Source organism: Melopsittacus undulatus, chromosome 4 (genome assembly GCF_012275295.1).
Source record: "Melopsittacus undulatus isolate bMelUnd1 chromosome 4, bMelUnd1.mat.Z, whole genome shotgun sequence".
Taxonomy (NCBI): Eukaryota; Metazoa; Chordata; class Aves; order Psittaciformes; family Psittaculidae; genus Melopsittacus; species Melopsittacus undulatus.
In genome coordinates this window covers 79,339,155-79,441,136 of record NC_047530.1, presented here as the reverse complement: position 1 = coordinate 79,441,136, position 101,982 = coordinate 79,339,155, and the positions used below count along the sequence as shown (strand labels likewise).

General features: G+C 38.3%; 1 protein-coding gene across 1 annotated transcript; it reads right to left on the bottom strand.

Moving 5' to 3' along the window:
- Positions 1 to 4,900: 4,900 nt before the first annotated feature.
- TMEM163 (transmembrane protein 163) lies at positions 4,901 to 99,967 on the bottom strand. The gene is made up of 7 exons (XM_031053384.2): positions 99,952 to 99,967; positions 46,034 to 46,077; positions 44,770 to 44,861; positions 25,746 to 25,842; positions 11,672 to 11,783; positions 7,459 to 7,600; positions 4,901 to 6,058 (listed from the first exon to the last, which is right to left on the bottom strand). The coding sequence occupies exons 1-7, from the start codon at positions 99,965 to 99,967 to the stop codon at positions 5,998 to 6,000; spliced, it is 564 nt and encodes a 187-aa protein (XP_030909244.1). The 3' UTR covers positions 4,901 to 5,997.
- Between the last annotated feature and the right edge of the window lie 2,015 nt (positions 99,968 to 101,982).

Genomic DNA, 101,982 nt, shown 5'->3' with positions numbered 1-101,982 from the left:
TCAGATTGAAAGGGGTGAAAGTTTTGTTGTCCTGTGTTGCTCACCCCAATTCCCAAATGTTTCCTACAGGACACGGCTCAGTCAGCCCCCTGTTCTGGTTATTTTTGGAAATGTTTTCCTTCCTGTTTCAGTCCCTAATTGTTGTTCATTGCTGACATTATAAGGAGACATCTGTAAAATGGTGAGTAGCTAGAGTCAGATGTGGGCTGTGCTGCAGTCACATAATGGAAAAAGAATGTATAAAAATTGGAACTTGGAATAAAAAGCCACACACACCATGCAGCTGTATTGGAAAGATCATTGGGGGAGCTTCAAAACTAAATACTTCAACTCTCACACACTTCAGACTGGGTTTAGTCAAACAACATCTGGGAGAGAGCCCACAGATGGAAACATTTTGCTGGGACTTTTCTTCTATGGCTCTAAGAAGCCTCTCCTCGCACTGTTTCCTTGTCAGTGTGCGAGGGATGGCACAGCCCCATTTACCACCCTGCAGTGCCCCATATTGATGTTTATGCTTGTCAGGACTTGCACACTTTGTTATTCTACTGGTTATGGAGATTCTGATTAACTAAAGTCCTGGTGGTAAATCGTTGCCAAAGAAATGGCATGTTGTTTGCATCCAACAGACTCCGACTGTGAAATTTCAGTGTATGTCCTACTTTGTCATGCGGACCCTTGGCTTGGTGGCCTTTCCTCCCAGGAGACTTGCTGCAGCCCTCAGAGGAGCCCTGGCCTCGTGAGTGTCTGTGAGAAGGGAAACTTCAAAGCAAAAAAAGCACTGGAGAAACTCTCTGAAACAGTAATGCTACCTCAGAAGCATGTGTATCAAGGCTTGAGCCTCCAGTGTTTCAGCAACTGTGTAAGTAACAGCACAGTAGATCTTTGACGTGAAAGCTGCCAACTCCCCAGGGACCCCCCCCCTTGGCTTTCCTTTCCTCCCCACCTCCACAGGAGAGAGGAATCAGTGCAATTTGCCCAAGGCTGCACTGCAGGGTTGGATGATGATTGATGGGTCTGCCCCAGTAAAAGGAAATTGGCATCCCTTGTCACTCACTCAGACAGTTTAGGTGTTGCCTTCACTCATTGCTGTGCGGGGAGGTGACAGGTAACAATCCAGTAAGACCTTTGTCATTAAGGGGCATGTTCAGGACACTGGGGTTGGTGGCAGTGGTGCTGGGTGACAAAATGGAATGTTTCCTACTTACTTGCTACAGTAACTTGGAAGAGCATCCCTTCTTTAGAGGCTTTGGACAGACCGTGCTGTCAGCCTCCCTGCACCCGAATGGTTGGTTGTGTTGGTGCCGGTGTCAGCCCACGTGGACCCACACATGGGGGTTCTCCTGAGCTGCTCTAGGTGAGCTCACAGCGGTCGGTAACTGCACACTAAATGGGTGACATTCAGGAACTGTTCAGGGCTGCTTCTAATACTGGTCTTGTGGCTGAAAGGAAAACATCAGCTCCCAAACGTGGGAGGAACAGGAGAGGGAAATATCCCTGGGTTGTCTGCTATTTGATTTAATTACGCTCTCCAATTGCGTAACCTGGACCCCGACGCCAGGCCACAGGAATGTGTTTTTGTGGGCTACTCCTGCCTAGTTACTGTAAACAGCCCAGGCTCAGCAATGGGCTTTGTTGCAGCACCACTTGGTGGCAAGGCACCTAGTACAGGCTACAGCTGGCTCCTGGGAGCAGTGGTGAGAAATGATGGGTGCTGCGAACACAGCAGAACACTTTCCTATGTACAGACTGAAGCATCAACACAAGTCCCTGCACCCCAGGGATAATCTCTGGTCAAGCAGCTTCAGTGTTCCTTATCTCTGGTGCTGCACAGGCAGCTTGCTGCTATCATGGCCTTCTGTGTAATACGCTACACTCAGAGACTTCAAAAGAAAATTGGTAGAAAAGACATTTATTTCTTGAGGATAAATCTGACTGAGAAAAATGCCTTGTTAGGAACAAACATTCTTGCTTTGTTTATTAAGGCTTAATAGACGGACTACATGACTTTTAAAGGTCCCTTCCAACCCAAACTATTCTATTAATAGAATAATCTAGTGACTGCATCTCCATGAGCTGGCCAACAAAGAAGAGTACCAGAAATGTTGACACTTTATTGCTGGGCAGCTGGGCTTGCAGAAATGCAGATGGCATTACTAGTGATGAGCTCCCTAGGGCAGACTCCCTGATGCAGGTATACCTAGAGCTGAATCTGCCGACACGTGAGGAGCTTCTGACTGGGGTCTTTGCTTCACATCAATTTATGGACTATTTTCTGCAAGGAGCTATTTTGGAGGCTCCGTTTTTCCAGGATGGTTGAATAATGCTTATTTAATAGTTTGCCTACTACTGCTACAGGTAAAATGGGACTAAATCTGCAAGGGATGTTAAATCTGGTAATTTCTGGATGACAATCTGGATTCAAAAGTATCTGTCTTTTAGCTGTAAGTGGAATATTATAATTTGCCATTACTAAAATAAACCTGCATGTGGGGCAGGGCTTGGGATTCAAGACTGCAGCTGGTGTAATCCTTACTGTGAGAGGTTTTGATAGCTTCCTCTGCTGAACAATATGGCCAAATTTAAAACATCTGCTCAGATTTATAGTCACTTTCAGGGATTAATTTGCAATTCTGAGTTTGGCCAGACTTTAATACAGTGTCAGTTTGCAGGCTCTATACTGGCCAGAGCTGGTCCTTGTAGGAACACTGGGGCTCCTTCCATGTATCCTGTGCAGAACAAAGAGGGCCTGGCAGTGCTGACAAGCTCAGGTGGCCTGTGATCACCAAACAAAGTATTATGGTGGCCAGTGCCAAGTTTCAGGTGATTAGTCAGACTGCTTTGAGTTAGTCCAGCTTTTGAAAAGTCCACCCTTGCTTAGCTTAGCTGGAAGCACACTTGTTATAGCACCATTAGAAAAATTGACTGGCTCAGACATATAATAAAGGAAACTAATATAGAAACTAAGGGTGGTTGGCTAGAGCAGAGCCTCTCAGTAAATTGGGTGAGCAGTTATTTTCTCTTCTATTGTCATGTCCCATACAAAGCTCCTTGGTGCCAGCTGGCTTTATCAGCATGTATTTGTTTCATTTCTGAGTACCATTATTTCCTGGGTCTTTTTTCTTGTAAGTATCACATGTATTTTGGTTATTTTCTTGTATTTACCTGCTAATATCAGAAATGCTTTGAGGCACCTGTGGTAGCTGAAAAGCTTCTGCAATTGATTTAAATTTATCTGACAAGAAAAAGTATGATTAACTTGTTTAACTACATCTCCTTTTCAAAGGCTACACAGCTGGTGTTTGTACTCACAGCCTCGAAGAGCATTCCAGAGTTCCAGGAAAAGTGTAATTTACTCAGTGCTTAGCTTTGTTTCATGCATGAACACATCTGCAAAGTCCTGTGCTTCTATTTACACTTGGCATTTTAACAGAATTATTTAATGCTAGAGCTGTGTGTTGGTTTGAATGTCATACATACTTCCAATGGCCTAGAACTTCTGTGCAGCAAGGGCTGTATCAAGAGTTAAGGATCCTGCCACATCCAAGTGCACCTCCTCACTTTCCTTCACAAGTCTCAGCCACAGACAGGTTGCTGGTGTGCATGGCTCTGCAAAGCAGCACTTTTAGTAAATCCCAAGTGTCATTCTCACAAACTAGCAAAGGGACCGGGGAAGTAGTAAAAGCCCCTGGAGCAGTGGAAGACAGTAAATGGTACTAACAAAACCATAACATGTCTAATACAGCTACATTCAGGCTCTGATTCTATGATTCTGTGGCTGAAGGTCATAGAATCATAGAATAGTTTGGGTTGGAAGGGACATTCAACGTCATCCAGTTCTAACCACCCTGCCATGGGCAGGGACACCTTCTACCAGACCAGGTTGCTCCAAGCCCCATCAAACCTGACCTTGAACACCTCCAGGGATGGGGCAGCCACAAATTCTCTGGACAACCTGTGCCAGTTTACCTCACAGTAAATAGTTTCCTCCTAATACCTAATCTAAATCTACCCTCTCAGTTTGAAGCTGTTCTTTCCCCTTTGTGCTATCCCTACACGATGCTTGACAAAAGCTAGATAATCAGTGTGGAAATACATGCTCCACAGTTCGCTTCATGGAACTATGAGTTAGAGAGGAAGTGTAATGGGAAAATATCAGGACTAAGCAAAAGTATAACAAACTAAGAACATGTGTAGGAAGAAAGGGTCTTGGGGGGGTATTTTACTTTTAAAAATCCACCTGTGATGTGTACAGCGATGACTCCTACACTTTACAGTTCTCCCGAAGTCAGGCGTTGTGCTTATGTTCATCTTACTGTTGTGTGACCTGATGATCTCTAACATCATCCTGCGACAGCAGCATCAGTACTGATCGTGGTAACATTATAAAGTTTGCATACAAATAGTTATACAAACTTAAGTGATCTAAAATATGTGTAAACAAACTAGCAGCAGAAAAAAAAATCCCTTTTGTTGGGAAGTTTCTGTTTCAAGTGAAACTGAGCATTGTCTTTCAATATTGTGCACCTCGCAGAGGTGTTGTCAGGTCAGGGAAACCTTTGGGTGGTCCCTTCCTACACACATCATTTGGAGTTGTCTGTTACTAGAGATCCTTAAGGATCCGGCTGAGAACTTATTAAGTGACATATGACGGAAATACCATATCAAGCAGCACAGGGCACCAGTGAAAACAGCATTGTAATGAGTGTCCCCACTGTACTTCAAACACTGAACCTTCTAATTGTACCTTTACTCTAGTTTGTGTAGTCCCTTGTTGTGTTGGCTACTTACCATGGTCCTTTTCAAACTACTTTCTATCCACCTGTGCTAAACAGAAGCAACAATACTGGTTCTGTGTTGTGAAAACCAACCTGGAATACACAAATGAAGCAAAAAGGGATATAGCCAGAGAATCCACTTTAATAGGCTGCTGTGCAGGAAGACTTTGTTCCATGATACATTCTGGAAATAGTTTTCAAATGTTAGTTGCAGATACTGTATAAAATAGATACCAGTATTATTGATTATACATCAAGATTCTTTAATAATTTAACCTGCTATTAAGGAATATATAAGATGTGTGATGGAAGGTGAGCAACACTTTACAGGACAATCTAAATCTAATAAGTAGATCTGTATCTCACCACAAGATCGAGCCACTGCTGTGCCATCGTCAGACTACAGAGCAACCACAAAGTCACACACGCTGGTACATCTGCGTATAGTGTAATAGACGGTGAAAATCCCATTTCTCAAGCAGTTCCTCTTCTTTGCATGACTTTTTGGCTTTGGTCTGTACAGTAATACTGTGTGTGCTTGTTTGGTCCATGCAAAGCTATGAACAGTGTCTTGTTAAGAAAAAAACAGAATTTAAATTGTAGAGGTATAGTTTCGCTTAATTTAGGATTAAAATGCAGTAGTATCTCTGGTCACAGAAAGGGGGTTGTACCTGCTCTTTCTGTGCATCTGTTGGAAAGGGAGGGAGGAAGTAGCTACTTAAGTGTTTAAAGCAACACAGCTCTCGATGTCCAGACTGTATGTAGGATACTCTGTTAGCTGAAGAGGTTAGCAAGGATTGTACTTCTGTTACAGCATGTGTTTGGGAAAATACAGGCCAGAGGGAGGTGGGGAACAACCCAAAAAACCAAGATCTGAAACTGGCACTTCTCCACCCACAGGCTTATCACACCATTAAGAACACTTTCACTCCAGAATATACAACATGGCAGCTGGGTTAAAACTGCAAACTGAATGTTTTCTATTGTCACAGGAATCAAGAGCATACTTGAAAAAAAAATAATGCTGCTGCTGTTTCGCTGAATTGCAAGCAGTGTGCACATACGCCAGTTTTACAGAGAGAGTTCCCATTAAAACAAACTCCAACAAAACCAGACCACGGGAAACAAACTGCATATTTAGTAAAATACTATTGGCACCACTTGCCAAAATATATGATGCTGTAGTTCTACAGTCCTTCCAGAGGAGAGGGTGTCATCTTCACTCAAACATTTCATAATGGCGTGTTTGCCTTACACGGGGTACCATATCAATAAGCAGCCTGCAGAGGAAAGCACAAGAGTGTTGATGCAGAGACATAGGAAAGCCCTGGAACAGGAGTGTTCTCTTTACTTACAAATACTAATTTATGTTATGAGTTAAAAGATGTTCTAACAGCCTTCTCTTGCTTTCTCCTGATCAGAATTAATCCCACCCTCCAATTAATTCTGCACAGGAGGGTGTGTAAAACAAACTGTGTGGAGCAGGACTCTCCTTCAGGAAGCTTGGCTGCAGAGCTGCACAGAAAAATGAGATGCACTGTTGCAGTCACTTAGGGCTGGAGAAGCCATGGCAGGATTAGTGGGCCAGGGACTGTTACAGTAACCTGTACCACACTAGGCTGCGGGAGAAAGATATCTAACAGAAGACGAGAATTGCAGTATTTTCACAAACAGAATTCAGTTTAGTCCTTCATCAGCATTCATTGTGTCTTGGTGACACACTGGCTGAGTATGCTGTCATGCAGACTCATGGCATGTGTGTAGCATGACTTTCAATGTTACTGAGGCTGTTTGGTATGTTTAAATATATAGTTTTGTATAGATTTGCCTCTACATTTTTCCAATACAGTTAATTTTATAATGGAAATAGTAATTATGGGGATTTTTCCAAGAATAGTATTCCCCATTAAATGTTAATTTAATTTTCCAAGTTTAAAAAAAAGCCCCCACAGCTTCCAGGTGACAGCTTCCTGCAGCCTGGCCAAGGTCTGCTTCTCAACAGGCACAATTCCAATTAACTAAGATGCTACATCTCCCTCTTCTTCTTATGGCAAAAAGGGGGATAAAATGCAAAAACCCTTTGTTAGATTCTACGCAGCCAAGGGAAATTATGGCAGCAATGAAGCACATAGCAGAGTTTAATTTGATTTTATTCTATTTCTGGTGTCATGAATCAGAAAAAGCACCTTAAAATTCAATGGAAACAACATTTGAAACATGGCTGGCTAGCATTCACTTCAGAAGTTACTATAGGGTAAGGCTAGGATGGAAACCACTAGCAACATCATTCTTTAAACTTGGGCACCTTCCTTCTAATCTAAACTGTATCTGGAAAACAACAGCACTTAGAAATGTTCCATAAAAGCAACAGGGATTGATTTAATCCAAGATTCATGGTTATTTTTCAAATATTTCAAGCCTCGTATTTCCAAATCCAGGTATACAAGTCTTCTAAAATTACTCAGATTCCTTTTTAAGCCCTGGCTTCTTTCCAACCCATGTGAGACATCTTTTATTCTTTTCCATACACTTGGCTTCAGCATTGGCCACAAGTCTAATAAATTCCAGCAACTGATTTTACTGGAGTTACATATGCCTTTAAGAGCTATGGCTTAATCACCCTAAAGAGACAGCCCATCTGCTGTACATATTGAAATACCTGCTATCAGGAGATACTCACTTGATTCCATAGGCAAATATTGTAAGTCCAATTAAAACTCCTATACTGCCATCCAGATACCAGACAGAAGAATTATGTTTAAAAACCTCTGCACTAAGAAGGATGGAAAATCCCATTATTCCACCTACAAGAGAGTTGAAACCTAGAAGGGGAAAAAACAAATAATTAAAGAAAGAACCAAATCTCAAGAAATTTGCTTTAACCATCTCACCTAAATGAACGTACTCTGTAGGGAGACAAGGCATTATTATACCCATGCCACCAGAGAAGGACACAGACTCCTGGGGGAGAGGTTACACAGTGGCACCTTTTGCACCCCATTAAGGAAGCAGCAGTGCAATTGGTTTACATGCAGTTACCCAAAGGTCTCTGCTGCCGCCTTCATTTCAACAAACCAAACACAGAACTGTCAGTGTCAGACCAGTGTTTAAGAACACTTATTCTGGTGGATATAAATAACCTTACATTAATTGGATGGGGCTTTGAGCAACTTGATCTAGTGAGAGCTGTCCCCGCCCACAGCTACATGTAATTGGCACTACAGCCTAGAGCGGCATACACTGCTCATTGCATTAGGGAAGACATACAGAATAATCCTACAAATATTTTCCATGTATGCCTTAGACACATCACAGGAGCTTCCTATCTATTATTCACATTTTTATGAACATACTTTTAGATTTCTCGTTCCTTTTCAAACCCTTTCTCTTTGTCTCCAAGATTGTCCCTTCAAAATCCTCCCAGAGGTTTTTAAATAGTTAATGCTCTTTTTCCTTTAATTCTTGTTTGTTTTGTTATTGGTTGGGGTTTTCTGAGTCAATCCTTGTGTTCATTTTTTCCCCCCAAATTCCCTTTTTCTCATTTTTAACCCTCAATAACTCAAAAGACATCACTGTTGTTCTACAAAAAAAGTCACTGATTGATAATGCATTCATTTGGTAGATAAATGAACTATTTAATCTAGTTAACAAGCAAAAAAGCAAACTTGAAATAACCTATATTGCTTGGTGAGTCAACTCCAGTCAGCAGCTGCTTATAGCACTGAGCCAGGGGCTTTTTTTCTCCAATCTCCATAACTGCCAGCAACCACATGGATGACACCTATTCCTGAATGCTTCCTTTGATCCAAACCTCTCACATCTATGCCTTAGCTAAATCATGTTAAGACCTGCTGAAAGATGTAGCTGAAAATTGACCTTTCCTAAGTATCCCTATAGCTGAAATGCTTGTATAAACCATCAGTAATTTTGCTTAAGATTCACCAGGTCCCTGTCAGTAGGTACTTAAAAGCAAAGGAAACCCTGGCACAGAAAAGCACGTGTTACCTACCAAGTCTGTGGCAGAACAGGGCATACAAAAGGTTTAAGGTTTCAAGCCATGCAAAGAGGAGGGGTGGGTTTTTTTTGAACTGTTGCAGTGCATTCTACAGGTGGTATCCCAGGTATTGCATGTAAATGCCTGATTGTTGGATTAATTATACCAGTAAACATAAACCAATACAGACATAATTATTCTGCCAACAGTTTAGTCTAGAAGTGCTCTGAGTTTTTTTATTCCTGGGAAATATAACTTACACGACTAATACATATCAATGAAATATACACTGAGTGTATATATATAAAGAATATTAAATATAAATTATTAAATATAAAATAACTATAAATTTAAATGAGATTTACTTCCCATGTTCCAGCTTAAGTCAGAATCCATCAGTATGATATACAAAAGGCAGGAATAATACATTTTTTTCCACCATTGGCTGATGGTTCCAAATGATTTAAAAGCTGCTTACAAAAGGAAACTGTTTTCTCTCCCTGACTTTGTCAGACACTCAAACCTTCCATTCCTGGTGGGACAGGAAATCATGTAACAGCTGCAGGTATTAGTTCAGAAACCATGTTCCGTGCATAGGGCTTGCACAGGAACAAGCAGGTGGCTAAATCTGGGAAGGAAACAGGTACCTAAAGCCTACAGGAAAGCTGGCTGACATCACCTGTCACATGCCTGCCTTTCACCTCCTAGATGTTACAAAATTCAAGACAGGAATTAGCTGGGTTTATTATCCAAAAGGCCATGAGCTTTTGCTATGAACAAATTGTACAAATAACATTTTGCCTCATTAGGATTCATACATTCGGGTTTTAAAGAGATATTGTTGTCAAAGTCTACTCTAAAAAAGAATTATTCATTTATAAAAGTGTTGACAGAGGTTGACCTGCATGAAAGAGAATTTGCTGGTTTGAAAATAAACCTATTTTTCAGGAAGAAAAATATATGCTCATGTTACACAAAACAATTTGTTGGTCTACAGCCAGTGATCGGAGGAGGTAAATTAGCAGGAAACAGAAAACACTAAAAAAAGATATGGAAGGGAGTGCTAAATCTGTCTCTGCTGCTGAATCACACTGTCTCCTCCTGATTGTTAATAAATCAAGTATATATGTAAATATATCTTGTTGAAGAAGATATTTAACCACAAATGGTAAGATCAGCCCCCTGCATTTTCTAAAGTAACTCTGAAGGAGAAGAAAGGGAGATAGAAAACAGACCGAGGTAATTGTATACTTTATTCTCTCATTTTCTAATCAAAGAACAAGCAATCTCCAGCTCAGAAGCAATGTAATTAGCATGAGGATGTAATTATGGGGGAAGAGATTTCTGTGTCATACAGGGGACCCATTCAGAGCTATTCAGGAATTTTTCAGCTAATATTTTGTCTGAAAAAAACCCTGCTCTGTTTCAAAACCAAGCTGCTTCTTTTTTAAAGGGAGGGTTAATCATTTGCCTGCCTAGACACAGATCTGAAATGCTCAGCATGTCCCACTTACACTCACACAGCAAAGGAAGTCAGACTCAGTGGTCTGTAATTCCCAGGATCCTTTCCAGAATCCTTTTTGCAGGTTGGAGATCATTTTGTTTTAGAATGGCTAGGCTGGTAGAGTCCATAGTAAAGAATAAGATCACTGAACAGAGAATCACAAATGCAAGGAAGCAGTAGTGTAGCTGTAACCCCCGCACTGCTGCTTGATTCCTTTTTTTGCTCATTTTGCATTTAAAATATGAATACTCATGAAGCATTTATATAAGTGAGATAACATAAAATATAAATATTCATTGCATGTGTTACGACACATCACCAAAAACACGTTGAGTATGTTTAAGTTACTTAAAATAAAGCAATTGTACGTATCCTTAGAGTAAGCTGAAACTTCTATTTCCTTACAGTGAAATCTTTAGCAGAGTAAAATAATTTAGGTACCACAATCCATGAATTGTTTACACCCTACTGTGTAGGTTTACAGAGTATTTCAAACTATCCTCTGCTTGCAGGTAAAAACTGGCAGGGGTTTGTAGGGCACTGAGAAATCTGTAACACCACTGTGTATGTAGATGCCTATAGATAGGCCTCACTTGTGTATATAGATGGTAACAGAATAGAGCCCCATAGGTTTCTGAAGATTCACAACCTTAAGCCTTATCAGTAAGAAGTGTATCAGGACCTACGTTTAAAACATGCCTTTAAACATACTTTTAAAGCCAGTAACAGTCAGGTGTTATGCACCTCATTCAACAGAATAGTGGCAGTGAGGTCTTCTAAAGATGGAGGGGACAAGATTCCCCTTGTGCCAAACTCCCACCAGGCCAGAGGAGTGTAGGGCAGTAGGCTTTGTTTTACACAGGCTTCACCAGCTCTACTGAGTGGAAAGAAAAGCACTACAGTGGCAAATTATGTTTGCAGGGGGTATGTATGAATGATGTTTGTGATTCCTGCTCAAGGCAGGATGGGCACTCTCTGCAACAGACTTTCTTCATTTTAACTCTAGGGATGAAACTGTTTACTAGGCATAGGCAGGAGGAAAGATGTGACTTAACCAAAGCTATATAATCTTTTGTCATATCCCCCCTCTGTATTCTAACCTCTAATACACGCCTTTTTGTTATATGCTCTACTTATAACTCACTATTATTGTTAACTATCCACACAGTAACTGTTTGACTTCCACTAGATGTACCCATTTCAGCTGAAGTATGCATGCAAGAGGCTAGTGGTACCACATGCTTATCTAGGGTTTTGCAGGGAATTTTCAATTTCCCAGTGGAAATTATTTCAATACTGTTTCACAGCTGTCATCATGCAGGGGTCACTCAGATCCTCTGCATCTACATTACCTGGAAGAGTCTATAAATGCAGCAGCATCAACTTCACACTCACCATCGGTTATCAGTGCTCTGCTTGTAAGGACCTTTCCCAGCATAAATTTGATTACTGCCAAGACAGTGCAAAGGATTCCACTTAAAACAGAGACACTATACAGAAAATCATCCTGAAAGAAAAGATATCAGATATTAGTATGTCTTCATGCCCCATATAGCAAATGACAAATAGCACTAGCTACTGTGCAATTATTATTGCCACTGAAGTATACAACCTGAGAAAAAGATTTCCTGAGTTATGACTTCCATGACAGCTGGTGTTTATTTTGCTTATATCGCCATCTGTAGTTGCTTTTGCTAACAGAATTATTGACAGTTCCAAACAAATTTTTAATTGACCCAAACTCCTCAGAATCAGGAGGAGCAGGCCTAATTCAAGTAATCGAATCCCCAATCCAATCAGTAATGAAGTCCCCACATGAAGGATAAACACTTGAGAGTATAATCCTACTTACCAGGCCTTTGATTTTTGGTGTGAGAAATAACCGTTTAATGTTGTTTCTGATTCTGTGCTTGCTTTGGTTTTGTCTAGTTTCCTTCTTCTAAGGTAAAGTCTGGTCCAAGCTACACCCACAAGACTTTTGATACTGACATGCAAAGTAATGTTTAGCACTAGAAAACAAATTTTTCATGGACTATCATTTCACAGCTACAGAAATACCCACATTGCTTAATTTGAACATATCACATCAGCTCTCTCTAGCTCCCTCTGCAGAAAGCTGCATGTTTGTGCAGGGCAACTAAGAGTAACTAAAGATCCTTTAAAGTGCATTCTCTAAAACTCATCTGGAGCCACCTACCTCTTTCTGTTGACTATTTTCAGTTTGGTTGGGAAGCACTCCTGGGCACTGGCATTGCAATAAGGTGCCTAAATGAAGTGAGTCCCTGTGCCTTCTCCCCCTGGGGTACATCAGCCCATGAGCTACATGGAAAAACCCAAGCGAGCTCTTAGCATCCTTGCCTGCCATCTAAACACAGAGCTTTGAAAGAGATTAATTATCGTTCTTACAAGAAGCTTTAATTCAAGATGTTGCAACACCAGTACAAATAAAAGAAATGGCAAGAATATTATTTTTATTTGCAGGCTTATGTGGGCCAGTGCCACTGGGACCTTGTTACTGATTAAAACACTCTGACGAAAATCCCTGGTGATAGTAAACATTGTCAGGGTGATTCATCATCAGCTCCATCCATTTTTATTATATTAACAGCAATTCAAAACCCAAAGAAATAAAAAAAATGTTTTGAAAGCTGCTTAGGAAGATACTGGGCATTAGGTTACCGGTATAATATACTCACATCCCTAAATAAATCATTCAACATGTTCTTACACAATTTTTTATGTCACACAATTTTTGAGGTCTACTTCATTCACTCTCAGTCAAGAGCTCACTCTCTCGAGTCCTGGTATGATACTGAATATTAAGACAAAATACACTGAGGGGAAAGAGAATAAAATAGAAGCAATGAGAACACAAAACTCGAGCAGGGTAAAGGTAGGATAAAAAAAATTGTAAAATTGTTATTAGAAAATGACTGGAAAATACAGTCTGGCAATTTTGGAGTGCTAGGGAAAGATTAAAGAACTGCTAATATTTGGTTGCTGTTCACCTAGCAAGGGAAGTTGGGAGCTTTCAGAAGACCTGAAATGACAACAAAGCTCCAAAAGTCTGGATAATCTCCACAAAAAAAACACTTGAAATTTGAAATCCTCGTCAAATTCATGCCTCTAAATTTCATGCATCTTTTAAAAAAACATATATTTACCAGGCCCAAAGACTTAATATTGACAGCCTCAAAATCTCTGAGTGGTCTTCAGATTTTAATCTAATCTCATCAAATATTTTATTAGATGTTTTATATAATATTTAACATACAGCATATGTGTAAGACTTACAAGAACAATCTGAAGCAGAATTATATGCTCCATCAACCTAGCCATCTCTATCCCAACCTGCCACATTAGCAGTCAGAGTGCCTTTCCCATATTACCATACAGAATGTGAGCTTCCCTCAGTTGCACATGTTTGTTTTTTCCTTTAATCACTTGTAATAGTAAGCATGGCAAGCAAGCCTGTTTGTGTTGCTCTCAAGAGCATGAAGGCCCCTAACTCACTAAAGGGTGAGCGAGAAGCAGAGGAAAAGAGCAATACAAAGGGGTGTGCAAATGTGATGTGCTCTCAGCCAGCTTCTCATAGATGACATGCTGGGCAAGTACTCAAGGAGTAATCAATAGTTCAACAGTGTATTTCACTGGCATCTCACTTGCCAATGGTCAATGCCTACATGAGATCTCTTACATCATCATCACACCACAGACTCCCCAGATACTTACTGATGGCTCCCAGGCACCTCTGCCTCTTGTCTTCATCATCGTCCTCAGCAAAGCACAAGTTTTGTCATTAGTACAGAACTCAATGTTGTAGACCAGTGGAGGTGACAGCATGAATTACTTTGCTATCAAAAGTTGTTACTGTCAGCCTTGGACTGACAAAATGCAGTTTTCCTACACCTATGAAATTCTTGGGGATTGACTTGCAAACAATTACCAATACACATAGTTTGGAAAAAAACTGACAATTCCAATATGAGAGTTTCAAAAATATTGGAACAGAAATTCAAAAGTGCAATTATGAAGTCAAAATCTTGAAAATGTTATACCTTATTCCATGTGTTGTAGTGCAAGGCTTCATCATTATTTTCGGCTGATCTGGCTTTTTCTTTTCATGGTATGTACCCTAGATTTTTGAGGCTAAACTCATGGTACATAGAAATGCATCTTGTCATTCGTTCTGGTGATACAGCTGGGATCAAAATGAGCCTAGCCGCTTTACTGGAATCCAAGGATGACTGAAGTTTGATACAGATTTCTGAATCAACCCAAAATGAATTAAGAAAATCTTAATGCAAACACCTGGGTGGTTTCTTGCTTTACACTGTGCCAAACAGATTCTTAGAAGACTATATTCTTTTTTTAATCTCTGAACCTAAATCACAATTAAAACCCCCAGCTCCAGTGGTGTGTAACTTCTATCAAAAGCCACCGGGAGGCAGCAGATACCGCAGTAACTGAGCACCAGATGCAAGAAGACAAAACCAGACTTCCCAGTACTTTGCTATGTTTTCTGTGTGTCCAGGCACCCAAGGGCTGAAAGAAGAGTGAAGAAGGCTTTGTAGATGTAAGAGATTGGCCAAAACCACGTGGCGAAGCCAGCAGCAAGGGCAGCCCCTGCAGCGGGCTGCCTGAGCCCCTGAGATGGCAAAGGGGAGAAGCAGCTGGAAAGGCTGCCTTGGTGTTACTTCGTTGCAATGATAAAAGCTGGAGCTGGCTCAGAACAGCAGGACTCAACAAATTACCTAAGGGAGGGCTGCTGAGGGCCAAGCACCTGAGCTGGAGCTGGGGCCTTGGAGGTGGCCAGATGTCAGGACCCACAACTGACAGAGGCTCTTCACTAGGGTGCTATGGGCACTGAAGAGTTAAACATGTCATACTGTGGCTGTGAAATGATTCCCATTACACTAACTCATCCTTTGGTGAAGAAAAAAGAAGCCATAACGGAGATCCAAATTAATAAAATAAGCCTGGCCATCTGGCACCATCTCCCTCCGGATCTTCCCGCAGTCCTGCCCTCTCCGTACCCCTTGCCTTCCCATCTGACAGTCATTAAGAGCACGAAGCACATCCAGTTAGACTCACTGTATGCATCCTTGCTGTTATTTTAATTAAAGCAGCAGCAAATTGTGACAGATGATAAAAATTTAAATTCTGATCATTTCCATACGATAAAGGCTTCTCAGTGTGGTAAATAAAGCTCTTTCCTTTTCCATTCCTTTTCATCATATTCCCTCATTGCTACTACACTGTACATTAGACCTTAATTAAAGAACACACATATATCTTATTAGATGACTTCATGGATAAAATAGTACTGTACATAAAGTGAGATGCCCATCCTGGACTGCCATGTCATTCATTACATAGCACTTTAATAGCTACAATATCCCTATATAAGATTTTATGCTGTGACAGGTTCCCAAAAGAAAGCTTTCCTAGGATGTTTTTTCAGTCCTAGAAAAGTAGTAAAAAGGAATAATAGAAATCAGCAGGCAGCTTCCCTCTGCTTTACCCCACCAGTGCAGCTAAGAGGGATCTGCAAAAACATAGTAACAGTTCTGTCCCTGCTTTCAAGGATTTCACCAAAAGCAGCAGTAATCTTATGGCTTAAGGAAAATTTGTTGATGATGATGTGACTTTGATCTCACTTTGAATCTACTGTAGAAACTAAAAAAAAAAAAAAAGAAAAAAAATAACAAAAACCACAGGGAATGCTTCAGTGCTTGGCTTATTAGGGGAGATATTTTAACCCAATTCCCAGCCAAGTAACTACATTTCAGCTGATTTGCACTCCTAATCTTTTCCTAGAATGCATCTCGCTAATTCTGCCAACTCCTCTTCAACCTTTAATTACAGTCACTTCCTTTAAATTCCACTTGTAGGATGTAAAAAGTGTTCTTGGTTCATGTGAAGTGTACAGTATTGAATAAAAATATATTCACTGTGCAGGAGGAAGAAGGCATCTTTAGCATTCCTCCACAGCAGTCAGAACACACACACCCTATTATGATTAAAATCTACGTGTGATCTTCCCCTCTGGCCCTCCTTGGTAGCTCATTCTAGTGCAACCCCAAAACAAGCTGCTTCTCCCATCCCCAACTGCAGGTTTCTTTCCACTCTTCTGCCCTCTCCTTCTTCCCCTGTGAACCAGCCAAGGGCCTGGTTCCTTCCACTCCCACATGAGCTGGGAATTACTGGTACTGTCTTTTTCATGCCATTTATGCCTTCCCAGGGAAGCTCATGGTGTTGTACCTCTGCTGAGCCTTGCTCATTTTGGCTGAGGAGGTAGGGACACGTTTCTGGAATGCTACAGATGCTGTTGGCAGGAGCAGTATCATAGCTAGCCCAGACTGAGCTGAGTTTGTGTTGTTAAATATTCATTCGCCCATCTCAGCAACTCACCATCTGTCTCACACAATGTCTCTCAATGACCTTTCCTCAGTCCAGATGACTGGTCACTCACCATCCTCCCCAGTGCCATCACAGCCCCTTACCACCCTGCTACCCATCCCTACCTTCACATGCTTTCCACAGCCTCCCACTCCTCCAGGTCCTCCAACAGCTCTTACATCATCTGCACACACACCAGCTGTGGCATCCCTAAAAGCATGTTACTTAACCAAAAAGGACTGGCTTCCCTCCTCTTTCCGTGAAGGATTCCGCTTATATAGATGGTAACAGAGATTACAGAGATGTTGCTAATACAAACGCTTGTTAAAAAAAAAAGGGGAAAAAAGAAAGGTCCAAATTTTCCCACTTTCTCCCATGTAATCAATAGTTTATGTAATCAGTCCAGAGGGAGCTTCTGGGAAGCCGCAGGGTCTCTCTCACCAGTGAACTTCAAAAAGGATAAGAATTTTAATTGCAATTCTGAAAACAGCCCAACAGCCCAGTGTCTGACTCAAGCAGGAGACAGTCTCTTCACATGGAGATATAAAGAGCTATTATTAGTACCAAAAAAAACATAATAAATCCCCGAACTTATGAATGTTTAAACTTGTATCTTTGATGCTGAAGTGCTGTGACAAAGCAATTCCACAGCACAGAACACTTCCTCAAGAAACAGGTAACAAGCAGTGCATTGAATGCTGCAGCAGAGGAACCGGGGCTGGGAACCAAGGTGCTATGGACCCCATAGAACTACCTTAGGTGACATTAGGACTCCTGCAAAGTGTGTGTTTGAAACTCTAAGATCACAACTCTAAGATCAGCAGTACACTTCACATAACCTAACAAGAGGCTAGTAGTTGCCAATTTTTATTTACCACCCTGTGGTACAGTCTGAAAACAAGACTTTCCACCAGTCACTTCAACAAAGAGTGAAGTTTAGTTGATAAATTTTTCCTAGTCCTGGCTTACTAGCTAGCCCACGAATACACAACATTCTCACCAACCTGTAAGAAGCACATGTATCTGAGGGTTAAATTAATTATTTAAGGCCAAACACCAAACCACCATACCATACATAATAGTTAACAATCATAAAACAGGATTCTAATGTATAATTAATGTATCTGGCACTTTGATTTGAAATTGTGAGCAATAAATTACATATACATATATATATATAAGATATTAGCCATGTATTACATGTACATAATCGCTAGTATTATTTGCTATATTGCTATTGAACTATAATTCAACTGCTGACATTGTTAAATGTATTTAGGATCTATTATACATTATTAAATTAGTAAATAAATTAGAAATCATAAAGCTACACTGTGCCACCCCTAGCTTCCAATTTCAACTGCAATCACTAATATATGATAGAATTACATGTGGCCTAATCTTTCAAGTGATTTAATTTCTAGGAGCATTGGAGGCGCCACATCAGATGTCCTGCATATCTTCTGTACATGAACTGATTACCTTTTTTCTCCTTTGTTCTCCAGGAAATGTCAGAAATATGGCATGATGCTTGCTTACTCTTGCAAAAATGTGTCCTTTGCCATACTAATGAGGACAAATGCCAAACTGCATTGATATTACATGTGTTATACTATTACCCAGGGAAATGCAAGCAGTAACTGAATAGTAAATGGATATTGATTTACAACCCCAGGTGAAATTAAAACAGTCATTCTCAGTGTGGCTGGGTCGGGCTCTTTTAAGCCTTCTTCAGTAAACAATAAAAGGTTTGCAAAACGCTTTGTGGCAACAGTCAAAATAAAACACACCATTTACACTTCAATTTTATTTATACTATCCAAGAATATATGGTAATTGACATGAAGGAGGTAAAAGGGTAAAAGAAAAATTATTTTTACCACGAACATGGCAAATATTAACACTAGGAAATGCAAACACAAAACAATGCTTGAAACCTGTGCTTGAGTTTTAAACTTCTTTCTCCATGTATTAACAGAACATTAGAAAAAAAAACACCAAAAAACAAAACCAGTAAAATTTACACAGAAATACAAGCACGATGTCATTAACAATGTGCGATATCACTATTCCTCCTTATTTGTAAGGAAATGCATGCATACCAAATCCTCAGGGTCAGTACTGGCTGTGGATATAGCTCTCTGAAACATCAATAAAGGAATGCTAATTCCTTTTCCTGGTGGGAATTATGTTATTACAGCTAACATAGGTTGGAGAACAAATGCTGCAAGTAACAATAGAGAAATATCCTGAATCTGACAGCTAGGTGTGAAAAAATCAGTAAATCATTTTTGAGCCAACAAGAAGTGATTCTATTTTAGGTTCAACACTCAACACTGTAGGGAGAAAAACCAAAACAACCTTAAATTACATGATCAGAGAAATACTCATTTAATATTCAGTGGAAGGGTAAACAGAATGAAGGTTTTATATTCCAAATGTCAAATACTGTTTAGTTTTGTAAGTCAGGTGTATTGAACAACAGCTAAAATTATTAGAAACCTTAACTCCAAACACACCAGCTGGCCTACTTCTAACACCTCCAGTCAGTGCATAACGAACAAAGAAAAATAAAAGGGGGGAGGGAAGAGAACGATCTGATCAGTGAAAATTATTTCTTTAGGGGTCAATGACACGAAACTGAAATAACTGCAACATGTCATGCTAAAGCAGACCCTCAAAGAATAAAGATTCACAGCTATATAAGAAATTCACAGCTATATAGCTATATAAATAGGAGAAGAGCACAGAAAAATGTGGAATTTGTAGATGTAAGGTTCCCACACATTAATGCCACATCTCTCTTTCCTGTTAAAAAAAAAAAAAAAAAAAACAAAAAAAAAAAATATTATTTGGATTTTGTGTTCTTTCCATATTTTTTTCCAAGATTTCCAGGTGTACAACACCATGTTCACAGCTACTCCTCACTACAAACACATGCATATTGTTTGGGCAGATCCACTGTACAGCATATGCATAGAAAGTGTAAGCCAGTGTCACTTAAAAATTCTGGAAGGGCTCAGGCACTGTATGGGCTCTCTACAGTACAAGTACACCTACATTTTACAGGTCATCTTCCCCAAATATCTAAGCATCCTAGCTATATGATAAGAATAGTAGAGAAACGGTAGGATTTCCTTCAAAACCAACATGCTCCGAGGCAAGTGGAAAATATTATCACATCTCTAAATCCATAAAACAAGAAAGTTTAAATTAAAACTATTTTCAGACAAATGAGAATGGAGGTCACAACTTGATAAAAGCAGTGATTTGTGCAAATGTGTTGCTGCATGCAGAAACTGTCTACACACACATCCCCACACAAAACTGCCTCCAAAGGAAAATGAAGCATCCCTGCAAATTCAAGGAAAGGTCACAACAGACAGGTCCCCTCTGGAAGGGACATGAAAGCTGTATTCTCACCCCTCTGCCCAAAAATCAGAGACCCATAACACATTTTCCGATGCTCATTAAAACTAATTTCCAAAGCTTCAAAAATGTGGGAGAAATAAAATCCATTACACTTCACACTGCATATATTCAGTATAGGCAGTTTCCAGACTTTGGGGACAAACAGACCCCTTCAGTTGCAATATTTCTCCTGTATCTACCTCATCATCATCCCTATAATTCACAACTTAGTTCATTTTAAAAAACAATAACCAATGCAATTCTATGGATCAGTTGGTGGAAAACACTGGTCTACATGGCAAACACTGAAAACAGTAACACAAGGGATTGTATTTTGTACACTGAGGATTAATACATATATCAATTACTTGAAAAGAAGCTTTTCCCCATGTTAGTAAGAAGTGTATAATTAATACGAACGCAGAATTAGATAGTAACTGTATAATTAACTCACTGGCCAACTCTCCTAACAACAAACGTCATTTTTTCAGGGCAGGCTTCTTGTTAATTATAATATAAAGTACTGTGCACCGGGAAAACCCTAAGTTTACCAAGTACTGACAATTCCTGAGCTTGCCGTTAGCTGCAGGAGATGGAGTCCACAGTGAACCTTCTGTAAAAGTATCAGTTCAGTGCTCAACAGTAATTTGTGGAAATTAGTATATTGTATAAATCCCTGGTGAGTGCTATACCTTGAATTCTGTGGGCTCTTCAGACTTCCTCGTCTAAAAATGGAGGAAAAACTAAATAGAAAGGTACGAATAAAGTCTGTTATGATCAAAGATGGGCCTCTAACCTGACCCAGTACGGCCACAGTTGCTGTTGCATATACAAAACATACATTACCAGGATACAGAATTCCAAACACTTATTAACCTTATCTGCATTTTAAACTAGTTGATCTACCTAGTCATTCATATCCTGCCTTATAGGCTATTTTAAAGTTAACTACAGTCCTTGGCATATCAAGCACGGGAACCAAAAGAGGAAATACACCATTGCTGTGTTTCCCAAGGTTCTGAAGCATTCAAAAGAATTACAAAAAAAAAACACTGCCTGTGCTGAAAGCATGTGTAGCGACATACACTACTTCATACACTTCACACAAAGAAAACAAACAAAAAGCAGAAAGAAAGGCAGAGGCAGTATCAAGAAATGCAAAAGTCAGGAGCTCTGATTGTCCTCTCTTCTATGCCAGTGCAGATCAGGAGTGCTGTCATTCAGTGTTTCAACAAAATTACATTCAGCATGGAGTAAAAGAGAATTCAAATAGATGACTGAAAAATTCCTGACTGAGCTAAACCTGAGCTCCTGTCCTGTAAATTAAGTAGCTGCTCTCTGCAGTCTGACAAGAAACTATGGACATTTAAGTCCCTTACAGGATGGGGTAGTCAAGCTGGAAATGCCAGCATGACAGGTTTAATGTGTAAACCTGTCACCCTCCTTTTGGTCCTCCAAAACCTGGTGAGGATTGTCAGACCTGTGGCTGAAATCATCACATGATGACAAGTCTGAAGACTCCTGTTCATAGAAGTCCACATAAGTAAAAGATAATCTGTGTTCAAAACATTTGATAAAGCTTTTCAAATTATTTCTTATGTGAATTATATATCCTTTCTTATTGGTAGTGTTTTCATGCAAGCAACTCTTCTGAGATCCTCTTTAAGGACAACAGAATCTCTATGTTAAAGTTCTCACATTCTTTCCAAGGAAGTATCTTTATTGCTATATTCATAGTGAGAACTGACACATATGTAACCAATGTAACTTGTATAAATGATCCAGAATTATTCAGAAGTGATTATGGTTTTAATCACAGCACCTTTCAGTTAGCAAGTAGATACTTAACTGCTTTATCTGCTTAATTTCTCAAACTTGTCCATATCATACTATTTTCTTCAAAATTTACTCAAATTAAACTCAGAAAACTTCTCCAGCCTGCCAAAGTCCCTCTAGATGACATCCCTTTCCTCCAGCATGTCAACCACACCACACAGCTTGGTGCTGTTGGCAAGCTTGCTGAGAGTGCACTCAATCCCACTGTTCCCGTTGCTGACAAAGGTGTTGAACAGTGCTGGTCCAAATACCAACTCTTAAGGAACATCACTCATCACTGATCTCCATTTGGACATTCAAGCCATTGAGTGCAACCACACAGCCAATAAAATCGCCATAAAAACATACTTCAAGTCACTGTTTTGATGCAGAACTGGCTACTACACATTTACAGAAAACACTGTTCTAACTACTTTTCCATATACATCATAGACTCATAGAAAGTTAGGGTTGGAAAGGACCTTAAGATGATCTAGTTCCAACCCCCTTGTCATGGGCAGGGACATCTCACACTAAACCATGTCATCCAAGGCTCTGTCCAACCTGGCCTTGAACACTTCAGGGATGTAGCATTCACTACTTCTTTGGGCAACACATTCCAGCGGCTCACCATCCTTACAGTAAAGAACTTCTTCCTCTTACCTAACCTGAACTTCCCCTGTTTAAGTTTAAATCCATTACCCCTCATTCTATCGCTACAGTTTCTGACGAAGAGTCCTTTTCTGGCATCCTTGTAGGCCCCCTTCAGATACTGGAAGGCTGCTATGAGGTCTCCATGCAGCCTTCTCTTCTCCAGGCTGAACAGCTTCAATTTTCTCAGCCTGTGTGTATGGAGGTGCTCCAGCCCCCTTATCATCCTCGTGGCCCTCCTCTGGACTTGCTCTAACAGCTCCATGTACTTACACCCATACATTACAGCTAAATTACATCATAAGGTAATACAGAAATTAGTACCATTAGCGATTGGTTCAGTTGTGGTCCAAAGTAGAAGACAGCACCCTATATAAAAGAGTAGAGCAGAAACTTCTTCCCCTTACTTATGGATTTAATTTGAGCAGATTTCAGCTCTGCTAAGTTGCTAATATCACCTGGGCAGCTGCAGATCAGCTGAGAACATAATCATCAAAGACCCAAGCAACTGAGAAGAATGACTATTTCTGCTGCAACACAGAGCAGCTAAAGCAAACAGAAAATCAGCACCAGACCCAGGCATGGCTAGAGCAACTGAAAAGGTTTCTATTAAAAAACAACCTTTCCCCCCATCTATTTTTAATGTAGCAACTGTCAGGCATAATACCTCACTGGCCATGACTTGCAGCAGTAATGCTGTTCTCTCAGTCTCCCCATTTTTCAGTGCTATTCTTAGTTTACCCACAGATATTTCACCTGTCATGCAACCCTTACTGAGTCAGTTTCCCACAGTGAGATGTACTGAAAGGCTTTGAAATGAGAATCATTGTCATGTCATTTAAGAGACAATGAACAGTACCATATTTTTTCATCCCTTGTTCTAACCTATTTCCCAGGCAGAACTGCAAGGTATGAAAATTCTTATGTGTATGCAATAAGGCCTTTACCCTGTTACTACTCAGCTATAGTCCATACCCTGCCAGATACATCTTTCAAAGTGCTGGGAGTACTTGAGTGCCTAAATGAGTGAGAACAGTGGACTTCATGTCAGAAACAAAATTATCTATTTATCCTGATACTGTGTCCAGCATAAGCACTATCCACCCTAGCTTCCACCTACTTGACACAGTTTCAGTGCAAGAAAGTCTGAATGTGAAGCAGTCTGTGACAAAAAAGATCTGTACAAATTATTTATACAGAGCACTTGAAATGTAACGAGACTTCCCATCTGGGATACTTTCCTGTAGGTCTGATTTCACTTTTTCTTTACCTTCTCTAAATATATTTCAAAAATTAGAAGTTAAGAAGTACAACATGTTTGAAGTCATATATAACTGATGCTGCAAACAGGAGACATTTCTCCCCGTGTAAGAAACAGAGCCCTCAATTGCAGACAGTACCTGCAAAGATGGAAGAATAAAATATAGATGACACACCTTTTAAATTTTTGCTCTTACTACTGGAATTATCAGGGCATTTGCCCACAATGCATTAGTCTGAGACATCAAATGAATCTGATCTACACTGCCATAAATTCACCAAATGTGTTTTAGTTATCTCTGCAGCATCCCTTCTTTCTGCTTCACAGAGTCAAGACTATATAGTTATTTTCTCACTAAATAGAAGTCAAACTGTAGTCAGATGCACTGTTTGGGTGCAGCCAAGTTAGGAGGTTGTCTGTTAGCTGGCCATCACTGTAGGGTCTCCCCTTATCCTTTTCAGGATCTCCTTCAGCCTCATTGGTGCAATGGCATCCATTCTCATTCCCTAACCCAGTTCTGTCAAAATGTTTTGGTTGAGTTTAAGAACTGACTATTAAAAGTGTTTAAGCTAACCTAGATCATTTTGACAGAACCAGGCTGGTGAATAACTACTTGTGCTGTTATGCTGGCAAAGCTGAGGGGGCAGTAAAGTATGAAGACTGGAAAGAAAGGAAAAGTGCAAAGAGAACACAAATCAGCTGCACTTAAACAATGCACCTGGCTGCAATTCAGTAGTGCCTTAGTTCATGGGCTTTTGATATGCTATGCATTTTTGCCCAAATTTCCCTAAGCTACTGAAAATAAAGTTTCTTTAGTGACACAGCTTCTTGGAATTTTCCATGAGAGCACAGGACCCAGTGGGTCATCTGCACTGCTAACAGTGGGTAACAAGTTGAAATTCCAAATTAGCTTTTTTTTTTCCAGCTCTGCCTCCATCTCACGCTTGAAAGTGAGGAATTTATGTTTCCCTCTAGTGATGTGTTGAGAGTGGTACTTGGCAGGGTGAAGCCCAGATGCAAAAGCCTGCACACAGTTACAAATAAACTCAACTTCATGAAGGCTGAATTCAAAAGGTACAGCTCAGGTTGCATATGAACTAAAGCCTCATTTTCTTTGAGCACATTCAGAAGAATCTTCTGGGAGTAGAACCACTGCCAAATGGCTCTCCCAGTGAGTAGCCATTCTGGATGAGTAGAGGTTAGGGAGCTTAGGGAAGTTAATACCCAGCACTGAAAGGAAGCAAGCAGGACAGGACAGAGCAGAGCTGAGAGAAAGGCTGCTAGGGAGAGCTGCTCTATAGGCCAGGTAGGGGCTGGCTTTCATAACCAAGAGAAAGCAGAGAGCAGGAGAAAAGCCCTTTGTGATGCTCCATGGTGAGCCAGTCAAAAAGCCAGCTCTTTCACCCAGCATGCTCCCCTCACCTGTTTCATTCCTGCTACTCGTACATGGCTCTGGAATTGGAGGCAAGAGCTGGAAAACAAAAAAATACAACCCAAAAATACTTTTTTTTTCTACATTAAAAATAAAATACTGAAGCCAATGGAGCAGTGAACTGCGAAAAGATTCTCCTCATAAAATTCTACTACTTTTATTAAGCCCAGAGTGACCTCCTCTCTGTAACTTAACTCCTACAGTTCCATATGAAAGCTTTAAGTCATTATGTTGAGAAAGATTTGGCCCATAAAGATAACCATGGAGAAGAAGAGATGGGATCAAGCCTGTAAAAACCCATTAACAACTATACTCCAACACATAGGGACAAAATACTGTTTGAAGACAAGGACCAGAGTGTGCAGCCAGGCAAGAAATGCACCTGCTACAGCTTTGCCAAGTTCAGTGGGGCTTGTTGAAAGGAGACGCTGGCCTTTCTCAGTGCCACTGAGTGTAGGGAATAAAGAGAACATTTTAAAGAACATGAATCACCTTACCACTTCTGGAAGCACTTTCTTCGCAAGATCGTGGATGGCTTTGATCACAATACATATAGATGACAGGAGGAATATAACACCCAAGATAACACAAGCTCTGGGAAAAAAAATAGAGAAGAATAAAAAGAAATGTTAAGAACATATTTGGAGTTGTCAACTCTCCCACTGCTAAAGGGTAACACACAACAGAATACTGATAATAAAAAGAATAAATTTAGAAGCTAAAGACAGAGACTTGAATCAAAGAGAATGAACAGTCCAGTTCATCTCCAGTTCTTAAACCCCAGATTTTATGTGAGAAGACAGGGCAGACCAGATGATAATGACATGCCTCTTCAGCTCCTGATGATTTATCATAGAGTCCTCTAGAGGTCTGTTTCTCTTTGTTGGTTTGGCTAGGATCTTGCATTTGAAATTATCAAGGGAACTTAGCTCTCTTTACCAAAGCAGGACAGATGCTTGGTAAATCTGGTCAGTAGCATAACAGGACCCAAAACATGTTTCTGCCCCAAACCTCCAAGAAAAAAAGATTTTAACTGCAGACACTAAAAAAATCAGCTCATGAGGTGCATCACATCGCAGGCTGTTCAAAAGGGTCTCAATACCTACATAAAGATCAGTCTCATCAGATCAGGTGCTGTGCAGAATTAGACTCTATTACTGCTCTGCACAGTTTACAACCCAGCCTTGTAAAAAGAAAAGAAATGGCTTAATGAACAGAAGATAAAGTAACACAGAATAACTAACAGAAAATAATTAAGTCTTGCATAGGACACAGGCACAATAAGGCTTAAAAAGCACATAATGCATACACAAACTACACAGTAAAAAAGAAAACTCTTGCTTTTGTTCAAACACACAGACTGATCCTACTCCGAGATGGAGTTCCTCTTGCCATGAAATACTACAGGATATAAATCCTGTATAAGTCCATCTGTTACAGTAATGCTATATCCATTCTTTAGTCATATTTCACTAATATGCCTTCATATATAATACTACTACTCTAGACAGATGTACAGTAAGAATCATTTTGTTTAAAGCGTGAAATAGTTAAGAAGTTATATCTCTATGTACAACTTTCTTTCTTCAAAAGTTGTATTCCCATTGTTTGCTATTCATCATTTGGTACCGATTTGTTAGCTCAATTTATGGATGCTATAATTATTCCAGTGGCATGCTGCTATTTTCTACAACTCAGACATCAGGCCATCTGGTGGTTGGCAGCACATGTAATGTTCACATCAAGCTCTATCTAGAGACTGAGGTTGAACTGGCACTGCTCTTTCTAGGTCTGAAGATGTAGCTGCAGCAGTAACACAGGTGAGTAGCTGGTCATTTTATTCCCAACACAAGCGACACTAAACCATGCTGTGGACAATCCTTATAATCTTACAAACAAGTTCTCAGTAAAGGGGCTGCTGTTTTACAGAGGAGAACAGACAATGTAGAGGCTAGCATCCTTCCTAGCAACAGAGTGGCATTGTAGATGAGGTACTTGCCTCAGGTAGGCAAAATTCTGCTACACCTCTTTTAAGACAGATGTTTAACGCCTTTGTAGTAAATTGCAATACAGGCCTCATCTTGTTAAAAATAACCCATCTTAAAAGATAGGCTGAAAAGGCTTGAGATAGTCTGATTGCCCTAGAGTCCTTCCCCTAGACTCAAACACAAGAACAAAAATCTGACCCATGATCTGTGATAGAGGAAGAAGCTTAGAGGATTCTATACAATCCTGCAGCAAGAGGCGATCATTAAATAGTAATATGGATGGCAGACAAGTTCATCTTCCAACAGAAATGAGTAAAATTGAAAAATTAAGAGGGGTTTCTGTTTTTCATTGTGTATTTGCAAGCAACATCCTGTTCTGCAACAGATTCTTTTTAGAGATTTGCAGTTTCACTCTATCTGAATGGATCGCTGCTCAGAGATCTGTCCAGAGCTCCTTGACCTTCTTTTGTCAAACTCAAAATTTTTCAGTACCACCTTTATGTATTACTTCTGTAATATTTAGTGCTGCCATAATCTAGGAAGCTTATACTGCACAATCCTTCATAACATATTCTGCTGCGATGATTATTTTCTTTTTTTTTATGTACAAAAACATATACCAAATGTTCTTCTCATTTACTTAAGATACATGCAGGCATTAGGTAACTTGAACACAGAACTAGCCCACAAAAGTTAGCTGACTTGCCTAATACCATTTGCTGACCCAGTGACAGGTTTACATAAGTACATACATGGCATGCAACAACATGATGACATTTCACCTGAAAGCAACACTGAAAGAGAAGCTTTTCTATGATTCCCAGCAAGCTCAAATTAACATAGCCACAAATCTCTGAGTTGGAGACAGATTAAACTTCTTTGTAACAATATACATTTTTGAATGCCAAGGATATGGGAAAGAGAAGACAACGCAGCATCACTTCCTCTTCGCATACCTTCTATTCCCTGCACGTATCTCCTGAGGAATAAAAAGAATCGTTCCCTAAGGGCTTGACAGGAGCCTTGCTGGCACAAGTCTAATTTGTCCAGGGGAGCCAGTGCTTGCCCTGACTGCTGACTGAATTCAGTCCCCATGTATGTTGAGGAGTTTGGGGTTCTCTCTGTGAATTTCCCAATCACCCAAGCTTAAAAGCAAACATTTTGCATCTTTGCCTAAGCCAGCATGTAAGTAATGACTTCAGCAATATTAAGTTGCTTCTTTTATGGCCCAGATTAGCTTTAAAAAAAAAAAAATCTCTTTACAGAAAAATTGCTGTACATCTACTTAACCAGAAATAGTTAAAAGTACAAAGAAAAAAGGAAGACGTCAGTGACAAGGGTATTAACAGCAGACAGAAATGTAGTCTGAGGCTTTATCAGTATTCAGTGATCATATTTAGCAAGCCTAGTTTCTCCTTTATATGCTGGCTTTGGAATCCATAGCCATGCAAAATTCATGAGTAATGGCGCAGCACTTTAAGTGCAAAAATACAGGTTTCTTGTCTTTCTTGTCTTGTGTACCAATTTATCTGCAAAACCACTAGAACAAAATACTGCATAGTGACTTTTTTCAATCTTATTTGTCAGAAAAGTTATTTCTATCTAGAAAGGAAATCATGCAAACTTCAACTAGAAATGAAATTCAACTACAAAACAAAACTACAAAAAAATTATCTGAAATTTTAACTGCAGTACATAATAAAGAAAATGTAATTGGCTATTGTAAGCTTGCTTTAGTTTCAAGCCAGTAGACAACAAAAATTTTCATATAAGCCTGCTAACTTCCATCTGCTAACAGTTACTGCCTTGCAACTAAACAGTATTTCCAGCTTCCCATGAAGGATGTTAGCGCCAAGGTTGTTGCCAAATGCAATTTCATTAATAACGTTCAATTAAATTAGACTGCCGTTTCTAAAGAAGTTCAAGTCAACTCAGAAATGCCCATAAAATTGAATGTAAGAGGAGTTAATACAAAAGTGAGGTTTGACAGACAACCTAGTGTAGATTTCACAGATACCTCTGACTTGGAATCATGACAGTGTTATAAATGGTCCTCAACCTCCAGGTCCCCCATGATCAATGATTCAGACACTCTGGAGTAACTAGTGGTCCACCTCCGCCCTCAAATTCTGGAATATTTGTATCTTCCTGCTAAGACATGAGGATACTCTGTCCAGTGACATCCAGGATGAACAGATTTCCACGTATCTTATGCCACAAGTACCACTTACTTATGCTTCCAGCACCTACTGAAGATCAGGTACTTATTTTACAGCCATTTCTACACAAGTTAGTATAAGAGCTTCCCACTACGTAACTACTACATCATTGGAAATGTAATTGATCTATAATGCAAAATCATTGGTCAAACCTCCCTCAGTTCCATGCAATATGTTGCTTCTAAAAAGAATGTGGAACAGAAACAATTTAGTCAAACATTTTAAAAAGTAATGGAAAACCATTATTTGAGTTTCAGAAACAATACACTTTCTGGAATCTCTCAGAATGCAGTACATTTTAAAGAATAATAGACAAATTCAGAAAGGACAAGGTAAGGACATCTCTCTGATATTCAGGCAATAATCAACTTTTAGGCAAACTAAACCTCAAACTTTGAAAGCTGGTTGGTTTTTTGGTGGCTTTTTTTTTTCCTTAGAGCAATGGCACTTGGAATGCAAAAGTAATTAAAACTATATCACTAAATTGACAGTAAAGAGATTTTAGTATTATAACAGTAAAACCACCAAGTCTTCTTTTTTGTTTGCTGTAGGCCTTGATAGCTGACCATGATCTGCCAGAGATATTTTTAATCTATTTTTGATGCAGTATTTCTGAGAATCCAGAAGCTAATCTAAAGAATAATTCATTGTCTTAAAAAACGAACTCATCAATTTTGTCAACTTTTTAAAATAACTGTCACAGATGAAACACACTTCAAATCAGTTGTACCAGAGCCTCAAGCACTGAGGATGAAATCATTTGGAGTTTCAAAACTGCCAAAGACTGAAGCTTTTGAGCTTCAGTTACTCCTAGTTCACTTCTAGTGGAATCGATAAACATGATTATGTTTAAATCCTAAGAACTAAGCCATGTCACCAGCCTAAAAGTTGGTTCTGGATGTGCTACAACCTGACAATCTCCAAAAGACAATCTTCTAAAAGCAATACTACAATCTTTATACAACCTATTTAGACAACCCTATAAATATCCATTTTGTATTACACCAGTCCTGGCTATTTGTACTCACACTCATCAAAATAAAACAAGTGTAACTGTATTACATGACATACAGCTGCCACCTCATCTTTTCTGTAACACATCCCCTGTATGGAGCTCTAATAGACACAATTCTTCACGTAGATGACAAATTCTCACAACTCGTAAGTAAACCAGAAAATGAAATCTATCACTGTAAGCAGATTATAGTCTTTCCCTTAATAAAAAAAATGTTACTTTGCATAAGTTAATAGTTTTTAATCAAGTAGCTATGAAAAGTACTGAGATTCAGAAGGTTCCATCTCCACAAACTGCCAATTTTCAAGATGTTATTAGTGAGTTACCATTTTTTTCCACTTTTTATCACAGCATTTCCTAAGGAGAAAACATCCAAGTATTAAATTCATTTGCTTCTAAGAGACACAGCAAAACAGCCTTCTAATTTGTGGATTTATCTGTAATTCTGTATTATAATTGTAATTATTTGTTACAATTCCCTATAGATAGTGATAAGTTTTACATTCTGTCATAGTTCTACTACAGAACAACTAACCTCACTCAGATCTCTATGGTGATTAATCTTCAATGTAATAAAGCAATTTCAGCTTTAGCACACTTCTTGCCACACTGAATACTCTTTACATGAGTCAACCCATTCCAGTCAAAGGGACTGCTCTTCATGTAAGCAGCAGTCAGCCTCAACTGAAACTGCAGATTTAGACTCTTGGTTACTTCTTTAGTAACATTTGTAAAAAATAAATAGATAATTGATATAAAGTTACAAATATACCCCCAGTGACAAGCTCTGCTATATTCTACCTCAAAAGAGAGCTGGGAGAAACTACACAAGGGTGAGTGATATCTACTATTCCTATCTATTCCTCATATCTACTGACTGCTATAAAACAGCCACTGCAAGAGGCTTCCCTTTGTAATTATCATCCTGCTATCTTTCTGGCAAATGGAAGTCAGTAACATACTACCAATGAGGGTTTGTAATGAAGCTCTTGGCAATTACTCCTCTCAAGTCAATCTGCTCTCATGTGCAGCAAAGGTGGTGAAACAGAATTAGGGATTCAGAAAAAATTAGTCATGCATATGAATACAGTCTGCAAAAATGTGTTAACTTTCTCTTAGCAGCTCACAAAGACAGTTGTTTTGGGGCACTGGAGAGAGAGAGAAAAGTCTCATGTACTTGGTAGTACGTCTGTTACATCCTGGAACTTATTTTACCACCACACCAAGTTCATTAAAATAGTCCCTGAAATGTGATGACACCATGTGGAATAAAACAAGATTGTCAGAAGCAGTCTAATTACTTCCCAGTTCTGTTAACATATGATACATCTAAAAGGCAATATTAAAAAACCTTCTTATCAAATACTGCACTAGTTTCCCACCTTATTTATTCATTTCTGTATCTCAGATTACTTGATCTTTTTTTATTACATGGGTTATTTGTGGTTTCTCACTACTTTTACCAGTGTGAAGAACCTCGCAGAACCATAGAACAGCCCAGGTTGGAAAGTACCTCAAAAAAATCAACTAGCCCAGCCTTTCATGGGAAAGGGAGGCTTGATGAGATGATCTTGTACCCTATCCATCCACTTTTTTGAAAACCTCCCATGATGAGGACTCTATCATGTCCCTGGGGAAGCCATTCCAGTGGTTGCTTGTTCTCATTGTAAGAAATTTCTTGTATGAAGATCACTTATCTTATTCATTGAAAACATCATTTATCTTAATGGAAAACATTTTAATAATTTCATCAGTTACAGATATAAGTGTGATGAAGAGATCTGTGAGAAAAGTCATTATAAACCATTACAGTTTATATTAACATTCTTGAGGCACAAACTAGAGTCTTACATTCTCTCATATTTGCAAAGCTGCCATCAAAACAAACTTCAGTTCCTCATCTTGGAACTAGATGATCTTGAGGTCCTTTCTAATCCTAACTATTCTATGATTCTATGATTCTATGATCTTTGTCTCAATTCTCTGGCAGCTATGATACTATAAATAAAACATAATACTCCATGTAATTCTGTTAACTTACAAGAGCCTGTTTACTCTTATTTCATTTTAATTCTGTATTTTCTTGATTGTTAAGAATCTTATCATGATATATTTTTCTAAGACAAACAGGTTTTCGATAATGAGAAAAATGAAACACTTGCCCAGAGAGGTTTCAGAGTCTCCATCCCTGGAAGTTTTCAACACCTGACTGGATAAATTTCTTAGCAACCTATTCTTATCCTACAGCTGACTCTGCTTTGAGCAAGAGCCTGGACAAGTGATCTCCTGAGGCCCCTTCCATTCCTGAATTATCCTATGATCCTATGAATTTTTATTCACAAAATCTTTATCTCTGCAGACTCTGTCAAGATCTTTCAGAACTAATAGCTCCTAATAGCCCACAGAAAAAGAGATGGTGAAAACTCTCCAGGCTGTTTTCACCACTGCAGTAAAAAGATATTGTTAAAACTATTACTTTGCAAGGAATTGAAGCTTAGCATTAAAATGAGTTGCAGGCCAGTAAGAGTAATATGAGCTGTAAGCCCACAAGTAATGTGAGGTTTTTCAGCAAAGCTGAGCAAATTGGGTTTATGACGGATACAGGATTTAATCTCTGAATAAATCCACTAATGAAACCTCTGGAGCTTAAGTAAGAAAAAAATTAATTATAATATTAATTAATTTAATAATAACTATAAATGTGCTAATTCCTGTTTCAATATGATCTGAAAGGATTTTAGTGGTATTAGTGGATGACAAAGTGAGTATCATGTATGGAATCATTCAGGGGAAGTCACACGGAATGCAAGGCAAAGACCCAAGAAGTTTCTGCTGTGTCAGGAGTTAGGAAAATATTTTTGAGCACACAGTAGTCATCCACTTTCTAATTCTATTTCTCTCTATACATTTCTCTCAATTGTCTTCTGTGTCTAGCCCCCTGACAGGAATACTTTTATATCTCTTCACTTTGCTGGTACTCTGTTTTCATTCTTTCTTCCCATAACCAAATACAAACTACGTTCCGTGAATGTTCCTTCATTAGTAACATGGAGCTTGCAATAATCTGCACCACATTCCTTCTGGATAAGAGGCAGTCAGCCTGTTTAAACAAAGCTAGGCCTACTGTTACTTAATATTTGCATTATGGCAGCTCTGCTAGTCTGATTACAGTAGCCAAATTCAGAGATAACCAAAGATTTCTCAACTGTAAAATGCTGATACTCAAAGATTGAGAACTCAGGATGAAAACGCTCAGGTTTTGGTCACCAACAAATAATTTTCTGGTGGCAAACCAGTGGGTTCTGGCCTATGGGGATGAAGTGGAATACAGAAGAGAAAATGTAAGAGGACTTAGAATTAAGTCAATGGTCAAATAATATGGAAAAGGAAAAACTCGGAGGATGTTTTGGAGAGGTGTGGCTGAAAGTGTTAGTTCTGGTTTGCAGTCACCAGTTTGCAGTTTGGGTTCTGGTTTGCAGTTTGGGGCACCAATGGACAGCTAGGGATGCTGCAGATATGGGCCTCTCCTTGCTTTCTCTTCCTTTTACCTCAGGCCAATCCATGCCCTTCCAAGACACACAGCTTTTCCTATAAACTCTAAAACATTGAAGACTCTAAAAATAAAGAATCTGAAAATAAAGACTCTAGAAACAAAGACTCTTAGAAATAAAGACTCTAAAATTTGCCACTTAAACCCATTAAAGGGTCTACTCTAAAAAGAATAATTACTAGCCACTATGGCATTTTACTGTCATACACAGGAAAAATACACAACATCAGCCTTAGTTTTTAGATTCCTGCTCCTTTGTCATGCTCTACTGCTAATCTTAAACTTCTTTGTGCCCAATTATACAGTTAAATCGCTTGTTTATGTTTGTAGTATAGCTTATGTGTTGTGAAGTTAGGTACTAAAGAGGTATTGGAAAACAAACTGTACAGAGTCACAGTTGTTCAGAGTATTTGCACCAGCTTGCTGTTGGGTGAAGAGGCAACAGAGTCACTTTAAGATGCTATTTCAAAGGCAGGAAGTGGGCTCACTGTTTATTGCACATGTTCCATAATCCTCCTCCAACTGCCAGAATCTAGATCAGCATTGTTACAACTACTCCTATTTATCACCATAAAAAAAAAAAGAAAAGAAAAAAACAGCCAGATTATGCAATAAAGTAACAGGCCTAATTAAATATTCTGTTACCACATAGTCTAACTTCTTCCTAAATGACAAGGAGGGGAAATGCCATTTATATATAAGACTCAGACTAGCAATGCTAGGGATCCTCTCTGTGTTGAAAGCATTACAGGACTTCTAAAATGTTTATTATCCTCAGGAGTTCAACTAGTCAGTGCAGAACAGTGTATTTACATCCTTTAAAATCATGCAGCTGGACTGGGGCAATAATTCCATAAATTGATTCTCCAGGTATTAAGTACCTGCCAATAAAAGCTAATAGACATTTCTACAACTTGGAGATTTTGAAAACTCTTACATCCTGTTTTCTAGTTTCAGGTCTGCAGAGACTGTACAGTTTCACTTATGGTACACCTGACTTCTAAGTACCCTCCTGGCTTGCGAAGGTAATTAGAAATTCTATCACCCCCCTGAAGCTCAAAATCAAAGGCTTTTGAGAGTTTCTGTAACATCAATTTTTATGGTGATTAGAAAATTCCAGTACAGAACACCATATCCCTGATTTTTTATAGATATGTTGTGTAAATACTATGCAATATACACAAATACTGCCTAATCAATTACCAGTGAAGGAAAAGGATTTCATAAATTAAATAAATTTTGGATCTAGCTTCAATAAAATCATTGCCAAGTCTACAGATGCCACACATTTAGAAACAGATTTTAGAATGTATAAATACATACATTTACTATTTAATATTTAATATAAATTCTATGTGTGAGGATATTATGTGTGTGCATGCATAAATATATGCACACATGCATGTCTGCCTGAATAAGAGCAAAGTTTATGACTGCTTTACTTTTGCCTGAATATGGGATACTGGATTTATGGAGAAACAATGCAGTTTTAGTAAGCCAGCCTAACAAAGCACCACTAAAATTTCTGTCCAGCTCTGTACTTGGATGTAGTATTTCAGCTAAATACTTCAGAAGAAATAATGACTGAAATGTTTGGTGTGGTTAAAAATAAACGATATTTCTTCTTCTATAAAGCAGCTATCCAAGCATAGATGAACACTTACTTTGCAGACTCTGCACTGTGCTCCACTGGGTAGGAGAGACATGCATATGCCATGTGAAGACCAACTCCAGGTAGCTGAGAACTAAACAAGACCTGCATAGGTAGTTTCTCAGCTATTTGCAGTTTGTAGGCTATCTCCATGCATTTGACATTTTTTCCAGATCACTTAGCTATTCCATTCACTCATCACAAGAGTTTTTCCTCCAGCCACAGAGGTCTGCCCTGAACTGTGCGTACACATGGATTTTGCCATCTGTGCTTCAAGTGTCTTTCCTACGTATGGCATAGATAAAATTATTCACATTTTTTTCAATGTGACTGGTATGTTGGGTCTGAATTGAGAGGATTATTTTCATTCAACCCTACCTAAATAGACAATGCTCATTTAGTTGGGCTAATCAGTACAGCAGAGCCAATCTGCAGATGAAAATTTAAATACAGTACTAACTGAAAATCTGAGGAGAGGGGTTAACTCTGCGAACCAAGAGAGAATATACTCTGCATAATCAGTACACTCTCTTATTTGAATCAGAGGAAAAGAAAGAACAGACAGACCTAATCTGGCAGTTTGACAGCCATTCCCTCCTATAAATGGTGGTTTCTAATTCTTTTAATCTTTGGGTGCAAGAGTAGGATATGTCACAATCCCCATATTGCATGCCTAAATGTAATACACATATATTCAATATAACTTCCATGACGCTGCCTGTGACTAAACCCTGGTATAAATACTCTCAAGTGGTGTCCCCTGAACATAAGCAAGACAGAAAAAAGGGTTACTATTACTTTGAAAGGAGGGGCTCACTCTGTCTAGGGTCTCACCTGTCATCACATTTTCTCAATAAGAAGAAAGCACTTACACAAACTCAGCAGCCACTAACTCACCACATTTGCCCAGTAGACACACTGACATGGCTCTTCAGGAGGTGGCAATGGTGATGGCTCCTTACAGAATCCATACAGAGCAGTAATAAATGGCAGTTCAAATGGTTAGCTTCTGTCCTGCATTCAGCATAGCAGTAATTTTTTCGCCTTAGCAGCTGGTGCAGTGCTGTGCTTTTGACCTTCACCCTGGAACAACGCTGATAACACACCAATGTTTCCAGTTCTTGCTAAGTAATGGTTACTCTGATCAAGGACTTTCCAGTTTCATGCTCTGCCAGTGAGGAGGGGCACAGGAAGCCGGGAGGAAGCAGAGACAGATCACCTCATCCAAACTAGCCAAAGAGGTATTCCATTCCATACCACAGCACGTCATGCCCACTACATAAACTGAAGGCAGTTACCCAGAAGGATCACTGCTCGGGTCGGGCTGGGTATTGGTCAGAGGGTGGTGAGCAGTTGTGTTCTCTTCCCTTGTTATTTCCCTTATCATTATTAATATTGGTGGTAGTATTGGTGGTTTGTGTTATACCTTAGTTACTGGACTGTTATTACCTCAGCCTGTGGGAGTTAGATCCTTCTGATTCTCCTTCCCATCCCTGCGGGACTAAGGGGAGAAAGAAGGAGGGGAGTGAGTGAGTGGCTGCATGGTTCTGAGTTACTGGCTGGGCTTAAACCACAACACAATAAAAAAAAAATCACTGGCAAGATGAAAGCCCCTGGAGTGCACTGTATTAGACCATAAGCAACTGGACAAGAGACTATAGAGCAAAAGTAGATTTGCAGGTTGAAGAGAATGTAGTGCAAACCAGTAAGGTATCATTCATGAAGCAGTGCGGCACTTTTCCCTAGCAACTGAAGAAGGATACCATGTACATAACGATTTCCCCTGTCTTCTAAAAATGAATCATGCCAGTAAATAGAGAACAAGGCATCAAAGGAATATTTATCCACAAGACAACAGGAATACCACAGCAAAGGGCAGTTCCTTCAGGTATACTCAATTCAGAATTGTGTGTACTTTCCATATGCAGGGTTGTATAGATGATTTTATTATTGCTGTTTACTTCAGTTTAACTTCCAGAAAGAAGGTAACTAAGCAACTGGTAAGGGTTTCTAATCATTTGTCTAGGTTTCTTCAAAGGTCACATGCCTAAGATGTAAGGTTATAAAAGAAAAACTGTTCAAAGCTGTACCCTTCTGCTTGATAAATGTCCATGCGGCAGCACTTGAAACAGTAATATGACTGCTTACTGCACTGCCCATTTACCTGAAGAGGCTACTTACAATCAAAAACTCAAAGCAGGGCATAGTCTGTGAAAAGACAACTGAGAGATGTAGCCAGGAGGCTATCAAGCAATCAAGGAAAGGTATTGGTACACTGGTAATGTTGTAGTCGTTGGGTATTATAAAGTTATAATATATATACAATTGTATAATGATATCATTAATATGCTTTATAATGTTTTTAAATATCCTAATTCCCATGTCATACTGTTAAACAGCTGAAAGCTTCACTGGTGCATGAAGTCCTATGAAAGGGTCAGAATATACTTGTTTCCTCCTTTCATTCCTTTTTTCATTACATATCCTTATGTAATGGGCAATCCTTATATAGAGATATCCACACAGTATATTCCTAGTTGTTCAACAGCTGAGACCCCCAGTGAACCACAGCCTGGTTCTTTCAACAGACAGAAAAAGGCACAATAATGCTGAGTGCTTATATACTGAAGATATATACACACATATATATATATATATATACACACACACACACATAGATTAGAAATAAGATGTACATCTTTATCATTGAGCTTAATTAAACATCAGGGTAGGGTAGTAAAGGATGCAAGAGATTTTCTAATTGTTGCATCCAACATGCTAATTATAAGACAGGTTTCTGATTTACTCCATCCCTCAAGAGTAAATATCTTCTTTAGAGATTGCTTTCAGCTCAAACTAAGTTAGAAATTCTTGGATTAAGCTCTCAGAGTTGCGCTCCTTTGGATGTCAAAGCCGATGAGAATATCAGTTCATTCTCCCCATAATTTAAGAATTTCTCAAGAATTAAAACTTCAGGGAAGGCATTTTTCATTTGGCCAATGGGTTCATCATTTTGACCACCAAATCCAGCTGCCACAGCAGAGGTATAATGCATAGAGATGAAAGTAAGTTACAGACACATAAAAAGTTTTTAGATAATGGCTAATTACAAAGCTGCAAAGACTGCAAGACATTCCCAGTTCTTAACCTGCTGGTTTTAAACCTAGCATAAGATAAGATATGCAAAACAAATAGATGAGCAGAAATAACTGAAGCCACCTACTATTCCAGGTAAAGTGTCACCTTACCTACAAAGAAACAGCACACCAGATTCAGATGCTGCCCCACCAAGGATCACAGAATTATAGAATGGTTTGGGTTAGAAGTGACCTTAAAGACCATCTAGTTCCAAACCCACTACCATGGGCAGGGACACCTTCTACTAGAACAGGTTGCTCAAAGCCCTGTTCAACCTGGCCTTGAGCACTTCAGGGATGGGGCAGCCACAGCTTCTGAGGGCAACCTTTTCCAGTGTCTCACCACCCTTACAGTAAAGAACTTCCTCCTTTTATCTAATCTAAATCTACCCTCTTTCAGTTTAAAGGCATTTCCACTTGTCCTACCACCACCTGCTTTTAGAAAAAGCCCCTCTCCAGTGTTCTTGTAGGCCCCCTTTAGGATTTGGAATGGCTATTTTCTCCTGTTTTAGGATAGGAATGACTATTTTTTCCTGGCAAAAAGCTTTCTCAGCAGCAGGTGGAGGTATGACAGATACATGCACCTTTGTCTGCCACACAGAAGACTCTATCTAGTTCTTCTTATTTTAATATTACTGCCAATGTTTTGGATGGCAGCTTCACCAATATAGGGAAAAAATACATCTGCATTCATGATGTATTAAGTCATGGAAACATAGAGCACCATGAGTTCATTAGAAATTATTTGCCCCTGATACAATTTAATTTTATTAGTACAGTAATAAAAGAAAGACTATCTGGAGTTTGACACAGACAATAAAAACAACAACAACCAACAAACAAACCAAACAACAACAAAACCACCAAAACCAACAAAGAGTGAAAGAAATGTGAGCTTTCTGGTCTTGGCTTAAGGATGTGAACAAGGTTTCCCATTTACTCTGGCACTGGAAAGAAAAATGTTTACTGGAAAGAAATATGTTGACAGACTGGTTCTTAGGAACCACAGAGTTTAACTGGGTACCATCAACAAAATAATACCAAGTACAGTTGCCAAGAATCACTATGTTAAATATGACGTACAAAGTTACGTTTTTGCAATACTGAACATACAAGCTCAGACCAATCCCAGTCGCCAAAAAAACCCTAGGTGCAAGGGATCCTATTGGCAAAAGTAGGCAACTCAGTCCTGCACTAGTCCTGTGCTACATGGTACAGAAATACAAGACTAGCTCTGTAATGTAGCAATAGGGATATTGCTTTATAGCCTGAGAAGTAGCAGCAGTCCACTTACTCCATCTATCTGAGAAGGCTGCCAACTAATTCTATTAACCTGAGCAAAATCCTGCTTTCCTGAGCAGAAGGAATCAAAATTCACAGCTTTGAGATCCTTCCAACTATCTATAAAAAGCTCCATCTTTTCCAGATTTTTCACAAGGATGTGTGTCTGAAGCTTGTATTCTGTTTTCTCAATCTTTCCTTTTTTAGTGGTATTTCTCACTTTGTCCTCACACACAGTTCCAGAACTCCAATCTAATTCCTTCACTCCTCAATTTCTCAGATCAAAGAGCTGCCCTTTGTACAGCTAGTTACTAGTTCAACTTCTCGTGAAATTTTTTTTCCAGGTCCCTGTTGCTTCAGTCTTCTACTAAAAAATTACTTCTACTGCTGTTTACTGGGTTTATTTATACACACGACAGTTACTGCATCAGTTTTAATGAATTTCTTTCTACAACAAAATTTAGGTTTGCTTCAGCAGTCCAATAAACGATTACGTTGCTAAAGATTTACTAAAGGGCAGAATATTCAAGAGTATTTGTACTCTGATTATGGAGAGCATTCAGATTTCTCTGCACATCTTGAATTGTTCAGTGTTTGTTCAATGTTCAAATCATTGTTCAATGAACAAATCAATGTTCAGAACAAAATAGAATACTGGATTCACACTTTTAACCTGATAACCTGCTCTAATTGATCTTGCTTTGAGCATGGATTGGACTGGTGACCTCCAGAGGTGCCTGCTAAGCCCAGCCATTCTATGGCACAGCACTGCACAAAACTCTTACAGTGAACTAATAGACTGTACCTGGCACATGTAGTATGTCTACTGCATTTTTACAGTCTCTAGTTTATCAGTTACATCATCAGAGTATGTTCCTTCCTCCTAGTTTCCACTTGTAGGAGAAAAATAGGGAATTGCAAAAAAAAACTATTTCTGTTGTAAGTTTTCATCTTTTGTGGAGATTCAAAATTATTTTTCAAGTTATTTCAGCACTCATTTCTTGGATTTCTTGATCATTGCTTTATTGAGGATTAATTCAACACCTCAAAGCTTCCTGCATGCTAACTTGCAACGCAGCAGATCACACCAAGCAAATCAAGCGCTCGTGAACTATGTACTCTGATTCTCTTCCTAGATACTAGGTAGTCCTAGATAGTCCTTCCCAATTCTTGCCTTGCCTCAAGGCCTACAATTCTTTTAACAGCTCTACTAAAAATACATGAAAGTGTATATATTAAACTGGTTTTACCCTCTTTATTTGACAGCCAAAATAAAAAGATGGTGAAGTACTTAACTATCCGGAAAGTACCAAAATGAATCAAATATTCATCCTACTCCTACATACCCTTTCATTAATGAGCCAGCTAGGCACAATAAAGCAAAGACTCATATGGCATACAACCTTACAGTGGTTTATACCTGATCCTGCTGAAAATCATTGTATTTTCAAAGCCACTTGGTATATATAAAAAAAAAACACAAAAAAGTCATCATTTTATCATAATTTAAGACATACCTTTAACATAACCAGATATATCTTTCCACGATGACTTAAAAGAAATTCTCATCAATAAAAGACTTGAAAAGTCTGCTAGCTGTAGCTTCTCATGCCATCAGTAGCAAAGAATTTTCAAGAAGAGCAAATTGCAGAAGCAATTTAAAATATATTTCCCACTTACTACATATGAACCATTTGAGAATCAACAGACATACACTGTGCAACTCTGGTCATATTTACACTAAAGGAGTACCTTCTCATCTTGTCCCAGAAAAAGAGAGAAATCAAATGATATAGTAAAAATGAAACCCATTCAACTCAGTCAAATTCAGCAGGACAAATTTTCATTATCATTTCAGCATTACAATTCTCCTGAAGTCAAATGGAAATGTATTGGTTCAGCTTAGCAGAACTTGGCACAGCAAACAGTTTTGCACTGTTCATTCTGAGTACCAGCCCATGAAACACTGCATCTCTAGCTTCCATATGGCTACATCTTAAGTAAGATTACACAGTTCTTTTGCATCTTAGCATTTTATTGTAAGTATTTAATTCATGGCACAATCTGAGTCAGACTGTACTATCTGTGTCTTTTTCTGGCATTTTGTTTTTCATTTTATATTTACACTGTCTCTCAACGATGTCCAAACAGTTAGGATTTGATCTAATGATGCCCCTCCGTGACAGGCTTTCCACCAATTTCAACAGATTTTGGCTCAATCTCTTGTTGTCAAGTTTATGAAACAGCAAGTTTTATAAATATGCGACACATAACTGGCAATTCCACTTGGCCTTTGTAAGAAGCTCACATTATTTTCAAACATGTTAGGATACACAAACAAATGTAATATTTAAACCAATAAAAGACAGCCCTATAAGTAAACAACAGAAGTCACTCTGGCACACCTTATTCTGGTAAACAGTAGTAATGCTTTTGCAGAAACCTAAAGTTATGCACTAAGGCTCCGGCGCTAAAGCAAAGTATGGCTATGCACACAGAAATGGGAATAACGCACAGCATGACCTAAACACGTACACAAATTTCACTAAACTGTCCAGGAGTCTGAGAGTAGAGTTCCCCACTGAAGTACTGGCACAAAACAAGGAATGTGAAAGATGAGGTGTGGCTATAGGCACAAAGATTTCAAGGTAAGCAAGCAGTCAAGAAGAGTCATGCAACATTTTCCCAGCATAGAGGAAAAATAATTACATTCAATCCTTCAAGCAAGACATTGATTAAACACAACAGGAAATTAGAAGTGTGCCTCCCTCAAAAATCTGACACAGTAAGAACTGCCTTAAGAGACACAACCATCTCTTTACTTCTCCGTACTATGATGATTTTCCTGTTGATTCTAGAAACGGAGGGATAACCAAACTGCTTATCCAGTGATTCATATTCCTAGCATATGGTAACACTCTTTCACGCAGTACTGATCTCATCAAGCAACCTTAGCTGTCTTCAATTAGACGGCATGGCAAGTACTTCATTGACTTAATTTAGCCTTATGTAAAGCAGAGGGATTATATGAAAGCAAATTAAAAATGAGCATAAAAAGCAGAAAAATATGTCTGCTGCTTTGCTTGTTCACTTTACTGGCTTAGCCATAGGGATATTGTGCTGCTTCTTTTGTATTGGGATTTATTTTCTCTATAAAGTACTTTACAAGGTTCACTTGAAAAAGCTTAACAGAAGGAGATTTCAAAAATATGTTAATTGAATGTTGACAGGAATCTCTGTGGACGCCCACAAAAGAAAAATACTCAGGAAATATCTGTTAAAAGCTCCAAAATTGTGCAGGAAGACTAATTTTAATCACACATTTCTGGATCTATTTTTATGAATCAATGTCACATCAATCTTCTTTGTCCTTTTATTCCAAACTGTTATCTGGCAGGAGCCCTGCCAGAAAGGAACACACAGCACTGACAAGCTGTTGCATGAGCCTGAGTTAATGTATGATGCGTGTAAAAATACTGCTTACTCTTTTCTTGGTTTTTAGGGAAGGATTATGAAGACATAATCTCACATACTCTGTGTGGCTTTTTTTCCTTTGTTTTTTTTGTTGGGTTTTTGTTTGTTTTTTTGTTTTGGTTTGGTTTTTTTCTGGGGTTTTTTTTTGTTGTTTTTTTTTAACTTGATCATACCAGTTATGTAGCTCAGTTTCATCAGGCTTCCTTTCCTGTAGAAGGGACTTCTTTACTGCGAAACAGTAGTCCATTCCAGGAGATAGATGAACTATCTTTAAACAAGCCAGATGGGATACTGGTGCTATTGCAGCAGAGAACAAAAGCAAAGCAGATAAATGTACTGCAATTCTCCAACTAGATGTGCCCAAAATTTGAGTAGGAGATTAAAATCTTCTCTATGCACTAGCATGAATAATTCTTGAGTCAATCTCCACCTGATATTCTCAGTTACCACATGCATTGCCTGTAGAAATGCTGCACAATGAACACTGAAGCAGAATACAATTTCCAATGTGATCAATACTGTACTGCAAATTAAAGACTTTTTTCCATAGGAGCTCCATAGCAAGCGTTAAAAATGCTTATTTTGCAAGCATACACTTTGTTCCATATACAAGATAAGTATTGATACAGTCTTACTTACCAAACAGTGATAGTTCTGTAATGAAAAGGGTGTGTCTCACAGTTATAATAAACTGCATCACCCTACTATCTTATCACTAATACAGGCTCAATCTTCACAAGTGTTCTGTAATCTCAACTTGTGATAATATCACTAGCAATTGAAGCAATTTACATTCAGAAAAGAAGGGGTTCATATTCCAATCTTCTTAAGGAAAGCACAAATATACAAGTATAAATTTGAAAAACATAACCTAGTAAGAATAAGGGAGTAAGATGCAAAAAAAAAATCCATTACAGATTGTAAATACATTTCATTTGATATAGATGCTGCAAGGGAAAAAAAATTGTGAATCCCTAGCAATTACTATTTTGGCTGACAAAAAACCCTGAAAATCACAGTCACAGGGAGGTTTGCCTAAGGAAAGCCTGCATGCTTGGGAACAAACAGTAAGTTGGCAGAAGGAAAGAATACTTGCTGACATGACAAAATGTTTTTTGTCAAAGCTCTGGAATATGTAGCATCACAGCTTGACAGCAAAAGCTCTGCAGGCCTCTACCAAAGCCAAACGTAATTAAGTGTACTTACATGTACTCTCTGTGCGCAGAATGCACAGCAGCTGCGTTGCTGTAACGCCACAAAACTATCGCTGAAGACAACACATCCAGTGTGGCATCAAACTGAAAGAGATACAGAGTCAATTGTTTTGTGGACCATTAAATGTGCCCTGTACTAGTAGTAATACATTTACTATCCTGCTGCCCAGGCAGAAAGCAGCTTCAAATAAACAATTCTAATGAAAGCAGAATTTACATTTATTAAATTAATCTTCACGGCTTCGCCATGTTTTATTGCCCAGTTATACACCTCAGAGCTCAGGAAGTCAAACAAGGGTTAAAAAAATTTTATTTGTAATCCATCACCTCCAGAGAAAATAAGAAAAAACAAAAGAAAACCCCACCAGTCTGGCATTGTGACACCATGACAGTTATAATACTAGTATGATGCTTATGCAACGACTCTTCAAAAAAAAAAAGAACAAGAGCTTGAAAATGCCTGGCAAGCATTTCTTTTTCTGGCAAAGTCATTAATTTTCTGCAGTAGAAGGTTTTGTTTCAAATCAAGCAAATAGTAACTTTTGTTCAAAATCTCCCTGTATCCAGATTTCGTATTATTCTGGGTCATCAGCAAAATTGCCATGTTTGTATTAATGAACCCATGATGGCAGGTAACACCAAAAAGCAGGCTTGTCCATTGTAAGAATTTTCATTCTTAAGTCAAACTTTTCTACAGAGTCAAAAGACTACAGAAAGCAAAAGACAAATTATTTTACATCAGTCATTTTACTTCACATTAGGAATTCTTTCCTCTATCACTGACCAAGAAAGTCACGGCAGCTACTGGAGATAAAAGCTGTCATCCCAAAGTCAACTAGAGTTTTACCATAGACTTCAATCGGAAAAGGGATACACAGCTCAGAAGGGAACTTTAGAATTGGGCTCAGCTTAAATAACAGAACTGAATAAGCTGATTTTGTAGAACAAAAAAATAAAAAACATATCTGGTGAATAACACCTATCAATGACAAGATGTAAGCATTGGTATTAACTTCAACATAAGACTTAGCAGTCAGAAACTAAAAAAAATGTAACCAAAGTATCTTTACTATCATTTACCAGGTGTGAATTCAACAATATTTTATCTAATCCATCACTGACTTCACACACTTTGCCATGAACTTTTAACAAGAAAAATACAGTATTCTATGTTGGGGGGGATGAGTGGGGGAGGGGAGGATAAGGGGGGGAGGGAGAAGAAAAAAAGAGAGTATTTAAATTGTATCTGTACTTACAGCAAATCCAAATGATGATGCACTGTATCTCATTACGGAGACAGCTAAAGGAAAGGAAATATTATTTAGAAACACTTTAAATCTTTTTTGTATCCTTTCTTCTTCTTCTCTCATTCCGGTTACAAAACTATTTTCAACATATGGGCTTAGTGTCACCCAGTTCCCATCAGAATCACCTAACCATAACTTCAGACTCTCAGAAAACTTAATATTTATCAAAGTGCTCCCTGCTCCACCTAGGCACAAAAGTCCACCCGAGCTGGCTGACAGAAAACTATGAAGGTCTATCCAGACTTTTTGACTGCCACCTTTTTGACAAAAACCCCAAGGGCAATTCACATAGCCCCAATAATTGCTTCAAAATCCATCAGTCTAACATCACTTTTACTCCCATGCAACCTAATTCTACTATCTCACAGTTCCAAATTCTAGGAGGTATTGTGGCAGGTACCTTTCAGTAGCCCAGAGGAATACCAGGTGAGAAGCAGGCAGTAACAGAACAGACCACTTGCTGGACTTCATCAAACAGGCTACAAGCAACGTAACGGCAGTGTCAAGCTCTCAAGCACTGAGCAGCTCCAGCCTTCTGTGTTTTGCAGACTGTCCAGTGAGAACAGGACCAACTGAACCTGTGCTCCCTGAATAAAACCCACAGCACTCCAGGTCCAGTATTAAGAGGGCTTGGGATAAACCTGAAAGGATTCATTTTACTACTCTTTTATGAACATACATTAACTAACTTACTAAGAAAAATACATTTTTGTAAATAAAAATACTTGAAATAAAAAAGGACCAGACTCATCAACAACTTTGTCAATCTCAGACTGACAAACACAATATCTAATTTTTAGTATTCCAGTATTCATTAGAACAGCTTGGCAGAATAGAGCTGCTATAGTTTGATTGTTCTTTTCAGTAACAGCAAGCTGCAGTTCTGTGGCACTTATCTGTATAAACAAAAACTAAAATCTTGGAAAAAATAACCCTTTTCTTACTGATCTAAGACCTAACTGTGGCCACAAGTATGCTGAACATCACAAATATTTGGACCTTATTAATACAGTTGGCCAAATCACATAGAAAAGTCAAGTTCATTTCTAGATTCCCATTGCTCAATGTTGAAGAGTACTGAAATAGTATGGATTTACATCTCCCTCTCATTGTTAAATCATGATTTCCCACACTTCATCTCCTAGGTGAAAAATGAAGTTATATTTCTTGGCCAGACTTGCCTGGCAAAAGCTACACTTGACAAGCTGATACTAGCTTCCAGTGATCCAGCTACAAATTTGAACACTTCACTGCATAATAATATATTACCTACCAAACTGCATGCCTCCTTAGAGGCATACAGTTTCAAGACCTACAGAAGCTGCATAAAAAAAAAAACAAAAGGTATGGGCATTCACAGATACACACATGCTTGCAATATTCCTGTCATTACTGCTTTCATATGTTGCAGTTCAAAGCCACATTTATACTCCTACTTCTAGCCTGCCTCTGTAGCAGAATTAGCTCCTCAGATTTTACTAACTTGCCAGCTTTTCTCCCCACTCTAATCCAAACTTAACTCTATGGTTCCCTTAAAAATTAATACATAATTTCTAAGGGTGATGAAGTACAGATAGCCACACCTTAAGAGTGCTCTAAGTGGCATACTTTATAGCATAAGGTTTTAACATGAGAGAACTGTCTTTATTCCAATGCACTCTGACACAGTGAATATCCATAGCATTAACACACAATCTGTTTCATCTTAGCTATCTAAAACAGGAATGAAGGATTAACTAACAGCGTTGAAAGTCTGCTTAAACATTTTTGCTAGCTAGTGAATACAACTGGAGGAAAGATTTTCCAAGGCCTGGTACGCTAAAATAATAACTTGTAGTGGTACAAGGCCATAATAAAAGTAGTAATGACCATTTTAGCATTGGAAAAATAGTATCTTTATATTATTTATTTATATACCCTGAGTAGACAGACTTGGGGGTGTTGGTTGATGAGAACATGACCGAGCAATGTGCATTTGCAGCCCAGAAACCAACCATATACTGGGCAGCATCAAGAGAAGCATGACCATCAGGTCAAGGGAGGTGATCCTGCCCCTCTACTCTGCTCTTGTGAGATCCCCCCTGAAGTTCTGTGAAAAGATGCAGAGCCCCCAACATAAGAAGCACATGGACCTGTTGGAGTGATCCCAGAGGAGACCATGAAGATGATCAGAGGGTTGGAGCACCTCTCGTATGAAGACAGGCTGAGAGAGATGGGGTTGTTCCTGAGAGCCTGGAGAAGGTTCCAGGGAGACCACAGAACAGCCTTCCAGTGGCCAAAAGGACTTAGAAGAAAGCTGGAGAGGGACTTTTTACAAGGGCAATTAGTTTTAGGGAAAGGAGAAAAGGCATGAAACTGAAAGAGGAGTGATTTAGACCAGGTATTGGGAATTCTTCACTGAGGGTAGTGAGCTTCTGGAACAAGTTGCCTGAGAAGCTGTGGCTGTCCTATCCCTGGCAGTAGTTAACGACAGGTTGGATGGGGCTCTAAGCAACCTGATTTAGTGAAGTGAAACTAGATGACCTTCAAGGCCTCTTCCAACCCAAACCATTACATGATTCTATTGGCTTACAGGGTGTATCACTCAATACAGGTTGACTCAGACTGACTGTATCCTCTAATGATGATGACTGCCTTCCATTCTAGTAACTGAAGCTGAAAGGACTTTTAGGGAAGTCCTTAGCATCCAAGCACTTGATATCGCTGGACAAAGGAATAGCCAGTGGTCCTTATGCCTCCAGAACCACTGCTGTGCTCCAGAATCAACGTATCGATGTACAGCACTGCAGGAAATGGATCACAGAGCTTTTGCTGAACCCTTACCGTCTTTATTCTCAGCACATATTTTCAGTTATTCCCATATGAACCCCTGATGTAAAATAAAAGAGCCCTTAGAACAAAAAAAAAAAAACAAAAAAGTCACAAAATAAAAAAAAAAACCCACAAATAAAAAATAATCTTCATTCATCTTCATACTGAATCAGTACAATAAGTACAATAGTGGGATAAAAGCAATGAGTAAAGAACAGAACAGACACCTTGAAAATCCTGTGGAGCCACTGTATACATTTAGCAGTTACACTGCCGTGACAGTGTGAGCCTGCTTTTAGCTATTTTATTGGCTAAATTGGACAGCATTTTATTACCTCTACAATGAAGCAGATAATCCTAATGCATTTTCCTGACATTTGTAAATGGAACTTGCAAGCAAATACTAAAAATAGAGCCAGCACAGTGAGCTGCAAATCTACCACTACTTCAACCTGCACAACAACATCAATCTGTGAAGTCTGCAAACCTATAGGTCAGATTTTCCTGTAATTCCTACACCCCTTCCAAACTGATTCCAAATGAAGAAAAATACCTAATTTTCCACACATTCTACCCTCAACAAACTTAGGGTTTTATTCATTTCCATGTGCCTCAGAAAAATCATTTAACTAGGGCCCTAACCCTAAAAAATCATTTCAGTTTTACTCTTCAGCCATCTAACCTCCCACCAGCTTTCAACAGCTTTGAGCCCTCTAAAATGTGTTCCTGGAAAGACAGACCCTTCAGTGACTGTAAGCCTCCCATCTCCTTCGCTGCATTCAGAGAGCACCCTGGTACCTTTCTGCACAAATGTAGCAGGCAAGAAACAGGACAGGAAATAAACTGCCTCCATGTCTCCCATTTGTTTGGGATAAGTGTGGCTATAAACAAGAGATGGTACATATCAACAGCTCCCCCACCTGTCATGAAAATTTTGTGCCTACTCAGAGAGGAGAGAACTATTTTTAGGCAGCTCCTCCTGATGGGACAATCACTCCATCATGTTTGCTTTGAAACTAGTCATTTTGAAAGACACATCTGGATATCAGCACATAAAAAGTCATACCCTCAAAGTACATGACCTGCACTTAGCAGAAATCAGGCAGGCAGTCTGATCACCAGTGAAAGTGTTGGGTTTATTTCTACATAAATTACCATGCGTATCTTGCAAGTTTTACAGAATGACAAGAAAGAGAAACTGGAAATTATGCTGAATCAGAAGGGAAACTGAAATACAGTCTGTTTTCATTGCCCAGTGTTGACAAAACATCAAAACTTAATGTTACAACAAATATTTCAAAATAAACCCATTCCAAGAAGAGAAAACCAAATGAGTAATACTTTCTAAAATTCCATCACAACAACTGAAGGCAAAGAACAGACATGACTCCAATACCATTTATACTTGTAAAAAAAGCTACTGACCAGGACCAAGAGGTACACGTGCATTTCCCCCAGGCACCTCCTCCCCACCCCAAAATTTGAGGAGAGCAAAATTCAAGGATTTTTATGCACGTTCAAGATTTCTGCATTCAGCACAGCAGCTACAAATGGTTGCTCAACATCCAGTGCCTCAGATACAAGTCTGCCAGGCATCTAATCTATGTGGGGAGACCCAGTGCTATCCATCAGTGCCTGATTTCCACACCCGTATTTCTATCCCAAAGTCACTGGCAAAATTGGACCAACCCTATCTATACAAATTCTTCAGCTCATTTCCCAGTTTATAATTGCATCAACATGTAAAGAACAGTTACTGTATTTTCCAGTCTGTCTCTAATACCCCCTGGACTACAGGCAGGGCTGAAACCTCTGATTTCTAAATGTAAATGATTTCTAAAAGCAACACAGCTAAGGAGCCTACGATTTACAACTCACTTTCTTCAAAAAGGAAGTGCAACCCCACCAAAACTATTAAACAGCTTTATCTTTTCCTTCACTTTTTTTTAAAGGACTGAGATCTTTGACATAAACAAGTGACTCTATTATTTAATAACAATGTACATATCATAGAATCATAGAATAGCTAGGGTTGGGAAGGACGTTAAGATGATCAACTTCCCCACCATGGGCAGGGACACCTCACACTAAACCATGTCCCCAAGAACATACTAGTAATATAAAATACCCCAAGCAAACACTAAATGATAGACACATACAGACAGAGCAGTGCACTGCAGTGCCAGTGCTGGGAGAAAGCAGGACCCCTCCTGTCTGGCATCCCACTGTTTTGCACACTCCCATGCTTCCTTTCTCAAGTGCCAACCTTCTGTTTTCAAACAAGATCATCTTAAAAAAAGAATGGAAATGAATCCAAATAAAGAAGAAGTGGTATTTTTGTTGAGTTTTGGCTTCCCAGGGGGCAGGAACTAAAAGAAGGCCCATATGTCATAGCTGCAGTTGAGCTTTATCAGGATACTAAATGCATACATTTGCATTTAAGAACAATAAAACTTAAAAGTCTATACAAAACATACTAGTTTTCCTTCTAGGTACACAATGCAAACTCTCTGTAACTGAACACAGTGCATAGCTTAATCTGTTATATTTCAAATGGGGTCACTTGAATCACCCAAATAACTCAGTGCAATGACATTAAAGGACATTGTCTTTTAATAAAACTATGTATTGTCAATGCCCCAACTCCAAATATAACAACTGAAAGGGTCCAGAATGTTGCAAATACCCGTAACTGCACACTTAACCAGGGAAGATTTTGCAGCTTATATATACCTACAGTCCACAGGCTTTGTAATTTTGAGCCTGAAATCAGTTTAAAAAAACCAAAGGAAGCCATTTGGCCCTGGACATGGACAAGGAATAAGTAGTACCTTGGCTAAAAAAGCCACCAATGACCAGTAATGTTGAGTGATATCAGACACACTTAACGGCTGTTTCTAAAGTCCAGTGGCAAAGATTTCTAACTCACTCTATCCAAATGAAGATTATCTGGATTTAATGACCCAGGAGACTCTGCAAAGGCAAAATTTCTCCCATCTTCTGTGTTTTACTGACTGGAGGCAAAGCTACCAGAGAAGTATTCAAGCTCTACACAGCATAAAGAATTTATTCTTGGGAGTTTGCCCAGTTGCTTTAAAGAAGGTTTTACTGAAGTTAACAGAAGAAGTCAGAAGACTGAGGTGAAGGTTTGTAAATACTTATCTGACTTAAAAGGATTCTTGGAGGCTTCTTATTTTATACATGTATCCCCAGTCATGTAACAGCTTGGACATAGACTAAGCATTTTTATCCGTCACTGAAGGTTTTGAATCGTTAATAAAACCATTAATAAAAGAGCTAAAATACTGCCATCACTTTAAGTTTTGGCAAATTCCTGTCCAGTAGCCATGTTAGAAAGATGGAGAGATCCTTTCAAAACCAGAAAGAATGATTTCATACACAAGCTACAGATGGCACAGATGACATAGAATTTACATGCAAGGATTCAGGCTAACTGAAGCACAACTGAAATTAAATACATGAATAGCATTGGTTGTGCTAGGTATTGATACCTATATGAAAAAAGTATTGTTAATAAGCTTTTATTTAGAACCTAAGCACATTTGAAAAAACATAACCAGTGAGATGTGCATCACCCCACCCAGCACAAGGCTGTCTCCGTTATTGTGGATACAAAGCCTATTGGTTTAATTTATAAAAGATGCTTAACTTGAAGTTTGCCAAACTCAGACTAAATGAGGCACATCAGAAAAGTCCAGAGGCCAAACCTCCAAATTCAGCATCATTTTTTAAGTTATTTTCCCCTAATTTTATGCTACTATTTCAAGCTGAACTTGATTGTGAATTGCGATTTCAACAGTTGAGGTGTATCTAGAGGGTTAAATCAAAACATCAATGCTGCTGTTAAAAAAAACCAGCAAGTCCACATTGAAAGTATTTCTAAGAAACAAATAATTGTCCAGCATCATAAAACCTATTTCTCAGCATGCTACAAAGATTCAAACCACAGGCCTTTATGGTGTATAAAACCACTATTTCATTGGTTGATATTTCAGGTTCAAGACAAATATAACACAGCTTTAAATACCTTGAATCATACCACAGTATAACCTCTGTTCCATATAAATTGGCTGATGGAACTACAACATGGATCAAGAGAGGATTTAGTTAGCTTTGCCACATATTGCATGATTTTCTAGAAGTATTTAATCTATCCAGTACCTTAAATATAGTTCTATAATAAGAAAAAAACATGTAATTAAGACTTATTCAAGTTGGATTCTTCATGGTGTTCTCTAAATTTCAAGAAAAGAAACACGTTTTAGCCATGGTAAGCATTTAAAACCACAAAATTCCACAAAAGCAGTGGATAAATTCTCATTTTTCCACATTACCTATAAGAACCCTTACTCAGCATCTGCTATCCACAATATAACACAGATGAATTTTCTAGTTATAAACAAATACAGATTTGCCACATAATATTTTCACTGAAGCGGAACTTCAATATACAGATTTTGACCCAAAGTATTTTTTCTCCCTAGAATTTCAGCAAAATTTTAAGCGGCTCAATGGATGTAGCAATGAATTGCAACATTTTGTATTTACCAAATTAAAAGTTTTTTCAAATAAATTAGAATGTATTTTATTGGATTTGATGGATTTTAACTCTTTTATCCAGTATGCCTGTGGAGAGAGTTGTATTTTTTGAGGGCATTATAGACATACAATTATATTTACAAGCATCTCAAAAAAGAAATCAAACTAAACAATTACAGTAGTCTCCCTGTTTAACAGGTAAGGAAACAGAACTCAATAAGGGATCTTATGAGATATCTGAAAATCAGGGATCCAGAATAAGTTTAATAGCCAGAACAACTAGACTTTGGAGAGAGAGTGTGTTTGAAATGGCACCTAGGTCTGAGTGACTTTCACAGTCTCACACAACATACTTTCTAAGTAACCTTCAATAGGACCCTTAAACCTTCCTTTTTCAGGATTTCTATCTACAGAATATGAGGTAAGTACTTCCACTCTTCAGGATGTTATTACACAGGGAAAACCATTATACCATATGGAAGCATCTTCACTGTAATTCTGTGAAGAGTGACAGCAGGCACCATGAAAATCTATTTGAATAAACTGTTTAGTACTATGATCTGCTTTCTATGATATTTCACTTTCTCAAAGCCCTGCCTTAACTTTTAGAAATGCAAACTTTACGGAAAATGGTAACCCGACTAGAAATTATCTGTGTGATATTTATGGCAATTCCACAGCTTAACAGTTGTAGGATACTCTATTTTTATACTAGAAGTATTTCAACAGACTTCTGAAAATCAAAGCAGATTCCCTTTCCTACAGAAATATAGCGATTCTTCAAAAGTGCATCAAGTGCTGAAAAAGAACCAACATTCATACTGAAAATACTTCTGTATTGCCCTTTAACTTGTATAATGTAATTATAATTATTGAAACTGATGTGACTAGTGCACCTCCATCAATGGGTGATGCACAATGCAGTGAGACCCATGAATGGAAAGGTGACTATTTTAAGCATCCTCTGTTTTAGATACCTTTGAAAGGCTCTGAATCTGGAAGCCCTCAAAATTGAGTCCACCAAAAACTGTCAGCTGGATGCCCAATAATGAAGACACCCAAAATAATTATGAGAAAGTTCTATTAAAAACTACAAAATCATGTAAAGGAAAACATACAGGCAGGCTGATATCTGCCTTAACAAAAAACAAACAAACAAAACTCTAGGGTAACAATTTATCTCCTTTTTTATTTTTTCCCTCCAAAAACCACACAAAAGCAACAGCAAATCTGTCACAAGGAATGAAAGTAAAATAAGATACTTGCTTTGCTCTTCCCTGGGTATTTTTGTCTGGTTCCTCCCCCAACTAACAGGTGGTTAAGTCCTGCAGTGCTGTTCTTGAGAAGGATACATGAAATTAGAATAAATTCTCTGCACATACGCATTAATGATTTAGAAATCTAAGACTTTTACCTTAGCTGGGGCCCATCCACACCTAAGCCTGGTTCAGTGATTCCTGGGACAAGGAATGACCACTCTAACCTTGAAGCCAGAGACCAAAATCTAATGAGGATCTGCCCCACACAGCAGAACTCAAGTTGCTTCTCTGGAACCCACTCTTCTGTGTACAAGGACCGATGCTTTCCCCAGAACTTTCTATAATAGCCAATGACTAATGGCACAACTGAGTCCCTCTATAATCAGTGGGAACAACACAAGAGAGGAGCATACTAGTTCAAGGATTTGACAGGCTTTCCTTATCATAATAATAAAATACTAAAAAGAAAACTAGAGAATTACATTAATTTCTCTATGCACAGCTCTCTTCAATATACAAAGAATGGAACATGGTACATAAAGACTAGACTAGAAGAAATTCACACTCATGACATTTAGCCTCATATTAAATGTGTGTTCTCTGACAATTTTAATGACTTCAGAAATATGAAAACCAAAGAAGATTTCAACTGACAAGCTTTGGTCGTTGAAAAATAATTAGTCATCTTCACAGCCTTTTTCATCATCCCTATCAGTTTCAGAGGCAAGACACATATCACAGTACCCCCCATTTTAATTAGACAGCTAGGGAGCTGCACCAGAACCAAAACAAACTGCCAAATACAGTTAAGCAGGCTGCCAGAATACAGCACAATATTACAGATACTTCTTTTTTACAAAGTGAGATTAATAATGCAAACCATAACAGATACCTCAGTGAATTTAGTGGAGAAACTTTAAAACATGGCTTTACATACACATTTTTAAAAAAAACAATAAATTCCAATTTCAAGATGCTTTTTGGTGTGAAAAATTTTAGCTATCCCGAATGACTGTGGAAGAGGACATGTCCAGCTGTATACATGCAGCCAGTTTTAGTATGTAGGAGCCTGAAGGTGAATGCAAAGGAGGCCAGAGGTAAATGGCCTCAGTAAATGACATCATGCTAAGGACACCTCTGTGCCCTACCAGAGACGTAATAAGCGATCCCATACTTCATTATATCCTCCCATTTAATCTTCAATTTTAACAAGTGAAGAGTTCAAAACCTGTCATTTAACATTTTAAACTTACAAAATTCTCACAGGAGCATTTCCACACTCTAAGAATCTGGAGTTTTAAAAATGCAAAATTACTTGAAGACCCATTACTGATCTGCATGTTCAAGAATTCCTGTATGTACTGTATCTGAAAAGCACTAAAATTCAAACATGGAAGAATTATACTGGAACTAAGGGTAAATTAGGAAAATTGTCATAATTTCACAGAACAAATTCTACTGGTCAATTTTGCTAATAAACCTAAAAGAAGCCCAAACTATGGTAGTTCTGAATCAGCGAGTACTTCATTTATTTCAGTACTATCAACAGTTATTTGCATTTATGTTATTGTCAGATAGTTTCTGGCAGTTTATCATCTAGATAATTAAACTATAAACTCTTTTCTATGGTCAGATAACTGGAAAGCAAGAGATGACTGAAAATGTTACCTTGCTTATTCAATTAGACCAACTGGCAGGTTTTATCACCCATTTCAGCGTGTTGCATCATAGAATAGTTTGGGTTGGAAGAGACCTTCAAGATTATCTAGTTCCAACCCCCCCTGCCACAGGCAGGGACACCTTCCACTAGACCCAGTTGCTCAAAGCCCTGCTCAACACTGCTAGGGATGGGGCAGCCACAGTTTCTCTGGGTAACCTGTTCCAGTGCCTCACCACCCTCACAGTAAAGAATTTCTTCCTAATATCTAATCTAAATCTTCCTTATTCCAGTTTCAAGCCACTACCCATAGTCCTGTCGCTACATGCGCTCTCCCTTTACAGCTTTCTTGTAGGCCCCTTTAGGCACTGGAAGGCTGTTCAGAGGTCCTCCCAGAGCCTTCTCTTCTCCAGGCTGAACAACTCCAGCTCTCTCAGCCTGTCTTCACAGGAAAGGTGCTTCAGCCTTCTGATCATCTTCATGGCCTCCTCTGGAATCACTCCAACAGATCCATGTTCTTATGTTGGGGATCCCACAGCTGAACCACTACTCCAAGCAGCATCTAATAATAGCAGAGTGGAAGGAGAGAATCACTTCCCTTGACCAGCTGGTCACAATTCTTTTGATGTCACCTAGCATATGGTTGTTTTCTGGGCTGCAAGCACATACTGCTGCGTCACATTGAGCTTCTCATCAACAAGCACCTCCAAGTAACCTCCCTAGGTCTGCTCTCCATCCAGTCTCCACTCAGCCTGTATTTGTGCTTGGGATTGCCCTGACCCATGTGCAGTACCTTATACTTGGCCTTGTTGAACTTGAGGATGTTCACACAGGCCCATCTCTTAAGCCTGTCAAGGTCAATTCCTTATGGCATCCCTTCCATCCAACATGTCGACCACACCACACAGCTTGTCATTAGCAAACTTGCTGAGGGTGCACTCAATCTCAATGCCCATGTCACCAATGAAGATGTTAAACACGTATGATAGGTTCCGATCAAAGCAACATTTAACTAATATTCCTATCTCTATTAGGGAAGATTACTTTATTTGCACAAAGTAGTCTAATAATCCAGGTAACTGCAAGTATTGATAAAGGAGGAAGGAAACTGCAAGCTCATATATTGCTATTCACTGTGGGTAAGCAAACTGATGAATATACTGACTTCCACCCCAGTCAGAGCTCTGAGGGACATAAGACATTTGCTCACAAAATAAATAATGAAATTATGATCTAATATGTATAACACCATTTATTTGAGTTCTCTAAGCACAGAGGAAATTACACTTGGTGACTGCTTCTAAATGAAGGCCATTTTGCAAGCCCAAAAGTGAAGACGGGAAGTATAATGTATAAAATTTTTAAATAGGCACCCACACAGCTCTTATTCTGCAAAAGCTATCCACTTAGTTTTATTTTAGCTTTGTCTTTAATGGAAGGCATGTTGGTTAATTCTTGTATAACAATTTCACTATTCTCTATTCTCAAATACACTTTAAGGTGTGCAAGTCCAGAAGATTCTTTCTTGCTGGCCATGCTTTATCCATGCTTTAACAAAAACATTTTGTATGTTTTGTTAGTAGGATTTCAGATCAAACCTAAAAGATAGCAGACTCTTACCTTATTTCTCACACAATTGCTGGAATTTAAAAAAACTTAAAAGTCTGAACTGGATTATTAATGCTCTTTTAATACCAAACAATGGAAATTCACCCTTACACAAATTTAACTAACCATTGAATTCTTAACATCAAAGCAGACAATTCTGCTATAAAAAAACAGAGAAAGAGAAGCAACTGCCTGAGAGCTCTCTGATAAGTTTAACTGTAGGAAGGAATTGCAAGCCCTTCAGACAAATCCCTTCCTCGGACAATGTGCTAATCTTAATCTATTGCTAAAGGCCGCAATGAAGAAGCCTGTCATCAGTCCTACTTCAGTGCTGTAATATGGAGATGCTCTTCTGGCAAGGATGACGCACACTGTATATACAAAACAGCACTGCTCTCAGGATTAGTAAACAATTTGAGAGCAAACCAAATATATTAAGATATCTGTGTGCTATCAAGTCATTAAGTCAAAATTACAATGAAATGTGAGTCTGAAATGCAAATTTCCTTTGCTCTGTTGGTTTTTTTTAATTAGCTTTATTAGTAGCTTTTTTAAGCAGTAATTCTAAATGCATTGCTCATTTTCTAAGAAAAACATTTTAAAACTGTTAAAAGTTTTCTTCCAGTTCCACAGTCTTGGCAACAGGTAGCAATAGGAAATCATATTTGGCAATTCACGAGACTATGAAGATTGTAACAGCTTTCCTGAAGGACACCGAGTTGTAAAACTGAAAGAAAAACAGTAAATGATTGACATACCACACCACTTTGCCTCTGTCCAATTTTAGAATAATTGGCTTAACAAATCTACTGCTAATTCTGATCAAAGCAACAGTAAAATTTGCAATCCTTTCTTTATAAGTTTTATTTATTTGGACAAAAAATAGTGTAGGTAGCATCACAAATAATATTACAATAAGACAAAAGGATATTACTAAGTTATGTATTGCTATTTACAACATGCAACTCTGTCAATAAAACTCAAACTAACATCAATTATGTTTGTGTTCCACGCACAACTACTCCAAGGAGTAAACTCTTGACAAGTGTTAGAAATGTGTCCCCAGGATAAAACCCTTTATGTCAAGCAACATACACCTGTTCTTCTAACATACAAAGGGCTTTTGCTTTTTTTGTTTTCTTCTGTTATAAGGACTTATTAGTAGTATGAAACAGCTTCAAAACTAAGAAAACTTCTACGTTACCATATACGGGGAATGTTTACAGCAGAGCTAACATGTACCTGACTTGCAAATCAAAATGACTTGTCAGTAGAAGACCCTAAACAGCAACAATCCTTAGAGCCATCTAAAATATCCTGACTTAATTTTTCTGAAATTATAAACATAAAAATACAGTTTCATTTTTTCTGCCAGGAGCACTTCTGAAAATGGAGCTAAAAGGGTTAACATGTCTTTTACAACCATGACACCAAGAGTTTTAAAGACTTTTGATGTCAACAGAATATTTTTAAAAATATTGTTTCAAATTATTGAAAATTAAAAAAAAAAAACAAATAAAAACAAACAGAAAAACCCCACACATTTTCATCATTTTTAGATCCTCATCTGTTCTGCTTTTAGAGATCAGCCAGTATCTAGTTATTCTCTGGCTCCATGCATAAAGAAAAGATGCATCTTTTCATTTGTAAATCCCGTTGAGAATACTTATTTATAAAAGCAGATACCTAGAATTCCTAACACCAGAATACTGGACTTGTATTTAAAAGAATCCAGTGGTCTGAATTTGCAGTCACCAATCCTGATCCTTGAATATGAGATTAACTTACCAGAACTGGTAGGTTTTGCAATGGTTGAGAATTTTAACACTACGGTAACATTTCACATTGGCCAAAGATGTCTTGCTCACTATTCCCACTATGACAGACTTACTGATTTCCTTCCTTAGCTTTGAACTTTCTCAGCCTGATGCACCTCAATGATACAACAACCCTGCCGTGAGTGATTTCAGTTGCCTGCTGCCTGTTGAAGATTTTCCTTTTGCAAAGCCTTCCAAGCCAAAATAGATATTTGTATTCAATTACAGCTCTAATTATGTTAACCTATTCACTGCTTTTGATGACCTCTCAGCCTCCTTCAGATGTAAGACACCCTTTTAAGTTTACAAGTTATTGTATTGTTTTCCCTGTATTGCTCTTACTCAACTTTTCATTCCAGCTACCTAGTGGTCGGAGTCATTTGCAATGTTAAGTATGCTTTGCAGCAAACAGAAAAGAAATTGCAGTAAGTTTACTCAGTCACTTTAAGAGAAAATTGAGATGCAAGTTGGCAGTGTAAAACTAATGTAAACTATCTGAAGTTAATATGTACAAGGATAGAATTTAGATATCTTTGTAGTGGAGTTATAGAAGAGTCTAACAAATATTTTTTTCCTCTACCCCCAAGAAGGTCAAGTGTCAAACCAGGAGATATTATTGCAACATTCAAACAAGTAGACTATACTACTACATAAATAATGTCATATGAGAAAAGTAGCTTAATTCTGGGAAGTAGAAAGAACAAGCTAATTTTTATTGACTATGCAAAGCAAATTACTGTGAGTTCTGGAATATTATAAATTCACCTGGCAGTACATTTCATAGTAATTTGATTGCATACATAGGAGATAAGAAAAAATTGTAAATTTATACAATCTGAAACTGGAGTGAACTGGACTCTTAAGATGTGCTTCTTTATTTATACCACTTGAAGACTTCATGTAATTGACTGTGTTTAAAAATTACCCATTTTGAACACAGTGTGATATAGAAGTCTAAAAATGTCCATGGCAAATACCAAGATAACAGGATCAATGATGTTTCTGGATAAAAGAATACTTACAATTGAAAACATTATTTGTAAATATATTATTTAAACACTGGAAAGACATTACCCTTCAAATAAGAATTTGTAAAAGCTTCTCAAGTATCTTAATAAAGTAACTCCCTTTTTGCATACTATTTTTTAAAAAACTAGCCTATCATACACTTCTGCATCCTACTAAACAATAAAGAAAAAAGTGATTGAAAGGGACAGTCAGGGAGAAAAGATTCATTCAGAACTAGAGCTGAGGCTCCTCTGGGGTAGGATGTAGGAATGACACTGCTGTTTCTGAGGGAGACCATGAGATTAGTCACTGCCACACAAAGTCTTAAAAGGACTTTAGCACAATTTTGAAATTCATTGTGCAGCAAGGAATAAATCTCTGTACACAAGAGGGGATCATTCTGTACATATAGACAGTCAGCCCTAATTATATTTGTAATATGAATTTGCAATAAGGCAAATAAAATCTCCTAATGCCAGAAAGCCCTTATGACACAGAAGCCAATTTTTATGATATACATATGTTTATAGGTATATAGTTTTGAAGAAAATAATTATTTATTTCTGGCCTCCTTATCATCTTTTATAACTATATGACAGAAAAAGAAGATTCATAGTTCAAAATCAATCACCAGGTAGACTATAAGCAGTCCACTTTCTTTGCTGTGGCACATAGTACTACACCATACATTGAGGTATTAACCACAAGAGTGTATGAAAGATCCAAGAGTGATCTTGGGCAATTTTCTACATAATAACTATGCACACCTACATAAGTGGATTTCTTAACCTTTTCTAAAAATGCACTAAAACCTACTAAAAGTGAATCAATGGCCTAATTCACTCTTGAAGGTAGCTCACTACAAAGCTCTAAAGATCTTCAAAGAAAATGTCTTATTTTTGAAGCTAATTTAATCTAACAAAATGAAAGCACTTAAACTCTTTCAATGTTGATTGAGCCCTGTGTCTGAATACCAATGTTCTGTCAGCTCTTCCACAACAACTTGAGAACTTGAGAACTTGAGAATATTTTCAATTTGTTATAAAATTAAATCCAGAAAAATTCTGATCCATAGGCAAAAAAAATTGTCAGACTAAAGCATATCAGTAAGGTACTGGTTCATCCTTAAACTTTGAAAGAAATACTTCAGAATCCACCTAAAAGTTTATGACATCAAGGATAATAAAAATGTCCTTTCCTTGTTACAGAAACACTAATGTACCTTGATTAAAGAACAATATGTAGCTATCTTTTATTTTACAACCAAACAGAAATGTTGGCTAAATAAAATACATAGAAACAGCATCAAATGAAAACCCAATATAGTGTTATTATGGATTTGTACAGATTATGAAAAACGGTATAAAGAGAAAGAAATATCTGCATAGCAAGTCCTGCAGAGAAGATGAGCTGATTTCCTAAAGAATTTGATCAATTAATTATATATTTTTGATGTTACCTTAAAGATGCAGATCCTGTCCTTATGATAGGTTTTATTGCAATGTGACACACATTTTTGTGACACACAACTATATTATTAAAATATGAAACTTCAAAAAAAATCGAAGCAAAAATAGGAATACATGCTTTTGTAACTCCTGCAGAATAAGCACCATCCCCAAAGTTGCTCAGGTAATGAAAATCAGCAAAAGCAACTGACCCAAACCAATCCCTCAGCCCCTACATGTTCCTGAATACTACATACTGCACTCAAGTACAAGCATAATTCATGTAAGATTAAAACAAATGCAATTAGTCATTTGCACACATCTTCCAACTAAAGAATTGGAGCAGTTTAGCAAAGTGAAATATGCTTCTATGTCTTTTCTATGTATATGTAGGCAAAAATACACCGGGAAAAGGGAAAGCAAACAAAACTGAGCTGACAGATGTGGCAATGTACTCTACTTGTAGAAACACAAAATGGTGCTAATACTGAGCTTGTCTGTAGGATAAGACAGAGGGAGTAGAGTTGGCCTAAACTGTCAAAGATCAAAAAAGAGTAGTCACACTTGTCAACATCCATCACCAGCAGATCCTTCCTCAGGTCCCACCCTTCTGTCATCAGCAGGAAACGCTTCAGATGGGGAAAAGTAAAGGGAATTGTATACAGACTTAAACAAAGTCTTCAAACTCAACTACCCAAAGCCAGCTAATCCTCTTCCTATCTAATCCACTACATGCTGCCAAAGCAAAAGAGAAGCAACATTCAGCTGGTTAGGTTACATCAAAACAATAGCCGAGGTGCTGGCCTCAGCTTGGGTAAGCCTAAGACTTCTGCTTCGTCCATTTATGACACATCTTCAGCTGTTACCATGACAACACTGATATCTCCCTATGCTGGGAAGTGCTCTTTGTTTAAATATTGTATAAATGAATGTAAATCTTTCATGCAGTTATTGTTTGTGGAATGGGCGCAGTATTCTCCTTCTCAGTTTTATTAGAGGCAGAAATATTATACAGATCAGTCATATTGGTATTCACTGAACACTGAAAAATTTCAACAGCCCAACCCAGCAAAATCCTAATATTTTTAATGAAAGGCAGTACAGTAAGGCTCTCAGCATCTCAGCACAGGAAAGAACAGTTTTTCAGGACAGAAAATTTGCTAAAATCCATGAGACTTCCACAAACTTATTGTTCATGAAGCTCAAGTAAAAGAATTTTTAATGCTTCAATATTTTAAGTGAACATTTTGTAGGGATTTTCAATTAATAGTTTTTGATACTTAAATTTTTGTACTTTTTTTCTATTATTCATAAACACTGAAAAATTTCTTAGGATAACAACATTCCTACCTGTCTCAAGCTGAGTTTCAAAGCACAAACAGGATGTCATGCTCTCAAGGCATTCTGCACTTGAGAATTAGTAAAGCCCCTTATGGAAAGGGTACAGTTCCTACTACCATGTACATGTAAACCTGTAATAGCATTCCATTATTTTCAATTCTACATTCATAGAAGTGTTTCAGGTAAACCTAGAAATAATAGTTTTCTTTTTGATTAAAGACATTTAAGAACGAATAAATGAGAACCAAAAAAAAAACAGTCAACTCTTAAAAAAAAAAAACACGGTACTTTTCCACTGCAAAGGCCTATAAAGACATTCACATAGGTGTTACAATGTAAATCTGGCACTCAATTCATATGCTGATATCACTTTACACCACTGATTTTCACACTGATTGGTTGCTTTAATAGGTTCATCTTCTATGGGGTGGACTTCTGTCTTTGCAGACAGAGCTCATAATTTCCATCCGCATTGGCACAAAACAAGGATGACTTTATTTAGGACTAAATGTAGCTCATGGGATTGGGAGTGCACATACTGCACCAGGCACTGATAACTGTTAACATCAGTTAACTGTTTTTTGACTTTTGACTGTGTTTTGACTACCTTAGTAAATTCACATCCTTCAGTTCCTTTACCCACAACAGAAATCAGCTTCTTATGTAAGCCCTTTATCCTGTATTCTTTCTTTCTATACAGAGAATATGGGGCTTCTACTAATACCCCATAACAGATGCAGATTTTCTATTACTCATATACAGATACTCCAGAATAAGATAACACTGGGGAGCAGAGTATTTTTATTTGCAAATACACAGCAATGCTGTAAAGACCTATAAGGAAATGCATTAAGTTTAGTCTCATCTTTAATCATTCTCTATAATTCTTTGTTTTTCTTAGGAGGCAGGCACAAAGATATTTCATCTTCTCATTTTCCTTTTAGACTCAGTTTTCATGGCTGCAGTAGCATTTAAATAGAGTTAATCAGTTCTCTCTAAAGAGAAAGCAAGTACTACACACAGAGCTGCACGGCTTAAGGGATATTCGGCAAACGTGTTCAATCAACACTTGCTCCTTCTGGAAGTAAAAGGATGTGCCTCTGCATCCAATTTATCCCTTGTCTACTGTTTGAATAGTGTGGCAGTCTCTATGCCATAATATGATTTGGATTGAGGGGAAAAGGTCATAGGGTTATTCTAAAACTGCATTGCAATGCCCAATTTTCATCTAATGAGGATTACCTAATTTACATCTGAAACCCTGTACCTACTACAAACATGCAAATTACAAAATATGGCATGTGCAGGGCTGGAGCAGCTAGTGGGAAGCAAATTAAAATTTACTCTGCTAGAACTCCTATTCTATATAAGCATGTTAATTATTATCAGTGGAATAATGATATTAAGAAATCAATAAAATCTTTATTAACAATATTAGTCTTTTTTGTGACTAATTATAATTGAAAGTAGCAAGCTCACTAGCACAGCATTTGCTGGCATGAGATGACATGTTGCTTTAAAAGGTAATAATGATAGGTAAGCCATTTAGGCATAACATGCATTAAAGAAAGGATCCTTATGAATGTCATCAACAAGTAAGTGTCAAATAGTAGTCCTGATTCTGTAAACCCCCACAGAAAAAGGCAATTTCAGCCATAATTAATATCTCATTTAAACTGGTAAGATTACCCAAATTCTCATAAGTAACTCTCTCTCTCAATATTTTAGTAGATTATAGGTTAATTATGAAATTATCTGGAGCCTTCCTGACCTATCACTTTACATTCCTGAAATCCATTAAGTAAAGATAACACAGGGCCATTGTTGCAGACAGACACATAGATTCCTTTCATCTTTAGAACCAAGTTGTATGACTCCAATTTCCCCTTAATTAGACAATCTTTCAGAGGATTATTTGCTAATTATCCTCATTAGGATTTCAGCATATGAAAAAATACAGCAGGGAGGGGACAACCCCAAAGAGAGACTTCTCTAAGAAATTCGGCATATTATATGGAGCACAGTATGGAAAAAAACCCACAGATGCTCAGGGTCCTTCAACCATAATATTGCAGGTATAACAACTTAGTTGTATTAACTGCTGCTGGGCAACAGAGCACTCAGGATCTATTACATTTCAGAATCATCCAACATGAGACAGGACTTCAAAATGAGATTATTTTACTAAAAAGCATGTCTAAGCAACTACCTGACAGATTTGGGAACAGATACAAAGGTAAGTGTGGTATCTAACAGCTATATTCTTTTATTAGCTATGGGAATTTCCTTTTTCATGCTGCTACCAGAGCTGAAGACTGACACAGGAGAGATTTTTGTACTAGTAGTGACCAAGGACCAAGTCTTACATGAAGCCAGTTTTCCAAGCAGTCTCTTCCCAAACTGAAATTCTTGCTTGGATAGGAATCTTTCCTTCCAAAACTCCCTAGCAAGAACTCTTTCATTTCTGTTTTTCCTGTAATGTTTAATTCTGACAGCAAATTCAATCAAGAAATATTTGCAAATTCCTTAATAATGAAATGCTATTTGTGGCAGTCTCACTTTAAGCTATACGATGGTGCTTTTGAAATATACAGCCCTTTCTGCCAGACCTAAAAAGTATTAACATGTGATTTATTAATAATATATTCATATGCTACAAACATGATTAATTCTGCCAGAACAGCTTAAGTTCTGGTGCATAATATTTATTTTGAGAATCACTACTTACACAACAGTAGCAGTGACACTAAGAAGTGTACCTTACTATTTGCTTATGATGAATCTGTGACAGATGAATTCAAATTTGAGGATTCTGATACCTTTGGGCAAGGTTACAGCTTTACACAATTTCCAGCATTTAGAGGGCATGATTTTCTATACACTTTTGCTGCCTACGTGCTTTTTGCATTACCATGTAAATAAGGGTATTAAGACAACTCAGTATACTGGTCAAATGGGCTAAACAAGAAATGTTGAACTGCTGCTTCCATTAGAGCTGAACTCATGCTACAAACAAGGACTATCAGATAGCATGTGCTTGAAGAAACCTTCTTTTCAGCTTTGCAATTATAACTATCCATACTTCACAGACTCTTTCACAGCCATTCACTTCTCTTCACAAAGTTAAACTATAGTTGCCTGATATCCATGCAAACTGCTGACACAAAAATTGTCTATTTCTGGGGTTTGATTTACTACATGGCCAACAAATGCTATAGAGATTACATCTATAACCAGTAAGTCTCTCCCAAACTGCAACTCAGTCGACAAATCAGACATCTGTAACCAGAATGGATGAAACAGGAAGAGAGAACTGTCAGACGCATCCTAGCAATAGCTGAGCTTTATTCCTTCACCTCCTTCCAGCTAACCAAAACATGGCACAGAGTTTTGGCTGCTGCTGTCCTCGACTGTTCTGACTCACTGCTGCCATATCCTTCTCCATAATTTCCAAGGCATAGCAATACCAGTTTTGTTCCAGGATCTCCCACATGGAAAATCTGAGCAGCAATGTGCAGTCACATGACTTAATGGAACTGAGATAAACAGAATGATACTTCAGCTAATTATCCACCAATCCAGAAAAATGATGGACCAATGCTGGCAGCTCTAGTTCACAGTCTTGTTTGCTGCTGAGTCAAGCATTTGCAGCATGTCTGACAGCAGCAGACACAGCCAAGTGTGTTTAAGTTACAACAGTTGGAAGCATCCTGTCAGCAACTCTATAGCTACAAAAATCCTAACAAAGACATCATCTAAGTTTATTAGCCTCCAAGTACTTAGAGGATGTGAAATTTGGTCACTGAAGTCAAGACAGCTATTCAGAGAAAGTCAAACATTACTTATGCAGTTGTAGAACTTGGGTGCCTTGGATATACATCAGAAATTAGAACAAAACAAAAATGTTGTGTACATGTGTCTACACTGGGAAAAAACATCTACCTCTTTTGATGATTTAAAAGAAAGATAAGAATCTTTACCTATAATAAATGTATAAATACTTCTTATGCTAAATTTCTGGTGTAATGTGCTGATGTCTTGAGTTAATGTAGATTGAGTATACTCAAGAAGATGTTACTGTCCTGTAAGATTTGTATATAGCATTCTCCTGCATTTTTTAGTTTGGCAGAAAGGAAAGAAAAAAATATATGACCTGCTCAACAAGAGCTGATGGTTTACCACTTTAGATGGCTTAGCACTTTAGAAACATCTGAATTAAATGTGCACCTAGTAGCACTGTCTATACTTCTCTGAGGGATTGCTTTTGTAAAGAAGGAAAGCACCTAAGTTCTAAAGTTAAAATAACTAAATTAAAGATACTTCAGTATTATGTTCTTTCAATTATGTGGCAAGTGTGTGTTATATGTCAAAACATGTTGTATTTCAAAGTCTTGTTTTTAAAATTACCTACTATTTTCAAACCCACCACTGAAGACTCATAAATGTTTTTCAGCACGTCAATCTTTGTGATAATGTTTAGAAATCTAAGGGATAGCTTGTTACTGTTACAATTTTGTGGCCAGAAAGATACTGTAAATCAATTATTCTCGGTATACTGCATTGAAGACTTCTGATCTCGGATACTCACATACACCAAATAGTAAGAAATCGAGTCTTTGAAAAAGGAAAAATAATCATCACCATATATATTTTATTATAATCAATATTACTTCAAAATTTGGCAACTGTTCCTTCTTTAGTATATGATTTTACACTTATCTAACCATGCTGTCATGCATATAATCTAAAAGCAGGGCACTAACACAAACTTATTTGTCCAACTCACCTAATGCCTCCAAAGGAAGACACATTTGTTCAGAAAATGAAAAGATAAAATATACTCCATAATATGAAATTGCTACAGTCTGTGACATATAAGTGCAAGGTCCATGAGTAAATATGGTGAGTATTCTACAGATGTTACAGATGTGGTCAGCAGACTGTCATATTCACAGAGTTCCCAGAACAAGCAAAGCGACCTGGGAAAGGGATATTCAAAACAAAGCCATCTGGACAGTATATTTAAGCAGAACAATGTTCCACATTAATGAATGTACAACTAAGGGTTCAGCTATTCTTGTCTTTTAGTACAGCTAAGGCTGGGGAGGAGAATACATTACTAATCTCTGCATTACCGTTATAAGAATCAGTTTTAATTATTAAATTCTCTGTTATATACATTTGCTGCTAAAATTGGCTCCCCTTATTCACTGAGAGTAACAATCTAGTGATGCTCCAGACTCACTTTGGGACAGTGTAAGGGACTGCACCTAGTGTGTAACTAAATATAATTATTGCCTTTCTACTGACATGAAACTGTAGCAAAATTTTGAGTTCCTTAGCTCTACCACATAAAGAGTGCATTAAAACTTAAAGAGCAGAAGCATTTGCATTTTTATTTTCTCTTTCCAGTTGTCTGCCTTGCAATCTCAAAGGCCTTGCATCAAACCAAATATGCATATTTATCCCCACAAACCATTTGATTTCTATTTTTAAAATAACTAGAACAAAACAACAGGTACAAATTTTCATGTGTATAATAAACAGCCCTATAACAGACTTCTTCATTTTCCCCAGCAAACTTCCTACTGCATATGCAGACCTTAAAACACAAGTATTAAAGTCAACAACAAAAATAATTTGTATTTATATCTATGTGTGGGCAAAAGAGGCAGTTAACGACAACAACCATGCCACTATAGTCTACTATAACATCTAATTTTCTAAAATATATATAATACCTTATAAGTAGGGTTTTTTTGGAAGATTCATTACAATCTCCCCAACAAATATTGGATACTCTATTGGTTTTAGAGCTACTGAATCATTCAGTTCTCCACTTCACAACCCCCCCCCCCAAAAAAAAAAAAAAGATAACTTCAAAATATGGGAAGAGGTTGCTCAAATTAGAGCTAAGTTATAGAGAGTTTTGAATTCTACACTCACATGATGCCAGCAAGCAGGAAAGCCTACCATGTATGTTCAGACACATCAGATTTTATATTAAAAAAAAAACCCTCACAGAAGACCAGAGTAAAATTTCCATATGAGAACAAAATCATACTGCTCTGGTATAGCGTAACATCACTCTTCCTGCTGAAAATGCTTCTGCATACATCAAGTTTCTAGAAAGTTACTCTTTCAACTTTTTTATTGAGTAGTCACATGCAAACCTTTATACAATTAACAGCTTGTAATCTAAAGTCATTCTGGAGATCACTAACACAATTTGGTTGAAAATAAGAATAGATTTCAATCATGCATCAACTTCAAGTCCCAGCACATGCAATGAGGCAGTCTCATTTATGTCAAATGGTTTCCAAGTTTAAACAAATTCAAATAAATAAATGTAAATAAATAATATAAATAAAATTTATGCTTATTCTGAAATTTCCATTTCTCCCAGTCCCTCCCCTTCCTCCCATCTTTCTGATATACTAAGAACCTACTCTAGTAAATTTTGGCTTTACCAGTGGAGTAGCCAAAAAACACCAAAAACAAACCACAAAAAAAACAAAAAAAAACAAAAAAAACCAAAACCAAACACAACCACCAAACCTGGCATGAATAAGGCTCCCTTTCTTCTCCCCACTATACCTAATTTTCAGGGTCACCACATAAATATGATGAACTGTATTCTTCTTTACTTGGTTTTTATATGCACTTCCTTTATGACATACAAGTCTAATGAATTACAAGACTGACAACTGTCATAATAAAGAACCATTCCTAAGATGAGAACTAAGTATTTTTGTACTCAGTTTCTCAATTTTACAGTAAACCAAAGTTGCCTGGAGTGCTTCAAAGTTCAGGATCTTCTATGTCTGATTTTCAGCTACCGAAATTCTGAACTGGACAAGCAGGTAGCTTTTGCATCTTATTCTCCAGAATGGGGTGTTATACAGTCATCAGCCTACAAAATTCCTGAACCCCAGAGTTAAACTGTCTCCTGGTGCTCACAGTAGTAACATTGAGTTTTTATCATTACTTGTGCAATTCACTAGTATTTCAATTCTTTATATAGCTATAGGCAGGTGTTGTGGTTTAAGCCCATCCAGTTACTCAGCACCACACAACAGTTTATTCACTCCTCTCCTTTCCACCCTCCTTCTGTGCAGGATGGGGAGGAGAATTGAAAGAATGTAAACTCCACAAGGTGAGATAAGAACAGTCTAATAACTACAGTATATGATAAAAATAATAATAATAATAAGGGAAATGGAGAGAATATAAAACTAAAAAGGGAAAGAAAAAAAAACAAACACAATTGATGCACAGTACAATTGCTCACCACCTGCCGACCAATACCCAGCCAGTTCAGAGCAGTGATCTGCTCTTCCAGGTAATTCCTCCCAGCTTATATACTGGGGGCATGATGTGGTATGGAATACCCCTTTGGCTAGGTTGGGTCAGGTGTCCTGTCTCTGCTTCCTCCCAACTTCCTTTGCCCCTCCTCACTGGCAGAGCATGAGAAACTGAAAGGTCCTTTATCAGAATAAGTGCTACTTAGCAACAACTTAAACATCAGTGTGTTATCAACATTGCTCTCAGACTGAAGTCAAAACACAGCACTTCACCAATTACTAGGAAGGAGAAAAAATAACTGTTGCAGATGAATCCAGGACACCATGGACAATACAGTTAAACACAATTCATTAAAATACGTAACAAGCATAGGAAGTTAAATTTAACACAACAGCAGTTTGCTACTCCTCTGCCAAAACAAAGCCTCAAAGGATTCCCAGTATCAAAAGTCTGAGTAAGAGGTGAAGGGGAAAAAAAAATCACTCAGAATCATTAATCTTCAGTGAAGATCCTTTACTGGTCAAGACTTATGGCAGCTGATGACAGCAGTAGGTACTATGCTACAAACTGAAGATGAAATCCTGGGTCCGAAGTCTATGCCAAATTCCAACAGTACTTTTGAGCAACTCCTAGCCCTTGTGACTCAGTTTTTGAACTGTCAGTTGAGTGGGAGGTGTGAATTGAGGAAATTTTTGCATGAATTTCCTCATTTAGCCATTTTTCCGTAACATACATTGGCAGAGCCCAGAGCTGAGAAAAAAGAAAAAAGAAAAAAAAAACAAACCAAAAAACAAACCAACAAACCACCACTCTGCAAATTGTTCACTGTTTTCTGAGTGAATTACTCAGCTTTTTAGTTAGGCCAATGCTTACACCTCCCAGAAATGCTGAAGGCTGCAATTCTTACTCTTCAACACAAAGAAAAAAAGCCCGAGAACAATTCTCTTTTTACTATCGCATTTTTGCAGGTTCATCATCCTATAGATATCCACATGAAATCTATTAAACATCATGCTATTACTGAAAGGAAAAAACTGCTTGGAAACTTTAATGCACAGAAGAAACATGTATGCATATGTAATATCAATTATGTTCAGAATGTCAAGACTTAGCATGGCTTGAACTTCATAAAAATTTGAGTAGAGTGAAGTAGGTAGGAAGCCCAAAGCAAGAAGGTGAAGGCGTCTCTGTTGCTTAGGCCAGAAGTTGGCAGTCTGATCTCTGGTGTCCCATTTACAGCTCTGCTATCGCCCAATTCTGTGAATTCAGAGTATGGTACAAAATGTAACAAACACTGTAGGGCCCAATCTGCTCAGTAAGTTTTGGCCTGCCTTTATGAATTCATAACAGAATAAGAAACATGCATCTGTCTTTGAAACATTTGCTTGAAAGGGGACAAACTTTCAGCACTCCTTGTCTGAAAGAACAAAATGTCAGGATTCAAGTCACTGCTACAGGCTCAGCTTGGTGAGGCCATAGATAGAAACAATGTGTCTGCCCAAATCTGACTGTGCCAAAGTAGATTACATAAGGGGAAGTATGAAGAAACTTTTGAAACAACAAAACATTGCTTACAATAGCAGGGAAGCAGTAATCAAAACCAGATCTGGCATTACCAGAAGTCACCCCATCAGCATCATTCCTCTGCCTAGGAGCTACAGAGCAGCCTCCCCATCAGATCGCACCAGAAGCCAGCACTCTAAGCTGTGGGGCAACAGTGTGGGGTACAACAGGTAGGCATCCTGCATGTGTATGACCTTGCAGGGTGCCCAAGGATGTGTGTTAGTGGATACGTAAACTAAGAACATTCACATCTCCCACTAGAATAGTGTGTGACAGATCCAGCACATGCCCTTTCTGTCAGTAATGAGGGAATGTATACCCTTGTGGGGACTAGGGCTAGTTATAAAAGAGCATTTAGAAATACGCTGTTGCATATCAATATTGTCTAGGTGTCTACGATCATGGTTTATCAACTGCAGTGCTGCTCCTGTTCCTTGATGCACGATTTATTGATTGCCAGTTAATTACGTCATTAATATACCAGTAAACCACTCTGATTCTTCTTTGATTTAATCTATGCTAACTGTGCAGTTTGTCCCTGTAATCAGAATTCAAGTGCCCTGCAGGAAGAAACCTAAAAGTCACTATTGCCTAGATAATTACCTGGATGACCCCAAATAAAAAATTCCTTGGTAGGCCACAACATGCATGGAGAGCTCTGCGGCAAACAGCATTTCCAGTCAGAATAGCAATGCTCTCCAGATACACTACACACATAGATCCAGGCTACCATTGTACTGCTTTATGTTATTATGCATGCAAACTATTTAAAGGCTTTTGTATTTCCATGCTCTATTCATAGAGTACTTTGCAATGGTTGGGAGAGTGCCCACACCCTAATAAATGAAAGCTAAACTCTGTTGCAGTCAACGTTGGAAAAAGTGCTTTTTAAGTAGAATGCATCACCAAGAATCTTTGGGATCTCTTCAGTTTGAGACAGCTTGCTTTGCACAGCAACAGCCATTATAAGCACAGTCTGCAGAAATGTATTCCAATAGATCCATAAGCCTATTACAACTGATTTTAAAGAATTAAATTAGCAGGGAGATTAAAAATGGAAAATAAACTCCAAATACACTTTAAGCATAATCCTTTCAAATGGGTGGAATTACTTCTCTTTTCCATGTCTACCGTTATGAGAGTAGTTTTCAGTTAATCTGGCTTGCTAATTGGCAATCTCTCCACAAAATGTGGACAAAGCAAACCAAAAATAACAAATAGTAGAATACACAGCACTGGTTTCTCAAGGGACGCATATACATGTTGATGCATGACTGCAACATGAATAATTCAGAATCTTCCTATCAGAAAACATTTTTTACATAACTAAGGTATAAACCCCTATGCATTCATTAAGAAAGATTAATAGCAACAACAGCGAATTTTGGTATTTCTTACTGTCATTAGACTTAATGGTTAGAATGTGAGTTTTATACAAGCGAAGGACAATTACCTCCTGTCCATGCTCTGCATCTTCTGAATAAATCATTCAACAGCTTTTCTCTAAAACGCATTTTAATGATATTGTATGCTCAGGTGTGTCACATTAAAAAGTGTACCCTTTAAAATGCTGTTAGGATAAACGGCTTTCTATTTGAAAGCTATAAGGAAGTTTCAAATAAGCAGCATGAAATCTGTCAATCATGTGCCATTTTGTGTCATACCATTGATGAATCTGAACAAATGAGGTATATACTACATAGAATCATAGAACAGTTAGGGTTGGAAAGGACCTTAAGATCACCTAGTTCCAATGCCCCTGCCACGGGCAGGGACACCTCACACTAAAGCATGCCACCATGCAAGGCATCATCCAACCTGGCCTTGGACACTGCCAGGAATGGAGCATTCACAACCTCCCTGGGCAACCCATTCCAGTACCTGGTTCTCAGGGACTCACCCTGATGCAAAAGGGAGCAGAAGGGAGGAAAGGCAGTGGGTCCTACAATAGCCATCTTCTCTTCTATTAGGGAAAGACATTCAAGTTCTCTGCCCTTGGAGACAGTAGTAGATGGTGTACATTAGCAAATCCTACAGTGAATTTTAATTACGGCAGGAAACTCACAGTTATTGCAAGGATGCTGAAATAGGATGGGAAGGAAAGCAAGAAAGAGAAAATTCTCTCGGCTACTATTTTTGTGGTGTCCTAAGTATGGTTAATCATGTTGCATGCAGTTCACGTAGGCACCAGCAAAGCCCTACAAAATTCTCTACTATATTCTACTATATTCTGTCACTGCAGTGTTAGCAAAAGGTAATATCTGGTTATTGGTTAGCTTTAAACATTTTAAAAAAAAAGTGTTTATGATTCAAAGCAGCCTCTTCCAAGAAAAGCAGTCAAAGCACCTGACCATAAATTAAATATCCCATAACCTTTTATAAGTGATCCTCTAATATAAAAATAAGGTTAAATGAGCCTCACTAAAATGATTCCATTGACGTATTTATGTTTTGTATTTGTGGCTTTTGTGTTCCTCTGCAGAGCCCACTAATGGTAATGGGCAATTCAATATACATGCATTAGCCAGTACTATCCCATTAGCAAAAATATAAAGCCCAGCTATCAAAAAATGTCTGACGACTGTGATTCTTAAACAGAGTAATGACAATCTAAGGGCTGCCTATGCAACCCTATTGGATTTTTAAGGATTTAAATGCATTAGAAGAGTAAATATTAAAAGTACTCTGGTTCTTCATGCCAGATTGATATCAAATGTCCAAGTCCATAGGCTAAGTTTAAATTTGTAACTACTCCAGAAATTGTGCACACACTGATCAATAACTTACATAAGTTTCTTTCTTCAAAGCAGAACATTATTCTATAAAACACAAGAAATTTAAATATTTTCACTTACTAATTTCTGGGGTTTGCTCCATTTGTCTGGAGAACCAATGTTGTCCTAACAGGCCCTTGTAATTAAACTACAGTCAGAGATTGTAACTAAACTACATAAAATGAATCAAACACCTATTTGAGAGTATGTATAGAGAGACCTGCACATGTCAAAGAGTTGAAATGCATTTGCTCATAAACCTAAATAAAACATGTCATCAACTGAGAAAGTTTCTTTTTCCAATGAAGCTTCAGTCTTTTGCAGGTAAGGTGATTGGTCCAGCTGCTGTGGCTTACCGCAGCCACCAAGCTGAGGGAAGGGCCACTATTTTAATAAGAAGAGTGAATGGTGAACATCCAAAGATACAAAATAAGCAGGAAAACAAAGAATTGCTACAAGGCAGCTGAGCCACAAGGAAGCAACACTTTCATTGCCATTTGCTGTCTCATGGCTCTCTAGTATTTTTGGTCCAGGTGTGCACAAAGTAAGCTCACAGGCCAAGTATATGTTGCAGCTAGCAGTAAGACTATACTGTACTATGTTATAAATGGTATTTCAAGAGCACTGAATAATTTATATGAAGTATCACTTGTACTTCCAAATGCTAAGACATCAGAAGGCACTATTCCAGGATAGGAAATAATCACTGCATAACTTGGAAGGAACTGTTCCCCTTAGGCAAAATATTAGCTACCAAAAATATAAGTGAGATTTTCAAGCTCCACCAAATGTTTTTGACTTTCAAAATCAGACTAGAAAAGCTCATGTTATGAAGTCACTATTGCAGCTAAGCACACAGTCCAGTCATTCCCCCCAGGTACAAGTATTTAATTGGACTTAAAAAACTATACATATGATAATAAAAAGTCAGTACTGGGAAACAAATGTATGAAAAACTTGGCTACCTTAAAATTTTCCAGTAAAAATATTGCACCTAGGAGACAAAACAGAATTCTTTACAGAAAGAAATATTGCAGTAGAGGAAATAGGGTCTATTCATGCATACACAGATTTTACAAAGTATCCAGCCACTATCAAGTTTATAAAATTTTCTTCAATGTGGAGGATTTTCAGCCCTTGCACATTAGATCCTCCAAGTCGGGTATTTCTGCAGGAAAGATGTTTCACACACTTTACATGGTATAAAACTCCACAGTAAGCTTTCGATTTAGTTAAAAAAAAAAAAAAACACAACATTTCCCCTCTAATGCAATGAGATATTTTAAAGAACAGATTTTTTAAATAAAGTTTTCTAGCAGAAAGTGCCATGCCAGACTTTTGAACCACTGATGACAGCACAGCAGTTTTAGCTTTCTCTGTAATCTTCTCTTGGAGGTTTATGTCACTTTGGAAATTTCTACACAGTTTCTTTCCACGGTCTTTCCTATTCACGAATAACTTACACAATTTTAGGGCTCAAGAAAGTACACAGTAACCCTAAAGAAGTCTCTATTTCTGAAAAAGCTCTTCATTTCTAACAATGACTTGACTAAACCTTTTCACATTAATAGTTCCTTGCATAATTATCATTTAATTATCAGATTAAATATATCAGACACCTCAAAGGCACTTCCTCTGATAGTCTTGCTGGTTTAATATCAATGCATCCTACCCAGCTGACATGTGACGTGTGAAAGCTGATGGTGTAGAACTCCACAGTGGTAGCTTTAATCTATTCATTTATACAGCACATAGCTTGTTAAAATAGCTTGGTGTTTTGAGCTGGTGTAAATTTAACTCATGGTGTAATTTTTAAAATTACAATTTCCCCCAGTAGATTGCTTCAAAACAGAGCTGTAGATTTATAAGATTCCTTCTGCTGAACCCTTGCGCTAATAAGATAAATATTTCACTGGAAATAATTTTGTTATTTCTTCCTCTTTTCAAAAATCAATGCACACTTAGAACTACTATTCAATGAACTCAATTATATTTATCATTGGAAGTACCCATGAGGGCTATTACCATCCTCTGCTTTCTTTCAAATAATTATAGTGCTGTTACACATGGAAAATCAACACATGCCCAAATCAAAGTGCAAGTCAGATGCTGACTATACATATATACTTGTTAGTAACTCATTAATATACTTCTCAGATACACAATATGCTTTTCATTTTTGATTCTACTGAAATGTGCTTCAACTCACATTTTGTGTTTCCCCAAGATATTTGCTGTAAAAACATACCTCATAAAAACCCAAACCAAACTTTTCATTAACATTCACAGGCTCCTTACTCAAATTCTGAATGCTTACTGAGCAGTGACTCAAACTTCAAAACTTCATAAACTTCAAAACCTGACTTTGTAAATTTCAAAAAACTTCTGTTAATACAGGACATTCCATGACAAAGACAATGTTAAAATTCACTGGTTTGAAATACTGAGTTACTAATCCCCAGCATGTAACGGGTTAGATTTTGAAAACAACAAATGTAATGGAATACCAGTGTTCTAGCCTATGAATCCTTTGGAATTAATGAACATAAATATGATTTTGAAAATACTACAGAAAAAAATCCCTTAAAATGAAGAAAGTATGGAAAAAAGCTGCAATATTTCCATAGCAACTCTTTTTAAACAGCTTAAGAAAAATATCATGTAATGCAAAACTATCCACTTGGAGAGCATCAAAAAGATTATCTGAGATACTAAGAGTCCAAATTAGACTTCTGAAATTAGTATTCAAATGATTCTTCTTCATTGTAACCTTCCCAGTGGCATGGAACAGTAAATACAATCCAATTCACACACTGCATCATAGTATGGATTCAGGATCTGAATCTGTAGCTTTGAGACATGATCAAGAGGACAGCAGAATTCAGTCCAGGGAAACCACAGAAACAAAGAGGACCTGCTTAAGAGGCCCTTGAAACCACATGGCAAGATTATCAATGCTAATCTTCATTAAAGCCAGGTAACAGCATAAGAACAAGTCATTATCCCTGAAGTCGATCACTTTATATATAACCTAGACAGCAGACCTAACAATTATAAAAATGCAATAAAAAAAATTATAGTGTTCAGTGATCAGAAGGTTTTAAAATGTGCTGTTTAAGAACTTGCACGAAGCAGAGTTTGAAATCCAAAACAATAGGCACTTAGAAAAAGAAAAAAAAAAAAAAAGAAAAAAAGAAAAAAGAGGAACGGGATAAGGAATACAGGGAAAGGAGTGGAAGAAAAAGAACTGTATAGTGCCTTTCAAGTTTTATAACTTCTAAAGTAGTATCTTAAATTATTAAGCATGTAATTTAATCCTAGTGGAATTTTTATTCTAAGGCTATTTCTTCAGAAGAGAAAGAAAGATTTTTCCCTATTTTTCAGAAGATTTATACCCACAGAAAAAATAAATAAATAGAGCATAATGATCAGAGGGGACAAATTATCCATTGATTTTTATCCAAACAGCGCACAATACCTGTAAGACCTGAGCGAATTTGCATTCATCTTCCTTTAAAAATAAGTAGCACCACAACATAAAACTGGAATTAGGACCTCTCATCTGTTTTCTCATTCTCTCCACTACAGAGAGAAGAGCAGAAGCACACTACTTCTTTACTCTTCCAGAGGCTGAAGTACAGGCAAACACAATCTCTGTCTTCCTTAGGATTCTCTCAAACAAATCTCTTGCTCAAACAACTGCATTTAGGGTAACATTCTTTTCCAGAATAAGACTGCTTTTCCTTCTCCAACCTTTCCTTTCAATTTTAAACCTTAATTACAGAACAATTGCTTTCTCAAGTACTTTTTGAAAACATAATTTAATTTTTCAAGATGACAAGCTATTCAGTTGTTAAGAACTAAACCCCACCCAAATATATGCCAACTGCTTTGAAGTCCATTATTTACAAGGCTGACCTACCTTCAGATAAAGGCAATTAACTGTGTGAACTACATCAGCAAAACAGAATTGTATCATGAAATATCAGAAATACCACAACATTACTGGTACAGTGAGCACAGAAGAGAGGAGGTTGTTTAATATTCTTCATCTGCTAGATAAATCACCTATATTTCCATTTAAAAAAAAGGTTAAGAAATTCTTCTGATTTGAAAAAGGGTTTCATCTGATAGATGAAAGTGGAATAAAAGAATAAAGTGCATAAAGAATTCGTGTCTTCAGGTTCTGCTGCTTTCGCACTATCCCTTAAAGCTAAGTTCTGTCTTTCTATAATCCAAGCAAATCAGGGGAGAAAGAAAAGAAATTGTCAATTAATTTTGGACTCACAAACTTAACAGCTGTTCAACACAGCTACCCCCTGCTATTTTTACTAACATCAAAATTCAGCATGTATTACATGCAGCATTATGAATCACTATGTTATTTTCTAAACCAGCCCAGATTTAATCACCATTTCACAAAACAGAAAAGTAACATGATGTTCTGGATCCTTCACCAATCTGTGGAAATGGGCATGGCACTAGAGGCAGACACAATATACGAGCTTTGAAGTGCGATTCAGGATAATAACCTGTAGGAAATAAAATACAGAGTACAGTAGCCACTGCCAACAAGAAGGTGAACAAAAAATTGAGCATATTAATAACTGTCAGTGGTTATATTAATATATTTAATATTAATATTAATAACTTTGTAGTCTTTACATATGCCAAGTAGATAAAACTTTGCCTCTGCATTAAGTAAGAAGGAAATCAGGCTTGCCACACCTCTGTATTGCTGCTAGCCACTGAACACAACATCCAGCAGTATTTTCAAACAACCTATGCAAAGGGACGATAAAGTTCAGCATACTTCATAGATTCATAGAATAGTTAGGAGTTGGAAAGGACCTTAAGATCATTTAGTTCCAACCCCCCTGCCATGGACAGGGACACCTCACACTAAACCATGTCACCCAAGGCTTCACCCAACCTGGTCTTGAACACTGCCAGGGATGGAGCATTCACAACCTCCTGGCTAACCCATTCCAGTGCCTCACCACCCTAACAGTAAAGAATTTCTTCCTCATATCCAATCTAAACTTCCCCTGTTTAACTTTTAACTCATTGCCCCTTGTCCTGTCACTACAATCCCTAATGAAGAGTCCCTCCCCAGCATCCCTATAGGCCACCTTCAGATATGAGGTCTCCATGCAGCCTTCTCTTCTCCAGGCTGAACAGCCCCAACTTTCTCAGCCTATCTTCATACAGGAGGTGCTCCAGTCCCCTGATCATCCTCATGTTCCTCCTCTGGACTTGTTCCAACAGTTCCATGTCCTTTTCATGTTGAGGACACCAGAACTGCACACAATACTCCAAGTGAGGTCTCACGAGAGCAGAGTAGAGGGGCAGGATCACCTCCTTTGACCTGCTGGTCAAGCTCCTTTTGATGCAGCCCAGGATAGGATTGGCTTTCTGTACTGCAAGCGCACACTGAGGCTGGCTCATGTTCATTTTCTCATTGACCAACACCACCAAGTCCTTCTCCACAGGGCTGCTCTGAATCTCTTCTCTGCCCAACCTGTAGCTGTGCCTGGGATTGCTGCGACCTAGGTGTGTGTCAGGGTCCCTCTGGATGGCATTCCTTCCCTCCAGTGTATCAATCGAACCACACAGCTTGGGGTCATTGGCAAACTTGCTGAGGGCACACTCAATCCCACTGTCCATGTCACCAAGAAAGATATTCAATAAAACCGGTCCAAACACTGATCCCTGAGGGACACCACTCATTGCTGGTCTCCAGCTGGACATTGAGCCATTGACCACAACTCTTTGCATGCGGCCATCCAGCCAGTTCTTTATCCACCAAGTGGTCCACCTATCAAACTGATGTCTCTCCAATTTAGAGACAAGGATGTTGTGTGGGGCAGTGTCAAACACTTTGCACAAGTTCAGGTAGATGACATCAACTGCTCCACCCCTGTCCATCAGTTCCGTAGCCCCATCACAGAAGGCCACCAAATTGGTCAGGCAGGATTTCCCCTTACTAAAGCCATGCTGGCTGTCACCAAGCACCTTGTTGTTTTTCATGTGCCCTAGCATGCCTTCCAGGAGAATCTGCTCCAAGTACTCCTGAGTACTGCAAATATAACTGCATACTAGTAAATGCAAAGCATTTCAATTTTCTTCATGTGAATGTTTAAACCCCTTGTACTCTGAACTAGCTATCTTCATATGGGAAATGGAATATTAATATTAATATATCATGTCAGATTTTGTACTACCACAAAACAAGCTTTGAATGTTACTAGAAAATACTGAGCGTTCTTTAATCAGAACAGTATTGTTATTATAATTAATCAGAATAACTGTAATATTATATTCAACTTCTTTTTAAAAGAAGCTGAATTTCAGGATGGCACACTTTTTCCAGGATGGAGATACCTTTGAAAATATGGGTCTTAACTTTCTCTGCTCAGGAAAAGGAAATCATTTGCAATAGGGAAAGTCATGTACCACACACTAAGGCATACACAGCGAAAGAGGCCACCTGCTTAATTTGCAGCACAGACCCCCAGAACAAGCAGTCCTCAGAGAAAGCTAGTATTTCAAACATGTCACCTGAACAGTTACTTCAGTCTAGGTCATACTAGCTCTTCTTCCAACATTTTATGTGCACTGATCCACAACACTTGACACTATTTTATAGGCAATTTGCTTGAAAGACTGTAGTGATGGGCACAGGAGCAAAGATTAAATGAGCAATTTAGCCTTCTCCCTTAATCTGTGATCTGAAGCATTTCTCTTACTGTGCAGTGCTGATGGGGTTTAGTGAGTCACTCTTCTGAAAGAAACAAAACATTATTATTTCCATTTACTACTGGAAAAAGGCAACAGAAGGTGTAAAAAATTATCCTAGAAAGCATAGCATGCCAGTGCACAACACAGAACTCAAACATGTTGCTTCTTCCTGTAAGTAAGAATGTCAATTGTACTGCGTACAAAAAGAAAAGGGGCCTGGTTTTATTATTTGCTATGTAAAAAAAGCAAAAACTGGAGAGCTACAATTTCAACAGTGGCTACTGCTTCCTCTCTGGATCTCAACAAACATCATTATATCTCAAAAGATAACAAACCATTCAAAACAGACTTAAAAATGCACTTAAAAATCCCAGAACCTAAAACAAAAGGTTGTTTTTGTCATCACTTTCTCACCAGTCCCCACTGCCTCACAGGCAACATGCCACTTCCAGGTGTGTTCATTAGCATTTCCATGAAAAAAAAAAAATAATTTAACTTTCAGATATTCCATAAAAATCACAGCCCATTATAAACCACAGAAATTCACTTGAGTTTCAGCATCTGAATTTTGTTTTTTCAGTTTTATAAAACCTGAAAAAGCTTTCAGACTCTGTAACACAACAGAATTGCTCCTGTACTAATGTACAGTCCTTCTCTGCTCTAACATTTTGTCCTTCTAGACACAGCAAGAAACAAAAAAGCAATGTTTTTCTAAGTAGCCATTAGATTTCTCCTAAAATTAGAATGGGAACAGATGAGGCATCATAGACATAAAGCACTGTTAAAATACATTTTTAGGACATGAAGGGTTAGGTTTTGTTCTTCCACTTTGAGTTGAACACTGAATCTGAATGCAGCAAAAGTAAACTATCATTCATGAATAGAAAACCATATTCAAATTACAGATTTCATCATAGCAACCAAAGGCAGGAAACATTCTAAAAAGGCCATACAAGCCAAGTAGAATGCTTTTAGTGGGGAAAAACAACTACTCCTTGCAACTCTTAATACTGTTAGCAGATTACATTCTGGACGTATTGAAGAAAGAGGAAACAACCTATGAAAGCTTCCCTGCAGCCAGGGTTCTCATCCTTACCTCACATTCTACAGTGTTATACCTATGGGTGATATGAAGTTTTGCTCCCATCCCACTCAGCCTCGGTAGGAGGTCTGAAGATGATCTAAAATAACAGTATTAGAATTCTAAACAACCTTGGTTTAGTGTGAGGTGTCCCTGCCCATGGCAGGGGGGTTGGAACTAGATGATCTTAAGGTCCTTTCCAATCCTAACTATTCTATGATTTTTTAATACATGCTAAATACATGCTATTGCAAGCTAAAACGGGGAAATTCAACAAAGGCATATGCAACTACATGTAAAACTCCTCCAAGATGTAACTCCTTTACAGGGACAGTATCTAGAGGCAAAGGGACTGAGGAAACATTTGAAGACAATTTACTGGTAACTTCTTAAACCACAGTAGCGAAATTAACAGAGCTTGATTGCTTCAGTGAAAACCCCAATTCTAAAGCATGAACAAGTGTTCATTGGAAGTATCTTCATAATGGGAATGTCTTTCTTTAAAGTAGTCTGATTATCAGGTTTATTCATCTGGTGTTTCTGAACAGCTACAGTGCTGTGGGCATAGTGCTTAGTTTACCCTGCATGCTTTTTGGTTCCATTTTATTTTTTGGAACTATGGAACAATGAATCAGAAAAAATCTAACTCATTCTTTTATCTATTTTATTCTTTGTGTTCTGTGAATTTTTTTGCAAAGTCAAATCTTCCCAGCTATTGATGTCACCCTATGTCAAAGGATTTTCCATTGATTGCAGTGACGATACTGAATACCAAGTGTCTCCCAAATAGAACTCCTTCATCAACATCTGCTGACCCAGGATGTTGACCTTCCTTATCTTATTTTTTTTCAGTATCACAAGACACTATAGCACATGAATGTAAAAATCAATTCTAACTAGAGTTACACAAGTGAAATCAAGGCAGATACATTACTGTGAATAGAAGAGCTATGCATCATCATTAAGGGGATACACTTCACTAATTTTCCTGCATCTCACCTAACCCTCCAGTGAAATTATTGTATACACATACAAGAAGCTATAATGCACAAAACAGATTGCAAATGTTTAGGTCTAAAAGGTATTCTTGGCACCATGTAGCAACTAACCCTTTTTGCAATTCCAGCTCACTATAAACATGAAGCCTAAGCCACCAGAAACGAAAAGCACACCATTTGCATTTTCTCTTAATTGGACCCCTGAGATGGACACATTCAAACTGAAGATAAATCTGCTGCTTTTTGGAATAAAACAGCTGTGTAAGAGAGGGAAATTAAAGTTTGGGTTTTGTTTTTGTTTTTTTTTTTTTTTAATCCCTGTCTATGTCAGGAGAGAGTGGCCGCTGCTTAAGGGACAATTACAAGGCACAGCTGAGATGGAGCTTGGATGTGCTACTACAGCCTGTGGAAAGAGGCTGACAGCTCTGGGCATCCTCTTGGACAGAGGCAGATCTCCTGCTCCTCAGCAAAGGGGGATCCTAAGTGGCCATCTAAGACTACATGCTAAATTTTCAAATAGAGAAAAGGCAGTGTGGAGAATCCTATCAGTGAAATAGCCTGTTCAGTGGCTCAGCTTGACAGATAAAATGATCGAAGCAGTTCGCCTGACAAAGAGAGTTTGCCACTGAAGAATGTGGTTTGGAAGCACATTGAATTTCTCAAAACAGGTGGCAGACTGTTCTGAGTTATGTCCTTCCAGGCTGTGGCCCAGCAATTACACACACAGTGATGCAATGGGTGCTTGCTACTGAGGAATAAAGCTTTGTACTATTTTGCCCCTGCAAAGGTCCACATGTGATGGAAATGGGTACAACCTGAGTGGAGCATTCTGCTTTACATACACAGCCTACTGTAATTTTCAAGCTATTGTTGCACTTGAGCCTTAAACTGCAAAGTACATAAACAAAACATGACAAATTTTGCTCCTTATCACTCTGATATGCAAAATAAAATGAAAAGCAGTGAACAAATCAGCCACAGCTGTGTCACCTCACTAACGAGTCTCTCCCATACCATTAACTTTTGCCTGTTCTGACATCTGAAGAAATCAGTGTCAGAGGCCAGCAGACTGGATTTGTTTTACACCAGATGTGAGAACAGATGCCAAAAATGGAGGCTAGTTTTGGAAGCCCAGTGGTTTTCTCCTTCCATTAAGCTGAAGAGCAACTGTCCTAGAGTTGCCAGTGCAAAAAGCAAAACTAAAGGAACAGCATGGCAGCAGGAGAGGTGCAGGATTGGGATGTTCTTCATCAAGCATATTAAAGAATGATGAATGATCAGCATGGTAGACATGGTTCCTAGGCAGCTTTAGGTAGGATTGTCATTACACAACTAAAAATTAGTCATAAGCATGTGAAAGCCATGCCAGGCCATTCACTTTTGGACTTCAAATAAAGTACTAGGAGACTGTTAGTTGGGAAGAGCAGGGGAGGGAAAATAAGTCAACTGTGGTTTCCTAATATGAAGACCTCTATTGAATTTACTGGGTAAAATATCTCTGCTAGAGAGAGCCTGATTAGGCAAGGCTCGGCTTGGCTTGACTAATACAAGGTAAGTTAGGCTAGGCTAGGTTAGGTTAGGCTATGCTAACAGGCTAGGCTATATCAAGCTAGGCTGGTCCAGGCTAATTAAACTAGGATGGGCTAGGCTAGGCTAACTCAGGCTAGGATAACCCTGGCTACCCTAGGCTAGGCTAACCAAGGCTAGGCTATGGCCAGGCTAATCCAGGCTAGTATGCTAAACTACTCCAGCTAGGCTAACTCATGCTAAACAAGGCTAGGCTAGGTTAGGTCATGCTAACCCAGGCTAGGCTAAGCTAACCCCAGGCTCACTGAGGATAGGCTAATCCAGGTTAACCAAGGTTACCTCGAGGTAACTAAGTTAAGGAGGGTAGGCTAATCTTACCCGGTGCAATCCCAGTGGGCTAACCTCACCCGGGATAATCTGACCCGGGATAATGTGACCTGGGGCAATCTCAGTGGGCTAATCTGACCTGAGCTAATCTGACCCGGCGCAATCCCAGTGGGCTAACCTCACCCGAGCTAATCTGACCTGGGATAATATGAGCTAATCTGACCCGGGTTAATCTGACCCGGGCTAATCTGACACAGGCTAATTTGACCCGGGATAATCTAACCCGGGCTAATCTGAGCTAATCTGACCCGGGATAATATGAGCTAATCTGACCCGGGTTAATATGACCCGTGATAATTTGACCCGGGCTAATCTGACCCTGGCTAATCTGAGTTAATCTGACCCGGGATAATCTGACCCGGGATAATATGAGCTAATCTGACCCGGGTTAATGTGACCTGGGCTAATCTGACCCTGGATAATCTGACACGGGCTAATTTGACCAGGGATAATCTGAGTTAATCTGACCCGGGATAATATGAGCTAATCTGACCTCAGTTAATATGACCCGTGTTAATCTGACCCGGGCTAATCTGAGCTAATCTGACACGGGCTAATCTGACCCGGGCTAATCTGATCTATTCTGACCCGGGCTAATCTGAGTTAATCTGACCCGGGATAATATGAGCTAATCTGACACGGGTTAATCTGACCCGAGCTAATCTGACCTATCTGACCCGGGATAATTTCACCCTGGCTGTAGGCTATGCTAGGCTTCCTCAGGCTAGGCTAAATCAGGTTAACGCAGGCTAGGTACCTGGCCACGGTAAACTAACCAGGCTATGCTAGCCTAGGCTGGGCTAATCCAGTCTAGATTAGCCAGGCTAACCCAGGCTAGGCTAGTATATGGTAACCCAGGCTAGGCTAGGCTAGGTACCTGGCCACGGTAAACTAACCAGACTATGCTAGCCTAGGCTGGGCTAATCCAGTCTAGATTAGCTAGGTTAACCCAGGTTAACCAAGGCTAGGTGAGTTTAAGCTAGGCTGGGCTAGGCTAGGCTAACTTAGGCTAAACAAGGTTAGGCTAGGCTAACCCAGTCTAGGATAACCCTGGCTACCCTATGCTGGGTTAACCAAGGCTAGGCTATGCTAGGCCAGGATAGGATGGGCTAGGCTATGCTAACTCAGGCTAATCCAGGCTAAGCTAACCTAGGCTAACCCAGGCTAGGATAGGCTATGCTGTGCTAACCCAGGCTAGGCTGGGCTAGGCTGTGCTGGGCAAGGCTGGGCCAGGCCAGGCCAGGCCAGGCTAGGCAAGGCAAGGCAAAACCTGTAAGAGGTCAATGGTGAATTTTTAAGTGCCAGTCATCCTTTTGATAAAATCCTAAGGAAGCCTTTTTCTTACAGTTATTTACTGCTTCCTTTATGTGCTTTGAAGATCTGAATATCCTTCTGTTTTACTATTCTTGACTCATGTTTTCACTCTTTAATTGAACTTTCTAATTATTTTGTGTTTCAGAAGTCCCTTTCTTTCTATTTCTTTATAGCCTGGGCATGACTTCATATGAATGTCTAACTGAACTATAAACTGCCTTTATAAATGTAATTTTTTTCTTGAAAGCTATATCTTACTGCAATGACGAAAGTTTTGTCATGTGTTAGATTAAGATGTCTGTCTAAAATCAATAATGTTGACATAACAACATTGGTTTCTGCTAGGCTCTCAATTACTTTCTCAGTTGTTTGTCATAGGAATAATATATGGCTTTTTAGAAAAGACAGGCCCGGTAGGAGGGGAGGGGGAGTTGCCCTTTATGTTAGGGATAGGCTGGAGAGTATGAAACTCTGTCTGGGGACAGGTGATCAGTTAACAGAAAGTTTGTGGGTCAGGGTGAAGGGGAAATCGGTGATGGGACACATTACTGCAGGGATCTGTTACAGACCACCTGATCAAGAGGAACCTGTGGATGAAGAACTCTACAGACAGATAGGAACAGCCTCACACTCACAGGCCCTTGTTCTCATGGGGGATTTCAACCACCCTGACATCTGTTGGGGCAACGGTACGGCCCGGCATAAGCAATCCAGGAGGTTCCTCGATTGTGTGGAAGACAACTTCCTTCTGCAAGTAACAGAGGAGCTGACAAGGAGAGGTGCCCTGCTTGACCTCGTGCTCAGCAACAGGGAAGGGCTCGTTGGAAATGTGACTCTCCAGGGAAGTCTTGGATGCAGTGATCATGAGATGGTCGAATTTGAGGTCCTCAAGACAGTGAGAAGAGCGTGCAGCAAGCTCACTGCCCTGGACTTCAAGAGAGCAGACTTTGGCCTCTTCAGGAACCTGCTTAGCAAGGTTCCATGGGATATAGCCCTAGAGGGCAGGGGGGCCAAGACTCTTGCTTAATATTCAAGGATCACTTGCTACAAGCTCAGGAGTGTTGCATCCCGACCAGAAGGAAGTGCAGCAGGAGGGCCAGGAGACCTCCTTGGATGGATAAGGAGCTGCTGAGAAAAAATTCACAAGAAAAAAGAGGCTTAAAAAGGTGGAAACAAGGACAGGTGGCCTGGGATGAATACAGGGATGTTGTCAGGGTAGTTAGGGACCAAGTTAGGAAAGCTAAGGCCCAATTGGAGCTAAACTTGGCAAGGGATGTTAAAGATAATAGGAAGGGATTTTATAGGTATGTAGTGGCTAAAAGACAGACTAAGGAAAATGTAGGCCCCCTCTGGAAACTTTCAGGAGAACTGGCTACACAGGACTTGGAGAAGGCTGAGGTTCTGAATGGCTTCTTTGCCTCGGTCTTCACTGGCAAAGGCTCTGACCGCAGCACCCGAGTCTTGGAAGGTGGACGCAGGGACTGTGAAAACCTAGACCTTGGGCCCACTGTAGGAGAGGATCTGGTTCGAGATCATCTTAAGAACCTGAATGTACACAAGTTCATGGGACCTGATGAAATACATCCATGGGTCCTGAAGGAGCTGGCGAATGAAGTTGCAAAGCCACTGGCCGTCACATTTGAAAAATCCTGTCAGTCAGGTGAAGTTCCTGATGACTGGAAAAAGGGAAATATAACCCCCATTTTCAAGAAGGGGAAAATGGATGACCCAGGGAATTACAGACCAGTCGATCTCACCTCTGTGCCTGGCAAAATCTGGGAGCAGATTCTTTTGGAAGGTATGCTAGGGCACATGAAAAACAACAAGGTGCTTAGTGACAGCCAGCACGGCTTTACTAGGGGAAAATCCTGCCTGACCAATTTGGTGGCCTTCTATGATGGGACTACAAAAGTGATGGACAGGGGTGGAGCAGTTAATGTCATCTACCTGGACTTGTGCAAAGCATTCGACACTGTCCCACATGACATTCTTGTCTCTAAATTGGAGTGTCATCAATTTGATAGGTGGACCACTCGGTGGATAAAGAACTGGCTGGATGGCCACATGCAAAGAGTTGTGGTCAATGGCTCAATGTCCAGCTGGAGACCAGCAACGAGTGGTGTCCCTCAGGGATCGGTGTTGGGACCGGTCTTGTTTAACGTCTTTGTCAGTGACATGGACAATGGAATTGAGTGCGCCCTCAGCAAGTTTGCCGATGACACCAAGCTGTGTGGTTTGGTTGATACGCTGGAAGGAATGCCATTCAGAGGGACCTTGACACACTTGTGAGGTGGGCTGATGCCAACCTCATGAAGTTTAACCATGCCAAGTGCAAGGTTCTACACCTGGGTCAGAGGAATCCCAGGAACAGCTACAGGTTGGGCAAAAAAGAAATTCATGGTAGTCCTGCAGAGAAGGACTTGGGGGTGTTAGTCAATGAGAAAATGAACATCAGCCAGCCTCAGTGTGCACTCACAGCCCAGAAAGCCAACCGTATCCTGGGCTGCATCAACAGGAGCATGACCAGCAGGTCAAAGGAGGTGATCCTGCGCCTCTACTCTGCTCTCGTGAGACCTCACTTGGAGTATTGTGTGCAGTTCTGGTGTCCTCAACATAAAAAGGACATGGTGCTGTTAGAACAAGTCCAGAGGAGGAACATGAGGATGATCAGGGGACTGGAGCACTTCCTGTATGAAGATAGGCTGAGAAAGTTGGGGCTGTTCAGCCTGGAGAAGAGAAGGCTGCATGGAGACCTCAGAGCAGCCTTCCAGTATCTGAAGGGGCCTACAGGGATGCTGGGGAGGGACTATTCATTAGGGACTGTAGTGACAGGACAAGGGGTAATGGGTTGAAACTTAAACAGCAGAGGTTTAGACTGGATATAAGGAAGAAATTCCTTAGGGTGGTGAGGTACTGGAATGGGTTGCCCATGGAGGTTGTGAATGCTCCATCCCTGGCAGTGTTCAAGACCAGGTTGGATGAAGCCTTGGGTGACATGGTTTAGTGTGAGTTGTCCCTGCCCATGGCAGGGGGGTTGGAACTAGGTGATCTTCAGGTCCTTTCCAATCCTAACTATTCTATGATTCTATGATTTACTTTAACCATCTGGGGGAGGGGAAATAAAAAAAAATAAAAAAAGATTTAAGTCATAAATACTTCATGAACCTTGAGAGGCACAATACAAGCTGAAGCTATTCCACCAACAGCCATGGCCACACACAGCTGCACAATCCTGTCCTCCTAATAGTTTAGCAGGACCTTTACTCTGTTCTAGGTCAGCAGCAGTAGGCTAACTGCATCACCAAAGTAGAAAAAAGAATAACACCACGTTCCTCAAAACCCTCCAATCCAAAACACCACACTCAACTGTAAAGCTACTACTGCCTAGACAACAAGTCAACACATGTAAACACATTCAATCACAAGCATTACAGCATTAAAAATTCTGTGCCTTTGAAGTAATTTTCACAAGGTAAACCACAACGACACAGACATTATCCCACACATCAGTAGGTCTAGTGCCAAGTCAAAACAGCCTCCAATACCTGACTAGAACTGTACATAGTAAAATTCAGAGCATGTTGTTACTACAGAAGACTTAGTATAAACATAAATATGCCAATTACTATACAGCAAAACACTCCATTTTGGGGGGGCAGAAAATTGAGTTATTTTTTTCAGGTATCAAAACCTGATGTGTACAGATGGAGAACAAGCTTACAGCAGTAAAGTTATCTTCCCAAGGCTACAGAGAAAGCTTGGCCTATGGCTAGAAATAGAATAGTCCCTGGAGCAAATTCTTGGCCTGGCCTCTGTGAACCTATCAGGATCTGAGTTAGCATTAATTCACTTTTTTTCCTTAGCATTTAAAGACACCTGTGAAAGTTTAAACAGGCTGCCTTAAGCAAATAGCTCACAAAAATGAGAGACAAAACAAGAATTACTATATAAAAACAAAACAAACAAGAAAAAAAAGACACACAAGAAAATGTTGAAAAGGAAATTTAAGTCTGAAAACACTTCACCTAGTGTAAGTTCACCCTATCATTTGCCATAAGCTTTAGGACCAGTTGTTGATCTGTTTCAAATTGAAATAAAACCACAGAAGTCTACAAATCTATGTACTCCAACTGAAGTCTCTATAAATTATTTGAAGTTAATTTAGATTTCAAGCCTAAAGATTCCATAAGCCATTAAACATTACTTGCAATGCTATCCCTTAAATCCAAATTTTGTTTTAATCCACCAGATGCTTCTCAGCAGGGAAATGCACACACGATAATGCAATGAGTATCTCTTAGTGGGAGTGTAACAGGAAATCTCCATTTGAGTAGGGTTTGCTCAAGTGTTCAGCAGAATTCAAAATACCAAAATCAGATCATTTTGCTACTCACATCTCAATGACAGATGTTGTTGTTGCTGTTTTGGTTTGCATTGAGTTTTTTGTTTGTTTGGGGTTTGTTGGTTTTGGGGTTTGTTTGGTTTTGTTGGGTTTTTTTGGGTTTGTTTCTTTTTAACACATGCACAAGCAATAACTACAGGTTTCCCCACAATCAGAACTCATATGGAAAAAGGCACATAGCTATGACTTTTACCTTCTTAACTAACAATATGTACAAATTAATTTGCTGACCTATTTTTTTCATGTCTAGAGAGAGAACTGTTAAGCAATCTCTCATTTTCTTGTTGCAGCTAATTATACACAGAAATATCAAGTCATGCTAAATAAAAAGGAGATAGAGTTTATTATTAGTTTCTAATGTGCTACAAAAATAAGCAAATGAATTGGCTCTTTTGGATACTATTAGTTCCACATAGTTAGACATTATAGTCTGATATACATTAGCTGAAGCAGCAAGTCAGAGGATAGCGATGCCTATCAAGTCAGGAGATAGACAATAATCTCTCAGGCATACATATAGTCCTCATTCACTCTTTTACAAAACAAGCTAAGACTGATGACTCTCATCTGCCTTTCTGTATCCATAGCATCACACACACACATACAAACTGATCAACATAAAAAGATAGCTTGGGCTGTCTTACTTTTCCTTGCACTGTCTAGCAGTGTTCTCATAAGTCTTTAGCCATGTAGTTAGGAAATGATCTTCCACCACTGCAACGACTATCAGTTTCATCACTAGCTTCCATGATGCTAGCCAGGTCTGATGCTGGTTACTTGGCTCTGGTCTATGTTTGCCATAGGAACAGTGGGAAATGCTTTTCCAGTATTAACTCAACTCACACTAAACATGAATTTAACTGTTCCAAACATCACAAACCTGTTGTTAAATATGTGAAGTTATTTGTAGCTTTGAAGGAGTGCTCTTATCATGGAAGGACCACAGATCATTCTTTTCATTGAAGCAAAGTTAGGTGGTTTCCACAAAATACTGTTTCTAAGGAATTTCTTTCTAATTTGGACTTTGCCATTTCAAGTACCCCTTAACCTGTCTATCAGGCCTACCAGAATGGGAATGCACGCAGATACTTTTCCCCAGCTATACATCCTAGCTGACACTGCAGGCTGCATTTCCATTCTATTAAATCTCCCACTGAACAATAATAAATCTTTCTTCTAAAATTTTAGATTTTTCTTTTCAGAGCCTGAGGAAATAACTGTCACTCTTTGGTCATTGAAATTTTTCATTAAAAAACATGATCTGAAGACAATGCACTTAGAGGTGCGTTTTCTTCACCTTGACACATTGAAAAGATACATTATACTTAATGGTTCCTCGATGCAGAATCTTTACTAGCAGAAGATAAATAGTCTTCATATCTGACGAGAAATCTTAATTTAGGATTCAGCTGAGGATTCTATTCTGTAGTAGATCTTACTCATGTTCTCAGCATCACACCTAGCATGAAAATGGACCAGAGATGTCTCCAGAAAGGCAGAGTTTGCAGTGCAAGTCTGCAGCAGTTCCTGAAAGGCAGATGCCTCTTGTCTAACTATTTTTACAGTATTTGTCAGACTACCCCCCTTCCTCTGCAGTTTCTCTGTCTAGCAAAAATACCAGCTGGTTATTTCTGGTCACTCTTGACTAAGCACTGACTAATCTCATTCTTCTAACTCTGAAGCTAAACTTATTTGTCCCTTTTTCTACACATCCAGAGAAAAAAGAACGGTAATGGGTCTTGCATGAAAGTCAGAAAAGATACTGTGGAGCCCTTAATGGCTTTACTGGAGAAAGCCATTTTGCAAATTAAGGTTAACGTCTATTAGAAGTTACCTTGGATTCCCCAGTCTCCAGACTTTTCATTTCGATCTTTAACAAAGCCTTAAAATTATCCTTATTTGAACAAAACTAATTTGACCAGATTGTACTACCTCCTTAAAACAATGTATCAAATTTTACTAATCTTTCAATCTCAAAGACTTGAGCAACTGACATTATAGTTGCTTGACAGGGTATCAAAATCTACGAATGCAAAAGAGATCAAAACAACTGTAGACCCTTATCATCCAGGTATTGTTCCCTCACACACCGAAAAATACACCACCAAACCACCCAACAGTATTTTTACTCTTTTTATACTATTTGTGTAATATTTTCAGTAAGGTACAATAACAGATTGATCAAACAACGTACACATCAGCACCACTACAGCAGGCAAGCACAGCTGTTTAACAAAGCATTATGGGGTTCTAGTCCAGTTTAGCACTTACGATGATAAATGTTAATTTTTTTCAAATGTAGTAGTATATAAATTTATCCAACTGTATTTTTCACAAGTTCAGTATTAAGCTACCTTGTCTCAAAAAGTGTCACAGCATGAAACAAAAAGGAGTTTTTTGTTCTCCATGTGGTATTTTCAGCAACAAAACTATCCTTCAGTTAATACTGGGTTATTAAACTCAGAAGGGGTAGTGCCACCCATTCAAACAACATCACCCTTAGGAATAACAGATTTCCTCGACTGTCACTCTGTACATACCCACAGTCTCTCAGATGCTCTCATTTCTCACCTAGCACTACCATTGTTCAACAGAGCTGGCAACAAGGAAGCACACGTGTCAGCCAACCAACAGTATGTTCAACCGCTGGGAGCTATATCGCTCTGTAAAGAAGCAGGTATTATTTATGTGATTATTTTACCGTTACTAAGTCTCCTACAGTGCAGGCATACCAATACAAGTCATCCACAAATAATAAATTATGTACTGACAAAATATTAAAATCTAACAAGCTTCAATTAAACACTTGCTGAAAAATCACGGAGAATAAATGCCAAGAAATAAACACCAATCACTATCAACCTCCTCAGTAAAGCAAAAGTTATAAATGTTATTAAAACAAACTTAAATCAGGTACAAACTTACATTTTGTCGCTTACATTGTGTACTAAGTTAAAGCACATGAATGCTTTAAAAATTCTGGCAGAAGAAAATCTAAGAAAAGTAAAACTGTTTCAATTTTCAACATTTTCACTGCTGCCCAAGAAGTTTATTTTAATTCAGTAGTGCTTTACAACCTTATAAATTTCATACAATAAAGTGATACTGTACAATTAACACTAAACATCCATTTTCTTCCATTAATCCTGATTTTCAGCTCCAGATACAAAGAATTACAAGTAAATCTTTACCAATAAGCAAAGAAACACATTTTTAAACTGGGAGAGCAGAGAAAATATCTCATGAGCTATGAAAAAACAAATTCTACTAGTATACCAGGCATTCATAAAGAAATCTGTTAACACATCCATGCCTTTGCACAAGAAGTAAGCCTGCAACTGCTGAGGTACTATTTTGTGGAAGTGATACAACAGTCACTGATTGAAAATACATTTGACTTTTAAGTCTGTAGTGATGTTCCTTCAAAGGGCAGAGGGACAAACTATTACCTATGTGATACACCAAAAAAAGCAAGAGCAGCAATTGAGACTTGTACTAGAGGATCATGTAAATTCAATTTCATATTAAAAAGCTACACACATTTTTATGGACAACAGTTAATACCAATCACATGCAATAAACCTAATTATTACTTAATTTCCTAACTATTTTTGACTATCTTTAGCCAACATACACATTTTTCATCCACCATAGGCTAGGGATGACTGTAGGGAACACCACTTATCGCCAAGCTGTGTGTCTAAAACTCTCCCCATTAAGCATTCAGTTCTTCTTTTTCCATATGTAAATTTCACTCTCTACCCATTCTAACTCTAATAGTACAGTATAATTCTCTCAGGGATATGAGTAGGACCACAACACCAGCCTAATTACTTCACATTGCCTGGTTATTTACCTTTCTTATTTGTTTATCATACTTTGCCACACAACCATATTCTCACAGTTGGAACCTCTGAATCACCAAACACAAAGTTGCCTTTAATGGAATCTTAGCAGAGATCTGATGGTAAAACTGAAGACCAAATTTTGAGAGTCTAAATCTCCCGCTATAAAATAAATGTTTATATGGTATAAATATATGGTATAAATTACATAATATAAATGTTAATTCATTTAAAAGATGTTATTGTTCTTACTGGTCTAGATATCACACATGCTTATTTCAGACTTCTGCACAAAAAAATACCACAATTTCAGAAATAAAAAATGAAAGAACTGAGATTATGCTTTTTACACTAAATAGCCTAGACTTAACATTCTTGCGTGTTCCCTGTTCTTCAAGAAATGTTACAGTGCTAGTTTTATATCAACAGCAGCATTTTATTTTCATTTCAAAATTCTTTAGGATGATCTCTGATGAGAAACAAATCAGTACTTAGCAGACAGAATAATTAAATCGCATTTTTCTAATGCAAAAATACAACAGGTTTGTATGTTTTAAAGGTTAGCATTTAAGCGAACACACAGTTGTTTTAATATACTTCCACCACAGCAATTTTTTTAATTGTTTACTGTTCAAATACATAGACAAAGATCACTATATACCCTGTTCTAGATCTCAGACTTCTATCATTTTGCCTGCCAACTAAAAAGAAGATTTCATGAGGTGTGAAGCATTGCAGATTTTAGACCTATACTTCTGTTCAACAGCTATCAGTCTTGAACTTGACATCCATATGCTATTTCCTTCTCCCAGGAAAGTCACTTAGAGTTTTGTATGCCTGAAAAAAGGCCCTTACTGGCCTCTCATTTCATATTTAGTGAATAGAAATTACATTTTGCTGTTACTAAGTACAGGCTGACCTAATCAAAAGGCTCTTTTGCACAGGCAGTGGATTTTTTGTCCTTTAGATCTTACCATATAACATGGTTAGCACCACACTCTGGTTTTGATTGTAGTGATTCAACTATAAGGAGAACAATAGGATTGCAAAAGTGTCACCAATATCAGAACTCTACCTTGGGAATTTAAGTTCTATATTTCATTAGCACTTCTGTCAGATTACAGCCCTGAAGCATCTGTCTTTTTGTAACTGATGTAATTAAATGCCCTGAGAAATATGCAAAATGAGGGATCTGCATATTATCACACAGCAGTTTTATTCTGTATTTAGCCTTTACTTGGTTTTAAGTGTCTGAACGGTACTGGGGTTTGAAATGTAACTTTTTGAATAAATGTGCTCCACTGAAAAAAAAAAAAAACACAACACCCCCCCCCCCCAAAAAAAAAAAAAAATAAAATAAAGCCTCTCTGGTCTTCAGGAGCAAGAAATGCAATCCTCTATAGCTCCTGGAAGAGGAAACACAAATATCAGGACTTTTCATGCGGTCAGTCATCTTGGAGAATGCTGGTTAGGTATCCAGCTGAGACACTCTAAACCAGGCCTGAGTTCTGAATGACCATCATCTATCTGAAATTCAGTGACCTTTAAAGAATGCTGAATTGGACATCCAAACTAAAGTGCCTCAGAACTACTTCACCTGTGTTTTTTGTTAGTATTATTATTCACAGCTGTGCTCAGGGTCTACTAAGAACTGCTCAAACAAAAGGGAAAATCCACATATATTTAACTTTTCAAGAAAGAACAGGCATGGGTCACTGGGAAAATGACATATACATCAATAAATTAATATAGTCAGTACCCAAATCAGTTGTCCAAGTAGTATTCCTGAGACAAGGACTGACAGATTAAAACAATACATCTACATCTGAGCATCCACGGGTAACACCTCCAAATGCTCTATATTTGTCCCATGTAACTCCATTTGCAATGCAAAATGCCTCTCTAATTCCAGAATGTAAAAGCTCACTTTAAGAAATCATTTTTCAGTAATTCATTCTGAAAGACAAATTATTTTGTATAGAATATCAGAATATCAGTGTTTTTTGCATTTACTTGTACTATGTTATCCTTAGGCCAACAGCTAATTCTGTAAAATACAATTCTGTAAATGGGAGTATCAACCAAGTTTCCATCTAAGATACTAAACAGATTAATAGAATTCACCATCTCAAAATAACAGCTCACATATAGTACACCAGACTAAACACTTACCAGGATAGAACCTCAAATCACACACCTATTGTTGCACTCAAGGTTTCAGTTATTTCTATAAAGCTAAACCCTTAAATGCATCTGTGATTATCTAAAAGAACTGATCACTAAAGCAACCATGAGGACAGATTTAACAACCTGCCTGCAATTTCCCCAGCATTTCACAAATAGCCCAGCATCAACTCTTTCAGTAATGCATTTGCACGCAGGGTCTATTCAGGCATGCTCTGACCACACCAGGACAGGCTGTCTGCAAGTCCCATCTCGATGGCTGCCTCATGAAAGCCCTTTACAAAGCTTACATTTACAAAGGCATACATTCTAAATCTTCACTCAATCTCTGACTACAGAGGAAGCTTTTAGGGCAGAATTTGGTCTATAGATTGTTTTGATATATTGATATGACTACTCCATTCACTGTGAAACAATTTTAGCTGATCAAATCAGGAAGATGAATGAAAAGGCTACTTTCTGTGAATTAGAAGTCTATACTGAACAAGAAATACCAGATAGGATGAGAGTTTGTTTTCTGCTTTGACAATAAATTATCAGAGGTTAGCTGCCTGAGGAGAAATTAAAACTATCACAGCAAAAGCTGTATTTGTATATTTTTCAAAGTTATATTCGGTAACATAAACGTCAAGAAACTAATAATGAGTTTCAAAACACAAAAGTTATGTTCCACCTGTAATATGCCCTTGTCCTCTATTAAGATTCTAAAACTGAGCTCGGTATTAACCTACAATACTGTGGCTACAGAAGGAAGTGAGAGTTATTATGAAATGATTTAGACTGCAGCTTTATACAACACATACACATACATTAAAGAAGAACCAGTTGTATTTACTTGGGGTGCTAAGGAATAAATTAATGTTCATTTTAGTAATTTTTTATCATATCCAGTCTCCATTTATGACTATACACTTATAAAAATATAAATCCACTTCTGCTGAGAATTTTACAAGCATGCATATTGCAGGCAGCATCAAAATAAAAAGGGAAATTAACTTATTCATAGAACAGTTTGGGTTGGAAGGGACCCTAAAGATCATCTGGTTCCAGCCCCCCTGCCATGAGCAGGGACACCTTCCACTAGACCAGGTTCCTCAAAGTCCCATCCAACATGGCCTTGAACTCTGCCAGGGATGGGGCAGCTTCATCAGGCATTGTTCAGTATCTGACCATGAAAGTATTGCACAAAACCACAAATGTCAGAACACGTATAACTGATTCTAAGAGAGTCTTAACTTTCAGCCACTAAAGACAATACCATAGGGCTCTACTGACCTCAGTGATTTTACAAATTTAAGCCTGTAAGAATTTTACTGATGCCTTGTGCAACTATATGCTGGGGAGCAACATTTTCAAGATCTATATGAACATGATGATTATCGCACAGTGCACGATCTGTATTTGGAGACAGCAGCTGAAACTTCCAAATAGTCTTTTACAATACAGCATTCCTGTAAAATTAAGATCTGTTCTTTCAGCTAAAAGAAAAACCTGATTTTATGATCTGTGTAAGTCCTGCTTCTCAACATCAGTAAATGAAAGCTAACAATTTCATTTTCCCTTAAGCAGCCACTCTTCCATATCCAGCCTAGCCTAGTTTAGCTTTCCAACCAAGAGACCAAACATCTTTCGATGCATGCATTCAGCGTCATTTCATTTTCTGTGTTCCAGTATTTCAGACCACAAAACAACCCAAACAGAATACATACCATGTACCTCTTACAGAACTAATATATAACATGTATACGTGTATTACCAAAGTTTGGATTTACATAGCTTTATAATACACTATACACAGGGGGTTTTAATAATACACCTAAAACATAAAGTTCAGATCAATGGATCTCACGCCTCATTTGCCATAGATCATTATCTAATAAGATAAGCTTTATATCTTTAGATCAGCATAAGATTTTTCAATCTCTCTCAAAACTACCAAGTGAAAGAATGTGAGAGTTCAGCTGGCGCACTTTTAAAATCCCACCAAAAGAAAACAGCTCATACCAGTAAAGATAAACCCTTTAAATTTACCCCAGTGATGGAAAAATATAGCACTGGCAGCACCTAGACTGAAAGGAAGGATGGTGCTCAAGCTGCATCACTCAAGGGAGTGGTCAGATCATAATAAACAAAGACTAGTTACAAACACTTTGTTAGGAAAGGAGGGTCATGAATCACTTCCCCATTATCCACAGAGACCATACTACAGGTGTCACTGCCCTTAGTATTTTTCTTACCTTCCATGTCCTCCATTTCTTCAACTACAGTTATCAAGTAATGCCAGTTTCCTAGCCTAGTACCTTTACTGTATCACATGCTCCTGCAAAAGCAGCACCATAGGATACACTTGCAAGGAAGTATTGTAACAGGATAAAACGGAATTTTACAGGAAGAATTTATAGGGGAATCTCAAAGAGTAATGAGAATACAGCCAGAGTAGCCCAACAATTAGCACAGCAGGTCCCCATTGCTCAGCCAAATGGAACATCAGAGCTGTATTGCTAACACTTTACCATTGCAGACAAGAGGTAAAACTGAAACAGGATTCTTTAAGTAGCAGGTGTTTGCAAAGAACTGGCAGTGTCAGAAACCCCGAAGTGACAACTAGTCATTTATATCAAACATATAGTAAACTCTGGTTACCTGGCATGACTCCCAGTTCATAGACTGGCTACAGGAAACTGCTAAGAGTACAGCACAAAGGAAAACAACAGCCAATGTGAGACAATAAACTGAGCAGAACTGCTGAAATTGCATGGGGGAGTAAAGTGGTTCTAGAAGAATCACTGTATTTTCCTCAAAGATTAAAAAGTTTTAAAACTTAGTATATCAAAAGCCCTGGCAATACTTTTGTGGCAGGCAAGTTAACTGTCAACTGTCCATTAAGAGATTCCATACAGATTTAATGTGTATCTATATGCTGATTCCTCTTTTATTCTTCACAAATTTAGCTTCTTCAAGCCACAAGATATATTACAAAAACATGTAATACCTACTACTAACCGGTTATTTCAGCAGTTCAATACCTATGCTCTCCAGTTGAGTATGCAGTCACAATATATCCAGGCAGGGACTACCTTATCAGCAGGGGTGTTTGGCAAGGCTTCTAAACACTACCAGAGTGCCACAGATAAGAAAAACAGAAAACAGAAGACTCTTTTTAAAAGAAATTGAGTGTTCTAGTTATCTATGTTATACATATGCCTTGCCATTTCTCAATATTCCCTAAAATTATATTGTTAATAGATAACAAAGTTATTTTGTAACACGGTATTTACTTTTATATTGCTTCAGTATTGCTTTTATTTTCATGAAGCAGATCAAAATGGAAATTTAAGACATCCAGCTTTCTTGTTAACATTCAAATTCTTTACAGTGTTAGATTCTTCTTTTAAGTGTTCCTTCTCTTTTTTCCTCTTTTTGAATCAAGTTATTGTACCTGTCTTTATATATAAATCGCTCTGAGCAATATATATTTAGTTTTCAGAGACCATTTGGTCAAATTCTAATAATGTCTCCTGGGAGGTGACACCAACTTCCAGCAGCAGGTCATATACTGCAGATTAGAATAATAAAACACATGCTGCTGCAGCTTCAAAGAAAAAGAAAAATTATGTAAGTCAGTCTTTATTAAGCTGAAAAATGAGGTCCCGAAACATCTCAGATGTCTTCTAGGCAGAGCTTTCATTTTATTTAAAGACATAAATCCAGTCACTTCTGGGTTTTTTTAATTCTTTTAAACCAAGATTGTGCCATTGCAAAGATTTTGTTTCAGATTCCACATTTCTTTTTTGTCCTTACAGTAACACAGTGTTACTTAATTGACCAAAATAGAAAGCCTGTATTTTACAAATTTGTATTAAACTGAAATATACCTTTATTTACATAGCGCAGCATTTTTTCTCTTTTGAAATAAAAAATATGTAATTTTTCCCATATAAAGGCAGTTTAGATTTGGTTTTAGATTTGGGGTTTGGTTGGTTTTTGTTTGGGTTTTTTTTTTCCAAATTCTTCATAAAGGTAAAGTAGATAAGTGTCTTGAAAATTAAAGACAACACTGGCTTAAAAAGAAACTGGTATTTCTCCTCCAGAGTAGCATTGTATTAGGGTATCTGTCAATGCAATACAGCTAAATTATATATTTCTCCCTTACTATTCTTTATTATAGCATTCCCACTACAAATCCCAGGTGGAGTAAAGTTTGTCATATTTGACCTCTTTGGTTAAAAGCAATCCACTGCAGAATGATTTTTCACACTACTCTAAAA

What these genes read in the sequence shown, in the direction of transcription:
- TMEM163 (XM_031053384.2), bottom strand. An exon ending in AGAAAGTGCTTCCAGAAGTG is followed by an intron (nt 11,784 to 25,745) that starts GTAAGGTGATTC and finishes CTTTTCTTTCAG; the next exon opens with GATGATTTTCTGTATAGTGT. An exon ending in CAGAGCACTGATAACCGATG is followed by an intron (nt 7,601 to 11,671) that starts GTGAGTGTGAAG and finishes TTCCCCTTCTAG; the next exon opens with GTTTCAACTCTCTTGTAGGT.